Here is a 144,179-nt window from a genome sequence, read left to right as displayed (position 1 = left end):
AGAAACTGAAACCAATCCTGCCATCGTAATTAAAGAGTCCCCAGGCTTTAATTAGGCTGACCTGGGGTATCTCTTCCCCAATGCGAGAGTTCGAGGGAAAACTGCCAGTCTGACACTGATAGCAACTTAATTGACCACCTAAAGCCTCAAGCCTTTTAAGTCAAATACTCTCCCGGACAATCCCCTGGTCCAATAATTAACACAAAGCATACAGAAAGAAAGTAGGGAATAAATAAATATAAAATTGGAGTGAAGTGACCACGACTAACTGCAACATCATTCTGTTATGTCATTTTGTGTCTACATCGGTAACGTGAATCACCTTTAAACTTTATCCCTGTAAAATTGTGCACACTAATCCGTATCCTTGTGTGGTAAGGTACGTGGCAGTTTGAAAACAAAATATCCAGCAAATGAGAGACCAGCTGAGACCAAGCAAAAGAGAACTGTTCCTTCATTGATAATGCATTTCAATTTATTTAGTGTTTGCTTGTTTTCAAACGTATCCAGAGTATAACTGACCCATGCACCTTTTATATATCACTAAAGCCTGCAATGTTATTACTTTAGTCTAGGTCTGGTTTTTTTAATGTAAAAGGAGAGGGGGGGGGGGGGGGGGAACCACTCCACGTACTAATAGTATAGACCAAACAATTTCTTGTGATTCTGTGTAACACAAAGGGTTAAGTCTGATCACAAAGATAAACTTCAGTGTTTAATGTCTGTTGGTGCAAATCATATGCAGTTAAGAAAGGGGCATGACAGTGAGCACATGTAATTGTCCTTTTTAGCAAGCGACAGTGCATTAACCTACATATCGTTCAGCAGATTTATAGGATGTCCATTACACTGAAAGGCTTTGAAGGTTTTAACTGATTTTCTACTGATATGTATTCTAGCGTTACATGAATGTCCTTTTTGCTGTGAGTGTTTTTTTTTTTTTTTTTTAAACTAGGCTAAGTGCTTCAGGGGTTAATCGTCACTATTCAATTGCCTAGCATTAAGATGAAACACAAATGTATTTGGGTTAGACGTCTGAATGGTTTTAAGACAAGTGCTGAATCTTGTTGATGGTATCTTCCACCTTAAAAATAACCTACCCAGCGTTTTCAATTTAAACCCGTTCCACCTGCAGGTTAGCTCCTAAAGCACAGCTTTCTCCTTTCAGTGGCCGTTCTAATTCTGCAACAACGTGTCGATGTGTCGTGGCTCTCAAACTAATTAGTTTTGAAATGGAGTTTTGATTGAACTCTTCAAATCGATGCTGCAGCAAAATTTGTTTCTCAGGCTTCCTATTAAAAGCCATCTTAGGGGGGCAGTTTTCTCTCTCTCTCTCTCTCTCTGTTGTTCTGTCGATACATTTAATAACAACTTAGAAGCTATTTTCAATAAAGAGGCGACAGCAAATTAGTACTTTGAACATGACAAACCTCCTCTGCAAGATCAGGACCTGAAAACTCAAGCCTATTTTAGAAGCACAAGCGCCCAGCACATTTTTAAAGGTGTAACATATATTTATCACAGGCTGAACTGAATTGTACTGTTGTTGAAAAAAATTGAATCGAATGCAGTATTAATTCAGAAGTGAATAGAGTATTATTATTTTCTTTCTTGTTTAAGCAGAGTCAGGGTTAGCATGTTCATTATTACAGTATCATTATAAAGTACCCAAGCACATTTTAGTCATACAGAAAGCACTGTGTAATATGGATGCATCAATAAGAGACATTGCACCAGTTCTATTGAGTTTTTTTCTTCTCTAAATACAGGCTTTACTTTTTGTGCTGTATTTATAGTTGCAACTCCTTAATGGAACACTGAACCCTGCTAAATTATCACGCTTAGTTTGTAGCGCATAACATTGATTGCTTCTTTGCAATAGCTTTAAAAATAATCAGGGTGCGTTCTTGAAACAAACGTCTAGCTTTAAATGTATGTGTATATTTTAGCCAGCCCCCCCCCCCTCCCCACCTCTGTTTCCATGTCAGATGTTGTGGTCTTATTTGATTGCATAGGAAAACTGCAGTGATAGAGCAAACACCCAGTGAGATATGATGACAAATGGGTCCAGATCCCAGTAAATTACTTTCTGCTCAAATCGAAATTTCATTCAGTTTGTTGCTAGCAGAGATGAAGTAATCTAAATTGTGGACTCGGAGGCAGATAGAGGGAAGCTGGAGCAAGCATTTCATTATCAAGAGGGAGAGAGAAGGTTAGGATGAAAGAGATGAGCAGAGGCAAATCTAAAGTATTGACACCATGATTGAAAAGGTTAACCCATGCACATTATATATCAACCTGGATAGCGCAGTGTTTCTAATGGAAACTGTGATCGGATGGAGTTTTTGCTGCGGTTCTAATAGCAAAAGCATGATGTCTCCTTAGATGTACAATCAAAGCCTCTTAACTGTCTGATTACTTCTGTTTCTGGTTATGATTAGGATGCAAAATGTATGTTAAGGGTAATACTTAATTTCGATATCAGAGCCTGGGGACGTGCACTGTGTGTATTTTCATATACATTTAGTGCAATATTTTAAGTTGGAGAGCTGTTTTTGTTCTATGCTGTAATCATACAAGACAACAATCAACTATATTGTCTTTTTTAAAAAAAAAAAAAAAAAAGTAATACAGATCCTGGACTGCAGTAGCGTTGTTGCTTCATGCAAAGCTTTGGATTCAAATGATGTAGCCAAAGCCAGTTATGAATGTACACGGTTTGAACAAAATTGTGGAAACACCTTCAATATGTAGAACACACTTATTATATATTTATTGCACATGGCATGCCTGTATCCTGCAAAATGAAAAGCTATTACTGAAGTCGACTTCAACCACCACGGGCCATGTGTCTAAAAGTAGGTTCTTGGTTGGCAGGTGCTTCCTTATCCATGAGTGCACAATTATTGATATTCCACAAGGAAAGTCATGACTTCAAAGGTCATTCTGGATAATAGGCTTCATTGGACATTTTCACCCCCAATTTCTCTGAATAAATTCGAGAAATGGTTGTGTGTCCCTCCAAAAGAAATGTAAGCAACTATCAGACTTGTCACATTCTACCTGTGCCGTCCTGGCATCCTATTGTCACTCTATGCCCTACTGATCGTGTTTCTAATTTTTTTGTCCAGTTACATGACCCAGCTCGTATAAAAAAGACCCTCCCAAGCCATGTATTTGTGTTTTAATTATTTCAGATTATTTGGAAACAGTGGAGCCTGCAGTGCTTGTGGACAGTCTATTCCAGCAAGCGAGTTGGTTATGAGGGCGCAAGGCAATGTCTATCATCTCAAGGTAAACGTATGTTTGTTTGTTTTTGTTTTTTTTTATTACTTATTGATGATGAGATTGCATCAGTACACTATCACTCCATAAACCTCGAGCTACAAGAGGAAAATGATCCACTGCAAGATTCTTTGCTAGAGATCTTTTTATGCCAATTGACATGTTATCTTATTTCAATGGGAAATATAAACTGTGAAAGGTTGTACAAGCTTGCTTACAAATTAATTGCTAATACAGCACCAGGCGTACAGTCCTTTTGATGAAGCAGTGGTGAATGTGTCTTGACACACTGTGGTGTTCTGGGGCCTGTTATGATGTTTCTTTGTTTTCCTCTGGACAGTGTTTCACATGCTCTTCCTGCCGGAATCGGCTGGTCCCGGGAGACAGGTTCCACTACATCAATGGCAGTTTGTTCTGTGAGCACGACAGACCCACAGCTGTCATTAACGGCCACTTGAATTCGCTTCAGACTAACCCTCTACTGCCAGACCAAAAGGTACATTTGCATGCTTCATTACAGCGCCTTCATATTTCTTCCCTGAGCTCACAGGAAGAATGGAATGGAAGAATTGGAATTGTACTGTAGAATGCAAAATCAATTCTGTTTACCCTCATTTTGAAGAGAGTTTCTTAGTCCAGTGATGGTCATTCTGTTGTTTCAAATATTTCTGTCATTCTTTATTAGGGAAATCATTAAAGTAATTTTAAACAAGCAATACAAAAATGAACATAATGCCCAAATGCCATCTTCACTCTGTGTAAACCCAAGTATTTAGTGTTTTAATGGTGGATTATTTTATTTCTCGTTAGAAAGCTTATGAAGTGCAGACACTACCTGCCTTAAATGGAGCAAAAAAAAAATGTTACAACATACTTCGGTCTTAGCCAGGCAGACCAGTGCAATTTTGTAACTGTAGAAACTAATATGTAACAATTACTGTCAACAATAAAATGAAAAGATTGCAAATGAGAGAGAGAGAGAGAGAGAGAGAGAGAGAGAGAGAGAGAGAGAGAGAGAGAGAGAGAGAGAGAGAGAGAGAGAGAGAGAGAGAGAGAGAGAATATGTATGGAGTCCACGTAATTGTTTTCACATCATATTTCATGCTGATTACGTATTGATGACATTGATTCATTTACTCTTTACAGCACCACTTGCATGGATATTAAATCTTATTGACCAAAGATGAATTTTAATTTCAGATTGACGATAGATTTTTCCGTCATTCCTGATTGCATGTTTGACTTTTTCATCATTAACCGAGGCAATCGCACACCACTGAGCTTTGCAGTGAAACAAAGCACGCACACATCACTCGGTAATTCTTTATAGATTTACAATAGGAACTTTATTAATGTTGGGGGCATCATACATAACAGCGTTTAGCTCAATTACATTACAGTTGTATAAACTAGGTGTGTCAGAATATAGGATTCAGAATCTCAGGACACTTTTTTTTTTTCATTTCTTTTTATTTTTTCAGGTAAGGATTATAGAAAATAATGATCTGAATGTTGGAATAAGTGCAGTTTTGAATATTTGCCATTTTTAGACCCCATTTCAGTCAATTACATAGTCCTATTATATGCTTCAGTCTGTTGGGTTAGTGATGGCCCTTGTTCTGTATAATTACACACATTTTCAGTCCTGGAAAAATTTAGAAAATGTGCCTGTTTTAAACCAATGTCCCGTTCCCATTATACTTGGTGTAGTGAGTATGAAAGATCTCATTGCTTATTTATATGGGAACATCTAATGTAGTGCAAACTGCTGAATTATTAATGTTAAAATGCAATCAAATATAGGGTGCAATGTTTTAATTATTGTTGGGATGGAATTGTTTAACATCAATTACTGTCAGTTTTATCCTGAAAGCCTTCATACATTTATCATGTATTATACTGCCTAACATAATAAAATTCAGTAGCTTTAGTGGGATATAATTAAGTATCTTAATTCCTAATATAAAAAAAGAAGTACATAGAACATTTGAGAGTCATCATCATTACCCAGTTCTATAAAATAAGTGAATATCTAATTCAGTTACAGTGCTTCAACATAACATCCTAGTAAACACAGCAAATGAGTAATAATACAATGGCTCTGTAGCAGAGAAATCATACATACCTGTGTCACTATGAAGGGTCTTATTCTGTCGTTGCTTATTATGTAAAATTTCACAGTGACATAATTGGTGCGGTCTGTGTCCACAGTGAAGGACACATTTGACGCTCATTTATTGAGTAGGTTTCTCTGGCTGCTGCCTAATCTCTTTGTTCAGGACAGACAAATTACCTTTTTCACACTGAGCGCAAACTCTGGGGAATTAAACCACAGAGCCGCAGTCACTTTAATTAGCCTGAAAGTGGGGGTTTGCAATTACTAATAGACTGAGCTTTTAGTAATTTGAGGAGAAAGGGTAAAAAGAACTATAGAATACTAAAGAACAAAGAATGTAACCCCCCCCCACGTTTTTGTGTTTTAATACTCGGGTAATGAAGTTCAGTTTTTTTACCCGTATGCATGATGAGGGGTACAGTTACAACACTGCCATAACAATGATTGAACTTTTAAGGGACACATATTAACATTATTACATTAATTAATGAAGAAGTTGGAGATTTATTTCAATTACTGCGGTGAAATAGTTTCAGTAGATCAGAGTTACTATGTAAGCACACAAAAAGATAGTGCTGAATTTAATAACATCTCCTGTCTCAATTTAACCAGCTGGTCTTACATTTTGTGTGTGTGTGTGTGTGTGTTTTTTGTTTTTCCTCAGGTCTGCTAAAAGGAATGGAGCCATGCCAGCAAACAGCAGGATGCGTGTCTTCATGTCAGACCTGGCCCGTCGTCCCCGGTGGGCTGTCACTCTGGTTCTGCAGAGAGTCACCTTTCCGGCCGGTGTCTATGCCACCTCCAGCACCCCATGCCATTGTATTTCCCCTTTTTACTCTTGACTGCCCTCTTCTCGAGTCTGTTCCTGCGTTCACGTGACTGAGGAGGAACATTAAGGACTCCATGAACCTGGACTAATGGGAGACTGTGTACAGAAAATGAGAGAGGAAAAAAAAAATTTAAAAAAATAAATAAATAAAGCTAATTGAGAGCAGCTTTTCCAATCTGCATCGTTCTTCTGTTAACAATTAGCAGGGCGATGACCGCGTTTATACCCTGTGCTCTACCTTCTTTGCAACCTTCTGTTTGCTCTTTGTATATCTTAAGTGTTGTAAAGGAAATGTGTTTCATTTTGAAAAAAACAATAGACTATGCTTTTGTGGAAATCTATCATACACTTTTTGTGTAACTCTGTAAAATACCATGTATATATGCATGTAAGTGTTCTTTTTGTCCCAATGTTGCTACCACCTCTCCCCCACCCCATCCCATAAACACCCTCCACAGTGCAAATATGAAGCTCATAGCAGATACAATGTAGAGATTTTCACCAACCTATAAATGCTGAATGAAAAATAAATCTATTTGTGATATTTTCAGACATTTGCTCAAGTATGGTGTATTTAAGTAATACAAATTTTAAAGAGAAAATTAAGCATGGTTTTAATATAAAACACCTCACAATTGCAGCATAATTATTGCATTATACAGTGTGCATTTCATTTGAGTGTTACAATATACAAGTGTTTGTAATGATTTTTTTTCTGTACAATTGCTTTTTAGAAAGCGGTGCTTTGATTAACCCCCAAATGTTTTTATTTTTTATTTTTTTATTTTAAGCCATAAATTAATGGAGCTGTCAGGATTTTAACAGATATTTGAATAACATTGAACCATGGTGCACGGTGATCATCAATACTAATAATGGCCACATAATTGAAATAAGGAAACATAACGATTGCATTTGTTTTTTCAATTAACATACGCTATTCATCTATCTAATGACCGTGTGTGAACGGATACAAAAATATCCTTTGAAGATTTAATTACTGGAGAAAGAAACATCTAGGGCAATAATACATACATAATTGTTATATTTGCAAAAAAAAAAAAAAAAATTAATAATAATAATAATAATAATAATTTCGTAATAATTACAAGTATTCGTGCGATATTACTGGTTCTTCCATTAGGTAATACGTCATGCAACACTCTGTGTGACAATGTCAAATGCAGGAACATTGCTGTGCAGTGTCGCTTATAGCAATCTGTGAGCTGTAATAGTTTATTTATTTATTTATTTATTTATTTATTTTTGGGGGGTGGGGGTGGATTGGTACACAAATTGCCTTTTATTTCCAAAACCAGTCTGGTGGTCTTACCTGCTGTCTCTGCCGAAAGTTGTTCACACAGCACAGTTTGGCAGTCTCTGCTCCAGAGAGGCCCAATCAAGGATGGCAGGGTTGGTTTTTCAGGTCAGGATGGAGGTGAATTTTGTAAGGACGTTCTCATACCCCTGGCAGTGGTTGCCCTTGACCCTCACCTCTAATGGGACGTGCATTGCTGTCAGCACCGCTTTTAGTGCTCCTTCAATCCACAATAGTTAATTTATTCGTGTATTTGAAGTATGATTAAATTAAACAGAAAATCTTAATGTTTTATATGAGTCATATATTTAAGCACAATTTTGCATTACTAGCACACATGATATTGTAAAGGTTACGCCATTTCATGACACAACCCACACTCATACATTTTTACACGTTTTGTCAACATTAATTCATCATCTTTAATGAGTGTTTACATTTATTTGTAAAAACCCCTTTTCGATATTCACGTAGTGTTTATGAAAAACTTATGAATAGTATAAACAAGCTTTAGTCGGCCTCTGACAAATCTATTATACTCTAGCCATTTAAAATATATATATATATATATATATATATATATATATATATATATATATATATATATATATATATATATAGTTTTTAAAAACCCATATTGGGTTTTACCCCCAAAAAAAGGAAATTTTTTAATTATTATTTACTATTTTGTTTTATTATTATTATTATTATAATTATAAAAGTATGGTATTATATTTTAATTTTGTCAGCACATATGGTCTTTCAGCCACAGTTTTGTATTAGAATACGTTTTTGAAGTAACATTATTTGTTTTAAAACAATGAATTAGAAGTCCCAGCGTTTGTTACAATCTGGAAGATGAATACTGTGAGGTAGTAACACTCATAGACCTTTGTTTTGACCTACAAGAGACCAGGCCTTATTAAACTGTTTCAAGGTGATGGGTTTTGCACTGTGGTCTCAGTTGGTCAAAGACAGCTAGCCACATTCATGGCCTGTGTACACCTCTAGCAATAAAGCTTACAGACTGGTACGCAGGAGTATGTTAAGAATTTTTATTGGCTTTGTCCTCAGACTCCTGTAATCCAGTGGTGCATATAAGAAAGCATTTGTGAAACTTAATTAGCACTGAAGCAGTTAAAAATGCTTAAATTTCACTAGCCTTTCCTCTAAGCCTAATAAGAGGCAGTCCTTTAAATTTTATTGCAGTTTTTCAAACAGCAAAGCAGATATTTTACACAGATTCTAAGAATCCCCTTCATTGTTTTTTCAAGCACTGCTGTGTCATTTATGTATGAATGCAAATTTGGGGGTCTGTTTGTTTCCTTAGCTTATACAACACAAAACAACAGCTGAAGCACAGTATAACTTGTGCTTTAAACATCACAAGTTAAAATGAGCACAAACCCATTAAAGCATTACTTCCACTGGCATTTTATTTTGCAGTGCTAGAATTTGCAACTGTTTGTGAATATGATCCTAATGAACTATTTTTTGTCATGTATTCTCCTAAGCAGGATCTGTTTAGCAGTATGCTTTAAAAGCATGTCTTTAGTTTCAGACCTATAAGGTTACAAATATAATTCAAGTTAGCATAATCCACATGCAAGTGACAAGGTCCTTGCTTTGATGTGCTAAACTGGAGAAGCACTAATGGAGCTAAGGAACTACAATATACCATACTTAAATGGCATGTCTGCTTAAGGGGAAACACTTTCTAAAACCTAGAACCATTTCAAACCACACAATAGGGGCTCAGTAATGGGGACTCTTTGATATGGATGGGTAGTTAATGGGAACACTTACATTTGCAGGTTTTTTTCTGCTATGTAGTAAATACCCACGAAAGGTAATTTAACAAGAAACTTTTTTTAAATGCAACCCAAAAAGAAAATACAAAATGACAGGAAGATAAGCCATGTAAAATCTCTTCTGTCTTTAAAGCAACCTTGAACAAAGGTTTGATTCCTCTATAAGGTGATAACGAGTTCTGTATAGTGGAGTTCCTTTTTAATCACTTAACGTGATGAATTTCGCACTCTGGAAAACTGAAGGATTGAGAGCGTTGGAGGCTGACATCTGTTTGCTAGCAAGTCCCTTCATTTTTAATAGATAGGCAGACAGCTTTGGCAACAGTATTTTCTTAAACCCTAATGAAACCAAAGTTAATATTTGTGCAGATGGAAAAACTCGGGGGGGTGGGAGGAGGGGGGTGTTAGCACTTTTATATGTCTCTTACAATTTGATGATGTTTGCAACCATTCTGAATAGTTCTGGGTCCTGTTTCTCCTACATCACTTTTCTCTTAATCTACCTGTACCTGTCTGTAGTAGGCTAGATTGCCAGGATTGAACATTCTTCCTTCCATATTGTCACGCGACTTGAATAGAATGAGGAAGGCTTTTATTGTGCAGTCTTGGATACCGAAGAACCTGCCAACCGAGAGCCAACTACAAGCCTTCCAGTAAAGACTTTCAGCTCTGCTGCCCTTGCCCACTGTGATTGAAAATCCTTTCCAGGAGGCATAGCACTTGTGCAAAGTATTAATCAGCCAGTGCCAGCCAGGTGTGTTTTATGATCAGCACAAAGGGTCTGTATTTTGTACACTCTCTGATAGGACGCAAACAGAGTTTATCGCGATAGACGAGTAACATCAGTTTAGAAAGTCCAGATTGACTGTGAGAATAGACAGTTCAGTGCACGTCAGTTCAGTGCAAGTCCCAACATGATCCAATATTTCTAGGTTACCAACCACAGCTAACAAGTAGATCAGGAAAAACAAACAAACCAAGAAAACTTTGTCTGGTTAGGCCTGTGTTTCCTTAAATGAAATCTGAAGGCTTGATTTAAACAGAGGCGACACTTGTCTGAGTCCCCCTTCCACAGAAGTACCACTGTCACTAATGTTTTCAAAGTGAACCAGCCTTAATGGCGTCCTTGTTCAGGGGCTTGTGCATAGAAAATGGATTGAGCTTCTGTATTAGTGGTGCTCGAGCACACTCCTGGCTTCTGGCGCTCAATTATTTACCAAGCCTCCAAATTAGAATTTTGGAACTATACTAGGATTTAAAAATAAAATAAAAAATGGTAGTACAGATAAAGAATAGGCCCCAACCCCCATCACGCACCACCACCAAACACACCAAACCTAAACACAATGAGACCATTTATGAATGAAAATGTGTGGAAGGAACCCAGGTACAACCAAACAACTGGAGTCAGGAACTCTTTGCCTAATCTTATTGTCTTGCTTGAATCTTCTCGGAGCTAGTTAAACATTCTGCCTCAGTCAGTCCCCTCTCAAGCCCGTTTATGTCAGGCCCCTTTCCCTAATGTATATAGTAACTAGGCTGCTTCTATGAAGCATTGCAGCAAATACAAAACTGGAAACAGCTGACATTTAGACTATTATACCAAATGAAGAGGTGTGCAATAGATCAATAGGTTCTTGTTGTACTGTACTCTAAACTGCCTACGTTCCACAAATGGTCTGCCTTTCCAGTGGCACAGCTTACATGTTATAATTACTAATCTTAGCACAGTTGTAGAGATATATAACAGGATTGGTTCCTTGGTGATAATGCAGTGCTGCCATATCTGTTAACATTCTGTCAGCTGTTGCTGCTGCATTAGCATAGCGTAAGTGAATACTATCTTGGTAGAGCCACTTGAAAAAAGACTAATATATTTTCAACAGTATCTTTCCTATAGTACCGTGTTGTTCATCATAGTATTGGATAACGCAACATGGGACACACACAATATTGGGCTGGTAATTATCCACAGACTTGCTTGCCCTGGAGTGTAATGTAATATAATCTGTCTCATTATCTGTAATGTGAAGGCACATGGAAGTAGCTTTTTGTCTGTCTTGTGACGTTATTCTTTTTTTTTGCTGGCAGCATTTTCAACCCCTCGGTGTAGGGGCTCATCAATACGCCACCCACTTCCCCTCATCCGGGCTGTGGTTATTTAAGGAGGGATTTGTTTTGTGTGGGTGTTGTTTTGGAGGAAAAGAGAGACTTTGCAAACCACAGGATTGCAGCTGGTCGATGTGCCGCACTGCCACAGATACCCACTTGAATAGCTTTGCTGAGTAATAACTACACCTCCTGCACATTATATAGATCCTGCTTCTGGGCAATGTCCTCTCGAGATTTACAAAAAAAAAGTATATTATACCTGTGAAGAGAGAACAATGGGGCTTGATATGAAAGGACAGGTAACCTGCAAAGATAATGCTCTGTGCATGTACTGCACTTATTCTACTAGGGTTCCCATGGAAATATAACAAACAGAAGACAAGAAAGGTCATTTTGAATAGCAGATGCACTGTTTGATTGCTGAACTCTGATGTATTCAGAGAAGTAACATTTAACAAATTTTACATATCTTTTTACTCTTCACATGAACTACAAAATGACATAAAAAATACAATAGATAGTAATCGATAGACACTCAACAATGAAGTGAGGTTAAACTGTAAGAGACTTGACTCGGGCCACCACAACTCAGCTGTGTTTCAGTACGATGGGGTTCTAAGCAGTGTAGGGAGTATCTGGTCATTCCTCTTGGAAGGTGTCATTCCCACCTCTTCGTGAATGCCTACATGCCTAGTCCGGGGTCAAATACACCAAGATGGGCAATGGGAAAAGGAAGAGATGAACAGCTACAGTATAAAGTTTTGCATCACCCTATAGAATTAACACATTTTGCTTCTTAAAGTTCAATGAAACCTACAAGTCAAATGAAATTACATACAACTTTACATGCATAGCACTAAACAGAAAAATGTGACATTTCGAAATGTAGCATGAAATACTGTACTACTATTATGGCTTCCAGTAGACTTTTGCGATATTATGTTTTAGTACATGATGTTAAATAAAAGACCTAAATGGTGTTCATATAGTTTATTTTTTATTTTTATTATGTCTGAAAATGCTAGTGATACAACACTTTTGGCCAGGTCTGTACAGTATTTACAGGTTATCTGTGTCCCCCTTTCTCACATGGCCCAATTACAGTACTGCTGCCTTGAAGCCAAAAATGTCCCAGCTAGAATTTCTTAAATATTTTTTGCATCTTTCCATACCTGGTTTAAGTTATGGCTTCTTAATTTTAAAACACAGTATAGGTATTGAGTGTTACCATCCATTAATGTGTTATGTGACACCCTGTGCCCCCAGCCATTTCCTTAGATCACATTAGGACACTATGAACAATGGGCATACATTCCTCCAAAGAACAACTTTTCACAGTTTGTTTTTTTTGGTTCTCGCAGTTTAAGTTTCGCATTATTATATAATATATATATATATATTATATATATAGATATATCGTATATGAGTAACTTAATAGCACTAGCGATGCATTAGACTCACAGTACAATGCCCAGTAACAGTGAAGGCATCCACTTTGGCTCTCCATTGCTTTAAAAACTGACACGCCCTACACTACATCAGACATCTAAGATTCCCTATTGCGTTGTGGAGTGAAACTGATCATAAGAAAGGCAATTGAAATGCAAACCGGCGATAATGTGAATTTAAAAAAAAAAGAAAGAAAGTAAGAAAAAAAAAAAATAACAACAGGGAAATCATTTGCATTTGCTGGAAGTTGGGCTATTTTGGTTCATTACTGGTGGTTAAACGTTTATTTAAAAGTTAAAACCAATTAAGCAGAGTGAATGATTTCCCCGTGGCCAGGTTTAACGAGCGAGTATGGAAATAACAATTTGGTAGTGCTCTCTGCCAGGTGGGCCAGGGGCCAACCAGTATTTCATAGAAGCCTCGCTGGCAGGACTCAAGTTTGTTTTGGACAAGTTTATCAACAGCTTAGGCTTGGCTTGGGAATGATTGCGAACCTGCTCTGATGCCATTTGCCAAGAACCTTTTGGTTTGTAAGCTTGACTTGGAAGTGTCAAGACTGACCAACCCTGAGGATGTGTGATCCCAAGCTGAGGCGCATCTCTAACAGCGTGAGCAGCACATGACTATAAAGGTCCCACTTTCACAGGATATCCCACTTCATATTTGAACAACACAGCTGTGGGCTATGCTGATCCATACCTTAATTGCACCTTAATCGATAACAGCAGCAATACAGCTGATGAGCAGTGATGCCCTAGTCAAGACTGGCGCTGGACTGATGTGCCAGCAACATGCCTTTACTACTAGAAACCATAGAAAAAGTCTTGTTTTAAAGGGCACAACATGAAATAATGCCATAAATTGTGTCTGTTATGCTCCTTTGGTAAAAAAAAAAAAAAAAAAAAAAAAAAAAAACCTTAATGTTCAGTTAAAACCATTTTTACTGTTATTTATCAGGAAAATGAAAAAGTTTTAGTCTCTAGCAGGAGCAGTCCAAACTTGAACATGATCATTTGATTCTTTAGTCAGAAACAGGACAGCAGTTTTGGTTTGTGTATATTAGCCAGATTTTATAACAGCACATTATATTAAATGCATTATTGGGATTAAGTTGAGGGTCCGTCATCTCATTCCACTTGAGATATAGACACAGCCATTAGATTTTAGCCACTTTATGTTATACTGAAAGTTTAAGACCTGTTATTAAAGCATATTAGAGCGTGCTTGTTGAGTAGTAGGTTTGGTGGCTGGAAAGGAAGGTCAGCATGAGTAAGCATAGGCATTAACAGCACAGGCATTAACAGCACAGGCAGTTAATGTAACACAAAAGCAACATGAACAGAAAACCAAAAAGACAATTTAATTTACCTTATTAAACCAAGGCATCAAACTTAGGACGCATGCTTACCGTGGCCCCGCTTGAGGCTAATTGCTTGTATGTTCTTACCACAAATTGATTGTGGGGACACAGTCTATAGGTTTGCATCACCCTTAACATTAAACAAACTGGATCATATATATCATGCAGCCTTAAGATAAATTACAAATTCAAGTTACAGTACTCATCATTGTGTATTATACAGTTTGGTTGGCTGGACCTCCTTGTCTTTGCAAAGGTTGAAGCACTGGTATATTCTGTTATATATGGCTATTCTTTCTAAATTAACATATATAAATTAATACTTTAGTCTCTTTTTGTAACTACAGTATTAGATCACATACATTTTTGAATTTCACGGTTCCTGAAGTGCGTACATAGGCTGCTGAAAAATCATTTGCCTATTTTGCTTCTTGGTCTTGGAATGATTTACAATCTAAACTTAAGTTGCAGTCCTGAATAACTTTAGTACAGTTTAAGAGGAATCTGCTTGAGAGTTGTGCATGTTTAAAGTAGTTGAGTAGACTTGTTAGTGTTTGATTGTTGACTGTATTATTGTGAATTGTATTTTATTTTTGTATGTGTTTTTTTGTACCATGTTTTATTGTGTTGCTGCTGCCTTTCTTGGCTAGGTTGCACTTAGATTTTAATCTCATTGTGCTTACCTAGTGAAAAAAAAAGGTTTTATTTATATTGTGTGAAATGCAAGTGAATTCCTTTCAAATTAAGATAATTACTTTTGAATGAATACCAATTACATCCATGTGTTAATTGAAAAAGCTACTTTGCCGGGCAAATTCCTCTTAAATAGAACAAGTGTTCAGTGTTGTTTTATGCAGCGTGATCACAGTGAAATTGCATTAGTAAACTAATGGTATAAGCGTCTATAACAAAAAAAAAGCATAGAAATATGAGAACTAAGCACTGAACAGTAAATGCGTTAAAAGCCCTACTAATGCTTTTTTTGCCCTTTTAGTTTGCCTTGATATAAAAAACCCTTATAAAAGTAAAAAAAAAGCCTCATTACCTATTAATAAGCCTGCAAGATCTGTTTTTGAATCTAGTTCTCCTCAAATGCTAATGTGCAGAGAGCAGGTGTCTGAGTAAACTATTTTATTGTTTTATATACTAATGATTTTTAAGTCTTTGAAGATCTCAACATTAAACAGCAGTAAACCATGAAGCTGCTGGCCTATCTCAATAAGTGTCTATCTTTGAGTAGTACTATCTCTGCAATTACATGTGAAGGAGAGCTGTTTAGGGTCTCCTGTCCACTCCATCCAACCCCTAACCCCGCTCCCCCCCTCCCCCATACACACACACTCAGCTCCTCCACAGAAACCTGCCAGGAGTGTTAATCGCAACTCAGATTCCAAACGTGACCCTGGACAGATTTCTTGATGACGTCCAGATGTTTTCTCATGCTTTGATGGTGGTAAATGTCATTAAGGAACAGTTAGTTATTCAATCACGCATCACAGCTGGCAAAACAGACTACACTTCAGAAACTTTGGATTTGCTGACTGGACAGGTATCACCGGTGCTCCTCTAGCAATGTTACAGTGACTAAACACCTAAGATTGGAAACACAAGAGTGTCTCCTGTAAAGCGTCGATTTGGGGATAAGAAGCCATACAGTAATGCGTGGCAGCATCTTCATGCTCTGAGCAGTCTTTAGTTTATAGAAATGCAGGCTCATTGAGATCTACACAGGCGTTTTATCTGATCTCGAGCTGAAGTACCTGAGTTTTTTTTTTTTTTTTATTAATATTATTCTTACAATACATTTATTTATTAATTATTTACAGTAAATGCAATTCACATATCACAGTTGATTCCCTACTATAGTAAGATTACTATATGATTCATAGTTATAGTATAGGTTTCACATAACAAAAACATCCTAAATAATATACACCAGAGATCTTGTTATACAACAGTCCTATTCTTCGGCTTTAGTGTTGACTGCCAGTTAAATATAACCTGCCTGTTTGTTTGAAGAACAAGGGACTGAGGTTTTTTTTTTTTTTTTTTTTTTTTTTTAATTGTTCAACTTATTATTAATTATGAAGTGCAGGAAGGGAATAAAGATTGAAAGCCAGGTCAATTCTGGTTAAGTAACGCTGGGGTAAATTCTTCTACAATAAAATGAACAGATGCATGAAATAAATCCCCCTTCTGCTATGGAATAATTGGCATACATCTGACCTCTGTACAACTGTTCAAAGGGCTCTTTAGGGCTAAGAGGATGTGTTACATGAAACCCTCTAGTAATCCTAATGTAGTATATATAGCATATTTATACTGCACCAACAGAGTCAGTCTGCCATATTAAAACCTTTAACCAAATTAAAGAATGCTATCAAAAGGTCTGATGATGAAGCTTCTTGTAAACGTTTCCCATAGTAAAAGTATAGCAACGTATAATAAAGCATAGCAAAGCACAGTTAAGCATTGTAAAGAGATGTGAAGTATGGTAAAGCATATCAATAAACATGGCAAACCAGGGTAAGCTACATGGAATGCACAGTACAACCATGGGAAAAGGGTGGTAAAGCTGCAAAAAATACCGTGCAATAATACCATGGGGAACTTTTATAGGTCTTCCTGGAAAATATAACATAAAGTGCTTATAATGTAATGAATGAGCCTGTATGTTATGTGCAATGAGATGTTGGGCCCTCAACTTAATATCAAGAATACATTTCATACAATATATGTATTAAACAGATGTAAAAAAATGTGCATAATAACATTGGAATTATATGTAAGTGCACATGTATTTACACAGTAATTAGAGATGCCATGTAAAGATAACACCGTGTAACAATTTTTTTTTTTTTGACTACAAAAGATTTAGAAGTGAGTAGTTTTTCAAGATTTACGATTATACTATATTTACAGTATAATCGTAAATCTCGAAAAACTACTCACTTCTAAATCTTTTGTAGTCATTTTTGTATTACTTTAGTATAAATACATGTTAATTTGGATTCATATGTTGTTTTTTTCTGACTTTATGTGAACGAAAAGACACACATTTGCCCGTTTTCCCATTGGAAATAGTGATATTTTGAAATATCACTGTCCTGGTCACAAAAGCAAAGTTTGTGGGGAATAATAGCCATTTTCTATACTTTTGAGGCATAAGCAATTAGGAAATAACACTTACTACCCAGGAACAAAAATTGTGTTACATAGTGTAATTTTCTAAATCCCAATAACTTCGGGATGTAGTTTGATAGTGTTTGTTAAAACAACTCACAATAGTAACCTTCACAACTTTTTTTTTTTTGTTTTGTTAAAAAGAGGCATTGGCGTTGAGATTGAGCAGGGAACAACACTTGCTATTGCAGTGTCAGCCTTGCGGCCTGATTAAACAATTCACTTCAGTTAAGGTTGCATGTAAGACCAAATTACTTTTTAATCAATAATGGTTACATTTGGTTTTAATCATGGCAGCCCAATCCAATCTAGAACTGTGTTTCTTTAACAGTAGCATGCCTTAAACCCCCAATTAGGCAGGTAACATTGCATGCCCCTGGCAAAAGGGGCCTCTTCAACAAAATTGCCATGTTAATCCAGAGTGACCATTGCACATAATTAATTACCAGTCCAGGCAGTTCAGAATCAGAAGAGACCTTTTATATGTGTAGCTCACAGCTTCCTTTTCTTCCAAATTACAGTGAAAATGATTAACATGTCCTAGTCGTTTCCACAGAACCATTATTAGGTATGGAGGGCTTCCCTATGCCATAGTTAAAAAAGGAAAAGCTTGTGTTTATGGTGTATGACTGCATTGGCTTCCTATTCGTTTCCGTATCACTTTCAAAATTCTGTTGTTGACCTTTAAAGCACTTCAGGACCTACATACTTATCAGATCTGCTCCATCCATACCACCCGGGCCAGCAGTTGTGATAGACAGATTCAGGGCATCTGGTTTCACCAGTGTCTAGGTATGTCACACTAAGAGGTTGCAGTATATATATATAGAGAGAGAGAGAGAGATTAGAGGTCGACACGGGTAGAAAATCCGGAACCAGATTTTTTTCTGGTAATGATTACATTTTTTTTTTTTTTTTTAATGGCTTGTAATAATGTTTTAAGTGCATGATACATATTTAAATACTATATAGTACACATACATTTAGTTCCTTCAGATCTGTACACTTGTGTAACCTTTTTCAGTACTGGAAACATGAAAATTCTGTCTTGTGAATACATAACAATGTCACCCAAGCAAAGCATTGAGTGGAATTTTTTAACCAAGCAGGAGAAAACGAAATATTTCAAAAGGAGGAAGCACACTTACTTAATGTGCTCCATATTATTTGATTTTTACTTGATTTATTTGCTTATTTCTTTTTAAATAAAGGCTAACTATTTTATCTTTTTGGTAAGAAAATGTACCTGTGCAGTAACTGTAGATAAAGCATACCGTATTGGAAGCCACACGGTTATTATTAATGGATCACAGAGTTATCACTGACATAAACCAACAGGATGCTGTTATGTTGTTTTCTTTCCGATTTAGTTCCTGAGAAGAATAGTCACCGCAGTTATTATTATTATTATTATAATTATAATAATAATAATAGGTGTACTTGCCGCATGAACTGTGTGTTATTGTTTTTCTGCAAAGCTTGTTTTAAAACGTTGTCTTTATTACGCCGGCCAGAGACCTGTGCTTACTTCTGCATTGTCAGATTTTCTACATTTACTTTAAATTCTCCATTTGAGAAATCGATACCTCGGTATGTAGCCAAGATGGTTCCCGGGTAGGGATCCCTGTACATTTAAAATTTGACACTGTCCATGGGCACGGCTCTTATATATATATATATATATATATATATATATATATATATATATATATATATATATATATATATATATATGTGTGTATATATATTCCACTGCTGGAAGTTTAAGTGCTGGTTAAATGAAATCGACAGGCATCTGAACAGAGCTTCACTCTTCTGGTGTCAGTTCCTTGCCATTATGACTGGTTGTGACGGATAACTGTGAGTCGGATGTACAAGTATAGACTCTAAGGGGCAATGGTAGGACTAAGGCAGCTAAAATGGTGAGTGATTGGTAGAAAATGATGCCACAGCACAGGTACTGTTTCTGATCAGACTAAGTATACAGAAGGGTACTGTGGAAGACTGGAGTAAACAGAAGTATAAAACAGAAGATAAGGGGGATTGCAGCTTTAACAGTGGGAAAAATACATGACCAAATGTCAAGCCAGCCTTACCAATCGGGATTGAAAGTTCTGGCCAATGCCATGGCAAACATTATTTATTTATTAAGCAAACGGACCACTTGATTAATTAAAAATGATGCAATAAGATAATGCATGAAAATACATTACCAAAGTAAGGGTGGCCCAAATACCACAATCTATTAATGAAAATCAAACCCAATGAACATAATGCTTCCATGCCATCATGTTATCTCATTTAGCCTTGCATCTGTCAACCAGGCTGGTATCCAAAATGGCATAACGCATGACTTTGAGTCTTTGTCATTTACAAGGGTTAGAACTACTGCTCAATCCATTAGATCCTATTAGGGCTTGGTTTTCAGCAGTGAGGTCCATTTAAAGCAATGTCCAGGGCTTAAGTGACCAATACATTTACTGCCAGTGCTCCACACTGAGGCATTTTTCAACCCAGTGGAAAAAGGCTATTTTTTTTCCGGCATGCCTGTTTTGTCACATATAGGTTTCTAGGTGCCACAAGGGACAAATTAAACTTGAAGGTTCCTAATGTAAGATTGAGTCTAAAAGTGATTTGAGTCTCTGTCCATTGAAAGAGCAAGGGACTCATCTGAGGAGCTAGGTGGCTGAGTTCTTAAAAAGACAATGTGTTGTTATAAATATGTCTACTGCATATGTGATAACTATAGTGCAAACAATTAATTTCCCAGTTTCCGGGGAAATATTAGGAGGGAGAATGGACGAGCATGGATTTTTGTTGCTATAATCAGTATTTTAAGAGTGCATCAAATATATATTTTAAACCTCCATAAATACATACTGTACATTATAGGTATTGACTTGGTCACGTGACTCCAACTGGCATTGACAGGCCTTTTCTATTGGACACTGCTGTCATTGCTGGTGCACTGAGCCCAATCTTGGGGGGATGGGTGGTCTGTAATTTACAACTTTTAATATGTCATCACTATTTGTTACAGAAGGTAGATTTTTGAGCTCAAGTTCTAATTTTACATATTCCCCCTTTTTTTAAAGCATAAAATAAATCAATACATTAAATAAAATAAGTTTTTTCTTTTAAGTATGGTAAAGGGGTTAATAACATTCATACATAGAATGAATAAAGCAGGGTGTTACAGGAGCAAATTTCCACTCTGTAGAAGAACGCCCGAATGCCCTAACCACAACAGAACTTCTAGTATGCTAATATAAATTATTCTCCTCTTTAAAAGAGTTGTGTTAGTGACATTTTCTTTTTATCAAGGAATGCAATTAGACTTCAGCCTTAATATCTCTAAGGCTGTCACATCCCAGAAAGGCGCTGTTCTGCAAGCCAGGCTCAATCAGAAATAACACTGTCCCTTCAAGTTAATGAAAAAGGAGTACTTGGCTAGAAACTTGTAGTCATCCTCTATCCAATCACGTTGTCTTGAGTAATTAAAATGATTAGCTTAATTAGCTTAATTAACTAAATTTGACTACAGGACATGGCCATATGGCAAAGCAAAACAAAGATGGAAGCTAATTAAAGTTAAAATAATGCAGGTTTTAATTAACTCAACCCCTAGGCATCAACATTTTCAAATTTATCCAAGCTGATAATTAAAAAGTCCTCTTGCCCGAGCAACATTTCTTCTCTGAGCTAATTAAATCTGGAAATGAATTAGCAACATGAAGCTCCAAATATTAATTCCTGCTAGAAGATGACATCACTTCCTAATGAAATTAATTAGCTGCACTGGACTTTCAATGAGACGCGAAAATGCTGTCCATGAACATAGACCTCATGTAATCTAACACCGGGCTATGAGCCCTGGGGCAGGAATTTACAATTGTAATGAACACTCTTTAACTGTGTGCCTCTCTTAATATACCAAATGAACATGTAGATATATTTGTGCCATGGGCTTGCCAGTCTAATTGTTCTGTTTTTTATCCTGTAGTTTCATATTCACCACATTTATTTTGCAACATTTGCAAAAGGTCCAACAAAACTGCAGATCATATATTGTCAGCTGTGATTTCTTGTGGTTATCCATACATTCAGTTCACATAACTAGGCAATCAATCTTAATTTCCGTGCTGTAAAATTAAAAAGTTAATTAAACAGGGCAGCACTCCGATGTTGTTGCACAGCAGTCTATCTGCTCACTAAATATTAATGGGGCACATGTTTTGTTTATTAACTGTAAAGCATACACACATATTACCATGGTTACCAGAACTGTAGTTAGTAGTGACCTAATTATAAAGTAATAATAAAATGCAAAATAATCTACAATCCAATTTCTCCAGCACATACTACAGTAACGTTTTTAAAAGTATCTTTAAAGAAAGGTAACCATGTTACAAAGATAAGAGTGACCCTGGTGGTTATAGCTAAATACACCTTGGTGTCTGTACAGTCGGGTTCAAATTAAAACCTGCGATTTGATAAGTAGCATATACATATACAGTAAGTGTTCCCATATTTTCCCACATTTTGTAATCAACACATTGTAGTGTATATCAAATATGTTCTGAATATGGCAGAGTTCCTAGAATAGCATGGCTCCTTCATTATCAAATTCTATTTCCCTGCCAAATGTGTATCTACTGTATGATTTATACATTTTTAATTTCCTTTTCTTTTCGCATATAATTGTGCCCTTTATTCTTTAGAAGAAGAAGAATGGGTGAGACGGAGTGTTGTTACTCATTTTAAATCATTCTTTACCAAAAAAAACCCTTATAATGAAATGCTTTGTTCACCAGATGCCTGCTTGTTTTTGTTTTTGTTTTTTCAAAGATTGACAAGCTGAGTCAGTTAATAGGGTTCCTGTGGGTTCAGAATCAAAGTTTAGACTTCAGTAAGGTTTTAAGCATCTGGTTCAGAGTATGTAACACCAAAATACATTTTAACTGGGTTACATCTGAAACTTGAATGATGTAATCCAGTACCAATGTAGGCACATAGAGAGGGTCCTCATAATCGTGTAAAATGCACATAGTAAGTGAAAGATTATAGTCAAATGCTTCTGAAACGTATAGAGGCTAGGCATAAATAATAAAATAAAAGTGTGTTGGCAGTTATTGTGTTCGCAGTGTGCTGACAGATGTATAAATGAAATGTATAATGCAAATTAAATAATACTGTACTGAATAGAACATTGATTCTATTCATTTAACACTTTCAGTTTAGATGCACACAAAAAGGGAAGGGGATTTTGATCTTGGTTTTCAGTTGGAGCAAAGGAGGATTGGAAGCATCATGATTATTTAAAATGGGAAAATGCACTTTCAGAAGCTGTGGACAGTTTATGGGGTATGGTTATGGGCTGTTGCATATGGAAACCCAAACAAACAAAGCAAACTCTCTGATTGCAGAACTGTGTGCCAACCACTGTTCCTTGTGTCTATTTAAAACATTTACAGTTCCACATACATAAGCAATGTTGTGGATATGGCTGCAGCTGTGTTTTTGAAAATGAGCTCTGGCCAACAAGAGTTCAACAACAAGACACACGAACTGTGTCACATTCCACTAACAAGCTTGAGTAACACTTCACATTAAGTGCCTCTAATTACCGTGTATTTATATAGTAGTTACTTAGTAAATACATGTGTACTTACACATAAGTACAATGCTATTATGCATAGTTACAATGCACTTAATGTGTAAAAATGCTTTGCACACAATAACCACCCTAACCCTAAGCCCTGACCCTAACCCTAACCCTAACCCTAAGCCCTAACCCTAACCCTAACCCTAACCCTAAGCCCTGACCCTAACCTTGATCCTAACCCGACTAATCCTAACCACACTAGCCTCAACTCTAACCCTAACCCTGGCCCTGATCCTGACCCTGACCCTGACCCTAACCACACTAACCCCAACTCTATCACTAACCCTAACGCTAATTCTTTTCTGATACAATTGTGTACTTAAGTATATAGCGCAAAAAGATTTACACATAACACAACAGGACTCTAATTCTGAAATGACCTGCTGTGATGGTGGCTTTGTTGGTTCTGTGATTTGGATCTCATAGATTGGTTACAGCTGATCGTTACACAACCAGGCAGCCAAATGTGGGACAAATGTTGGTATTGTATAACCCAGAATATTGGACATAGTGCTGTTTCACGAGTGCATTATACAACCTCCTTGGATTTGTACTCTAACCTTTTGGTTCTATATTGTACCCATGCATTCTGTTTGTCTTTTTGATTGCTTCCCCGCACGCCTGGTTGCTGAAAGCAATGAGTCTATTACAAAACCAAGGCCTGTTCCAATGCTATACCCCCCAGCATTTGTGCTGGGGTTTCTGTTATAGGAAATCTTTAGTAGTCTAGCAGTAATATAATTTCAATTATTGGTTAGACCAAATTGTAGATTTAGCAAATTGAACAATAAGTGCATTGTTTTATTTTTATAATTAAACCTTCAAAAGAGTTTAAAATGTAATGGAATGAAAGTGCATTGAATTGCGACAATGAATGCAGAGGATAGTTTAACTGCAGATTATCTGTGAGTGGCCTGTTTACAGTTACTTGCTAAGCAGTGTTAGCAATGAGGTTTTAACTCTGTGCAATATTGACCATTAAATCAGAAGATCCAGATATAAGATTAATAACGTATCGGCATTCTATTTTTTTGTTTGTCTTTAAAACACATTCATAATTCATATTCATATTACTTCAAGGTGAATATTGTGGGCTGACAGGGGAAACAGGCATATTTCAATTAGTATTCAGAATTATTAATGGCACAAGGCATATATATATATATATATATATATATATATATATATATATATATATATATATATATATATATATATATATATATATACGCACACACACACTTAAGACTGCATTTAAAACACAGTTCTTTTCCACATAGCCATCAATTTCCCAGCAACAGAGTACTTAAAAGTAGAGACATGAGTTGGAGTGATGATACCAGAAGCTATCTCAGCATTGAGAACCTGCATTTGTGACGAACAATTACAGAAAGCCTTTGGCAAACGTACCTGTTCTGTTCTGAACAATGTTCAAGCTGTTTTCATAATTTAATAAAATAAATAATTGAAAGAAATAATTACTGGGGCTTTTGTTTTCTTCCCTTTGAAGTGCTCAAAAAAATCCATCAGGAATCTCCATGCAAATAAAAACCAAAAACTAAACAAGCTTTCAGTAAGGTCTTTTGTTAATTTGCATTCCTTCTGATCAGTTTTAAAATTAATAATTGAAAATATGTGTGTGGTTGATGTCTGTGTTTTTTTTTTGCACAATTCTACTTGTCCTTGCTAAACTATGCAAATGTACAAGTCAGTGTTAATCAAAAAAGACTCCCTCCTCAAAAAGGGACAGACCGTTGTAAGGGTTAAAATAATAACTAGTCGTCCTGTCACTCTTGAAAAAAAACAGGCTTACACATCCCTCCTAATTACTATCTAAGCAGTAAGAAAACAAAATACTACACATAAAAGTCTGTCTAGAAGTAAAAGATAAGTTCTTATCTTAATCAAATGACTCAGCTGGCTTAATTTGTCAGACTAGGCTAGGTTTCTGGTTCCTAGTGTTAATAGGCCCATCGTTTAAGTCATGGAATTATCTAGAGAGTATCATCCTGCAAACATTTAGTGATGACGCCAATTTAATTTGTATTTCCACTGCTATGCTATTCCAACTAAGAGACGCTAATTAGCAGTTTATCAGCCACCAAACTATTATTGTGTAATCTCCTATTCTGAACTTGTGATAATATGAACATCCATTAAAAGTCCTCAAAATGTTTTTGGAGCAGCTTGTAATAAGAGATTATATCCATGACCTCATTAAAGAGACATCCACCAGTAGCAGACATGAACACCATTAGCAACGTTTCTATAAAGCACAGAAAGAAACATTTTACATGTTTTCCTTAAATGTTTAATCCATTTTGTTTTAATTATGCAAACATGGAAAATCAAATTAGGAAATTAAAATCTTATCATATTTTAATTTTTTTAAATACTTAAAAGAAAAAACATACTTCATCTGAAAATTGTGACCCCAAAAAAGAAAAGATTTAAACTGTAAATCTGCATAATAACATTGTAATTATGTGTAAATACACCTGTTTTTGCTAAGTAGCTGTATATACAGTCATGAGACATAAATGTAAAGTGTTACCTTTATTTCCCCCCAACAACAAAACAAACTAATATAAAGAATAAAAAACCCAGGAATGTAAAAACATTTCTTTGATCAAATTAAAAAAAGGGAATGTAAGCAAATTACTAGATAGAGTAAGTCTCAATGGATTAATTCAAATTGTTCAATTAATTTTACATTTTAAATTAATTATAGCATTAACTGCTCTGTTAATACATTCCTAAAGGAATTGATCTGGTGGCAAAATCACCATGAAAAAAAGGATCTGTTTTTCCCTTTAAATTCGTTTAACTTTAAAGCATTGATGTCAGAATATGATCGTTCATGCCAAGTGAAATTTGTATAGCAAGAACATCATACTACGTTAAAACATTTTGACTGAAAATCATTAAGAATTAAAAAAAAACAAATAAATAAATATGTGGAGGAAATTGAGTCTGTTCTTTTCATAGACATTTGATTAATATGAAACGTACAATGGATAGAGCAGAAGGCCAACACACCACCAGAGATACCAGAATACTTCACTATTCTAACCCATTATAAACAATATTTTGCAAGCCGTTTGGTTTACATTTTATTAAATCCATAAAAGAAATCATGAAAGAGACAACAATCTCTCTATCTCGCTCTCTCTTGTATTTTAAGGAAGAGCCCCAAGATCTCCTTAAAAAATTATCTGATGTCACTGTGGAAGAGAAATTCAGACTCACACAACTCCCTCATATGCTGTTATTCTCAGAGTCATTAGAAGAAGGTATACTTATAGAAGAACATCAAATACAAAACCGGGATTATAGGCCTGGGATAGCATTCTGTGCCAACCAAAATGACTTCGTGGGCAGAACATGCCATGCTGAAGTTTGCGCAGTCTAACCCAAAGTCTGGCATAGGTACTCATTGGCAACCTGACTGACTTTCAGAAGGACAGGTAAATCTTAAATCCACAAGGACCCGACATATGTGTTTTATTCCACAACTCCTATTGAATTAGTCATGAGCTTTGACAGCAGTGGAAGCCAGTGGAAGCCTGCATTCTATTGAGGTCCTGAGCTACACCGAAACACAAGACGTGAGGTAGAAAACACTTTTAACTGTCATGCTTGTGAATCAAATGGTTGCTAGCTAGTATTTAGTAAGGGGTAACTAAAAGATTTACTGTCGCTCAAGACATTTTTCATGCATGTACTGTTTTAAACAGTTCTTCACAAGGGAAGAAAAGTGGTTAAATTGGCTAAACTAGTATGAACAAGGAGTCAATTCTATTGGATTCTTTTGGATCCAAAAGCAAATGTGCAGCGTTTCCGTGGCAAACTCAATCAATGCTTCCAAACGTCTGTATGTGAATCCGATTAAAACACCAGCCGATTCCAGCTAGAAACGGGCTCACATATAGAATATAAAGCAGACTTTTGAATTGATTCCTCAAATAGTAAAAGGCAAGAGCTCGTAACTGGTACCAGGGCTTCCCAGTGGAACCAATGCCTTTCTGCTGAGCTCTTTGTTCACTCTGGCAATATCCCGTGTATTCAGCATCTTGTTTTGTGGAGACATGCAAGAAAAATATTGGGATAAAAATATTGTGTCCCTCATAAGTAATTTACTTTTCTGAAATATTTTTAACAGGGTTTAATAAGTTATAGCTCTTTTAACTACAGGCTAGAACACCCATTTCAATACATAAGAACATTCTTTAAATGTTAAAAGGGCACTTCTCAAAGCTTTTTACTCCCAATTGTGTTAGAACAATTTTTTTTTTTTTTTTTTGAAACGAAGAAACATTAATTACAATTCCTAAATGGGTAAGAAACAACGTAAGACTAAGTATAAGACCTTACATGAAACGTCTGAGCTGTTTATCTCTGGTTTGGTAACTCTGTTTTTGTTGTGTGTCTTGCTTTTTCCCCCCAATCACCTAGGGAGTTTTCTTCCCCATTGGCGTAGTATACATGTTTATTAGTTTGCATGTTATTAACAAAAATACAGCAAGTTGCTAACATCCTATTCACCTTTAGTTTCCATAAATGAGGAAACTGTTACAAATTGTATTCATTTGTACTTTTCTAATTAAACACCTTTTCTCCTAAATTAAAAAAAAAACGTGGCTCATAGGTTGATACTTGCTAAATCTTTATGCCCTTGTTAAGACAAAATGTAACATTTTGCATTGCAGGCTGCATCTTCTGCTAACCAAGAGCACATTGCTCTGTTAGTGCACTGTGCATTCACAAGGCAGTGGGAGACAGGCTTCACGTACCTGTGGTGTGTAGCATGCTGTCAACAGACTTTGGGAAATAATAATCATATATTCCTGGAACAAAAAAAACCCTTATGAACTGGTCTCCCAATTCTGTTTAGTGTACACTTATAGGTTTAATTCACTTAATGTCTGAAGCTGTTCATTTCCTAACAATCCGGTATAAAAAAATTAAACAAAGCCGACCATTATTTTCATGTTCTATGGTAGGCTCTGTCATGTACAATCAAGAATGTGTAACCCTTTGCCAAGCTCTTCATGGCAAACACTACTCCCTAGATAATGGATTGGATGTGGATGTAGAATAGGGAGATAAGGAGTGCCGTATTTCCTCACTGAATCCATGGAAAACACACAGTAATAGAGGTGTTTTGTTCTTCAAATTTCATTTGAACACTTATTTTTGTTTATAAAATGCAAATCTCTGTGAACTGAGCCCTCACAACTGGTAGCTGAATGACACATAATTGGAGACAGAGATCAGAAACATTCACGACTGGGGCATTTGGTGCTCCAAACCCTTTGTTGGTCCATCACAGTAACCTGCTAGTTCACACACTGACTGAAACATATTGGATGATCCCACGTGGGCCTGAGTGCTTTATTATTTTATTTTGCAGAATGCAGAGCTACCCAGGACAGTCCTTTCAGGTTTCTCCAGTGCACTTGCCTGTGCAGTGTTTAGCTCCAATTGATACAAAAGATTAATCTAGACATGAACCTTGAGGACATGTTTACAAAGTCCTGACCACGAATAACAGATTAATTACATTTTGAATTACCCCCAACAGCTCCTTCATGCCAAGCAATTCTGTTAACATTACATTCTGTAGCTCACACTGAATGTCCCTCTCACTAGAGTATATATGAGCACATCCTAGGGACATATTGCATGGAGCTGGGTATCTTATCTCTTCCAAAAAAAATGAACTAGTTGTCATCTTGTGCACAAGACAAATAATTTGTGCTTGTGCGCTATATTCATTCATTTAGCATTTTGTGCACTTTAATTTTTCTAATAGTCATGTTTGTTTACAATAGCCCACCTTAAACCTTGTATTACTCCCCCCCCCGGTCTCATGCAATTGTGCATGTTTTAATTGATATTGATATCCCTGCCGAACTTGAACCCCCTGGTTTCAAGTGGTTACCAAGTGGTTTATAAAAGATGTGTAAAAAAATTGACTGCAGTAAAATGCAGTGAAAGCACTGAAAAGTGTAGATTGGTAAAGTACATCAAGAATAGTTGTTCACTGGGAACTATGTTAAAGCATTGTGGGAGAAAAAAGATGGTCAACCATGATAAACAACAGTGAAAGTATAGTATAAGCATAGGAAAAATGTGGCAAACTGCTAAATATACCATAGTAAACGTTTATAAGGGCAGGCTTAGATCAACTAATCAAATGCAGTAAATGTTATAGTACAACATAATAAAGACTTTAAAAAGTACATTTGATTTGTTAGTTTTTTGGGGTTTTTTTAAGCAGGAACAACTTCACTTCAAATCTGCATACCTAACCAGCTCTAAATTAAAACTGATGCTGCCCACTGCTAGGAATTTTAGACAGACATTTCTTGAACATTTGCCTCGCGTTGGAGCCCAGGCACGTAACCTTTAGAAAGCTATGTGTGCCAAAGTCTCTGCCGCCTCGTTGCCAGATCATGTCAGCTCCCCACTGAAGGTAAACCTCCCCAGTTGCCAGCCTGCAACTTTCTCCTGAAGCATTCTGTGCAGACATTTGGAGTCCCAGATGCAGGAAATGAAATAATCCACGCTCACACAGTCATGAAAGTGCCCATCTGGCACATCAGAATATTAAGCCTTGAAATCACACAGGCGTGGGCTCACTTTTGTTATGGCATTTCACAACAGATATACAGTGAGTTAGCCTTATGATCCTGCTGGAGATAATTATAGAGACCGGAAAATGTACCGACGAGCGTTTACAGAAATCGCTTGCTGTAATAGGCAGGACAAATGCTTCATAATGGAACACATTTACAGTGAGACTTCCACCAGACATATTTAATAAAACCTTAACACAATTGAGACAATCAGAATATAATTGTATATGCATGTCTTTCCTGTGTAATAATATTTGATATGAATGCCATTTATGATCTAATAAAGAGCTTGTGTAAGAGGGATAGAGTTTTATTAGGGGCTCTTGAGCAAGAATGAAACGCCAGGCATTTCATTTCTTCAGTTTGGAATGCCAGTTTTAATAAAATCACTTCTTCTACAAAGGTATTTTGAGTCCAGAGTGCAACAGGGAATTCAAGCATTATTACATGAGGAGTATACTTTTAATGTGTTGATTATTATTGCTGTATTTAAGAAATTTGTACTCCGTACTTTCAAACACAGTCATTCTCCTGCTCCCCATGCACCCCACCCCTTTAGTAATCTCAGTTCACATACATTTGAATTAAAAAATAAATAAACACTGAGACTGACAGCACTGACAATATTATTCCAGGCTGTGTAAAACACACCCCTATCAGGGTGAAGAGAGTCCTTGAGCATACTGCAGAGCAGAGAAATAGTGAATATGTTAGGTGGTACTTTATTTATTTATTTATTTTTACCTGCTTTGCATTGCCATTTCGAATTGAGATTTTCCTTTTTATCATGGATAATATACTTTCAGATGTGATAGCAGGATGCTTTAAACTTTGTAATTTAAAGGGATACTTTCTACCATGTACTCCCCCCCCCCCCCCCCCCCCCCAAGTATTACATTTCTTACATGCTTACTATCCTATTATCTATACATCTCTGTTGAGAAATGTGAGTTATTAAATGGAAAATGCCAAATTAAAATGTAATAAATACACCTAGTGGTCATTTTGAAAAAAAATAAAAATAAAAATAAAACCTTAACTTCAGAAATTCAGCTTTTAAGTCTTTTCAGATGTAATCCCTGTGGTTGAAAAACAATGAGTGGGTTAGTGTAATGGGCTGAGGCTGGGCGCGAACCAGCAAGCAAGGATCTAAACCACAATGCCGAAGAGCCCTGACTCATCTGCATTCTACAGAGGACAGGACAGAATCTGTAACAGCACTGTATCACACAACACTGCACGTTATTTTAGCCTGGGTTTGGTATTTTTCTATGGCCATCTGTGAACGATTTCTCCTTACTAAGTGTACACCTGACCGGGTTAAATGTAGGCTGGTTGAACCCCGGATTGCAAAAGGAAAACAAACACAAGTTTCCTCCTATCCTCCAAAAAATAAGAGAGAGTTTAGATCTGGTCATGTTTGGGACTGACAAAGATATGTCCAACTACAATAAAGATCTGTTATACTTTAATGAGTGAAGAAAAGAGAGGCACTTGGATTGAAATCAGCATCCAAAGAGGAAAGTGATGTTGAAGCAGACTGCACTAACAGAAGTTGTACTGGGTTTTAATGTCAGAATCGATCATGCCATTTCAGCACCACGCCTCCTGCCAACTGTGGAGGAAGTGGGAAATAGATTTTCCCATATTTATTTTTACCCTTTGCTGTATCCTGGGCCCATATGCTGTTTTTAAAGTGCCTGGGCAGATTTGAAAAAAAAAAAACTAAAAAAATATATTTTCTTTTCACTACCATTGCTCAAACTTGGGTTCCAGAAAATGCCCCAATGAATCTAGCGGTGCTGGGCTAGCTGTGTTGATGACAAATACTATAAGCAATTTCTATTTACAGGCTGATGTTTGCCAAGGAAAACATATCATGGGAACGAACACAATCTTCAGAAGATGCTTTAAGGCACAATGTTTTGTGTGCCTAACCCTTTAATCAGAATTCTAGAAATGCGAATCCCCTCAATGATTTATGATGGCTTGATTATAAACCTCAATTTTTACTTGCCCAATCTTCCATTTTGGCAGGATGAAAGCATTTTTTTTTTAATAAAACAAATTTACCAACTAGAAATTACTTAGTCTTCTGTTGTCAATATGAGGCTAAAATCTCTTCATTGTGACGACTGCTTTTTTTTTCTCCATCACTGATACAATTTTGATAAGACACCACTTTGTGCTATCTGTCCCAGTGACACAAGGCCAAAACTGCCCGCAGGGAAGAAATCTGTCCAATCCAGAAGCTAAATGAGTCACTGAGTGTCAATCTGTTTTTTTCACTGCTGCTGGGGTTTCCTTAGGCCATTGCCTGGGTGTTCTGGTTTGTGCTCACACACAGAGCTTGAGGCCCAAGCCCTCACTCTCCATGACGACCTCCTGCTTTCTCTCCTCTGCTATGCTCCCCACAGCTGTTGATGAGTTCTGACCGGCTGCTGCTGGCCACAGAAGGCCGAAGCCTGTGTCGCATCGCTCCACAGTCCGTGCCCGAATGGAGAATGAAGACATCTTGGCACTGCTGTACGAGCTACTGCAGTAGCACATAAGGAATCTAAGGGAATAGAAAAAAGGACAAATTAAAACATGCAGTTATTAAATTAAGCAAGAACAGGCTTCTTATTCCCCAACAGGCCTGCTCTTTTTCAATAGACATTAACTTATTTGGAACCATGGTTCTGTAACATCAGTATTGCCATAATTCCAGGTGTATAACTGTAAGGTATTATAGAGCAAGTTATAACTCTAGTAGCAACATTTTTAAAAACCTTACATAAACACTTAAAATATGTTGTGGTGAATTTGTGGCCAAGTTCAGAATCTGACTGCAGGGTCTTTGGACATTAAAATGATCCTACTTTAACAATCTGAAGAATCATTTAGAGACAACAATGTTATATCTCCATAATGGAGTTTGAGAAGTTGCCCTGCCATAACTTTGAGAAAAACATATTCTTCATAAAATAGATACAAAGATAGAAAACTTAACATGGCACAATTGTGCACACAGTGGCTGAAGGGGATATTTTACTGCACGGTAGATTCTTTATAAACTTGATAACTGACTTCAATTACCCATTTCATAAAATATTACTGTATCAATAATTCAATGGGAAACCTCCCTTGAATACATCTTCAGATCCCAAGCTATCACATGGACTGTTCACTGTCTGAATCTGCACTGTGTTTCAAAGTCCTGAACGGCTCCTTTACATTTCCACAAACACTTTACATTTTCGGTGACACTTAATACAAGCTCTTCAAGATGAAAGGAAATTGGGGATAGGGCTTCAAAGGAATTGGTCTGGAATGCTCTTAAGTATGCACTTGTACTAGCTGGGTACACACGGGGACAGCCATGTGACATTCTGGTTTCATTTCCAGTTATTTAACTTCATCAAGTGACACTTATTGCAAAGTGTTACCAAATTTCTATGGTACTGCAGGTTGCTCAGCAACCTTAATGCCAGGAGACATCCCAGGAGTTTCATAGTGTCAGTTCAAGATTATCACTTCTCAGTTACCGCACAAACATTGGGTTGCAAGGTTTTAGCTTTGCAAAAATTGTCTAAGCCTTCATTTGTTTCCAAATTGAAAACCACAGGTTCCTTTAAATGAGGAGAACACATTTCAAAACTGGATTTGCCACCTTTGGTGGTAAAATGTGGATTTGCCACTTTTGGTCAGATCAGAGCTGCCCAGTCTTTTTGGTTAAAAGAAAGCCATTCAGATGACCAAGGAGGTCTTAAAAGAGCCATACCAAAGAAAAGGCATGTTACTGTTACAAAAACGAAATATCTGACTGATTAGTAGCAAAGTTAAAAATATATAAGACTGGTTTCACCTATGCTATGGTCAAAGGTTTTGCATCACTTAGAATTTTAGGACTGAGACATAATAAAAAAAAAAATATATATATATATATATATATATATATATATATATATATATATATATATATATATATTATGTTATTTATTATTATATGTCTCAATCCTAAAATTCTAAGTGATGCAAAATATATACCATATATATATATATATATATATATATATATATATATATATATATATATATATATATATATATATATAAAACATAACTTAGATCTTTTTTTAACATTGTGTAATCAAATAAACTACAAAATGATATCGCAAAAGTCTACCGGAAGCTGTAATAGTAGTACAGTACTTCATGTTAAATTTAGAAATGTCGCATTTCTGAATTTGTCAGTTTTTGTCAGGTAAAACTTCAAAGTGTTGTGTAATTCAATATGTTAACATAACATTATTCAGCCGGTTTCATTTAACTTTATGAAGCAAAATTTGTTCATTCTGTAGGGGGATGCAAAACTTTTTGCCATAGCTGTAATCTTGGACCACCTTACCTAAGGGAATAAACGATCAATGCTAATCGTGGTCTGTGAAACCAGCCTACAATGTGAAACCAGACTGCACTAGACACAGCTTCAATACAGTATGTTTGCATAAACACAGCATCAATGTGTTGCATTTTGACCATACTTGCTTCTATCAAAGACTAGTAATTTTCAAACCCATTATGAGGGCTCACCATGTTTCTGTGGATGGGAAATGAATCACAGGTGAGATATAATCAATTGAATTAATGCATGCTAGCCTGCTGGGGGATAGAAAGGATAAGGGTGTAAGAAAAAGAAATACAGACACATTGTTTTGCAGCAGAAAGATGCCAGTCCAGGTCCTAACACTGTCTCCAGTGGGTGGCTGTCTTTATTAATTTGGTGAGAAGATGGGAAAGCTACATCAGATATTTCAATGCTCTTCACACAGCTGGCAACTGATAGGAAGAAACACAGGCTGTAAAGATGCCTGTAGCCACCGCCACTCTGGCTGGAGCCACTGTGAAGAGAAGGGAAGGAGAGATCTCTTGGAAAGTGACAGGACTGTAGGGGGTGGAAAAAAACAAATCCTGCCCTTTCACAGGGGAAAAGGGATTCTGTAAAGTTCACTGTTCCAGAATTAAAACTTATGCCCATATGCCAAAACAATATGGGTCCACTGCACTGCTCCTGGTATTGTCATTCGACCCATAGCTTGTTAAATCATGGGGAAAAAAAGTGTTGTCCCCCTTTTTCCTTTTTTTTTTCACTTATCCTCCCGTACGTAAATAGAATGTGGATCATAAGGCAAGAAATCTGCTAATTATTAACCTTTCACTCAGAAAATATTTTGGCTAAACCTGTAATTCATATTGCAACAAATAGCCAGCTATAAAAGCTTTTGTTTTTTTTTTTTTTTTTTTTTTTTTTTGTGGAACAGCTCATTGATATTATATCCCTATAATGCCTTGGGTTTCTTGAAAAACAGCTTGGAAATATGGTTTGAGGCCTTAATCCAAATGTCACTCCAAATGTTGCTTCCAAATGCTCCAGGAATCCGAGTGTTAAAGCAATAATAAGAAGCAACCGTGTCAATTGTTGAACACAATGTTCTGCCAGTTAGTAAAGGGTGGTATTCATTTTAACACTCAGTCTTAAATCAGTTACAATAAAAGCATTAGCATTTAAAAAAAAAATAAATAATAATTTTGACTACGATTACATTTGTACAATACAATAAGAGTACAAAAATGGCTCAAATGACATTTTCGTTTATGGTATTTCACGCTTGCTTGCAATCATCTATATTGGCTACTGACTTTAACTCATATAAGATCAGCTGGACAGGTTGACTTCCAAATGACTGAAGGGCCCCAAAAGGCTTGACTTCATCTGAAACAGCCTTGTCGTAGCATGTAGCTTTTGTCTATCTTACTGTCTAAATTATTTCCACATAACCACACAGAGAGCTTGAACTGCTACCCATACACATAGCCTTCTCTGTCAATGCCACTTAAATAATGTAATTAGTGACTTAATTAACATTTCTCCAATCTCTTTTAATACATCTTACACAGTATAATGAGAGCGGTCTATCCTTCAGGCAATGGTATATAAAAATTCAGAGCATACACTACAGTACTGGCCCCTGATGTATTTTCTGTATACCACAGCTCTCACCAGAATACTAGTTCAACAAATGACTCAGTTACTATAAGAGTGCATTTTAACATTTCTAAAAGCTAATAAGGGGTGGGTAGATCAAATTTAGTTCCTGACCCACAGAGTAGAAGCAAAACCCTTTACAGAGCTATTGCTGTAAAAAACCTGCAAGGCTACACTGTCTTCACAGTGTATGTTAGGCATCATGCCTGCGGCACACACTGTATGTACGGTTTATCTATTAATTGTGCTCCCTCCTAATTCTCCTACTCATGAAGAAGGTTTTGCAGTCTTATGACCTGTTTTATGATGCTATTCAATCAAACTTCTCTCCTTAGGCTCTAAGTTGATAGTGCACACAATATTGCAACCCCAGTGCCAGACTGCATATGCATATCACAGTGGAACCGCAGTATAAGCCTCTGATAATGTTGCCTCCACTTCCCATGCGAAGGCTGTCAACTTCATACACCCACTCCCCCTGCATGACTCCCCCAGCACACCAGACCTTTACCAGGTGAGCCACTTGGGGTGCCCAGAAAAAAGAAACTTAACTTTTCCATTTAGCTTTGAGAAGCGAACATCCACTGTGTGACATGAATGGAGATAAGGAGCATGTACAGGCAAATGGTACCACATAGAGACAATAACATGGATCTTCAGATAACTACACAAATATTTAAAAAAAATAAAAATAAGAAATGTCACAAAAGAAACCTGTCATGAGAATTCTTATTTTTTAAATGATAATTTAAATTAAAATAGACAATAATGTGAAGCCTAACGACAAAAAAAGAAAGGAAGGCAACAAAAAAAAAAATTGTTGTAACATCAATTTAAAAATAAATATCTTTTACTTAAAAAAAAAAAAAACAGAACACGAACACACAAATAACAAAAGGTCAGGAATGATCTGGGTGTTTCTTAAACGCTGTCTCGGAGCAGTTTTTAAAAGGTTAAGATGTCATGTAGTCTCAGAGTGAATGAGCAGGACCGGGTTTGCTCATGCTGGCTTCACCTCAGGCCTAGCACTGACTGAGACACACACTGACAGTGGGCAGCAGGAGGTTGCCGCATTGGGGGCTGTCACTGCGCCACAGGGCAAATCCACAAAACATTCCCAAACAACATGAAGCGGGGAGGTGGAGCAAGGTTCAAGCAAACCAGGTTTAAAAAATGCTGGTAATTACAGCAAAGAGTGGTAATTCAGATATAACATAGGAACTAAAACATTATTTCAGATTGAGTTGATTATTAATTCATAATGCATTCCACACTTGTTCATATGAACAGCCTTTTTCTAACCCTTATTCATGTCAACAACCACTTACTGTGAAATATTACCAAATAGTCTTACAAGGATATAATTTTCTGAATTTCTAAATGGGATTACATTTTTGTATTTTTACACAATGACTAATAGTGGCTCAAAATATTATTAATATGTCTCTCTGCATCTGGGCATGGTGGAAAAAGGCTGCCCCTGATGCTTGAGAGGCATAAAGAGTTTGCCGTTTAAAACCGAAGCAAGAAGAAAATCAATATTATATGTGTAGCTAAAGTGTCACAAAGGACCCTAATCAATCACAGATCAATTTCAGGCACCGGTAAGTGCTACAATCCCTTTTAAACAAGTACAACTCTTCTTGGTGTCTACATACTGTAATCACTAATAACAAGGCTTGGTTGTGAGCTGAGCATTGGATGGAGAGTAGCTCTCTTACAAAGGAGCACTACAGCACTACACATTCTCCCACTGAGAATACTGAGAATAACCACACAGCTCTCTGTGTTGAACAGAGTACCTCCTCTTCTATGTCTCATCTATCACACACTATTGCAGGATGGCACAGCTCTCTGCCCTGCATAGAAAGCACCGGGCACTTGAGTTGGGGCAGACCAACACAGAACAGAAAGCTACTGTACAGTGTGGGGCCTTCAAGAACCTAAAGTGAAGACGATAGATTAGAAATGCAAACTGCACTCTGATGAGGGAGTAGTGCAAACTTTACTGTGACTAATATGTATTTTAATTAAAAGCATACAAATATAGACTGGAGCTGTGCCTGGAAATGAACATGACCCTAATTGACTATGAAAAGATAAAATTCACCTTGGGAATGACCAGGATGGGTACAGTTATATACTTTTATACACTGATGTTACGACATTAATGCTATAAAATAAATAAATTAAATAAATAAATAAATAAATAGTTAAAACGTCATTAGTAATTGCAAGCAGCAGATTGTGGGTACATTTTAGCAGTGAATAATTATTTACAGGAGAAATACTAGAGTGCTGTTAGGAGGCACAGCGTGCAATGTGCAGTGCAGAAATAATGCAAGGCTAATTTGAGGGATTTTCTGGGATGAGCCATTTCGAATTTATTTCTGGAATAGGCCTAAGCACAGCATAGAAAACACCAGGATAAAGGATGCTCACCCGTGCCCATGTCAAAGACCTGTTTGGAGGTGTCCTGGTGTGCTCCACTGTATCGTTTGAATAAATGCACTTTCTACCATCTAACCTCTGTCTATTATACCCAACATTCCAGTTTTCAACTACTGCATAATAATACATTGCAAATTACCAGCGAAACAATAATATCAATTAAATGTACACACTGTGCATTCACCCCGGACTTGTTTAACAGTGGAACTCTAACTAACCTTTGGAGACACACACAGCTTGCCTATGCTTTGTGCTTTAAAAATAAACTTTAATAAAGAAATGAAAAAACAAAAAACACAGTGCCCATTATACCATTGTAATTTCCATTGTTAGTATGGAAAACTGCCCCAGGTGATTTATAATTGTATCACTGTTTCCACAAATATCAACTGTCACTTTGAATTTGTTGGAATTACTTTAGTGAGAACATCAACATCATTTTGTTTTCCCATTCTGAATATAGTGTAGAGTTAGTAGCGTTTAGGCCAGAAATGTAATGCATTATTTACAAGTCAGATGTTAATAAAAGCAGACTCTTCATTTGCCCCCCCCCCCCCCCCCCCCCCCCCCCCCCCCCCCCCCCCCCCCCCCCCCCCCCCCAATTCGTTATATTAAAACTGAAAAACAATCTAAAAAAACCAAGCTAAATAAACTGTTTCCCATGTGTTATATGTGCTGTTCTGTCTGTTCTTTTCCAGTATTTTCCAGGCTACCCTTTTCATTTCAGGGGTTTAGGTTGAAAGTGCTTCCAATAGTGAGCATAACATATATTGGGTGTGGTTTTATAGCCTTACACATGTTTTTAAACGTGTGCACATTTTAAATTCAGAACTGTTGTTGGCTACAGGTTTGGGAAACGTCCAAATTCCTCTCTAAAAAAGGTCAAAGTGGTCTTTAGGATCACCAGGTTATATTGTCTGAGTCATGTAATTGTGTCTGTCTGCCTAAATGATACAACTAAGTGATGCTGGGGTCATGTGTTGTTTCACATGCTGAGCCTCAAATGGCTTGGGGTCCAACAGCAGCCATGGGACCAAGTTGCAGAAATCAGAGTTTATCAACCAGATTTACCTACACCCCAGACAGGAGACCAGCTTTCCACAGGGGGCTTGCTTCACACGACTCTCTGGCCTGAATTCACCTGGAAACAATACCGTGAGCTCCTTCCAGTTCTGATACATACGTGATAATTCCTTCCTGGAATCATGTATTTCAAAGATACAAATACGCTAGACACAAGCACGGCAGGCTGATTTTGCTACCCATTTTTACTTACATTTTGGCTGTAGACAGTTATTGCTGTGTTCTACCCACCCTTATTGCACAGCGATGGAGTGGTAGTATTTTTGTGTCCCATTCCAATCCTTAAAGTTTTATAAGATGCAGATAACAAACTGCTACTAAAGACATGTGAGTTAAATCAGGTGCTGATGCACTTAATTGCTTATTATGCCATTTAAAAAATGCTTTGAATATTTAACCTGCTCGTTAGGCACCATCCCATGCATGACTGCAGACTTCAGCAACATTCCTGCCAAGTGCTGCTCGCCCAGGTGCGTCATGTTTAGCCGCATATTCACTCAGCAACGGGATTGACTGACAAACAAAGGAACATAATGTTCTATAGAGTCTGATGAGAGTCAAATCAATCCAAACTAACCTGCACCCACCTTACATAACACTGGGAGGCAAAATCCATGCAACATTTAGAACTAGTCAAGAGATACCAGCAGACAGAAAGTTTAAAGTATACATTTCTGGTTACCGAATCTGAACTTTATAAAAGACTAATAAATTCAAACCAGAATAGGATGGGACATCCATTTAGAACTCAAGACTTGAGGCTATCCAGACTGAACATGCAGAATAGACCACAAGAGACAGATGCATTTCACAAAATGAGCAGTTAGAAAATATTACCATAGAAGAGTTTTTTGAATCACCAAAATCAATGAAGAATTCAACACGACCCAAAAAAAGAATTACATTTTCATGAGATGGATCTGGCTTTAAAAGGCATGATAAATATAGTATATTCTGCGTGGAGCTGATTTGGTCCTTTTTTCTAATATATTGTTCTTTTTAAGTTAGCATCCATTTAATTACACTATATCAATTGAAAATATAGAAATGAGGTATGCTAAGAAGTGACAGACATTAAATTACTTCAGTGGACAAAAAAAAAAAAAAAATCAATTGAGCATTTAATTTTACCCATGATTGATTATGCCAATAATGGGCACACCTCCTTCAATCAAAAAAGGCTTTGTTTTCTATAACTAACCACATCTGTTTGTGCAATGTATCAGAGCCATAACAGAACTAATTTAATATAATGTATCCTATACAAGTGTGGAATTAAATTGCTGTAAATCACAAATGCCAAACTGACGTTATAAAATAAGGGAATATTATCAAGGATCAGTTTTATGCAGTACTTCAAACATCATGTACTTTTAGAAGACAAGCTGGAATAAAATGTCATCCCACATTGATAAGGATTCTGTGTTATGAAGGAGAAAAGGAGAGGTGGGTGTTACCTTGAATTAAAATTTAAATATAGAATTTTAAGGAACATTTTCTAAATTGCTTACTACTGCATTGCAGTCAAATTCGGAAAAATAAATGTTCAACAGTTCAGCATGGAGAGACGTGCCAGAGGAATACCACTGTATCCTGTAAACAAATATTCATTGAAATTGCAGTGCCACCTGGTGCAATTGAGTGTCAAAAGCTCAGCTAGCATTGCTCAGATGTTAAACCTCATTATAAATTTGTGTTCCCTTCATTTGCTGGTTAAGGAGCTGGGGGTGTTTGCTGCAGTTAGGCAACAGGGAATAGAAAGAAAAAATAACCTCTCAAAACAAACCTTTGAACATTTGACCGTTAACTGTTACATGGTCCCCGCAACATTTGGTATCAATAACCTGAGGTGTGAAAGTGATACACCTCCTGTCCCTCAGAGTTTCTGCTAGTGGTTTCATTCAAGTCTCAGAGCAGGTCATCTGCTTAATGATGTCACTGCAATTAAACAAGTGTAGACGTGCAATTTGAGAGTACGCTGGAGTTGAAATTCCTATATGAATTTCAGAGGCCTCCCCTTACCGACAAGTTGGGGTCTCTAGGGTCCCTTCCAGGTGTTTAGCAGTAAAAGAGTTAATTGGCTACAAGACACCTGACAATACTCACTTAATTAGGAGCATCTCAGTGAGCAGTCCAAAGCAGACTGCTGCCGCCTTAAACAAAGGGTGGGGAGGAGGGTTTCTGAAAGCAGTCATCATCATGTACACCGCGAAGGGAACAATGGCGAACAGGGCAAAGGTTATGGTGCAAATGATCCAAATCTGCCACCGGCAGGCAACAAGCCTCCATGCTGATCCTTTCTGCAAGTGGTACTGTAAAGAGAAGGACACAGATGCAATACAATCAGGTTTTTTATTTAGATAGGACTTCCACACTGCACGCTTCAATAAAGCTCTGCTCTCTGCTCAGACAGACTCGCACCTGCTCTTGCATTGTCATCTTGTTAACCTCGCTCGCTAAGCAAAGCTGGACCTGGTCTATAACTGCAAGACCACCTTAGAAGGGCCACCTTTATGATGATGATGTTAAAGTAATTGGTTAGAGATCAGAGAAAAAATAAGCTGAAAGGGTCATTTAATGGAAAAAGGCTTGACCTTCCCCAATCCAACTAAAGGACATGCATGGAAACAATACAATTTATGTACAATTATTCTTTACAGCATGCCTAACTGAGGATCACATATTTAAGATAACTCTCAGGAATATTTCAAATTCATGAGGTTAGGAGTAGTGAACTGGAACTTAGAAACCCTGAAAATGTATGTTCTTGTCAAGAACAAGAACTTCAGATTACTCAATCTGTTACAGGGTCTGATTGCAACCCGAGCTCCCATCCAGCTTCCTCCAGATAATGGAAGTAGGCCAGTAACTGTTGAAGATGAGACCTGCTCGGACCTGGTGCACTGTAAGGTATGTGTCTCACCTGTAAGGGTTATTTTGACACCTGACCTGGATTTTTTTTTTTAGTTCTATGGACGCTTCAGCACACTTCAGAGTCACGCTTCAGTACAAGCACGCTTTTAACAAAATAAACCGCACATTGTCTGCATCATTAAATTAAATAACTATCATGCCAGCAGCTAAAGCACTCAGCTGGCTGAAACCCACTGCACCCCCCCCCCCCCCCCCCCCACTCCCCCCCCACTCCCCACAACCTACACCCCACACATTAGGGAATTCAGCAGCAGCAGTGAGCTGTTTTGGAACAGGCATAGCCTGCTCTAGAAATCAAAATGAACACTTTTTTTTGTGCACAAAATAGTTCTCAATAAACCACTGAACACTTCAGTAGCCACAGGTATCATAACTATCTTTGTATGCAATATATGCTTATCATTCATACTAAGCACAGCTTACTCCTGACCACCTTTCTTGCACAATATCATTCCAAAAAGACTCCGTGACCATTTTTTCTACTTGAGCTTGTATAATACACAGGATAATAGATGGCTTAGACTCCATTACAAATGGGTAAAAGATAGAAAAGGGTTTTGGATGACATCATAGATGAGACTGGAGGTCGAGCAATTTATAGTCATTAAAATACCTGAGCTATCTTTTACCAGACTAATAAATGGACATTGTTTCCAGACATCTGCTATTATTTCAAAACAACAACAAAAAAATATTTCAAATAAAAAAAAAAGACAGGAAGTAGCTTTTACGAGGACTATATTTTGCTTATTAGAGCATGGATCAGGGATGGAAGGGAAGGTCTTTGTTTTAAGCTGTTTTTATGCTCACTGTTCTTTGTGTTTAACCACTAAATAAAAGTGTCTGTTTCTTTTTTATTATTCTTAATTAACAGAAACAGCAAAGAATGTTTGCCTTTTTTCAGAAGTTTAAAACAGCTACTGTGTTTTTTTTTTTTTTTTAAGTGCAAATTTCTGTAAATATCTTAGATTGATGGTTAAGCCATGTTGACTGTATATGGTACATGTACAGCTTTACTGACTAAGGGTCCTTCACTAATTCACTGTTTGCAATATTTCCTTATTATTTTGTTTCTTTAAGTGTAAGGCAGATAGTGATGCAGAATACAAACCCTGCAGCTAATATTCCCTCCTCATGCTCCTCAAGACCACAGTGCACATATTTCTTTGCACCTGCACTCCTAGCAACACCAAGCAAGAGGAGAAGGAGACGGAGAAGGAGAAGGAGAAGAAGGAGTAGAAGAAGGAGAAGAAAAAGAAGAAAGAAAAAACCTTCAGTGAAAAGTCTCAAAGCACCACGACTGTGTGCTCAATCAGGGATAAAGAAAACAGTTTCTGTGTGATATTTGAACAGCGTTTAATTGGTGTCCGGAATTCATCTGCAAATGCATGCTGCTCATTTTCTTTCAAGCTGCTATTCATTAATTAGATTCTTTGTGGTAAGTGCCACTGAGCTATCTGCAATGTTAAGGTTACACCAAGCTCCAGTAAATGGCTGCCTGATAACAGGATGCATCCATCTTCATTACTTGGCCATTTCTGTCTGTGCCTGCTCTGCCGCAAGTAAGGGCTATGTCAGTGGGAACTAAAGAATTAAACGCTTCATCCCAACCAGATTCTGAACTTTTGCCTTCTTTATTTCATGACTAGTCCTAATTAATATATGGTAAAACGATGCCAGCTCACGTAGAACATTTCAGTGAATGCAAAGCTGCCAATAATGATTTAAGTTACACATAGGCCCTTTATGCCTTACATCCTCTGCTCCAAATGGCAACTTTAATCTGGTTGTATGCTGTTTAAAATGTTGAATTAACTCTTTAGCTGATTTACAGTACCGTACTTTTACACCAATAACCCTAAAGTGGTTGTATTTTTGTCTTCAGTAGACCTCGAGGCTTGCAGTTTTGTACTGCTGTGAGATTTAAGCAATTACAACAAACAAATGCATCAACTAGCATGGCAAACACTCCCCCCACCTCGACCAAAAAAACATAAAAATAAATTTAAAAAAATGAAGGAAATTAAAATGCACACATCTATGTAACATAGTAGAGCTGATGCTTCAGGAATGAATGATCTCTGACATCAAAAATGCATCTACATTTAAAAGGTAATCAGGAGAGTGGTGGAGAAAGAGAAACTGGCACACTGCTTCAAACATGAAGAGAATATGGCCCAGAAAAGAATGCACTCCCTTTTGCATTGGTCCAGTGCCACTTCTGACTCAATTAAATGCAGCTGCTTTTAGCACATTCTAAAACCTTAAATCAGACTTCGCCAACAAGTCATTCAACACTCCATACCCCAAAGGGACTACGAGAAAGTGGTACATTAGTTCACACAAAATAACCAACAATTATTACCATTATATTGTACATTAGGATAACAACTTGCACAGGAGTTAACATGATGTAAAATAAACTTATACAGCAGTTCCCACCCAATTCATCAACAAAAAAAACCCCTAATAAATAAGCATTGTAAACTGTACATTTCTCTTCAAATTCATGGAGATAAATGAATGCAAAGCTACCCAGTAGATCAAAATCTAACTGAATTAAAGGAGAATATCTGCATTTCTGACCAATTATAAATAATTATTAGACTCTCTCAATGCTGCCACAATGCCTCTTTTTTTTCTTGTTGCACTGCGTAAAATACATTACGTTGCACAAGTTCATGATTAAACGGACACTGAGAAGTCAGCTTTTATCAATTACAGATGACTATATAACTTACTGTAATTATAACTATCCTATGGCAATTTCAATACAGGTGGACCCCTTTGACAAATAGGGAGAACAGGTACTTTAAATCATAATATAGGAGGCACAATCACAATGGGCATCAAGGTTAGTCACGGTTGTTGAACTGTTGAAAAGTGGGCTACAAATAAAGTCCATTAAAAACTAAGCACGCAAATGTTACCGCACAGTACAACTAACAGACTGGAGAATGAAGGAGGTTCAGAGAGGCTTTTGTGAAATAAACATCATCAGATTCATGGTCAAGCTCTGTTCAACACATGCTAATGAAATGTGTAGTAGCTTCACCATGTTATATTAACTGCTATGCTAATGGGTCTATCACTCAGTGGAGAGGCTCTTAGCGGCTTGAGGACGCTCCGTATCCTAAGGAAACTCTTCTTTTGAGAACACAATGCGGTGTTTCACAAATACTTACAACTTGTTCAAAGGGGATACAGGCACCACGGCCCCATGAAAACTATGTGTCTTTTGTATTTTAGTTTATAGGTGTGTTTATGTTATTTTTATCCTCTTCAAATTGTAGCTGGAATGGCGATATAGTGATACAGTATCACGGTACTGCAAGAAATATCCTATGTGTATCAAAACACGAAAATGATTTGGAAACATAACAATGGTTTATTCCACTGTGGCCATCCAAATCATCACCCACTGGCATTAACTATGGTACTATGTTGCCATAGTAATCCACTGCATGGACATGGATTTGGTAAGGGTGCAGACAGGCTCAAGTGACTACAATCTCAATCATTACATAACCAACCAATGTGGACAATTATGCTGCACTTAAATGATCAGATTTAGTGCCCAGATACTAAGAAAATGGTGGAGGAGACAGTTTTATAAAACCCTTGTTGCCATCTAAGGTCCTTGCTAGAGGTATCAGCTGCTAGCAGTAGGGCACCATTTCTTTCTATTAGCAACAATCAAACATCCTCTCACCCAGATGCAACGTTTGTTAATGTGATGAACCAGTTGGATGAGTCCCTTTATTACATGTTCTGCTATGTGTGAAGTAATAATGAGCCTTTAACACTACAGGGTACGTTACAGTATCAAGGGTGGGGGGGTTGTCTCCTTATGGTCCCTGGGAAGACATGGGGACAACAGATGGGATGCATAAATATTTCTTCTCAAAGTGAAAAGATGAACACATGTAAAGTGGTCCTGGTTTTGGTAATAATGTTATCCTAAGAGTCCTGCTGCTTACTGGTGCTGTGCCCCTGGTTTTCCCATCATGCTTATCAGCAGTAAAGGTAGAGCGATGGTCAGGAGATTAACAGTGTGCCGACAATCAGCATGATATTTATGGTGTCATTTCTATCAGATTCATTACCAAGGAAGGCCTCAGTAAAGGTGTCATGTGGAGCTGAGGCCTGAAGTGGGAAAGTGGGAAGCCTTTTATTATTTTAGGAAGACGGACCAGGAACACCCAGGTGACAAAAGAAAGCACAAACATTAAGGAGGAGGAGAAAAGAAAAGAAAAATAACAAAAGATTAAAACCAAACAACTACATTGGTAGCTTGTGGTTTCATACTTTTGATCTGATAGGTCGATAGGAAAACAGTTCAGCTAGGTTGTTTGTCATGGAGATGTGTCAACAGCACTTAAACAGTTGCTGTCTGCAGTCTTTTAGAGAGGAAAGACTATATTGGTATACTGACTGACCCACCCCCCAAACACCAGGTCACTTAACGACAGGGCCAGGGGATATGGACAGGGCACTATTGGTGAGCATGTTGCCCATGGAGCACCTTCTCCACCTCAGTTATGTGTTTTTTCAATGATGCTTGTCTTAAGATTTTTGAAAATGATGATCCTTATTATCCTCTGGTCTATTAGAAATGGAAATTACCAATGTCCTAAAAACAGATAAAGGCACGCACCCATGTTGTGTGCCAATTGTTCTGTTTCTTAGCCCTGTCATTTAATTGAATGTAATGACTACACCTCACTTTTTGAAAACTGGGGGGTTTCAACTAGGTTTTGCTGGACTTTTTCTAAGTTAATTTAGTGTCGAAAAAATGCTACAATTACTACAATAAAAATAAAACAAAACTAAACAAAAATAAACAAAAAAAAAAACACAACACAAAATTTTCTGGAAAGATAATGCCTTTATCTACAGCAACGCATTATTAAATTACCCACAATAGTGAACAGGATACCCAAGGTTAATGCCTCTGAAGGTTCATAATTAACCAAAAGTACGAAGGTAGTTTCTTTAAAAGTTTAAAGGCCGACAACAATCTTAAAGGTATGCCTTAATGCATGCACTGTAAGATCCATTCAGTTCAACCATTCAATCATGTGTAGATGTCATTATATTCTGTACGCTGGGCTTGCCAGGGTCAAAGTAACTCTTCAGAGGTTAAAAGCAGTACAAAAGGGTTACTGTATCCATAAAGAAAATTAGATTATCTTAAAGGACTGGACAGCAAAACAACATAATTGAGACAAACCATTGTGACCTGAGAAAAATCACTTAAAAAAAAAAAGTCTGGTATTTACATCAGGCAAATTGAAAAGGACTAAAATAGTTTAGTACAAAGAATAATAATATAGCCTATTTCATCAGCTGAAGAACCCCATCAATTACAAGGTACAGAAGGTTTTCTAAAGCATGTGGATTGTGCTGAGATGCAAGCGCTTTAGATTTCTAAACTTCTGAAGGGGATGAATGGAGTGACAGCATACATACTTGTGCTAGTAAGTGAAATAGCCCTTACTATTAATTTTTGTCCTGACCTTATAACATTATTCTTAAAAGGATGCAGCTAAGCTGTACATCACAAATCCTTGCCATTATTTCGTATTGTGTATACAGGCATCTGGAATATGAAACAGCTACATCAAGAAGCACTACACAGTACATGCTGGAATGCTCTTCTAATCTATATAAATGCATCTCATATGTAGCTGTAAATATTAGCCAAATCCTTTTCCACTGGCAAAACTACTGCATTGCCTTTGTGGTGTCACTGCATTGGACTATACAAAGAGCACACTTTTGTGTAAATGGGCTCTAGGCTACTGTTTTCTGATTGTTACTATTTTTGTTTGTTTGTTTGTCAGAAAAGTATTGTGTAAGCTTTGTTAGCTTTGTCATGTGTACCTGGTTTAAGCAGTGTTTTAGTGTCTTAAATGGTTCTATTTAAAAATAAAACTGCCTTAATATGGGCTTGTGGGTTCAAGCCATATTAAAAAGCAACTGCGAAACAAATAGTAGTAGAACAGGACTTACCCACAGATGCTGAAAAACCTATCAAGGGTTTACTGTAGAAGAGTTGTGCCTTAAAATGCGTACAGTGTTACGATTCCACAGTTAAGAAAGCCCAACCACGTTCTGGTGTTCTCGGTCTGACAAATAATCCGCCATTAGATATTGTTTGTGTGGGCTTGTGCTTTTTCACTTAATACTATACATGATCCTCCCTGCCTCTAATATCAGCCCTCATGGTTGAAATCACCTGATGGTCCACATTAACTAGTTCATTGTGCAAATTGGTTATCTCAAGACCCAGGCAGCCAGATGTATCCTGTAATGATTTTCAACACAGTCATAGATGAACAGGTTTAAGGTTAATAAGATATCTGTAATGGCAAAACTGAAATGCTTATCTGACTAAGGCTAAGTTAAACATAGCCTTACATGGGTACAAGAATGCATTCACCAGGGTGGAGGAATCTGGATTCAATGATATTTTGTTGTTCGTCAGATTTAAATATTCTTGACAATCTAAGTTGTAAATTGCTATTTTTTTCATTCTTGTGTTATAGCTATATATGATACTAGAACAGCTGCTATCACAATTTAAAGAAATCAGTTTTTGGCTTTGATAAGATTACATGGTTTTATATTATATACTTTCTTTACTCTTGTAACACTGCCAAGGCAATTAAAATAGTACTTATTTGTTTATGTATTTATTTCTTAATGTAAAGGGGGACAATAAATAAAATAAGTGTTTAAATGAAATACTATTAAGCAATTACAAAACGTCTTTATATTGCCTTGCTTCATTTCAAACACGACACTGGCTGTTTTGTCTGTGAACTCATGTGGAACAAAAAGCTACAGAATGCAATCTATGTCAGGAGCCAGGCTACAGAAGGACAACTAATTCTAATTAGTCAAAATTCCCTACAGGCCAGAAGGAGGCCTACCGAGGGAACCAACTGCCTAATGCTCTCCCTATCTTCCAACAGGTGGATAGAGGCCTACCCTAGGTTGTCATGACGATATCTTCTGTTGGGCTTTTAGTTGGACACAACTAATTAATTGAGCACATGTCCACTCTTCAAATGTGATACCTCCAGTATACTTCTAATTGCATATAATTAAAAATAGCAAAATAGTTGCCAAGACCCATAGTAATCTGATATCTTTGCATAACTGGGCTGTTTTCTATATCCTTTACAGGAAGTGCTGTCTTTAAGTCAGTGTTATCCATGGTATCCATTCCCTTCATAGTTTATCCAGTCAACCTGATGTTTATAACTAAATCATTGAAAGCTCCAATAATGTTTAAATCCAGAGGTCTTTTGCAAGTGTACACAAGATTCTTAAAATGAATCTGAAACAATAATGAAAAACACATTTTATACTTCTTTCTTTGTTGTTAAAATTAATTAAACCACAAGATACGTCTGGTGAGATATTTCTGTTGTTACTTGCCAAGCAAATGCCAAGCCCTATAGTATGCCACTTGTTTCTAGAATATTTTCTTTAACAAGATATGTAGTGCATTGTTCTGAACACATCAGGTATGCAATTTCTGTACTCTACTATTTTCTTCTATACTTTTCCCTAGTCCTCACAAATGAACCAATAAAAAAACAAGAAGAAAAGGGTACAAACAGAAGCCCCCAAGAGTTTAGGCGGGGCTGTCACTGTGTCACCGCTCTCAATTTAAAAAGAATGTTGCCACCACTACCTTTTAGCAATTTGCATAAATTAAGCTCTGATCGCATTAAGAGACATAAAGAGCTGCATCTTTTAACATATTTGCATAAGTTGCTCAGAAAGCTTGCCATGCAATGACATGACTCTAGGCTGGCCTGTCGTCTGCCCCAGAGGACCTGGCTGGCAGCTACAATGTATCACGAAGGAGTAGCAGATGATCATTGCGCAGTAAAAATTAAAACCCACACAAACCATAAAAACAGCAATGATGAATAATGTTCCCTGACGCTCCTGCAAGGTGTCAGACACAGGGGGAAATTGAATTTCCACCTCCTGACAATCTGGAATTTTGAAGTATGATCATTATTTTTTATTTTCCACATTTTTGGTCAAAAGACAGTTCTGAGTAATTGACTCCCATAATGAGCTATGGTTCATTAGTCAGTTTAATTTATAATTGAATTGGATGGATGGAACTGTGTAGAACTGTCTTGGAATAATCTGTTGTATTCTCTATTGTACTCAGTCAAGGTCCTTAAAAAGCAAAAGCACTCAGGGAAACGGTTTAAAAGTTTTTAGTTTTTTTCCTTGTTAACAAGTATTTCAGGGTGTATGTACAAAAAACTATACAATGTCAATGACAGTGCATAATTTCACAGCCCAAACAAGGGTAAACCAAAATCTCCCAATGAAATCTCTTAAAGGGTTTATCCGTTTGGAGGCTTAGATCCACACACATATATCTCACAAAGTAGTAAATGGGATATTTGTATGGTGAAAGTGCTTTTTTCTGTCTGGGAATTCTAAATGTCAGTGTAAAAAATCTGATTTTGTCTAAAACTGAAATCCTCTCCATTTATGTATCAATAGTGGTTCTGAATATCACTCGCAGACTAATATGAACGAAGGTCTCCAAAAGAAAGATGAGTTTCAAAAATAAATTGAACAAGAAGGACATCTTCAAGAAATAAAATTTTCCCCAATTATCCATTTTTAAGAACAGAGAATGGAAACTAATTCCAGGAGAGCGAAAACATTTCTGTACCCTAATCGTCATGCTCAGTAAACTTCTTAGCACATGGAACAGACTGGATTAATGATTCCTGAAGAAAAATATCCTATCAGAGACTCACCAGGCTTATTAGTAAACATCACAGGCTGATGGATGTTCAAGGTCACATGTGAAGTGAGTTGGTGTGCTCTTGAAGATACAGCAATATAAATATTAAAGCTTTTCACTTAATAATAACGGGGTCTGAATTTTTACAAAAAGCACCCCTGGACTGAGAATGTCCAGAGGGGACGTGACACCCTAGCACCAGGCATGTTGCGGATAAGGTACAGTGACAAGGCAATCGGGCAAAAAAAAGATCTCATGAGATCCCTGTTTTCAACACCTTAGTTTCTCACACTGATGAGCTTTTGAAAAATGAAGGAAGAATGTAATTGGTCGTGTATGAGAGGCTTCAGATGTGTCGCTTATTGGGATTATTGCCATCTGTCTTTATTGACTCCTGCATTTAATTCATTAATCTGATGCTCTCTTCGGTAGTGATGAAGAAACCCCACCGATGCCACATGATCTTAGTACTGTAGACCAACCCATCAATATTGCAAGCAGAGGTCAACCTTTTGAATTCAAAACAAATCTGTCCATTACATCTACCAAATGTCAAACTTGGGCTATCTCCAGAGTGGTGCTAAAACCACTGTGCCTCACTATAAATCCTCATCTGTACATTTTAAATTAATAACACACCCTACCTACACCCAATACATCTTTGTAACCAGATAAACTCCTCCTTTGCTCAGATTATGACTACCATGTTGCTGATGTTTTGAGACAGCAGATATCAATTGTGGTGGTAGCCTGTATGTGTTAAACTTCGACTTCATTCCTACAGCAGTAACACAAAGAAGCTATTGTTTTAAGCCGAAGAATGAGAAAGATGTAATCAGTAATCTTCTTAAGTTAACTTCCTAAGTTATCACATTCATGCTTGATAAACGTGCTAAAAATCGATTCCCCTTTTTCCTTACTGAGAATTGCACAATAACACTGCTTTACAATTCAACTTAATGAATTAAATTCCTGTAAATGTTCCTTTTTTAAAATGTTTATATTAATTAGCTCCTCACAAAACCACAATTTAAGTCATGCTTTTATTGATTTGTTCTACTAAATATTTTCATTATTTTATTAACCACTAGAACATATAAATTAGGTATAGGTAGAAATGAGCAAACAACAGCAAACATACTGTCATGGTATTAAATAATATAACAAAACAAACACAAAAAACAATGCAGGGTGCTTTTTAAGCACCTTATTTTTAAGAAATAAGTAATTCATGTTCATAAATAACAAAGCAAATAATATTTAACATGAATTTTCCCAAAGGCTGAGAGTGTCCTTAATCAAACTCTTAAGTATAAGTTGATTAAAGTAAAATTAGTTACCTATGAAGCGGTTTTTAAGCGGCAGTTCTATTGAGAGCAGTGCTGTTACCACCCACAGGTAAAATAATCAAGAAAATTAATAATCATTTCCAGGATGGCAATAAATCATTACGCTTTAGACAATTAATGTCTTTGGTGATATGCAAGATCTATAATTACAATACTTGGGCTGCCGCATCTCTTTCAAATCTAAAACCAACAAACTCACATTTAATACAGGTTACTGCCCAATAGAGGTGTTTACAACTGATGCTGGGTATTAAAGATTATTACCGTTTTGTCAGGTGAGATGCGACAATTTGTCTCAAGGGTAGAGATGTAGCTGAATTACTCCGGCAATTTTTTTCTTAAATTTGAGAAATTATTTGCCATGCAGTTTGAAGTGATCGGCCAATTTATTTAGTACAACAAGCAAAGAAGTGTCAGAAAAGAAACAGGTCGGATTTCAGCGCTGAGTGGATTTTATTTATTTTTTGGGCTTGGATGATTTCAGAGTTAAAAATAAAATGCCACTTGGGTTAGAATGCGAACATGGAAATCAAATGTGCTTTTTTCCTCTACAAAATCTCTGCTAGCTGGACTCATCTGCCTGGACTGTGAAAGGTCCAAGTGGAATGCAGAATAGGGTTACTTGGTGAGTCTACTATCTAAACAGTGGAATTACTGAATACCCCAGCACTGGTGTGCAGAAACAAGGTTGGTTCATACTTGAGCAGCTGCTGTTGGACTATATTTTTAAATGAAAAGGTAGTCAGGCACACCAAGAGAGACTAAATGTAGGCAAGAACCAGTCTATAAACATTACAAAAAGGGTTTAAACACCCTCCCCAATAAATATGTGTATACATGTTGCATGACTATCTCTAAAACCTCTTCTCTTTAAAAGAGTGCGTCCGGTTCTCTGTCACTAAGACCCAGAACACGGAAGGCATTCGGAATTCTATTACCCGGTAAGGAGTTGTATGATAAGAAATTAAGCAAAGCACTCGTTCAGACAGGAAACTCACTTTTAACCTTAGATCAAATCACATAAACATAATCTATTTTTTAGGCACGTCCAATACCAGAACAAGTCATAAGTCGAACAACTAGTATCTTACTTGTCTTTCAATAAACAATACGTCTAATTGTCACCTCCTCCCCAGCCTCCACCTGCCCATGGCTTCCCTACAGTCAGCACTCCACTTATCTGCAAGCTTTTACGGGCAGGGGTACCTTGAAAGGTGAGGCTAAAGGCCAAAGAATGTATAAATATATATATATATATATATATATATATATATATATATATATATATATATATATATATATATATGTAATTATATATATATATATATATATATAATAGAGTCAACACAACAGATTAGTGTTTGTCTAATCTAAGCTTTATTAAATTATCTAGCACATGAGTTTCCTAACTGAATTGTATTTATGCCCCCTTAAGAGATTTGTAAGAATGTGTTTATTATGAAACAATAAGTTAGTAAGTTTAAACAAAACTAAACAAAACGGCACATTGGCCAAACAAATACAGAACAAACAGAACCCTAAATTAAACAAGTATCGTGCTGGTATTAACCAGCATGGGTAGCAATTGCGTACTTTTAGTTTCGGTTCTTACTTGTCTCTTTCCTCCTCTGGACAACCCAACCCGTGCAGCCAGAGCTGCAGGTCTTTTATATTATGGCCGAAGGATAAACTGGCTCTTAATTATCCTGTTAACCCCTCGGCCATAGTCTGCACGAGTCTTATAATTCTGCGTGACTGTCAGCTAGTTATATAATCAGTAGATGACAGTCATGCATTCTCACAAGGGAATTAAAACAATAACAAATAATGGCAGACGGCAACTCGCTGGTTCTGCCAAACATAATAAAATACAAAATAATACAGCAAAAACAAAATACAAATCATAATATACATAGGGGCAGGGAGTAGCTCGTCACAATTGTCCAAACCAAATCTGTGCAGGGCACTTAAAAACAAGGCATGTCAAATAAGCAGGTCTCTTGAACCCATTTCATCTTCACTCCTATACAATGTAACTGATATTTTGAAACACACTTTTTTTTTTGCTTCTTTGTGTTTGTCTTTCTAGAGGTACCTCTCGAGGTCAGTTTGTAATGAGAAAAATAGGCAACAAGACACTATAAGTACTGCATTGAAAGAAAAAATAAGACGGATTTTCATGACGTTTTTAATACAATCTCACTGTTTATTAGCAAAATAGTTGTGCATTGAAAAAGTTAATTAAAATTAAATTACTTCTATCCAGTGTAAAAACTTCCACAACCTCAAGGATAATCTATTTGCATTCCAGTGTTACAGAAACAAAAGAAATTAGTTGAGCATCAGTCATTATAGTACCGCATGGGAGATTTTCAAGAAGGACGCTACCCAGTAATTATAGCAGTGAAGCGGTTGTTGAATTACTGTGACGAATTTTAGACATTGACAAACATGCTACTGAAATGTTGGCTCACTGTCTCCATACAGTTAAGCTTTTTTCTTCTGCCTGGATGTTTGATTAAGAAAACAAAGAACATAAGCATCAGGAAATACTTCTAATACAGAAATTCAGTTATACCTCGCTTTCCCAGACTCCTTACCCATCCCTTCACAGAAGGCAAAGAGCTTGTTAACTTGACTCCAGCTCAGACAATGGTAGGGTGTATTCAATGCTAAGCCTAAGATGTCAGAGCTAAGATTCCCTTTGCTAGCACTTGTTTACACTGCTCAAGTCATTTCAAATGTCAAACATATTTGTTTAAGCTTTCTTTATAATTGCCAATGCTCCAATCTGTGCTCAAGCTACATATTATAATACACTGTAAGTGTTTATGCCAACTTTGTTAATCCTCTGAGAGTGAGTCAGTTATTCGCTTTGTTCTATTTGAGTATTGAACTTTTGATAGCTATAAGATTTTTTTTTTTTTTTTTACAAGAAAAACAAATCTGCATTAGGTGGTTGTGTGTCGACATACTGTGCACATCTTATTGTACAAGAAAAATGATGTACTGGTTTTGTACTGCTGGGTGGGGGGATGGGGTGGGCTGTAGGGGCGTTTGTTGTGTGTTTTACATCACTCAGAAAGCTTGATAACTCAGTATCGCGGTTTCTTTGACTAGATAACCGTCACACAAGTGCAGTGGCACCTCAAGATGTATCCATAATACTTAGCTACAATAAACTGCAGCAATTGTGTGTATTTGTCATGCATCGAGATACCACAGACATGTCAAAATACAAAAATGTTACCACCGGGGTATCTACACTGGGGCATCCCATTTTAAAAACACATTAAACAATGGAGGAGAATATTGTCGGCTCCTAACAAGCTGGATCACACCCGCTCGACACGCTTTGCTTGTCTAGTAAGAACGGTCTGTTCCTCATCAGCTTTTAGTTTTTCTAAGCGCGTCTACTTTTATTAGAAGATGTCTTCTCTTCTGAGAAGTCATCAGAGGATTTTCTTTAAAAACTCCCTAGTTCATTAGCTAAAGTAAAGCTGATGGGTTCTGGGTAATGACCAGTCTTGCACATTATAACTTGCTGTCACTTCCTTCACTGAGAACAACATTCACATGGGCGACCTTCAGGTTTCCCCAAACAGTTTATACAATAAGCTAATTTATTAAGGATTCCACTTTATTAAGGACTCGTTTAATTTGTTTGGACCTCACAAAGCCTGAGATATTCTATAGATAATTCCAATGCTTAAAGAGATCTAATGGAAAAATGTTGTTTATTTCAATGCAGCCTTTGCTTGCACAGTGCTGTGGTCTATCAACCCACTCACATTAAAAAAAAAAAAAAAACTACTGTTGAAATAAACACAGTTCTTAAAGATAAGCTGCTTTGTAAATTACCTACTTACTTATCAAATAATGTCATTCATCATCACAAAATCTTAATGATCCAAATATTTTGTTTAAATGTGTTATGCTGTGTATAAATCATTGCTTTTTTGTAATTTATATATTCTAGTTAGTCTGCTGCACTGTCACATATTTATAACATTGGATACCTTTAATTTAATAACAGCCAACAATGATCTGGTTAAAATACCTATGTTGTTGTTTCACCTCCTGTCTCTGCTGTTTTTTTTTTCTTCGAACAGCATGAGAAAGGCCAAGACTCTTACTGAAATAAAAAAAAAAGCAGATGAGAAACCTTTCCAAATAGTCCCATAACAAAGTTGTCTAACTTGGGACCCTAACACACTACAGTAAGATATAGTATTAGACTAAGGGAGTTGAGGGTTTTTGGTGACAGGGGAAAGGGGATAAACTAACTGACAGCAGTGTGCAAGGATGGGCATAAAAATATATCAAAGATAACGCACCATTAATTACAAATAACTATGGTATATTTAGCCAAATGAGAAGTATGCAGAAAAGGAATGACATAAAGGAAAGATTTAGCAACTTTGGAGCACATCGCTATCTGCACCACAGAACATATGTATTTAAAGGCTGACAATTAGAGACAATGATTTATACATCTTTATTACTAGCCTGTCCAAATTTGTCACTTAAGACTTTTAATTAAAACTGTTCATCAGAGATTCCTGTTTGTTCAGCACACAACACAAGATGAAAAATGGGATCCAATGATTCACTAGTATTTGCATTCAGGCAGGTAAGCTTGTGTACACTGAAGCAACTTACAACTTTTTTGTAAAAACCTGTTATTTTGGGTTCCTGTGTCTTTTGCAATGCAGCTTTCAGAACAGCCAAAACACCTTTAACCTGCATCTACTCTCGAATATTTACCAGTTTCAGAGAAATTCTATTCAACCATTTTCAACCCAATATAAAGGGGGCTGGTATCAGTGTGGGCTGTTGTTTGAATCCTGTCAATCCTGGAGCACCTGTGGGGTCATGTATATTCTTGAAAGCCTGGGATCTCATTGTGTGCAGTGTAAGTAAAAATACCCTTTCAAAAACCTGAAACAACAAGGCAAAACAAGTAAAGCTGAACTATGGACACAGTAATAATGTAAGACTTAATAAAAAAGTCATCAAAATATATTGGCATTTAAATACCATTCAAGTGTATTATACAAAGTTTGAAATTAATATATTTTAAATACCTGCAATGCAATGCTTATTCTTGAAGTATTTAGTAATTGAAAATGTTACTGACTGTTTCTATAAAGTACTCCATTCAGGTTATATGCCCAACGTTGTACAGCTCTTTAGACATTCCCTTTAAAACATAACAATATTGCCATGTACAGCATTAGTGGATAGCACACCCTACTGAGCTACATGTGGAAACATAGCTCAGCAACAACATAGCTAATGAGACACATGAAATTACAAAGTGCGTTGTTCTGGAAGCCTTTTATTTTATTGAGCAAAGATTCAGATGTTGTGGCGTTGTGTTTGAATAGTTTTAAGTTATGTGGCTAGAAGCAAGTAGCCTACAATAGTATAAACAGCCATTCCCTGTTTGTATTGCATCCTGAGCCATAACAGAATTGAATGATTTATATTCTCATACTGTAGCGCACAGTAGCAGTCTGTTTGGCTCACAGAGTGACAGACGGGCAAACAGGTTTCACAGGGAGATTGTGTTTCACAGCTAAAACTATATTTGGGTAACGGAAACAAACTGTACTATTAACAGGGTCTGCTGTCGGATAAAGTAGAGCAGATAAACCACATTCTTTAGGGTCTAAAGTCTACAATGAGCCTTTTCCAGCTATGACACAAGCTTCTCCAGATCAAACTCAAGCACATCCCAAGAAAACAAAGATCAAGGAGCAAGCTACATCTTTTCTTACCCATCTGCTGAGACAGGATAGAAGTTTGAAAGTCCCAAGAGTGCCTGAGAGGGAGGGGTGGGAAATACAAATTGTTATAACATCCCCTGCTGTGAAGACCCCATTAAAAACAATGAGAAAAGCAGCAGGCAGTCAATCTACAGACTGCTACTGACTCCTTTGATGTAGCTGGCAGATAACTCGGCAACAAACATGAAGTAACATCACAAAGAAGTTTAACTCTAGCAATAGACATGCTCATGCCCCCTTGGAAAAAAAAAACATAGACTTTGACACCTCTTGCATAAAAAAAAAACATACACACACACACACACACACACACACACACACACACACACACACACACACACACACAAGCAATCTATTGTTGCTCTTTTTTATTCTTTGCTTTTCCACTTTTCTTTGTTTGTTTGCAAACAACTAAGACCCCTATAAAATGAATACCCGTTTAACGAGGAAGGACCCGTTTAATTAAACCCTGTACAAACTGTAGAGTTAATTATAATTTTTCTCCCAGTTTAAGATCCACATTATCTGTATTTCCATTCTGGACATGACACATGGTCAGCACAATGCTCTGCATCTGGACGCTGCTTGGTAATACCACCCCATAATCCTTTTCACCCAGAAAAATCAAGTCAACAATATGATGCAGCATTGTAACATTTTTATGCTGTGATATCACTAAACAGCTGAGGCCTACAATTTGAGACAGATGCATAGTGCACAAATCCCACTAGATATCACAAGCCCCAATTCTCCAATGTCTTTCTTTATTTCTGAACAGTTAATTACTTTGCCACCTCAGCAGAGCTCAGGTTAACAATGGTAACCATGGCCTTCAGCAGAACTTTAATGCATGTCACAGCTCAAGGTAACTCAGGTACATTGAACAAATCAGCACCTTGTGTTGCCTTTAGTTGAGACAGAGTATCTCTGGAGCAGCATGACATGGAATTCAATGCAAGGCCACAAAACCATGGACAGAATTAGACTATTTTACATGGGCTCTTATCAACCTATTTACAAGGCCTCATTGGGACAATTCATTAGATAATGCACATTGCAATAACAACATGATTTAGAGTTCAGGCCACAACAACAACGTGACAAATAAAAGTTAAAAAAAAAAGAAAAAGAAAGCAAGCTAGGGACTTTGATAATAAGCTACATTTAAACTAATGCATGCTTTTGAAAAATAAAAAAAAAACTCACCCGCAGCTCTGAACTTTGTGCCAGTGGGTGCCAGTTGGTAATACAATTAATGTGTCTGCTTTATTGTAATGAAGTTCACCTTTACTTCACCTAGCAAATTCACTAATGAGCAAGTTCTCTTTTCATCTACAGTAACTAATTAATTCTTGTTAACTTCCCTTGCTAAGCAAATCTTTTAATTTAGTCTGAGGAGCTTTGCAGTGTTTAGTCTCCAACTAAATGACGCCCTTTCAGCGAGATTGCAATTGCATGTCATAACCTGTTAATGGTCATTATAATCCTATGGGGGCATTCTGAATGACTGCAACTCCATTTCCTGACTCCGGTGGACCCTTTTATGTGAGGTTCTGTGAAAGTGTTAACAAAGAAGGGGTAAACGATTCTTCTTTATTCATGGCATTGTGTAAAGCCCATATTAAACCAGAAATCTCACAGGGGTAGTAAGCAGGCTCTTCACAGGCCCTCTCTGCTAACACCTCCAGTAAACAATGTAGAAGTAAGCCATGCGTTCCCAGCTACTGCTATTTCAGCCAGCATAAAAGTATATATAGTTCCCGTAACAACTGCAAAGAAAGTATCCCGGTCAGAGCTCAATGCAATTGTTAATTTCTGCTAACAGCTTGATCATCTCGACACTTTCTGACAAAAAAAAAAAAAAAGATTCTGGAACTTTCGACAGAACGTACTAATAGAATCAATTAGAGTTAAGAGGCTACCTTATAAATAAATACTTAGATTTAAAACAAAATATCAAACTAGCAATTATTTTGCGATTCAAGTCTTTTTTTCATTGTGGTTAATTAACAATTCCTGCTAATAAATTGTCTTTTGTAATTACTTAGCCCACTTAGTTTAGTCACCACCAACTAACATCTCATTACAGCAGAAAATACAATTATTTATATTTTATTTTATAATTTTTTTTTTAATATGAATGAAGAATGAATGAAGGCTAACTCTTTTACTTTACTTCTCCTTGGTAAAGTTTGGCACACAGGTTAGAAGATGATATCACCTTAATCCCAAAATAAGAAGAGCTTTTATATCAGTGGTGATCAATACAGATTTTTTTCTTGCATACCATCATGACTCTCTAAAAAGAGTTACAGTCAGCTTCCCTTTAGAGCAGCTGATTAATGCTACATCCTTCAACATTGGAATCAGAGCTCAGGCTACTGCAAACACTTTCAACCGTCTTATCTCCAGCAATCTGAAATGATAGGAGCGTAATGTGTCTGTTTTCCTTCTACACAGAAAACAAACCAAAGTTAACCCCCCAACAGAACGCGCCGCTGCTTTTTGCAAACAAAACCCTGGGCTCTTTGTTTTCTCGCACGCCATTGAAATGTATTGCTTGAAATCCAAAGGGGTTAATTGAAGAGGACATCAGCTGGCTTATTGCAAATTCCCAATACTTGGAAATTCTTGCCAGTTTGTTTACTCCAAAAAAGTAAATGGCTTTGTTTTGTAGGCAAATGCAATTTATTACTAGTCTTTTTTCTACTGGCCATATGGCTAAGCAATTTCCACCTTCTCAAAAGTAAATCAAAACCCAAAAGGCCACCAAATCAACTCAATTTAAGTAGGGCTGTCGCCAGGGGTGCATTACACCTAGGTCTGCGGCCTATATACTGTACAGTATGTTGTGCCACCTTAATTCAGTTTCTGAGGTTGGCTATTTTAAAAGAAAAGTTTTCAGCACAGTTTTACAAATAAGACCTAGAAAATAACAGATTTCTTGACCATTTCCCTTTCACATATAGTGCCTGCAAATGTCAACATTCTGTCAAAGAAAAACAGAACTGGCAGGTGTATTTGAAACCGTAATTGTAATTTGGTTACAGCAAGGAGTATGCAGTTGGTAGGATGTTGCCATTTGACATTTCAACCTTCTCTGTCTCCTGCTGTCTCTCTGTTTTAACAGTCACATTACTTACAGTGTGGTGGGATGCAGATATGGTAGCACGAGTAACCAGGGGATCCAAAACCCCTACCCGTAGCATTAACTAACCAAGCCGAGGACAGTTGGCAAACATGACCTTTAATTCTAATGAACTGAGCCCAAACTAGCTCGTCATGCCTTCTCCAAAAAACAATCCTGAAAGAAACTCTTGTTAGAGTGTTGCCACTTAGGTTTCACCGTGCCTGCATTATCTACTCACAGCTTTAATGACTTCCTGCTGAGAGAGGCTCTGTGAAAGTCTTGGCAGCGGAGCTAAGAATAACATTAAATGCAAGGTTATCTGGGCATTACATTCACTGTAACATACAATTAACTCTCCTCTTCCATTTTCATTACACAATTATTCATTAATGTCAATTTAATTTTATGCATTGTTCTACATGACCGAAGGCTGATTACGGGCCCAAGTTAACTGGTGCCAGCCTCACTTGGGGCTGCCTAATTGTAATTTAGCCCAGACAGTACTTTCCTTTTTAGCCCTCCAGTAATGGAACAGCTAATTCCAGGCAGGTACCGATTTTATGGTGGAAGCAGCAGAAATGAAACAAATGCTTAGGAGTGGTTTTCTAATTGCATACCTACTGTGTGTAGGAGTTTCTTTTGTGTCAGTTGTTAAGTGATGTCAAACTGATGCAGTCCCAATGCCTTCTTTTAATAAAGCATATGATGAAGTCAGACAAATGCCAATTATTACTGCAAATGTTATAAGCTTGTTAAAGTCCTGCACAGGGCAGGTTTGTACAGAAAGGATCAACGCTTATCTTTTTTCATTTTTTTTTTTTTTTAAATGAGCCATATATATATATATATATATATATATATATATATATATATATATATATATATATATATATATATATATATCATTATACTTATGATCAAATCTCAATAAAAACTAAATAAACTATATTTCTGTTCAGGTGTGTTTTGCTTCCTTTTACCAAGGAACAAAAAAACAAGAGAACATGAGATTAAACCATTAAACCTCTGTCAAACCCGCATTCTATCCTACCGAGAGCTTTTATCATTCTCAACAGGTGTTTAGCTGGCAACTGCAGAAAGAAAACTTTTTAATACTCATTACAGGGTCATTGTTTGTGTTGCTATCACTGCCTAGCTTTCCTATGTGTGTATGTGTATGTGAACAAGAGCTACTGTATCTTTTAGTTGGGGTATGAATTACTCTCTTCAAACATGATGCCACATTCCAGCACTTACTCTCTTAAAAAGTGTAGTGTGCGTTGAGGTAAATCTGATTTGTTCCAGCTAAAAGCATCTCTTCCAGCTTCCCTGGTATTCACTGGGCTAGCATTACCCTTTTAGTTTCATCCTGCTGACTTCAATCAGGGTCTACCATCTTACCGTTTATTAAAGTATTGAAACAATAACAACTGCTCAGGATTGGTTTTTTTTGTTTTGTTTTGTTTTTTTTCACAGTGGGAGGGCGTGTCGTTGAGATAATTAAATCCTCATTAGAAACATTAGGAAATAATTTCACACCATCTTGTCACAACGAGTCAAGGGAACCCCCTCTTTTTAAAAGCAACTTGGAGTTCAGTGCACACCTGCTAGTGACGGTATGATTAAAGTAGGTACATTTTACACCCCTCAGGCCAAATGGAATGTTTTTAATGAGATCTACATCAAAGTCACTCAGGTAGAATCCTTCAGGCACACAGGTTCAGAGCTTATTTGTATAGATCTGGTTTACACTGGTGTCCGTGTTACATTTGAATCTATACGGTGTACGAATCACACGTGAAAGCCTCTTAATAGGTGTATTGAATTCTATGGAAAAAAAAAATGTTGTCAAAAGAGAGAACCCTGTTCTGACTGAATTTTGTAGTTTGCCTATTGTATGTTTTCCTTTAAAAAAAAAAGACACAGTATATTAGATTAGGGGGTGACAGTGTTCATACATCATAGTTGTTGCTTATTGCTTCTTTACTAGAGTGTGTAGTTTGCACTGATATTTGTTAATTGCAGTAATTGTATGTTTTGTAGAAATGGTAAGAATCAATATTTTTTCTTGGCTGCCCAGAAATAGTTTAAAGCAGTGATGTAGTGGAGCCAGAATACGTATAATAAGTCACGTGACTCACATCTTCTGCACAACTGTTTGATTGAGTCAGGAACTTCTTCTATTACAAACTAATTCTTCACGAAGGACAAAAATGCTGACAAAAACAACAGCAACAGTGCATTGTCTACGACTGTGGACACAAACACAAACTAAGCTCTTCCATGTGGAATCCTCTCAGCTACTGCAAAACTTGGCTCTGACATCATCTTCCTGCCACTGACACACAGACACGTAAAGTAAAGCATTCTGACAAGATGAAAAAAGACACTTTGTGGAAATAACTGTAGAAATCAGATAAATGCATTACCTAATATATGGGTCACTAGATGTTACTAAATAAATAAGAAAAATTATACATTATAATCATATGAATTACTCTTTAGTTCCTGCTAATTACAACCTGCCTAGTATAAGTGCAACCAATATGATCAATGTAAACATTAAGTGAAAATCCTGTAAATAGCCTTTTGTGATTACATAAACTTATAATCATTTCTGGCAAATGCATTAACTCTCATTACAATGCACGTGTATTTGATCGAAGAATGCATCTTTTTTTTAGTAAAGCAAGTGCCATTGTAAATCAGCTTAATACATATTTTAGTGAAATGTCAGTCTTTGTAAAGGATACATATGCTTCCGGATTAATGTTCCGAACAGCCACAATCATGTTTAGTTGTTCATTAGTTCCCTTTCAATTAGAAGATGACCACCAAAACAATACTTTTGGGCTATGCCTGCTTTTCAGGTGTTTACTGAGAACTTTATATCAAAGCTGGAGATAGGCCCCTCCATGGAGTGACGGCCTTGGTCCCTCCTCCCGAGGTAATAAATAGTCACTTCAGTCTCTTTCGCCTTTCATGAACAGGTAGGTAGGGTGAGTATTAACTCTTTTAAGACATGTCAGTAGTTGTGTACGTGAACCGCCAGGGAGGGCTTAGATCCCCGGAGTTACATTGCATAGCCTCTCAGCTGTTGATCTGGGCACAGAGGTACTTCCTGTCCATCCCGGCTGCCCATCTCCTGGGAATGGTGAACTGGGTAGTGGACCTCCTCTCGAGATATGGTCCTCACCCGTCAGAATGGCAACTGTGCCCTCAGGTGGTGCAGTGCATTTGGGAACACTTCAGGGAAACTCAGGTCTATGTCTTTGCCATGCAAAGATGACCCATTGCCCCCTCTGAATAGGTCCATTAGGCATCAATTCCCTAGAGCACAAATGGCCTAAAACACTTTTGTACATTTTCCCGCCTATACCGTGGCTCCATGCCTTCCTTAAGAAGGTCAGGAGAGACAAGTCGACTTCTGCTGGTGGCCTCCAGATGGTCGAAGAGAATCTGGTTCTCGAACCTCTGCCAGCTGCTGCCTGGCCAGCCCTGGGAGATCCCGCAATGCATGGATTGCCTCAGTCAGACGAAAGGCACCCTCTGGCACCCAGAGCTTGCCAGACTCCAGCTGTGGGTCAGGCCCCTGAGCAGGACCGTCTGTCCGCCTTAGGGCTCTCAGACGCAGTTGTCAGCACACTGCAAAATACCAGGATTTCTTCCACAAGAGCTTTGTACACCTACAAGTGGATGTATTTTCAAAATTGATGCATGATGAAAGGTCATGATCGCATCTATTGCCCTATAGCAATAATTTTACAGTTTCTGCAAGATCTGTTAGAGGTGGATAAATCCCCCTCTACATTGAAAGCATACCTAGCAGCCATATTGGCATGCCATGTTCCCATTGACTCAGTATCCTCGGGCACTCTTATACTAGCGACCCGTTTTTTAAAGGGTGCTTGGAGGTTAAGTCCTTCTAGGAAGGACGCCCTCCCCGAATGGAGTCTAGACGTGATATTGGAGGGCCCTGTTTGAGCCTGTATATCTCTCTATGAAGACAGCCTTTCTATTAGCTATTACCTCCACTAAGTGAGTCATTGAGCTACAGGCACAAACCCTGCTTTCCACCCTAAGATGATTACAGCTTTTCACTTGAATCAGTCAGTGGAATTAGAGGCTTTCCATCCCCCTCCCTTTGTGGAGGAGACAGATCGGACACTGAATTCCCTCAGCCCGGTTAGGGCATTGAGAGGTTATGTTGATAGAATGAGAGCGCTGCATCAGTCTGACCAGCTCTTCGTCTGTCATGGTGAAAGGACCCAAGATCAAGCCCTCTAAGGAGCGACTGTCCCATTGAACTATGGACACGGTTTCAACTGGTTTCAATTAGTTTCAACACTAATGCCGGCCTACCCCCACCTGGGAGGGTGGCCGCGCACTCTACCAGAGGTGTGGCTACGTCATGGGGCCTCTTTAGTGGGGCCTCATTGACTGATATTTGTACTGCAGCTAGCTGGACTACTCTGCATACATTCACCAGATTCTACCAACTTAATGTGGCAAATCCCTCTATGCCTTCATTAGGCACAAGGGTCTTTGAGGTTGCACGCTAACACCACCAACACTAGATGGTGGTAGCGAGACGTCCTTCATGTGCTGTCCACTCATTCTCCGTGGCGACGGCTTTGGTATACATTCCTAAAAGTATTGTTTTGGTGGTCATCTTCGAATTGAAAGGGAACAATAGGTTACAGATGTAATCACGGGTCCCTGAAAGAGAGGATGACCGTTAACTTTGCGAGGTCGCATCACTCGCATTCGCAGGTTCAATGCAAAAGAGGCTGAGATCTTCGCGCAGTGAGCCATTTATAACCCTGAGAGGCGGGACCGAGGACGTCACTCCACGGAGGGGCCTATCAGCAGCTTTGATTTAAAATTCTCAGTAAATACCTGACAAGCTGGCATAGCTCAAAAAGTATTATTTTGGCGGTCACCTTCTCTTTCAGGGAACCGTGGTTAATTCCATAATCATATTCTTGCCTTCCCTTCCCTCTTTTTTATTTTCTTCCTACTTCTGTTAATAATCATCTCCGTTCATGAGCACCTGGGTTAATATTTGAGCCTGCTAAAAATAACAGTTGTTGTTTTTAGCACCTTTGAGTCTTTTTCCTTAGTAGTCAAGCTTAATTTCCAAATGAATCATGAGTGACTGGCTCCTCACCTTACACAATGCTTAGCTGCTAACCCTGTAATAAAAATAATAATGGGGAATGGCGGTACTCTCAGTAGAATAAACTTAAAGGGGTCATCCGAACAGGAATTGGAAGAGCTAACAGTAACCAAAAAAAAAAGGTTGCTATGAAATTGGACGAAGGATGAGTGCGTGTATGTAGGTGACGGGAAGGCTTTATTAAATTACTCTTTTCAAATCAAGAAATGAATTGGTTCCATTAAATGTTGTTCTGAAAAGCCTTTTAGAAAATTAGAGAGACCTGTGACACACATTTCTAAAGGTTTTCATATACCTTCAGTGCCATTGAAAGGTCCCTGCTCCAAGGTCCTACTTGTTTCATGAATTATTCAAATAAAAAAAGTGTATTATCAACGTGCAAATGAACAGCACCTGATTAACTTATGCATCTGGATCTGATGAATAATTAAGCAGGTCGTAACTCAACTGTTAAATATTTACAAGCAAAAAAAAAAAAGACATATTATCAAAACACTATGCAGTATGCCTGATTTCAGGAAAAATAATCTGGTGATGGATTATATCCATTTAATCTCTTCAAATGACAGTGCTTTAAAAGCACTTTTTTAAATATTTAATTATTTTGTGGGTATAATACCAGAATATTTTAGCTGATGGATGTCACCCTGTCTTTTCCATCTGCAATAGGGTGCTTTTTTTACGGTAATTTTGGCGCACTTAGAAAAATGCAATGCTTTTGAATAGGATTCTGGACCTTGGTTGCATCTGACTTTCAGGTTGTTCAAATTTCAGGTTGATTAGGTGTGTGGTAACAGAGGACGGGCAGATGGACAGACATTGACGGGTGAACATTAGATTGACAGATGACATAATGATAAGAACATAAGAACATAAGAACATAAGAAAGTTTACAAACGAGAGGAGGCCATTCGGCCCATCTTGCTCGTTTGGTTGTTAGTAGCTTATTGATCCCAAAATCTCATCAAGCAGCTTCTTGAAGGATCCCAGGGTGTCAGCTTCAACAACATTACTGGGGAGTTGATTCCAGACCCTCACAATTCTCTGTGTAAAAAAGTGTCTCCTATTTTCTGTTCTGAATGCCCCTTTTTCTAAACTCCATTTGTGACCCCTGGTCCTTGTTTCTTTTTTCAGGCTGAAAAAGTCCCTTGCGTCCACACTGTCAATACCTTTTAGAATTTTGAATGCTTGAATTAGGTCGCCACGTAGTCTTCTTTGTTCAAGACTGAACAGATTCAATTCTTTTAGCCTGTCTGCATATGACATGCCTTTTAAGCCCGGAATAATTCTGGTCGCTCTTCTTTGCACTCTTTCTAGAGCAGCAATATCTTTTTTATAGCGAGGTGACCAGAACTGCACACAATATTCAAGATGAGGTCTTACAAGTGCATTGTACAGTTTTAACATTACTTCCCTTGATTTAAATTCAACACTTTTCACAATGTATCCGAGTATCTTGTTAGCCTTTTTTATAGCTTCCCCACATTGCCTAGATGAAGACATTTCTGAGTCAACAAAAACTCCTAGGTCTTTTTCATAGATTCCTTCTCCAATTTCAATATCTCCCATATGATATTTATAATGTACATTTTTATTTCCTGCGTGCAGTACCTTACACTTTTCTCTATTAAATGTCATTTGCCATGTATCTGCCCAGTTCTGAATCTTGTCTAGATCATTTTGAATGACCTTTGCTGCTGCAACAGTGTTTGCCACTCCTCCTACTTTTGTGTCGTCTGCAAATTTAACAAGTTTGCTTACTATACCAGAATCTAAATCATTAATGTAGATTAGGAATAGCAGAGGACCTAATACTGATCCCTGTGGTACACCGCTGGTTACCACACTCCATTCTGAGGTTTTTCCTCTAATCAGTACTTTCTGTTTTCTACATGTTAACCACTCCCTAATCCATGTACATGTGTTTCCTTGAATCCCAACTGCGTTCAGTTTGAGAATTAATCTTTTGTGCGGGACTTTGTCAAAAGCTTTCTGGAAATCTAAATAAACCATATCATATGCTTTGCAATTATCCATTATCGATGTTGCATCCTCAAAAAAATCAAGCAAGTTAGTTAGGCACTAACTGGGTACTCATTAGGCAATGGCCATGAAATAAAAAATAAAAGCCTCAAAAGGTACAAAAAACAACTTGTTTTACACGGCTCAAATATCAACTCAGGTGCCTCACGCATGGAGAGGATTATTAACAGAAATAGAAAGAAAATGAGAAACAAGGAGGGGAAGGGAGGGCAATAATACTGTGGACAATTATACTGACCACATGATTGCGGCTGTTCGGAACATGAATCCGCGAGTAAATGGAACCATTATTATTCTAATTTTGTAATATTATTATGTTTTGCGATTTTCAAAAACTGTACGGAATGGAAAAACAATGGACTTTTCAGTTGGTTCCAGGATTTGTGTAGAAGACTTTTAAACACAACAGCCAAGAGGATAAAACAAATCCTGTTTTTTTGGGTTAATGAAACAAAACAATACATAACTGGGATCTGTTCCCTTGTGCTGTATATTACATTGCGGGTAATATTTAAAACCTGAAATCATTTGTCAGCTTTTATGGCCATTAGTTTTCTTTAAGGCCATTGCTGTGCAACCTTGTGCTTACAGCTAAACAATCACTGCTAAGGAGTGAGTTGCATGGTTATTAAAAATAATTAGTCTTTTTAAACCTTTCATGAAGGAAAACCTTATTAAAGCTTTTTTCACATTGACTCAGCTGAGACCAATGAAGCTAAACATCTTGGAAAATTAGCTCTTCAGTAGAAACAAATGTTTGCAGAAGATAATCCTATTAATTCATTATGTCCTTATGCACAGTATTAAATGTTCCAGCTAAGAAATAACATTATATTGTAACTGTTTGCCAATTAATGCCCACATAGCAGTTCAGTCAAAAACAATTGTGAAGGGTCTGTAATAAGCAGAAAGGCATTATGAGAATCCCACCTACTGGCCTGCATATACAGGTATAAATACTAAAAATCAAGATGAAGAACGTCTGCCATTTTGGGTTTATTTTGTCACATCAACCAATGGCGATGACAGTGGCACTATGCTACAGGCCAGATGCTGCTGTAACTACTATATTATTTTTTATATGGGGCTTTCCCACCACAAGGTTTCCCAGAAACCTCTAACAACACCGACACTACATTAACAACACTGGTCTGGTCTTCAAAGACAACACAGACGCAATGTTAATTATGCGATAGCCTCCAAAAAAAAAGCCAATGTAATCTGTATGCAGCATCCACAATCTTGAAGTGTTTGTGTCACATCTGTAATAACAAATGCTATTGTTTTTCAAACGCTCCAAAATCCAGATGTGGTTAACTGTTTACCGTGCTGCTGCCTGAAACCAATTAAAGAGGTTAAATGGAAATGCCACACGAGAGGCCTATAGCAACAGTAAACTCGGAGCTGAATAATAAAGATAAAGGTAGAAAACTTTGTACGAATGTCTTATGAGCTGAAGTTGCAAATATCTACTTTCTGTGTTTCTTGTAAAATTATGTCAGTTTAACGCAAACACAACCTCCCACAGTTGCCTATAATATAAGCATTGGGATGCATGGCAATGGTAAATTACAAAATCACCATGCACATATACCATGGTGAGCTTTTATAAGAGAAAAATGGGCAAAAAAACAGCAAAAGGGATATAAACAGGCCCTATAAGGTTAATTTTCATATGACAAAGCACTGGCAAGGAAACCATGGTAGCAGGCTGGTAAGAATTAGGGTTCTCTTGTCATTTTGTTATGTCTCCAGCCATAGGCTAGTAATGTAAAACATTTACATAAAAGCACGGATAATATTTTATAAACAACATTGCATGTGGGTAATACTGTGACAGTGTTATTAGGCAACAAGCTTGTTGAAAATAATTTAATTTAATTTTTCCCCATACAGGAAGTTCACTATAATTTAAAGGCAAGCCTCAGAAATGTTTATTAATAAAATGAGCTATTGTATGCTCTCAGGAGCTTTTGCCCCTACAATATGCTTTTGAACTTAATTCCAATTGACAAGACTACATAATCCTTTTTGGTAGAAAAGCCAAAACATTTAAATGTGCAAGAGCTCTCTGCCTTGCTGCTCTGCTGTATAAGCAAACATAAAGCATCCCTCAAATCATCATTAACTTATAATTGTCTTTCTTGAGGAGACACTAGGTTAGAATGAGCTCAGCTGATATCTTCGGCCTTGGTAAATTAGCAGGGAGAATAGAATCCAATTTCTAAAGTCTACAAAGCCGGCAACATATCTGCAAGGGTCAATTTAGATGAACAAAACTGATGAACAATTCTGCTGCCCTGTGATTGTTTTGATAAGCATGATCCCTATCTTTTCTGAAAGGTTTTAGATTTGTGGCTCAGTTTAAGTTTTTTTTTTCTACTTTTAATTAAACCAAGTCAAATTTACCCCTAGTTACACAGGCTTGGTATTAGAAAATGAAAGGAATGGGATGCCTTGAAGTAAAGGATACCTGCAGAATAAGAATACTCTGAGCATGTCTTTGTGAAACTGAGCTTTATTTGTAAATTGGTCATAATAGCATAATTCACGCAAAAAATTGTGAGCAGAGTTTCATTCTAATAATTACATTTCACTATCTGTAAGCATTGCAAACTTTTAGCGATACAGATTTTAACATTACTGCAGACCTCTGCTCAGAACTGCAGGCTATTGTAGTTTAGACAAGATAACTCCACTCAAAATAGCAGACTAGTAAATGAATCTTGTTAATTATATATACATTCTTGCCCATTTTTGTAGATTTTTCAGAAAAAAACACTCAAATTAGTTAATACACTAGCCTACAGTTATCCTTTAATATAGTTACAAAGAGGTATTATAACTGTTTACTTTAATGTTTAACCAGAAAAAAACAGGGCTTTTCTGAAGATAAAAGCTGTGTAATGTTCAATGTCTTGATATAAAGTTTATCCAGCTAGTTTAGTTACTTTATATATATATATATATATATATATATATATATATATATATATATATATATATATATATATATTTCTACATTTTAAAACTTTTTTATATAACATTTTACATTTTACCTCTGTAACTAGGGGAAAAAAAAAGTTAACTTTTGGACAAATAAACATAAAGGGAGAGTAAGAGAAAGAGAAAGAGAAAGGACCCCCCTCCCCAGCTGCTGAAAAATCTCTTTATGAAGAAGGTCTAATATTTTAATGGTTGTCAAAGCTCTTCCCTCATTCTGCCTCAGAAATTGGCGCTCTGATTGTCCACTGAGAGTTGTTTACATTTCTGCAAAAGCTCCATTTAGTTCTCCTGACAAGGTGGAATAAGTGACTGGCTGTGATGGATCGAGGCACCTGTCCTAATGGCGGCTCAAACTGTGCCCACTAGCGCACGTTACACTGATAAATTGACAACAGTTGGGACATGCTCCGCTAGCAGGGAGAATGAGGCTACTAGGACAAACACACGCGGTTACACAGCCTGCTTCAATATTCCTGAAACTTATACTGACTCCTAATCTAATACACCAACAGCTGCATGTACAAATGAGCTTTCAGACAGAGCGTTGTTATTAATCTCATGTTACCATTGTTGGATTTATAAAATGCGATAAAGCAAATGCTATATTATCTTTTATTATTTGTATTTTTTTTGTTAATGAAAAATTGCCTTTTCTATAATAACTCTACTACTAACTAATAATAATAATAATAATAATAATAATAATAATAATAATAATAATAATAATAATAATAATAGTCTTGTCTAGGTTCTCTTTTATTGCTATAAGAGATGTTGTCTCTCGTGCAGTTCAAGCAGTTCTGGCTGCTCAAACTGTGTAAAATGATTTGTGTTATAATAAGAGACACCCTGTATATGATGTATTAACTTATTAATTATAAATTTACAAACAAATTAAAAAATTGAAGATTATACTCATGAACTCTACTCTTAAACATGGTATGTTCTATGATTTGATTTCCTCTTGGTACATCTAGCAAACTACATCAAAATAAATAAATACAAGAATCTCTCTCTCTCTCTCTCTCTCTCTCTCTCTCTCTCTCTCTCTCTCTCTCTCTCTCTCTCTCTCTCTCATTTAACTGTCCTGGTTAAGAGAAATGGAAGAACACAAGACAGATCAAGGGAAACAGCTTCAGTCATTCAGCCCTGTGCAGAATGCAGCAGGGGGTGCTTCCATCGACCTGTGGTGTGGAAGTGAATAACAAGAAGATCCATTTCCTTTTGCTGTCAGATCATACAATATCTTCTACAGTACCTCTTAAGAACTTGTGTATAGCTTTAGCTACTAATTAAATGTATGAGTTAGGCCTCTCCTTTGTGTTTTACACAAATCAGTTGCATGGAGCATAATGCCACTGCCAAGACTAACTAAGCAGAAAAAATACCAAAAAATAAGTTAAAAAATAAAACATAAGCCTTTCTGGTAATGTACCATGGGCTATATTAAACATTTTGAAATTAATAATTGAGCCATTTGATGGTAACTGTGGAAGTCATAGTCATATGACTATCAAACATTCAAACTCTAAAACAGAGAGGAAGAGAATGTTAGCATTTTAACTAAAACCTTGGGACGTATATGTTCTCAGATGACGTGTCTGTTGCTAGTCTATCCCCTCAACAGCAAACCCTCCACCTCTCCCTTGCCCTTGCCCTGGTTCCTTGCACTGATGGTTGCGTGCGGAGGAGACATCCTTAGAGGGAGGGAGAGTTAATTAAACAAATTAAATTATAAAGTTGATTATCTTGGGGGCAACAAAGGATCTAACTCAGACTGCCAGGCACAGGGGTGGCGAGAGAAGCTGAAAAGACAACCCTTAAAGCTGATTTATCTATTGTTGAGGTTTGTCAACATCGTCCCATAATTTAAATGAAGGTCATTAAGAGTAAGGGATATAATAATTGGTACATTAATCCAAAGTAAATATCTACCAGGTATAAGAGTGTGATCTTCTGAAAACATATAGTACACGAGGGATGGCTATAGCAGTCATTTTAGTTTTTGTTGGGTACTTTTGAATACTGAAAAGGTGAGAATTTAAAATACAAAAAAAAACATATAAAATCTTTAATTTAGAATTTGTATTACTTGTCTCATTAAATGTAGGTTTTAAATCAGTCTAATCCACAACCAATTATGTTGGCAAATTAAATGGTAAACTGTTCAGTATTTGAAATGCTTCCAATAAAATATCAAAGTTGCTTTAAATATGCAATCCCATAATACACAAAAAGTAAACAAATGTATGGCAAGTTTGTATGCAATGCATTCCGTGTGCATGCAAGCCAATTAAAGAGACTAATAAAAGCCACAGCTTCCAGTGAAGCACCCATTTAATTCCCAAATAAACTGGACCACCTGAGTCTGGAGTGTCAGATTGCTTTATATTATCTGTTGCATTAGTATGTTTTTATATCCTGACCAGGATGCTGATGGAATTCCCCAGGGATTACAAGAGGACAGCGCTACATAAAAATGGCACCTTCAGCATATGACCCTGTACAAGCTCACTAAGAGTGGGAAATTTAGTTTGGAGGCTTCTTATGTCAATTCTGCTGCAGGGGTCAGGAGGCCTTGCCTAGGCATGCTGTCTGAACAATTTCCTTAGCAGCGAACATGTTATTGGGCAGTGGAGACTAATCTAGCAGCGACAGGCTGACCCTGATTCATTTAAATAAATGCGGAGACACTGCTTCCAGGCACAGTTCTTTTAATTTCCAACATTATTTAAACACAAGGAGCAAACGGGCATTTCAATCAGTGATGTGCCAGTCCTATGTGATTTGTCTCATTAGATTCTCACACATATTTTGTCACTCTTTTCTGTTTTTGTTGTTTAATTTTTTGTTCGGTTTAAAGAAGGGTATGTTAAGGATACCTATTATATAGTGTATTGTAAAGGTCTGATAAAAACAGGTTCTTCTTAATTAAACCTATGTGACAAAGCTAATTCTGCTTAGATAAAAATCGACTGCTCGATAGAAACAGTGTGGTGGGATTATTATTTTCCAGGTAATGACTTCAACATTTACAGAACAAGCAAAGTGAAGGTTTTACAATTGTGTCAATGATTTGCTACTTGAGTGATTAAAATGTTTAACAAACAACCCTTGGGCCCTATTTCTGAAGCAAGCTCCCTGCCTCTGTGCATAATAATAATATTATTATTATTATTATTATTATTATTATTATTATTATTATTATTATTATTATTATGTATTTAAAAAATGACGGTGAAAAGCCCTTTTGTTTAAATGTATGCAGGTGGACAAAAGCCAAACGCTAGATAATATTGTGTTGATTCAGCAGGGAGAGGGTTAACTTCCACCTCCTGGCTTCACATGTGGAATGCAGGTGGTCAAGAGATAAATGATTGCCAATTGTCTCATTATCTCCTGACCACTTGCTATATAAGGTCTCACTCTCAGAGTGTGTACGTCTGAGCTGGAGAGAGATGTGTCGCATGTATTTACTGTAAAGAAAACAAAACGAATGCTACTTACTTTGAACCAACACCCTGAAAGTACTTGTATCCTTTGTTTATTTATTTTGGTCATTGAGCAGTTTTGTAATTTAAAAAGGCTTTCATTATTTCATACATATTAAATAAATATACTGTGCATTACAATCATCTCTATTCTAACATTCTTGTGAGAATACATTAGGCATGTGGCAAAATTTGTTGACAGATCTGCTGTTTTCAAAAAGGCAGAAAAAAAAAAAAAACAGGAGTGATTTCAATTTGTATAACATACCTGTGCCTGGAGCCAAACGTTAACAAATTCCTAGTTCTCCAGATCCCCGTCCAGCTCTATCTAGCTAAAGAATTTGCACCATTTGTTCAGCTCCAGGTAGTGCCTGGGGCACAGTAAGTTATAGCAAGGATCAGAAAGCGATGCATCAGTGCATGACTCCACTGGTTCAAACTACATGCACTGTAACCAGTCTTTGGTAATGTTGAGGTAGCATCCTATCAGAACAAGATGATTTATAATCCTCTAAAAGTTTTAAAGGAGTTCCAGGAACCAGGTGTTTTTCTGAGTGTTTCTTTTTTTTATGTTTTGATATTGAGCTATATTCTCAAAGCTAATTACTCCAAATCGTTATTAGGGTTGTTTATGTCTGAAAATATATATATATATATATATATATATATATATATATATATATATATATATATATATATATATTAATATTAAACTGAATGTCAAACAACTTCAGTCTCAGTTGTTTAAACTGGTGTGGTACTGATATTTTTGCTTTTTTTTTACTGTCTGAAGAAAGAAAACAAACTGTGGAGTAAACAGTTTTGAGAATCTAGATGGCTGCGTTTTATAGAAACCAAAAGAATGAGAGTATCTTTATATTGAGGAAATGGGGAAAGCCAGACCATATGATGTCAGACACATTTTAGTTCATTCAGAATGCAGTCCTGTAGCTATAGAGATCACCTGTATCCAACTCCTTTAAGGGCTTCCACTACCATTTATTTTCTTAACATACAAAATACCTGATGAACTCAGATGTTGTTTCGGAAAGAACTACAGAACCATTTTAAATCTCGATTTTGAAAACTCAGATACATCTACCTACTAAGCACAAAGGAAAATATTATTCAGCCTGACATTACAGGTGTGATTTTAATAAATTATTAAGAGGCCTGGGGCAGTCTACTCAGACCACTTTGATGTTGGAGAACAGGGGAGCAATCTTAGGGAGCAAAACCGGTCGTGGGGTAAGACTGTACATGGTGACTGGCTACAGTGGAGGCGTTTTCACCAAACAGAGGACTGTTCTGGAAGCACAGACCATGACTCATTACACTTTCTGCCAGCTGTATATTTGTTACAAGCAGCTCACCCGGGTGATTAATAATAAAATATAATAATTACCACATTTGGAAGCATGAATACAATACATGGGATTTATGGAAAAATGGATGTCAGAGAATGTGTTATAATCCTATGTAAATCCATCAAGGCAATCCTATGAAGAAATACAAAAACATGTTTGAATCTTTATCTGATCCTAAAGATAGAATTACCGCTTTCAACATCATCTAACTGTGCATTTCTAATATTAGTTCCATACATATTAGCAGAGCTACTGCACTAGTATCAATGTGAATTACACAGTGGAAATATTAGGAGGCATTTTTATAAAGTGTATACATTGATAGGGCTTCAGTATATATTAAAAGGGATGTGATTTAATCTTTCGCCTCTTCCTCTCACAATCCTTTTTTTTACAGTAGAAGATTCTGTTCTGTTCAGTTGTTGCAGTTTTCTGTAATCTTCTCTTGAAGAACAGAACAGAACTCTATAAAAAATATATATAATAATATGTCTTGTATGACTGTAAAAACACCTGGCTCATCAAGTGCTAATCACGTGTAATACAATTTCCTGCTGGTGTTTGAGACAAGGTGATTGGATACGCTCAAGGAAAAGCACTCACCCGAGGCAGTCAATCCTTTTATATAGTAGTTAAAATGCTTGTTTTAAGTCTATCTAGCAGAGGGATGTTTATCTACTTACTCAATGATGTTCCCAGTTAAGTATACAATCACATTTTTGCCAAATATACAATATCTGTAATAGATGTATTTATAGTTAGTTGCTTGTGTGAGTGTATGTGTGTGTGTGTGTGTGTGTGTATATATATATATATATATATATATATATATATATATATATATATATATATATATATATATATATATATATATATATATAGTTACTGTATAAACAGCCATTTCAATCCATATAAAGATGAATGTATTTAAGCTTATTTTAATCTACACATTTATTTTAAGCTACACATTTTAATTTGCAGTTCTCAAAGCAGCAAGATAGAAAAATTCCCTTTTTAAAAGACTTGCACATGGGATCATCAAGGATCGTGTATTTTGATTTCCTTTTTTTTCTATTAAAATAAAGTTTAATAAAGTCTTCATTTCCTTACTACATCATTAGTATCATACAGATAGAGAGGGCCATCTGGCAAATGCTCAAGTAAAGGAGATAAGAATGTATAATGAGAGGGGCTGATTTTCCCTAACAGATTTTAATAATAAAGCAAGGCTGCAATGATGATCTCATTGGTGCATGTGGGTATTGTTTGAATAGGTCAGCTTCTGCTAATTATAAGACTATACTGACATCTGCTAGTACAGCAGACTGGGCTGTGTTCTGCAAGCTTATCATACCATTGGCCCCCTTTTCTTCTGGCAAGCAACAGTTTACTACTCCTGCCCCATGTTTTTTTAATTATTATTATTATTATTATTATTATTATTATTATTATTATTATTATTATTATTACTTTATATTTGATTTGTCTACCCCTCTCCCACATGTTGGCACATTAGTGTACGTGACATGCTAGAAAACCAATAATAGGCAAAGTACACCTATCTTTTACTGAAGCTGTGCTAAATATATTTAAACAAAAAATCCACCTCAATACTACACTGCTGAGGGCAAGAAACGTCTTGTTGAACTTCTTCCCAGTAGTTTACTCCAGAATGTATTATGGGCTGTTTAAAATGTTGCATGATCTGCTATGAAGGTAACAATTTGAATGTTAGAAACATATGACAAAAACTTATCCCATAATGCATTCATAGCAAGAACATCTAATAGTCCTCCAACTGCAAATACACTGCCGAGGTTACACAGAATCAGAGCTTTGCAAAGACATGAGTCCACCTTATCTCAAACGCTGAGGGAACGCTACAGAGGCACACACTTTCAGCAAACTTTTCCTAATTAGATCCACTTGAGGCACAAGTGGCTCTAAGCCACTTAGTCAAATTAAATGTATGTTACCTTTTTTATGAACAGGTATCATGTTTTGCATGCAGTACATGATGCCATGCTAATGATGTTTCTAATGTGCAGCTCTTTGCATCACAAAGAGTTTCCATGCGGCAGTACCTTTTAAAGCGAGTTCACCCTAAAATGATGTGTCATTAGTAAATTACACAGGTGCCAAAGTGAGTTTATCATCCTCAGTATGTAAATATTCTTAATAACCTAAGGAAGTGTTTATAAAATCTCCTATCTCTTAAGCCTAATGAGCAAACCACACTGATATGAGATTATTGTATTCTGATGTATACAGTCCCGCCTGAGGGGACCAAATAGCTAATACAGTACTCTCTTGTAATCTTAATGCAATCCTAATGAGGAGAAATATTTTCTGATATGTCATCTTCCAATAAAACTTTCCAGTACCTCGGCAAATAATCTACAAGAAACTGCAAAGATGTATTGTTAAGGTGGAAATGCCATTCCCCAACATTATTAGTATTAAAAAGAATGAGTTACAGTCCAGCTGGTAGATATAACAGTGTGCCTCATACAGAACTTAAGGTTTCATGTGGTATATGCTGGGCTATACATCATTGAAATGTATCTGATTACACTGACATTTTGTTTATAATCCATCTAACTAAAACTGTATTCTATATGGACTGGCTGTATTGAAAACATGCACTTGCAAGCATATTATATATCTGTCAATGTATAGCATTTGTTAAATATTAATAAAGTAACTGTAAACTAGATATTAGGCAGGTGGGCCGTGTCTCTCATTTTAATGATCTTATTTGCAATTTAAACATTTTTGTGCAGTGGGATTAAGATCTGCCGTTGTTTTGATCACTAAAATAAACCCCACTGTGGTGGCATCCAGATCCTGTAAGCTGAAGGATGGCAGCTCCTGTCCTATCGACATGGCTGGAGCAAAAACCCAGACTGGAAGTTCCTAGGTTGCCTTTTGCAGTAAGCCTTTCAACTCCAGCCTATTGGGAGCCTATATGAAATTAATTCTATTGGTCTCAGCCAAGTTACTAGCATCCACATCACAACTTTGCACCTTTGCAGGCAGTCTACAGAGGCCAAGGTTGGATTAGCATGGCACCCCTAAGAGGGTGTTCCTTATAGAGTAGGGTTATTGAGGTACATTGTCAGGGGGAAGAGTGGGAAGACATGCAATGGATGGTGCCTAATAAATCTCCTGAAGGTAAGAGTCTGTACAGTAACGGTTTAATTATATTGAACCTCAGACAGGTTAAGTAGTGCTGGAACTGCTCTGTGTAACAACTGTGGACTTCAGCTGAGAATCAAACCCAGTATCTCATGGATTTAGTCCTTTGTTCTAAACCTTAAGACTAAACAGCCTTTGTGAACCAACCTTGAAAAAAGATACCCCTGTAAATATTTCACAGAGAGTGGTCCCAGTTACCTTTAAAAATGCAAGTTACTGTTGACGGAAAGTGTAAGCCTATATCATGTTATTTCAGTGGCCCTGTTTGTATTCTGTGATGATAGTAAAACAGGATATCAATACCGAGGTGACAGGAGATTAGAAACATCATTAAAAACATGTCAGTCAAGGTAGAATGAATTAAGTAGGATTGATACAGTGGTTGTTAATAGCGAATCTGACATCTTTTCAAAAGCAACCACCTTAGAACATACACATGTTCCATTCCAGTCCATTTTAATTGCCTGCAATATGTAGGTATACATGTAACCATGCATGGCAACAAACAAACAATCACTGAATACAGAAAAGTTTGTTTTATAGCACCAAGAGCACCACTCTACGAAAATACCCTGGCCCAGCGATTCAAACAGATGTTACTAATGCAGGACTAAAGATATATATAATTACACAGTAGACATACACACAGTATTTTGAGTAAAATGTTGAGTACAATCTGATGAGTTAATATACAGTATACAGCTCTACTAGAAATCTTGGATAAGATTTACAAGAATTTGCAGTGAGATGGGAAGATTTAGCATTAGGTAGCAATACAAGAAAAAGAATGATTAACAAATGCAAATCATTGTCAAAAAAGTTAGATATAAAACCAAATGTAAAAAAAAATAAATAATAAGACACATTAATAAATAAAACCTTAAAGCATTTAGGGAAAAAAAATCCACCTGGAGATTTGTATATGTGTGATGTGTGTCTTTTTCTTCTGTTTGAAGCCAGATAGTACTCTGCTTTCAACCTATAGACCACTATTGTAAGTCCCACCACAATGAAGTCAGTCAACTGAAGAAATAGCAGTGATATTAACCTCCAACACTGCCATAAAATAACCTTAATTAAAAGGGTAAATAATGCTTGTAATTACCCCCGGCCTAGTTTAACCCAGCATAAAAATCTAATTAAACAGATCTCTTGATGTAAAATGATTTCTAATTGAAAAGTGTTGAAGTTGGAGGCATTGAAGACCATCTCAGCTGTTTCAACCTCCTTTATTCCCATTTACACTTTGACTGGGTGATATATAATGTGTAAATATTTAGTCTCCCCTGTCTGTGAGGCATACTCCTGTCATACATCATGACACCCTGTTTTCCTTATAGCAAGCCTCTCTTCTTGTTACAGTGTATTACATTTAGATAATCTTTGCCCTATGCATAATTCTTACACTCTATTATGTACATTTTAATAACATTATAATCATATATGGAAAAACTGTGTAAAGGTCAATTTCTTGTAATGTCTTGGAGTGATATTCATTGCTATCATTTCAGCCTGTAGTCTGTACCATTTGCATATATTTTTTAATAGAATTTGATGCATGCAGGCTCCCAAAATGTGATTGGTAACTGCTGCCTGCACAGTCATTTATATTTAGGGAACAAAGTCAGTTAATTTAATAAAGTTATTTGGCTGCAAAGATGTAGGAACAATGTTTTTTTTTTTTGTTTTGTTTTGTTTTTTTGGGGTTTTTTTATGAATTCATTTGAAGATACAGTATTCGTTCTGGATTAGTCTAGTTAGCTGACACATCTTGTAAACTGTTATGGGAACTGTTTGCAATAGACTTTTTTTGGTTGTACTTGCTGTGCTTACACAGTACAACTGAATGTAACAGAACAATCATCCTAGAGCAAACTACTGAAACAACAAATCCATGCATTTGTATTACCAGCATTTGGTAAAGAGCACTTCCTAGTATTTAAAGGGGTCTGGAATGTTTTCAGAACAATCACATTTGTATAATTAAGGCACTGGTATCATTTTAGGTGGGTGCTGTTTCTTGAAGCTAATTCAGCAGTTTAATCCATGACATGACAAAAAAAAAGAAAAGAAAAAGAAAAGAAAAAGGCAGCTGCTGGAGAAAACAAAGACCTTTTATTTCACGGATGCTGAGCTTCTCTTTCTTCCAAGTGAAAACTACTGCATTTTTCAGATTGTTTCAATGCTGTCCTTGTTTTCAATATATGACATAAATAGATCAAATAAAAGATCCACCTTAAAACAGGTTTCCGTTGTTCTAATGATAATTTGGCGTGACAGCATTGCAGAACCAGCCTGCAGGTATTTTTTATTTAAATAACATCCTGAAAAACAATGTCCTCTTGTCAGTCAGCACTAATTTACCAGGAGCCATGTTATAAATCTGTCTATCGGCCAGCAAAGCACTTAACTCAGCACATCCCTAATAAAATTAGGAATGCCAGTTTATTACACGCACCTTAAGTAGTTTTTGTTAAGATATTATGATTTTGCTTGTGGCAACCTTGGCTAATGTGGATTGGTATTTTCATTATAATATACCCCACAGCTAAACTCTGCTGTGTCTTAGGGTTGAAGTTACACATCTGACATTGTTAAACAGTTAGGCCTGCTCCACTTTGAAAACTTTCAGGATTTACTTAGCTACACAATGCAGACAGACAGTATATCAGTGCTGTAGCTTGTTTCCTCTTGCACAATGACAAGCATCTGCAGATTTTCTGTATTACACTTTTTAAGTATCTCAGTATAATGAACGACACCATTTATCTTGGATTTACTGCAACTTTAAAACTTATTTGCCAATAATTTAAGTCTCATTCATAAGACAAAACTGTGATTTAAGACAGCAAGAAGAGCTGTTTTGGTGTAAATAAATGGGTCCTTTGCCATTTATCAAACAATAATTCCTTTTTAACCTCCTATAAAATATCAAGCCTTTCAATGTAATGATTAACGAAAATGACACACACTGCTGAAACACAACTGGGGTTGTCAAGTGATCGGATGTATGATGATTTAAATAATGTTTAAAAGCATGAATGCTAATCTATACTGCACAACAAGTATACTATATTGGAACACTGGGCCCAAAGGCAACCTTTTAAAATATTGAAAATATTGAAACACAAGGAAACTGCAGTACAAACCATCTTCAAAAGGAGATGCCAGATATTGAATCCCGTACCAAAAGGTATTTAATTACTCAAAGCAGGCTGGAAAAAGGGTGCAATGTGTTTGGATATTGACTGTTTGTTAAATCATAAACATTTCTCAACAGATGTGGGCGTGTCTAGAAAAATGCAGACTATACATTTTGTATTTGATTATGGGTATTTTTTTTTTAATGTGTGGTTTAAAGATATCTAACTTGGTCAATATCAGCCCATTACGTTGTTTTATTTTATTTATTTATTTTCAAAAAGCTAAGCATATTTGCATAGACAATAGAGATATATTTAAACAGGTACAGTATATTTCCATTAGTCCATGCTTTAATGTGACATTAAAACTACTCATCAAACAGGAGGCATTAACAGTACAGACAATCAAAGGTGCAGACTCTTCTTTATATCTTATATGGGCTTTTTATATCTGTGTTAATATGAAGTTATTAAATGCATTAATTTTATCATGCGTTACGCAAGGTCTGGTTATATTTCTTTAGATAGCGGTAATGGCATATTAAAGACAAGGTTTTGGGGTTTTTTTTAGCATTCAATTTACATTTGCAGTGAGGTTTGGGTCATTTTAACCTTCGCAATGCATAAGCCAGAAGTGACAAGGTATTAAAAATGTTATTTATTATGAAGTGTATGCTAATAGAGCTATCAAACAAGGGTAATAATTTGGTTTGTATCTATAACCCTGGTCTTGACATGACAGGACTAACACGAATTATAAGCTAGAATGTGCTTCTTCATTAGAAAACCGCAATTGATTATTCATATTGATAATAAACTGTATATCTTAAAGGCACAGTAATACATAAAAAGTGCTGTAAAATTTGTTTTGGTAACTTAACGGGGTGCACTTTTGTGTTTTGTGTTTGTTTGTTTTTTTTTACTGTACAGAGTTATTACCACTTTTCAGCTATTTCAAAAGTCCCCTTTTTCAATTCTATTTTTATCAACAATATTAAAAAAGGAACTGTACTTTAAACTTGATAACATTTACATATTCTTTAAGGAGAATAATGAGACAACTTGACAGCACTTTATTAGAGCATAAATTAGCCTGCACTTATTGGAGCCTCAACCACTCATTTTCAGCAAAGTGAACTCGTGTCAACTGGTGCATTTCCCTAAATGTAAAATAAGTATTGACTTGTGACCCTCGCATAGCAAGATTCCAATGACTGAAGATTCTAAAGGTTGACTATAGTACAAGGCAGAGCTGAGAATATAGAGCACATGAAAATACCTTAGCCTTCATTCATTATTTCTATTCTTTAGCTTAGATTTATAATTCATAAAAGTAAAACTTAAAGTAATAGCAGGTGCATATCTGGACCACAGAGACAAAGGGAAAGCAAGTTTTAGTGGGAAGGGTTACCAAGATTGCAGGACACAGCAAAATATTTCACACACTGACAAGTCATCTAGCGCAAAATGCTTTAAGAATATGCACACTTCAAGAAGCATCTGCACATAACCCTAACCCTAACCCTAACCATGAATCACAATTTTACCCCAAACCATAAAGGGTTATTTTCATTCAGGTATTATACATCACATTAAAGTTACCCCCCAACTCAATTTAAGCACAACATTGTTGCTCTAAAGTATCTTTTGCTTGGACAGACAATTATTTCATATACCATTTGCAACTTTTCTGTACTGCACCCTACTGTATATTAAAGTTTTTAGTAATATCCACCACAGTGTCTCGTTGCAAAGAAAATGAAGGTGAGGTGAAGGGGGTGGCATTACCATCCAGTTCAACTGCATGTCATCCAGCTACACTGACATGGGACCAATGTAAACGCAGGTTGCAATTAAAAAGTTGTGGACCCAATACTACCCGTGCCTAATGCTAGCATTTCCACAGTTACTCCATTATGTCAGCCAATCACAGTGGTTATTATTTCTCCATCGGCTCCAATTGGAATGCCTCAAACCCAATTAAAAACTGGTTGACTGAATCAGCCCGAGGACCTTCTCAAACAGGACATATAGACAAATTAAGTGAGGTGTGGGGGAGCAAACGCTGGGCTTAAATACAAAGATTGAAATTACCAGAGCTCAATTCCATGCTGAGAGTAATGGTTCAATCAAGACTGCCTGGCTATTGATGGAAATTAAATTTTGAGTCTGACCCTAGCCAACAAGACCACCCTGCTGATTTGGTTATTATTCTCTGCCTGACCCTGTGTCTTTACTCCTAAACATGCTCTACAATACAAACTAGACCAATGAGATGTTCAGTGTTTCATGTCACTTTATTTGAACTGCTGGTGGCAATTCTGATTTAGAATTCTGACCTCTTTTGCAGTTTGGTCCATTTCCCCTTTAGTTACTGCATGCCTGACTGAACCATGTTAGGTTTCTATCTATGTATCTATTTTATAATGCATATGTGTATTTTTCTCAGAGCGACTTCTTGCATGTGCAGAAGGCCCTGCTTTTAGTGAATTGATGGCAGCTGCATTCATTAAAATCAAAAGGATAAGCTGCATTTCCTTTCAAATCAAGCAATGGATGACATTTTTTTTTTTTAAGAGCGCGTCTTTAGGGAGTCACTTGAAAGACAAGGGAATGCTAAATCCAAGTGCTCAGTGAAAGCAGAGGTGATAACCCTGAGCCCAGTGCTGATCATACATAGCCAAAAGGTGCTGATTAGAGGAGGCTGTGTGGTCCAGTGGTTAAAAAAACAGGCTTGTATGCAGGAGGTCCCCAGTTCAAATCCCAGCTCAGCCTTGCTGACCCTAAGCAAGTCACTTAACCTGCTCGTGCTCTGTCTTTCAGGTGAGATGTTCTTGTAAGTGACTCTGCAACTGATACATAGTTCACACACACTAGTCTTGTAAAGCACTTGTAATGGTTTTCCAGTATGAAAGGTGTTATATAAAGATTATTACTAGTGTTATTTTTTTCCTAAGGCAGTATGGCGCCTTGTATCTGGTAAGTGGACCAGGAAACATTAAAGGGGCTCAGACCCTGACAGGAGCTGACGGTCTCCACCTATTGCTATTGTTGTCGAAAGGTCAGCACAGTGGGAGATGCTCAGGTTATTAGATTTGATAAGGATACCATTTGCTAGTTTTCACAACTCTAACCAATATGAAAGCAAGGTGATTCATTTATATTGGTCTTTCTTTCCTTGTAATTACATACCCCAGATGAAATGTGCACCAGACAGCTCGATGCAGTTTACAGTAATTAGGTTGGAATGTGAGCTGTCAACATACAAAATCCTGGTTCACTGATGAACAAAACAACAAGCACTGTGCTTTTCATACAGACACAACTTTTAGATTTTTTTTTTTCTTGGCTACTCCGATGTTAGATGTCAAATCTAGGCCACTTGGAACAAAATTTTAATAATTAGCTGGCACATTTTAACATGATTGTTTGTGACGCACCTACACTGGTAATTATTGTTTTGAGGCCATTTGCTAATTAATGCATTCATTACCCTAACAAATTTGCATAATTCATGCATAATGTCCCACATTTGAGACCTAGATGCAAAAAAATAAAATTAAAATCATCAAATACAACAACTGAAATAGTAAGGGCATTGGATAAAATGGAAAATGCATTAACTTAAACCGCAATGGCTAAACACTCTTAATTTATATATGTATTATTATATTTTAACCAAGAGCAGTCTGCAGTAGACAGAGATCAAACAGAGCTACAAATTATTCATGCATGTAACAGTGTAAAGCAATTAAACATACATTACACAAAGAATTATATTAATAAAGAAAGCAAATGCATCAAGTATGCACTACATCAATGAGAAAACAAAACAGCCCCAAAAGTTTTCCAGCAAAGTAACCAACCTATAGCCAGCATGTTTTAAAGCTCAGTAGGGTGTCTTTGAAAAGGAAGGGTGTATATAAATATTTAATTCCAAGGGATTGAATGATAGAAACAGGGGCACAGTGGTGTGTTTGGGGGTTTTTTGCACTTAAACCAAAATCTCTCTCAAGAAGCACTGGAAATCAAGTGGCTTCCTGAACACACCAAAGTGATATACCTACTTGTAGTTGATTAAACATATTTTGAAAATACAAAAAATGTGTTTTGACCTCTTTGGCCTGGGTTGCAGTTATGTGAAAAAAACAAAAAAAAAACATGACAAGTTTCAACACAATTGGCACTGGGCATCTGTGTCAAATCAAAATACAAAAATCATTACTAAATACAATGGTGAGATGAAGCTGGAACCATTATCCCACCAATCCCACCAACCCCATCTCTCCTAAAATGTTTCTATGAGGAACCATTACAGAAAGGTTTGAAAAATACCATTGGGACAACATCATAACACAAGTGCATTAACCCAGAAGAAACATTTCCACATCTACTAGCAGACCATACCATAACTAGCAAAGGTAATGGATTTTCAAAACATATTGCAATGTGGTCCTGAAACAGTGACATATTTCAATTGAACAGGAGCAAATATAAACAAGAACAGCAACAAAGAAGTTTGGATATAAACCAGAATGCCGTACCTACTGCCGCAAAAAAGGAATTATATAAAATAAGTTCTGCTTTGGGTATGGCTAACTAAGTTGTGGGAGAGCGTGCTTGTAAAACTAACTTTTTGTGACATTGTGATATCTAACATTCCTCGTGAATGAACTAGCACACAAAACTGGCGAAGCATCAAGACAGAATTTGCATTTTGAATGCGCTTCCAAAACATGATACATTTGGATTCATGAAATGAATAACAAATGTAACATTATGTGAAGAGCACCCAGTGCCAAATATTCTGGTGTGTCAGAACATTTCAATCAGCAGGATGCTTTGGTACATTAATAAGGTATCAACCCAGCTTATATTCCTTTATAAACAAGGTTAATTTAAAATAAAAAAATAAAGAAAATATGAACAATAAACTTTTTTCCTGTTGTTGTAAGTCAGGGTTAACCAAAGTTTATCCTCTCCATTTTAGTTCAACCAGGTGTTAAATATGCATTTTGTTTACACTGCACAGAAATGGCCAAACTTACAGTCACTGTAATGAATTTACATGGGGCCTGATTTTCAAACCAAAAAAAAAAAGGGGGGGGGGGGTTTCTTCTAGAACTGACTTGGAACTTCTGAACCCTGCTTTAGGACAGTATTGTGTGAGGGAAAAGCAAAACTTAACTGTGGGACTCTGCAACTTTGGTTCTTTTTCAGTGTATCGTAAATTGTTTCCAATTTGGCAATTGCATCTTGTCTTGCACGGCTTAGTCCGTGGAAATGGGCTACAATACTTTAACACTCAAATCACATTGAAAACTACAGTAGATACCGTAAATATATACTGTTACAAAAGAATTTGTGATAACCACGTGTTAGAACTCTTACTTATAAAATATTGGATATTTGAACACTGTTGTGTGATACCTGTGTAGTTGCTGCTGAACAAAGAACCTCATGGAGAATGATATACCTCCTCACCCCAGCAGAGGGTGGTCCCTGGCCTCTAAATACATACAGGACTCAAGTACCCAGTGCTGTCAATCTCTTTGACTTGATTCAGCAGCATGGGACTGAGCTGCAAGGGAGGGAACACTCTGATTCCCCCGTCTTACCTCAGCTGTGCACACTCTGCATCTCGGCCTGTCTTCAGTTCCTGGGCCCTAAGAGAACAACATCACCACAGTATTTAATTATGAAATAAAACAAAGCAAAACTCAATGGGAGTCTGTTCCATTGATCTAAACAATGGGGGAACTAAATGCATGTGAGTCCCTTTAGTGCATTTCTGCCAGTATAAATATGTAAAACGCCAGGGATGGTCCTATTTAGAGATTTGAAGAACAGCAGTGTTTAGATCTACAAAATGATTGTAACTATGATTGTGCCTCTAATACCACATTTTTATTGATCAACTAAAGGCAAATGTTATTGGCATGATTCAGAGAGCTCTAGTGAGGCCACAGGGGTGCTATTTATTTCATAAGAAGAAAAAAATACGTTAGTTAATATATTTTTTATCTTTTCTTAACTGCAACAGAGTAAGCTCTAGAGACACAATCTTAACCTCAACATATATAGAATGTGTTAACAAAGCCAATAGATAACACACACTACAGTTTTTTTATACAGTTTTTCTATACATGTTTAAATGTGGCTTATTTAAGGAAGGGCACTATTTAGAATCACCACTGTATAGATCAATAGACTGCAGTGTATATAATATACTGTAATAACTGTAACTAATCACATGCACATACATATATTACAATTAATAACTGTTCCCCCTCTATATAAAGTTATACAGCTAATAATGATAATGTAATGCATACGTAAAGCTGTTGCAAACCTGCATCTTTAATGTGTTACCTAACTTAAGAGATGTTGTATAATATACAGTAAATGTATAATTCCGATAACTTGAAATAAAACATACAAAACCCAAAGGGCTAGTGATGTACAATATGGGAGTTTGTTTTGGCGGGTGTGTGTGTTTTGAGGTTGGTGTTCTTTAGATGTAAAATTTAAAAAACAAAATTGAAAATCAAAATCAATTGTATTCTAAATGAACACAATATGCATAGAATACAGCATTAAAAAAACATCCGCCTGAATATTAGTGTACTTTTCTTTTGTCTTGAACTGTATCCTACAGTATCTTAATTATACTATAGTACAATGAAATAGCATTTCTTTAAGCACAACTACATATTTCAAGACAGACACATGTAAGATACAAATAGTGTCACCATTTGAATCCAGGAAGCTCTAATTTAAATTGACATTACACTGGACAGCCTATTCAAACATGTAAGTAATAGAAGCTTCCATTTCTAGTGGACAGTGGACAGTGGACCCCATTGGAAGCTGGCTAAACATTCAACAACTGTCTTGCAGAGATTACGTCCCGAAATGCATTGGGTTCAGCTTCAATATTTCATGTGATCTGCAAAGGTCTGTCCTCTGTCTACACATCAGATTCAAGCCCACATCACCCCACTCCTTAGGATAAAACATTTAACTATTGCCTGAAATAGTGCCGTGCAACTGTGGGGCTAATGTAAGAATATGTGCAAAGTGATTTACAGCTGCAAAACACCCATATTGCGGCCAAAATCTGTGTTTTGCATGTGCAAAACATGTTTATCAGTCGTAAAGTGGGACTTTAGAGGCCACTAAAAATGTGCCATATGTAAAGAATCGTTTTCACCTGGCGTTCTGCAATCGCTAACAAATTAGCACTTTTCCATCATTGATCCATTTAAATGATACAGAAATATATTCAAATGAAGAAAAGAGCATGGACTTGGGCAGGGATCTGGAATACTAAGCGGGCACAAACATTGTAAATGAGGTAAGGATTTTGCCTTGCACTTGGGCGAAAACCACTGTAGAAGCGAGTAATTAAGCTGTATAAAACCACACACCTTCCAAGACCTGTCATTGGCCTCAGGATGGCTGCTGTGGTGCACTTCCTGGTGGGCAACGCTTGGCTCTTGTTGAGGAGAGGCATGAAACCCTTTGAAGGAGAAGGGCAAGACGAAGAAGACCCAACCCCAGAGCTACTTCGTTTTAGATGCTGGAGGATGTGGTGGTAAGGCGTTATCATCTCAGTCCGCAGGTCATCCTAGATCTAATAGCTGAATTTCACCTTTTCATCACCTGGTTGACTGTCCTCCTAGTAACACTGACAGCATTGACTTTGTCCACTATAAAGGACCATATGGACCAATTATGTTGGCTGAGGCTTTTCAGAATAATTAAATTTCATGCTCAATTTCAATATGGCCTCAGCCATAAGGACTCTCAGCTCCTCCTCAGAAAACTTTTTTTTTTTCTACGTGCGACAAGAGGACTTTCCTGTCTTCCTCTGACATATTTTTTGGTTTGGTTTGATTTTCGTGCTCCGCAAATCTCAAACAGCACCTACTGATCTCTGTAGTCCTAACTCACCTCACCTCTGGGCTGTAAGTGTGGCCGCTAAACACCCCGATGCACAGGCGGCGCTCACTGCGCCCCTCATTGTCACGATTACAGCTCGCTATTTGTGTATGTTGAGTAATTTACATTGCTCTTAAGCTTAGGCCGCAGTGCAAAATAATTGCCTGTGCCTGCTTGGAAATTTGAATTTTGTAGCCGCAATTGTTTGCACTGTGAACTTAGAAATTCAAGTTATTGAGCAATGATTCTGATGTATCAAAACAACTCCAACACAGTTATTTATTTTGTAGTATATTTACAACAAAATTAGATACGAAAATTGAACGTGTCTTTTTTTTTGTTTAAACCACTTTTAAGTGTAGTACAACACCTGGAATTGCTCCCAGGTGGCAGCCCAGAAGCACTTACAAGTAAAATTGTTATTGGATTACATTTCTGGCTTCATAAAATGTGGTTAAGAAGCACTTTATATGTACACGCATGACCTGCACTGAAGATGTGTATCAAACCCAAGTGACAGGTCAGCTTCTGATTCCTTTGTGGGGGGGGGGGGGGGGGGGGGGGGGGGGGGGGGGATTTGTTTGTCTGGGGGGGGGGGAAATCTCTGCTACAAAAAAAAAAAATCTCTTCTTAAGAGATCCAGCAACATCTAAATATATTCCTTGAGGAATATTTCAAAGGTAATAACTCAGAGCGTGTTTGATTGGTAAATGTAAATGCACTCAAAGAAAAAAGCTTGATAACACACGGCCTTTGCCTTTCGTGGCAGCGAAATTAATCCAGTGTGGCTGGACCTCTCACTCATAGGGACACTTCACTTTGCCTTTAAGACATCAATGATAAAAGGACCTCTTTGGCTGTTATCTCTGCCAAGCTTGTATACTATGTAAAGTGACTACTGTTCTTACACTGGGACCCTCAAACAGCAATTACAGAAAAGCCAAAATGGCAAAACTTTAGCATACAATGCAGTTAAATCTTTTCTTATCTGCTCCAGAGTAAGATCTAGCAACACAATCAAAAACTACCAATCAGAAATGTTTATTTAACCTCTACATATTTGAAACAATGCACTACATTTAGTACAAGTAAGCAATATATCATGTGCAAAATTTAAAAATTTTGAGTGGAATATGAAAATGTGCTGTCGGTAGGCTATTGATATTCATAGTAATGTGGTAATCTACCAATTACCAGGCAGTATTCATAGTAATGTAGTAATCTACCAATCTAGCAATAAGGATGGGGGTTCAGTTATGTCAGTTATGCAAAATCACTCATAATATCTTCTTTTGTTTTAACAGCTTGTACCTTTTGTATCCATGCAAGAAGACACTTGTGATGGGCCAGCAGGCTCTTGCAGTCACAGAAGTTCAGCAAAGCATCACAGGCTCTCCCCTCCCCTTCTCTGCAGATAAAGCATTCGTGTGACTCTAACAAAAGAAGAAGATAAAGAATAGACATCAAAATGTATCATCCGCTGCCACCACCGGGTATAGAGGTGTATCTCTTAATCTCAACACTCTTAGTTATGCAATTGCAGTTCACATGTAATAGAAAAATGGGACATCTTCTATGAGGGAGATGAATTCAATAAATCATGTTATGCATAGAGATTTTATTAATGTGCCTTGCATTAAAAATAAATAAATAAATATGCACGAGAGCCTCAGTGTATTAATTTTCTTTATTGCTGAGCAGAACCAAAGGGGGATTAATACTTTAAAAAGGTACAAATCTTAAATACTGGACCTGCTCTTATTGCCTCGACATTTAGTCACACCTCACTTTAATGTATCGGGTACAGTATGTTCTTGCCAAATAATTAATGCTCTTTTGCACTGAGGGTGTTTCAAAAATGCATTCTGAACATTAAGGTACTTGAGTCCAATACTATATAATCAGCTGATAAAGAAAATCTTAAAAAAATAAATTAAAAAAGGAAATAAAACAAGAGTGGACAAAGATATAAGCCGATGATATTTTCATATTTTACACAGGGTGTTTTGAAACCATGAAGCGCATAGCTATTTGATTAATGCATACCCTATCAGAGAAGTAGGCCAGCTTTGAATGTACATGTTTCACACAGCTGGTACAGTAAGCAAGCAACACAAGTAAATGACTTTAAAAAATGTGCCCCCTACCAAAACATGGTACACTGCTAGTTTGAAATACAACGGCTTGCTGAGAGAATAGTCACCGGCACTAGAAGAGCAACAAGGATTTGAGCTCACGCTGCAGAAGTGCATATGTTTATAATCATACTGCATTAAAAAGTGATTAGGGTTTCATCTCAGGAGCCGAGTTTATAGCTGATTCTGCTTTGCCACCAAATTAGGCCAGGTCCAAATCACACTCAGAGCAATGTGTCACCATGACTTTAAAAAACACACAGTAAGTCAACTTCTCTGTAACCTTTAAAAAAGCAGGGGAATAGCATGGGTTTTCGTGATATATATATTTAATGAGTGCGGCATGTACATCCCATGACTATAAAATGACCCTTCTCCTGTTTACAGCAGGTATTTAAAAAAAAAAAAACGTTTAGCTTTTAAAATTAATCTTATTGAACTTTGTTTAATGTCACGGTGACTGAAGCTTTTCCAAATTTTTTTAAATAATGTTACTCTACAGCAGCACCCCCCCCCCCCCCCCCCCCCCCCCCCAAACAACAGGGAATCTGTTAGGACTCCCACTGCACAGTTCAAACGTCTGCTGGCTAACTGGACCATGGTTGGTGGTAGAAAACATATTGATCCTTCATCCAGTTTTTGGGAAAGACCGTCTGGCATTTTTCTAACTAACACAGGATTTCAGCTAGCATGGGCCTTTCTGCAGTGCAGAATGTCTTCCCATGCATTTAGAAAGCTACTCTATGGAAGCCTAATGTTTTGTTTAAAGCCAATGTAAAACTATTGGTGCTGTTCAAGTCCATGCATCGGAGGCCTCAAGACACATGAAACTTATGTCTGCAATTTGCAACATTTTTTTGTGTAACGAAAACAACATCTGGCAAAACTGTTACAAAAACTATTGAAACACCATCGAGAGGTTCGCTTAAAATGTTTCTGCTGTAGCTAGAGCTAGAGCTGAATAGATTTCATAAAGCATATCTGTGCTGCATATCTGTTCTTTTTGCACTAGATCTCATGTAAGCACTTTTGAATGAATCACTTTATAACAAACATGTATAAGAGAGAAAAAATAAACACATGGCTTGGTTTCTTTGTTAAAAAGAAGACGCCATAATGTAATAGCTCCAAGACCAATTGGATATGGCAGCATGACCTGGGCATGGAGAACATCCTTACCTCTGTGTTCACGACTGTGTCACTTATGTACTCTTCAAAAAGAGCACTGTTTGAAACACTTTTGTTGGGAAATGACTTTTAAAATGCAGACAAATTGTTCTTTAAAAGGAAACACACACCAAAAAAATATATATATAATTACCAGGAATAAAAAGCAATGCCTTGTTTACTTTCATATGCAATCAATTTTATTTGGCACAAGATGCCTGCGCTAATAGCCCTGACAAAAGTCACAGCTACTTTAAATTTTACAGGGGCTTTTGTTTACTTAAGAGATGTGCTGATGGAAACTGCAGTTGACAAACTTTCTCCATTTGAAAGACAATACTTGTTGTAGTCTATTAGGCATTCTTTGAGAAATTATGTCACTAATTCTATGCCCCCCCCCCCTCCACCCCCCAAAAAAGCACTGTTTCTTATACCAGTATATTTAAATACTGTAGAGGACTTTTGTTGGAATTGAAGCATCTATACACAATAACTATACTTCATTATTATAATGTTTAGAGAACTAGTTGATGCATGTCAGAATTTGGTTAGAATTCAGATTTTACCTTGTCTTTAATATTTAAAGTAAATTCAGACTGTTACTCCACCAAGATCTGCCAACGCATCTTTATATTACTAATTGGCTTCCCCATCTAGTGCACAGCAGTGGTTTTCCAACAAGACAAAAGAAAACTTGATGTGGCCGATCACTTTTACTGTACTTCCTTAAAAACACATGGGCTGATTTTGTCTGTGTCACATACATGCTACATCTATAGCAGGCAATTCGAGCTGAACACAGACTTATATAAAAAAAAAATGCTTTTGAGAATTTCCAATGAGTTGTGATTGCCACAGGGTCTGCTGCCAGAATATTCTAGATGATAGCACCCCATTGTCAAACAGTGCTAACCCCCACACATCATGCATTAAGCGTTGCCTTTATTTGTCCCACCTTAACTTTCATCATGCACAAGTGTGCACCAGCACAAATCACCCAGCGACAGCCTGTAATGTCGGCAACCTTATTTTTACCACCAATTTTACCAAATCTGCTGAATTGAGCAAGGTAAATAAAAGCAAGCAAAAGTATAAACCTGTAATGTGGCTTCTTTTGTATTTTCTCTCATAAAGATTGGGCTTTATTAACACACTTAAACAATTTAATTTACACATCTATAGGCATTGTATATGCATTACATAAATAATTGTAATTGCATTTTAACTACTCAGCTTGCCAGTGCTACAATACAATAATTACACTTACAGGTTTTCCCAAAGCGCTTAAGAAATCAATCAACACATTTTTAATTTTTTTTTTTTTTTTTTTTTTTTTTTTTTTTTGGAAGTTTTTTGTTGTTATTAAATCTTTGGCATTTCCCTTATGGAAAATCTGTATTTTTTTGTCTTCGTTTTTTTCAATTTGTCATGCCTTATGCTTAAAAGCAACACATTTCGTCCTGCCAGCTTTTCTGAATGTCAAATATTACATTTTTAAACATAACGTTTTTCTCCTAGAATTTTTGTTTTACTTTCCTCAACAGCTTTCTACCAAATGGATTTTTTTTTTTTATTCATTAGGAATTGATTGTGTTTACATTCTTGCACAATTACATTTCAGTAACTGACAATAATGAGGTGCTACTAGGATTAATGACCAAGGACCATAATCTTTACAAAAACATTAAAGATTTTTGTGACTTTGAAGCAGCAATTTTCTACATTTCTCTTTCCTAAACTCAAATTGATGGTGATGTTTTATATACCAATACTTCAATGCAGGATCCTTTCATCTCCCCATACCTTTGGTACTGAGGGTTACAAATACCCACAACTCAGATGATACTGTATCCTACAAGGTGTCAGTTATAAACACTTTAATAACACTTCACCGATGTTGAACAGAATATAACAAATGGTGTTAAAAGCAGTGAATATTTTATCATTGTCAACAACAAATCATGATCTTTTTTTTTTTTTTTTAAACCATTGCAATTTTATGATCAAGGTTTTGATTTATCTTTGGTTTCAAACTTTAAATGATTTCTGCTGAAAAGGCCCACTGACACATTACTGTACACATGGCTTCAGATCTTTTCCCTTTTATTGAAATCTTTTGACAGGTGTGAGCCCGTTACTAACTTATCTTTAAATCTGGAAGTCAATTAAAACCTTGAGAAGAAGTCAGCACTTTCAATTACGTCAGGTGGTGATCTAAGTGTAATAGGTATCTGTCACAAAGACGGCCGGAGTGGGTGGTGTCAGACCAGAGCCAGGAAATAAACCGCAGAGAGGTATGGAGTTTAGTGGAGCTGAATGAATGCTTTCGCTCAGCATTTAATAAATTATACAAGCAGAAAATAAAAGGTTGCAAAGACAAACAAGACACAGGACACGGCACTGGTAGCCAAAATAAACAGACAAACAAACAGACTATACAGACAAAACACGGTGAGCTTCTTTTACTTTACGTTATTATTAGTTTTATTCTCTTTACCTCCGTCTCCAGTCCCGTTCTCCACTCACCGAACACACAACCGCGAGTGGGTGCAAACATGTAGCTTTTATGTAGCTGTACCGAGACTCGATTGCTAATCACTCATTCAATTGGAGTCTCAGTACAACTGCACGTGAATTAATAAAGTGCAATTCCCCGTGCTCACATATTATTACTTTTTACTTGCACGTGAAGTGCTGTGCAATCCTCGTGCCTAAATACAAATATACATTTTAAACATTCATGTCACACAGACCCGTTTATATCCCGTGTACCAATGACTATACACCAACATTAACACACAACAGATAACACAAAATACACACAGGGGCTGGCACTTTGCCACAGTACCGTATACTCACTCGACCAATTTATCTGTAAAGGAGTCTGGAGAAAACAATCTAATAACAGCAATAGCCCAACATTATCCTTCTTATTCCATGAGCAATAATGATTTTTGTAACACAGATATTTGTCAAAACAAAAATTCGGGTTTTTTTTTGTATGTATTTTTATTTAAAACTTCAGCAGAATGTGTCTATCAAGGATATCTTTGATATGGAATCAATGTCGCTTAAATGCAAAAAAAACATTTAAAAATAATTTTGAAGTCGTCTTACCAGGTAGTTCCCTATAGAAACTCCGGCTATTCTAAAATTAAGGTTCACACATCTGTAAATTTTTGTTCTACCGTGTTTCTTCTATGATCTGGCCTGGTAGACATCACTTACGTGCGGTCGGAGTGTGTTTTACTATCTATTACGATGACTTGATGTTAACCTGTCCAAATCCTGAATCCGTACACATTCGTCAAAACACACTGAGATATATATATATAATATATATATATATATATATATATATATATATATATATATATATATATATATATATATATATATATACAGCTCTGGAAAAAATTAAGAGACCACTGCAAATTTTCTTAAATCAGTATCTCTACATGTATGGCAGCCATTCCATTCCAGTGTCTGTTGAATTCCAACACAGGCACACCTCATTCTATAAAAAGCACTCCTGTGGTCATCACTATCCTCTTGCAATAGGACCAGCTGGATGGCAAAACAGTGCTAGTAGTACCTCAAAAGTAATTGGAATCAAAAAATAACTATTGACCATGCCCAAAGAGTTGAAAAGAAAAGTTTTGAGTGAGGAAAAGAAGGGTTCAATTCTGGCTTTACTGGCAGAGGGATACAGTGAGCATCGGGTTGCTTCCATCCTTAAAATTTCAAAGACAGCGGTTCATAAGAACAAGGTCAAGCAGCACACATTGGGGACAACAAAGCTACAGGACGGTTCGAAACAGGCTCCTAGGGGCAGGGCTGAAGTCGTGCAAAGCTAGAAAAAAGCCCTTCATCATTGAGAAGCAAAGAAGAGCCAGGCTGAGGTTTGCAAAAGACCATTAGGATTAGACCGTAGAGGACTGGAGTAAGGTCATCTTCTCTGATGAGTCCAGCTTTGCCCAACACCTGGTCGTCTAATGGTTAGACGGAGACCTGGAGAGGCCTACAAGCCACAGTGTCTCGCACCCACTGTGAAATGTGGTGGAGGATTGGTGATGATCTGGGGGTGCTTCAGCAAGGCTGGAATTGGGCAGATTTGTCTTTGTGAAGGACACATGAATCAAGTCAAGTACAAGGTTGTCCTGGAAGAAAACTTGCTTCCTTCTGCTCTGACAATATTCCCCAATTCTGAGGATTGGTTTTTCCAGCAGGACAATGCTCCATGCCACACAGCCAGGTCAATCAAGGTGTGGATGGAGGACCACCAGATCAAGACCCTGTCATGGCCAGCCCAATCTCCAGACCTGAACCCCATTGAAAACCTCTGGAATGTGATCAAGAGGAAAATGGATGGTCACAAGCCATCAAACAAAGCCGAGCTGCTTTTATTTTTGTGCCAGGAGTGGCATAAAGTCACCCAACATCAATGTGAAAGACTGGTGGAGAGCATGCCAAGACGCATGAAAGCTGTACTTGAAAATCAGGGTTATTCCACCAAATATTGATTTCTGAACTCTTCCTAAGTTAAAACATTAGTATTGTGTTGTTTAAAAATGAATCTGAACTTATTTTCTTTGCATTATTCGAGGTCTGACAACACTGCATCTTTTTTGTTATTTTGACCAGTTGTCATTTTCTGCAAATAAATGCTCTAAATGACAATATTTTTATTTGGAATTTGGGAGAAATGTTGTCAGTAGTTTATAGAATAAAACAAAAATGTTCATTTTACCCAAACACATACCTATAAATAGTAAAACCAGAGAAACTGATAATATATATATATATATATATATATATATATATATATATATATATATATATATATATATATATATATATATCAGTTTTTATTTTTTATTAATTTTCTACAAATTTCTAGAATATTTTTTTCACTTGGAAGTTGTGGGGTAGGATGTGTAAATAAATGTTTTTTTTTTTTTTTAAATAAATGTTTTTTTTTTTTTTTAATGCATTTTAATTCAAGGCTATAAGGTAACAAAAGGTGAACATTTTGAAAGGGGGTGTAGACTTTCTATAGACACTGTATATATAAGCGTAGGCACTTAGCAATCTAAAACTGACAGTGAACTGGAAAGAGATCCACAGAGCTAGAAAAAAGCTGCAATCCTTGTCAAGAACTGACATTAAATGCAATGAGAGTCTGGCAACAAACTGATGCAAAATCCACTCTGGTGTTTTACATAGCAACCCCCTGGCAAGGTAGAGCAAGTACCTTATGGTCTCCTCACATTTAATAAGGATGTCAGTATATCAGAAACCAGGCTCCAGAATGAAGTAACTTAACAATGGACAAGCTCTTATTATTATTTTTGAATACATTTTTTTTTGGTCAGGTTTCAATTTGAAAGGCTACTATAAACTTTATTTTATTAGAGGGACAATCATTTCAGATAATTTTGCTAATTTTGCTGCATTCAATTGGCTGCTGTTTATGCTATGTATTAAATTCTGTGCCATACAATATTTCCTGTTACTCTTCAATCAAAACTAAAGCTTGTAATTGTCAGTGTGTTTTGTGGGTATAAATGAGCACATTTATTATGATGTGAAAAAAATCTCTCCAGCGAATTTTATAATAAAGATCTCCTGTAAAAACTGTCCACACTGACCATTAATTTTTGTATATTGTCCATGCTGAATCCCTAATGACAGCAGTATTTTGACTTTATGCATTTTAACTGTAAGTTGAAATCTGTAAACAATATCGACATCTTTAATATAACCTCATAATGTTTAGTATCCTGGCTTATGTGTTACAATATAGTGGCAAATTAACTTGTTCATTCTGAATGACCACTTATGTGTTAAGCATCTGCCTGTATTGTAAAACACAAGGACCACTGACAAAACTAATAAAAGTATGTTTACTGGGTTATTGCCAGAAGACAACATCGACTCTTATGTATCTAACAATAGCCTGGCAATATGGTCCCCAAACTACAATGTTGCCACCAGTTATTACATTATCTGCCAATTATCTGATACAGCCTTGAAAACCCTTCTGATGCCAGATTCCTGGAAGTTCTTTTTTTCCCCAAGCAAATGTCATCGCAACTGGCAAAAAAAAAAATCCTAACACAGCACAATGCCAATATTCTAGCATTGATTAATCTACTGGTTTATAAGACCAGACCCCTTTTTCTATTTGTTAGAGAAGCTCTCATCTTTGGTGAAGCACCTAAGTTTAAACTTTTCACAAAATCACTGACAAAACAGTTTTGAATTAATACTTAGCCTAACTTGAACAATTGAGGATTTGTTTACTAAAACCCCACTGAGACCAGCAGAAATGTCATTAATTCACATTAAGACCCTTCATTCCCCCAAATGGGGGCATTTGCTGTTTTAGGCTGCATGACCTAAAACAAGCCATCTGCCTTTGTTTTGGAGCTGCAGATACCCTTCTTAAGCCTGCATTATAAAATTCCCTGATGATTAAACAGAAATAACGGTAATTAAAACATCAAAGGAATACCTTCATAATGAGGTACAGTACAATTTGTTTTCTAATTGCACTGTCAGAATTCCACCTTGATTTTTTTTTTTAATATTCACATTTTATACAAATTTGCTGGCACTTACAATTTGCAATTTAGACCTCCTTCAACATTTATTTGAAGTAGCTAAAGCAGACTCCCATTGTGTCTGGTTCTGCTTTGATATGATTAATAAAGCCCATAGTTAAACACCCAATGTTATAGTGTGGGTGTCTTAATGTTGCCCAACATCACTAGTGTTAATAACTGAAGGAATGCTGCTAAAATGTTGGTAGGTTTTTCAGTAATTCACAGAGCCACTCCTCCTTGCACAAGCAGGACATTTTTCTGTGAACTTCAATCTACCTGGACCTCAGCATCCAGGAACCTAAACATCCTGCATGAGATTGTTCAGCTCTCTGATCTGAATGACTATTGGTTACTGTGGTCTGCTATGGATTTGACATGCATATTAATCTAGTGAGCCATGAGGTTTCTTTACTACCTCCCTGCAGTATCCTTTTTCTGGCAGAGTAGTCAGTAAAGTCTAAAAATAAATGAAAAAGGTAAAACGCTGCCTTGTGTTAAAAAGGGAACAAGTACTGTGGAACTGAAATTCTCCTTGTACCAGGATTTCAGTGTTTGGGATTAGTGTTAGGCCTGAGTTCAGAAACCAGGATCCTCTGAAGCGTTATCCTCCCTATAAGTCAGCCCTCACTTCAACAGGAGAGGCTGTAGACGCATCAGTGGCTGTCTTTCTTCAGGGAAGTTCTTTGAAGATAAAGGTGAACTTGTGACACAGTGGTCCTTTCCAGACTGGAGTTGGAGGCTAAGATACATCTTTGCATAATAATGGTGCATGTTTTGTCTACTATATTTTATAATAATTCCCAATAAGATAACCCTGTTGAGGATTAACAGCAGTATAATTGTTTGTTCAAAGGGCTATGGCCCTTTCCATATTATAAAATATTATGGTACTGTCCAGAAATACTGTAGTTTCCTATAGTATACTGCAGTACATGGACTGGTGTTTTTTAATGTTTTCATGAGTAGACATTCAAATGGCTGATCAGCAGAATTAAACATTGTAATATTTAAAACACAGTTAAATTCAACCTTTTTGAATATGCTTTTTAGTTTTTCAATCGTTTAAAATATTGTATGCAAATTCACCTCTGACTTTCAGGGTCCATTTATTGCTTTTAGCTGATAAACTGGAAAAGGTCACGAAAACTCCTTTTCAAAACACTGCAAATCTTCTACTGATCTCCTACAACAGACACACAAATAAACTGAACAGACTGAACAAAGTTCAACAGGAATTTGAGGGATTCATGATCCAGAGTTCTGGGCTGGCACTGGGAAATGTATGGTACCCAGGGTCTGTGAGTTTTTTTATAAACAAAACAGTTATCGGCTGATACTAGTTCCAGGGGGGTTAGTTCATCAGCATAACCCTTGGACCCTTGTAAAGTCCTTGGCACTATTTTAAGACAGATTTATTAGGTGACCACCACTGGAACGTGAACCAGAAACCCTACAGCTCACAGCTTGCCTCTCAGCTCATGTCCTAAAAGAATCTACCTTCCTCTTAAGGGAGAGGACAGAAGTACTGTATGTGTTATGATAAAAGTCTGAATAATAATTGCAGATCTTAAGATTTACTGGTAAATGTCGACATTCACCAAGCAAAATGGTAAATGCCTGTAATAAACATGATAGCACTTAACTTCTGACATTTACCAGTAAATCTCAAGAATAACCAAGTGCCTTTGCTAATGACCAAATGTCTCGCTTTCACACATTGTAAGGCTTCAGGAGTCCTGTGTAACTGCAAGTACCACAAGATTCTACCAAGCTGCAATAAGTAAGTAAATATATCTATCCAGTGCCCGTAATTTGTTCCTTTTTGTGTCAGAACCAAAGTGTGATTTTCTGTTATAAAAATAAATTATTTAATTTGCATTTAACAGAATATTATTTTTCATCAAACTACTACATATTTGGAGTACAATATCCTTCAACACCATTGTAATTACCTGCATTTAAATGTCTGAAAAGCAATCTATTTCTTCATAATTCCAGACATGTATCACTTTACTTGGTAATTGTTAACATTTACTGGTAAAACTAGATTCTGAGATATCTTAACATACATAGTAGCTTGCATTTCCTGTAGTCACATACTGTAGTGCTTACATACAGTACACTGGTGGACTGTCACACTGCCACTGTCCTGTAGTCACTTTCTTCATAATGTGGATTAATACACACAGACACACACACATATATAAATCTTCTGTTAGCATAGCAACATGTTCCCCCAGTACCTCATGCTGATGATTTTGTTCACCCAGGTTGTGTTTTCACTTTGACTCACCATGTTTCCTGGCACCACAGTAACCTCCTCTGAAGATTTTGACTTTCTCTTGCCATTAACTTTCTGTGTTATTAATTTATACATAAGGACTCCCCCCACTAACGCTACATTGTTTCCCATGTGCTGAATAATTCATGCGTGGAAGGTTCGGGGGGGGGGGGGGTTCTGACCCGACACACACAAAGTGAACCTACTGTATAGGGTTATATACAATGGCTTCATCTAAGTGAAAGTGAAAATGCTGTTGGGAAAACAAAATACGTCAATGAAACTTGGGGGAAATAACTTTCTGCTCAGAGAAGTAAGAAATTATTGTTTAAATTCTTTAAGCATTACTGGAGACATTACACTTCTTTTAAAAATATAATATTATAAAGATAGTAACAGTCAGTCACTGTAAGTTATTATTTATGCTGTAAAAGTATTTAAAAAAAAATATATATTTACCTGAAATATTAATTGGGAAAGAGTCGGTACTAGTGAAAGAACTTAAATTCTCATAACTATTGTCCATTCTTTAGTTCTTGCACTTTTAAGTGATAATTTTTCCACATATATACAGCATTCACTGTCAGGGGATGTTGGTCCAATGTCTTTTGTATAGTTTCCTGCAAGAATCCACCACCACCTTTTCTGAATTACTGGGCTGACATCCAGACAAGCATAGTTTTCAGCTTCTTCAAATATCCACACAGTATCAGCATACAACTGTGGTGTCCCAGGAAACAAAACAATTCCAAGCATGAGAGCCTCCAAATGTTTGTTCACAACGGGTTGTGAGGGAATCAGCTGAGACGAATGTTTTTGTTTATGCCGGAAGCTGTGCAGAATTCACCCAATCAATGCCGAAACAGGAACTGTAAAGCTAGGTTACGACTTTACAAGCTTACACAACTATGCAGCTGTGGCATCTATTAAACTGCCTGGGCTTGGTTAAAACAGGAAGTAGACAGCAAGAAAGCAAGAGTTGCTGTTTTTCCTCTGTCTCTGTTACTACAGTATGCCAAACCAAAAAAGAAGACAGTAGAACCCCAACAGGACCCTATTTTACCATTTAATGTGTGGCCTAAATTGTTATGATCCTTCCATGTGGAGTGTGCCCTAGGTTATGATAATGGACAATACCTGGTATAGCCTATTGAAAATCTGAAAGAGAAAGGTAAAGCCAAAGCATGTGACTTCTTGGAAAAAGAGGCGTGTAAGAGTCTGATAAATAAACATTTGTTACTAAGACATGGGTAGTGCATTAGCTTTTATAATAGAAGGAGACTACAGGTGCTGGTATTTAGAAAATGTGTTCAGTTGAATAGTTTGTAAACAGGCAGCATGCTCTTATACGGTAGATTTTAATGGCTTACTGTACACAGCGGAAATTAAGCAATATTGTACATATGGTATTAATCAAGCATGCGTATAATTACAGAACTGTAAATTCAGTTTGGCCACAAGACAAGGGGAAATATTGTGCAACTTCTGAGTTTCTACACATCTTGTAATCTTTCCAATATAATTGACCATGAAATAAGATTATTTTTTTAATGTTACAAAACAAGCTGGTAAACTATTGTTTGAAGCAACTTGCTTTATACTTTTAAGACTTACCTTGCTTTGTCTCTAAATAGGGCCAGTAAACTGTACAGGACACTGTGCACTTTGGTGTCACTTTGTTCACCACCAGCTTAGACCGGACAATCACATAGTAAAGACCAAAAGAAACGTTTTATTTACACATGCAGAATTTATAACCGATTACAACCAAACAAATCTAGGCTACCACACAAATTCAGTACCAAATTCATTTAATGAAGAAAATCTAGGAGCTAACATGGCTCTCGGGAATAAAAATCAACCCCAATTGTGTTGATGAAGGTTAGCCCAGGTTTCACATAGACAACGTAACATTAAACCATAAGAAATGGATCCGCCTACAATAAGCTTACAAGTAAGCATTTCTTGAGTAAGCATTTTTACAGTAACCTGATTCTGTGTGTGGTTTTGTTTAGTGGTGTTTATCACAAGGGTTTAGGTTTTAACTTAAAGTTTTTTTGCAGGCATATTCACACGCTTCTGAAAACAAACCCTTTATTGTCCTGTTGAAATGTCATCCTTTTACCATGGCTTTGCTTTAATGTGCTGTAAGAAAAATAAAATTCAGTTATGGATGTTCTTTATTCAGCAAGACTGTGACAAACCCCTGCTCCACTGCCACACCAATCTGTAACAGTGAAAGGAGAGCTTTTGACACACAGCTATGAGTGGTATTGAATCAAGCCCACCACCATGGTACCCATAGAGTCATTACTTTCGAAACTGTTGCTTGTGATACATCAGCAAGTTCTGCAGCCGTGGATACAGATGCCCTCATTGCCAGTTAAGTGCTTACTGAACAGCCCTGATCTGCTGTCTTGTCTGTCATGACTTGTAACAAGGAGATGCAACTTTCACAGAATACAGAACTTTCAGCACTCAAGACATGTCAACAATGCATTTATCATAGCAGAACAGTCACGTGCAGTCCATTAGCATAAAACTGTGTGCAACATACCATAGCAAAATGTTTCTATTATTTGGTTCACCTCCAAATTAAAAGCTGACTGCATATTAATGAATTATGTTAACACAGTATGTAACACTGCACAATATAAAGCACTTCCTTACTCATTTGGCTAACTATTAGATGCAAACTGCCTCAGAATAATTGGAATTGTTAAACAGATGGGGCAGTGGGATCTTAAAGAAATGCGAAGCTTAGCTTTCAGCCAGTGCTCTAAAAGGAAGTTGTGACCAGATTAGATATACATGCACTCTAGATAGCAATTTAAAATACTACAGTAAATTCTCTTACAGCATATTAAAGTTTCTTCTCTATTGGAATAACAACCACAAACAAGTTTAGGATCCAATATTTATTTATTTATTTTTAATAATTGTCCTTATCAGTACTTAAAACATTTCAATGGTGTCATCCTTTGAGTCTAGTTGGTTAATTCTACAATTCAACAAAAAAAGACACATCAATAAAATAATTTGCAGGGAATCCACAGTAGTCAACTCAATGGCAATATTACTTTACTGTTCTGTATACTGCAAGGGGTCCCTGCCTCTTGAAACGGATTGATAACAACTTATATATCCGTCTTGCTCTTGTCAATCACACATCATTGAAGTGTTCTGTCCAAGCAGATAATCTGAGACTTGATTAAAGAGATACCCCAGCATTAGTCATTGATAACCACTGTCAAGACTACTAAGTGGTATGGATGCTGCTTTAACGACTGAAGATTAAAAAAATAAATAAAAAAGATTCTCTGCACCTACTGTACCTATATATTTGGTATTAATAGATAAAAATACTATAAGAATAGATAAAGCAGACAAACAAATTTGTTCACTGCTGTATTTTGAATGCATGTAATAAGTTGCTTAGTATTCTTGATACTGAAAACTCCATGGTCCCACTCCATTTATATGAGAAATTCAGGTTAAAGTGAAAAGAGGCCATTGACAGTGGGAACTCACGGTCGGTATGTGGAATGCACCGCCATTCAAATTGGGCATTAAAAAAGTTGGGTACATAAACATGGGTAAATCTGTTTCCCTAAATTGCAAAGACCTTCTTGTAAAGTAGAAAAATACTACTGTGTACTATAGTACTGCCAATCAGTATATACCAATAATGTAGTTCCTCTAACTACAAGACATAGGTAGTGACGGTGTTGGGCAGTGCCACTATATAATGCAGTTTTTTTTTCCCCTTATGGATAAATATATTAGATAGATAAATTTAGATATTGATCTATGGGCTTAGATACAGATGCAGATTTTCAGAATGGAAAGTGGGTTTGTCTGTTAATACATACAAAACGATGAATAACTTAACTCGTTAGGAATTTTTCAATACCCTATTAGTCTGAAAGCTAGTGGGCGGGATGCATACAAGCAGTAGAGATCTTTAGTGCATGCAAAACCTTTCTTTCTATGCTATTTGCTACCTAGAAACAACATGCTTGGCTTTCAGTTGTAACAATGTTAGTGTCCCATAGAACCACATTTAACCACTTAGTATGACATCTTTTTCAAATGCTCTTTATGAATAATTTTGTTATACCTCATCCATTTAGAGTGCTCTCTATTAGAGAATGAGTCTACATTTATTAAGGTTCTCTATGGAGAATATTTTGGTGATTTGACTTCAACTGCAGTCCTCTTTTGTCAGTGGACAGGGATAAAATAAAATGATAATACGCTGAGCTCTGTTGTGCACAATTGTCTAGAACAGGAATCTCAGAAGTTTATTTGTATAACACTTAGAGAAAATGGAATGGAAATACAATTGGGATACCATTATAATAGCAGTGTGTGAACCAGTAGGAGGCTTGTTCTGATGCGATACCTTGTTAGTTGCATTGTTTTTTATTCCCCCCATTGTGATACCATAGTTATGTTTAAACATGAGCATTACCATATCATTATACCAATGAGGTACCATTGTAGTGGCGCTGCATTGGCACTGAAGATCAGAGTGGGTTGGGAAGCACTCTAAAGCCTTGAAGAACACACACCCTCTTAATAAAACAAACTCTCTGTGGGTTAAGGTTTTGGAATGGGGGTCCATTGTGGGCCATTTCTTTGTTTTGCTTGAATTTCAGTCAGCGATTCTGTAAAAAATCTGGTGCAATTGCCACTTAATCCACTACTTGATATCCTGGAGGAGTAATAATGCTAATATTACCTATAATAATATTAAAATGTGTTTTAATAATATATCGTTTAGCTTGTTTGTGTTCTGAATCACAGCTATTCAACTAATTGTGTCTGGCACACCCTTTGAGAAACAGAAAACAGGTGCAACTGTTCCTGGTATGTTTGAGTTGGCTGGAATCTTGTGTGTTCAGAGCCTGAGTGATAATGATAACCCCTGTGTCTCAACATCCTCACTACATTGTATACAGTGATAAGATCGAGAGGAGTATTTTAAACACTGGGAGGGCAGCTCATATCAAACTAGATAACTAGCACCAATTGTTGGCTGACAAGCAACAGCCTGTCAGAAATAAATAAGAAATATTATTGGAATTAGAAATGTTGTATGTAGGCCTGCATACAAGTTATTTATAAATAATTCCTCTTGACGTTGTTGTAGCAGCAGTGTGCACCAGTTTTTGTAATGTTTCTAATTGTCGAGGAGACAATAATGCAATGGATCTGTAATGACCAGCTAACACTGGCAATGGAAGGGAATGAGCAGGGAGCCATGTTACATGGCACAGTGTAATTATTTCCATATTTGGACACATGACTAGTAATTCATTGCAGTACCATGCTGCTGTATCAGGACAACTCTGCAGTGTGTGTTCCAAGTGTATTGTGTTGTCATTTGCATCCATTTGTAAGATGTATCCATCTCTTCATAGAGTAGTTAAAAAATCTTTTAATTCATGCAAACTTGGAAGTTTCTGGGGTGGGGGCAATATTTATATATTTTTCTTTAAAATATTTTACGTGGGTATTTTAGGTATTTATTTCTCTAGACCTTGTGTCTTGGCCCCATTTACTTTATGGTTGACCAGTTATTACAAACAAGTATTGCTGTGGTACATTTGCACAGAAGAATTCTATGTTATTTTTCCAATGTCTTACTTAACTAAAATCTGCAGCCCGTTAGTGCCCTGCAATGGAGCGTCCTGATTGGTGGATGGAAGTTCTTTCATTTCTTATATGCCTGCACTTTCCAATACTTTGCTTTGCCATACTTTTACCATGATGGGCTTTAATCAGGAAGATTTTATTAGATCACAGATCTTTGATAATAAACTGTTTGAAAAGTTGTCTGAATAGATTTTTGGAGACTTTAAAGAAAAACTGCTGATCCATTTGAAAAGAATTTAAAATAGTCAATAGAGATTCACTTTGAGCTTTTCCTATGTGCCTTTTGTATAATGTTCTAACCACATAGAACAAGAATGAGAATTTATAAGTTATCCATTAATTACAATTATAAATGTATCAGATCATCTGAAGTTTTTTTTTTTTTTTTAAATTTAATTGTAATAAAAGCTCGCAGGATTGGCAGTGCTGAAGGCGGTAGTCTTTAATAATCCACTTTAATAATGTGCTGCAGTGGCTGTGTGTTCTACCCTCCACACTACCCTGGGGGGACCTCCCTCTAATGCAGTGGGAGGAACTTCCTTCTCCATACCAGCCTAGCCCCGGGGTTTCTGTAGAGGCTACACATAACAGTGCCTTCAATTTCTCAATGTGATGGGACTTTTTTTTTCTTTCTTTTAATTTTGCACTGGGTTACTAGGTTACAGCTTAACTAATACAGACATATTTTTGGACCAGCTATGTGTTGGGTTTATTAATAACAAATAGATTACTAATATGCACTACCTGGTCACTTCATTACCACATTTATCTATTGGATTAGGACATTGTTTTGCCTACTGCCCTGACACATAGAGGTATAGATTCCACTTGGGTACCCAGACAGTGTATGTGCAATTGATTTCATGGTTAGTTATAACAGTAAGCTATTTATTAACTAATATAATATGACACTGTAAGTGGACTCTCTATGCTATTTACTTCATTGATATTCCATTAAAAAGAAACACGTGCACCTGGTCCCTACTTCCTCTCTATACAGCAGTCCAAGTTATTAGTTGCACTATCTTGCTCAAGACATGCTATGTGAATGGTACCCTATCCTACAAATGCTTTGAATCCAAATGTATGGTAAGCATGCACCAAGGCCTCACGGTTGTAAGACTTCAATGACAACACAACATGAGGCTTCTATTTAGGGCAGTGCAAAATATGCATTACTGAAAATGCAAAACTCGGGTTTGTCGATGTAATGTTATTTTGTTTGCTGCAAAGCAATTTGCATGAGAGAACTTGTCACTAGCAAAAGCAGCAGCTATGGTTGCAGTCTCAGCTTTATTTATTTAATTAACAACCTCTAAAAGCTTGCTGGCTCAATGCACTAAAGCATTTTTTTACACTAGTAGCACATGCTCAAGTCTTTGACAATTGCATATATATGCTTGTTAGTATATCAGATTTTAAATAGATGGGTAAATACATATTGAATGTACATCACCACTTTAACATTACAGAAGCTTCCTGTGGTTTGGGCCACTGAAGCAAGTCTGTTGCTTATTCAACCCGTCAAGATGATTGTTTCTGAATGGTTCCACACAGCCAGCTTACATAGAACAAGCCCTATATAAACTGGATGTGTGAAACAATTCAGAAACAATCATGATGGAGAGATGATCACATTAACCACATTGCATAGGAGGGGGTGAAGCCTTTTGAGGTTCAGTTCTGCGACAATATGAGATCAGCCACACATTCCTGTTTGAACTTGAACGTGTCAGTCTTCTCCTACATCTCTCCCTTTATCACTTTAGGGATTCTGGCTTCAGTTTTGTGCATATTCACAATTGAACTCAAAAGTGTTCTACAATGTATTCTTAGCTTAACTGGTCTTGCAGCTGTGGGCAACAGATTATGTACAACCTGAGATCTCCCACAAGCCAATCCCCTGTGCACACCAGGTCGAGAATAAAAAGCTCATCAATTTCCAACTGCTGTAAGAATCCCACATCTGGCAATGACCTCATGCCTCTACCACCCCACATTGGAGCAGAGAACATCTCTAAACAGCAGTCAAACTGTATACGCATGCACCAGAGAGGTTGAGATCATCCCAATGCATCACTGCATTATTTAAAAAAATAATTAAAACCAGCTTTCCCTGGGGTGCAGATGTGATGTAAACATCTCTTAATTATTTTTAAACACGCCAGGGGAATTATCACTGTCCTTCAGACGAGATATTACGCCATGGTCCTGTCTACTATGCAGGCATTCCAGATCTCCTGGCAGTGTTTTTGAAGAGCACTGAGAGAGTCGACCCCAGCGCCCTGGCTACATTTTACTCTTTTGGCCTTGCTAAATCCCCACTGCCCAGGTTAATTTAATTCAAAAATCTTTTCAATTCCTCTGCTCTCATAAACGGAGACAGGCAATCTCAGAAAACAAGACATTGCTTCTCAGTGGATCTGGCCTGTATAAATATCTTCAGACAAGAATAAATGAAGACTGTACCTTAACGCATCAGATTTGATTACCGGTTGAAACACTGTTGCATGTTTAAACAGCCTTCAGGGCATCATGGGTGGAACTGTAAAATTAAAACAAAGGCTTGTTTCATAGCTACTTTCTCTTAGGAAAATGCACCCTTTACACTATAAGTAGTGAGCCTGTGGTCACTTTTAATGGAGACAATGACGGGCACTTGCTAATAGCACTCAATATTGTGTTATCAGACTGCCTCTTAAATTACTTTTTGTGTTACTGACTAATAAAAGGCGCCACTTAAAATAAGATGTCTCATCTCAGGTTTTTTTTTTTTATGCATGTTTTTACAATAAATAAATAAATACATCCAGTCTGACCTCCCCAACAGGTGACTGAAGAAATGGCAAAAGAACAATGGGAAAAAACTTAAAACACACACACACAGACACACACACACACACACACACACAAACTCCTTCAGATCTAGAAAGAAGGATAAGGCAAACAGACGTTCTTTCTCTGTCCTAGCAAACCGCTAGATCAAAAGTGTACTGTGAGTTGCTTTCCCTTTGGCTAATTAAATGGCAGTCCCTACTTTTCATAAAGCACACTCTTATTAAAACAAGCATCTATAGCCACTCCACTAGATAAATTACTTTAAACTAAGTGCCATGGAACCCATTACATTCTTTCTTAAGAAGTGGATCAGGTCCAAAATTACAATCAAAGGCTTTGGCTGGGATTATCTCAGATTAGAGGCACTGGAAGAAAAATGAAGAGATGACAGGATATCATACATCGAAAGGATAAATTAGCAGTGACATACCAAACTACATTTTGCATTGCTTATTTGAAAGCATAAAAAAAAGAAAGAAAGACAGACGCAACATTAAGGCACCCAAGAAAAACATTTTGTATATACTGTACACCCAGCACTAAAAGCATTTTCTCAACTAATGTAATTGAAATGTAAATACAAAGTTTTTTGGGTTTTTTTTAATAAAGCATTTGTTATGGAAAGCACACAAAAACAAATCTTGCCCTTTGGAAAATATAACAGACTTCATGCTTTCCTGCCCTTTACAGAAAATCCACAAATTGCCCTGTATAATACTACCCTGAAAAACCCAAGCAGATCAGTCCACCATTGGGCTCCTAATAGTGTAGTTGTTATCCCACAGGTACAGCAGGTGCTCCTAAACCTGTATTTTGTTACAACAGTGAAAGAAAAAAACAGCAAGGCCAAGCCAATTATATTAAAGTACAGAAAACAAACCTTACATGAAAAGAAGTACCGGACTAAGACCAGGAATGAATTATCAAAGATTAGCCAATGCTCCAAGCTCTGACAGTCACTTCTATAAATCAAAATATACATTAACCTTTACTTAAACCATACCTCAACAAGTAAAAACAACAAAAAGATTTTATTAGGAATAATCACTTGAAACAGTAAACTGCAATATACACCAGAAACATTTATAAGGACAAAAAAAAAAAAATCGAATTCTGCAGTCCCTCAAGGACCAGTGAATTGGATTGGCTTGTAAGTAAGCTTCATGTAAAAGTGTAGATTAAGGACCCAACACCCAGCTACTAATTGGAGACGGGTTACAATGCTGTATAAATGATTTCCAATTGATCTTGTTTTACACATTCTATAAAATTAAGAGGGACCCCCAAGTGTGAAATAATACAGAGGTAAAGTAGGTAGGTACATTATTTTACAATCCTTTTCTTTTTATAAGCAGTGTTTGTGTCTTCACCACCTATAATGATGAATGGTGACAGCAACCTTCAAATTAACCAGCAATCGCAACTTTTGGAAGCTATATAAACCGATTTTAAAATCGGCCCCACCCTTTAAACTTGCTCGTCACTATGCCACAATGTGATAAGCACAGGCATGCTCCGGCGCTCTACTGCATTCTCAACTATGCAATACGAGGCTATGATAACGGCATTTTATACTTTCTCTTTATGTCACAACAATGGAAAGGGGTGCTTTTATTGTATTAATCACATTTTACAGGAAACATACAGAGATCATGTATTAGGGTCCCATATATATATATATATATATATATATATATATATATATATGAAAAAATCTCTACACCTTTAAAATTAAGCTAATTTTAATTCGATTCCAAAAGAAATGATTCTTGAAATTATGTCAAAAAAATAATTTTTTACAGTTACAGATTAGCTGATTTTATATAATATAATATAATATGACATTTGAGAAAGAAGAAGTACTTTACCTGTGAGTAACAAAGACAGGGCCTGGGTTTCGGAACGTTTTTGCATGCTAAACAGTCCTGACACGCCAAAAAAACAAATAAAATGCCCTGAGGAATTTTTTAGAAAAAGTAATAATCGTTCTAAGTTCGACATTTCCTTGTATTAACTTTTTGACCTTCATTTAAATGCCCTGTTTTAACAACTACCTGCAAGTTAAGAGCTGGAGACAGGATGTGAGCACTTGTAATTTCACTGCAGGCACAACCTGTCGATACCTTTTGTTTATTTAGAAGTGTGTAAAATGCCTTCGCTGGCAATAGATATCTCCCATTGTAGATTTTAAATACTTATGACTAAGCAATTAAGTGATGAGACAGACATTTAAAAAAAAAAATGTTGGCACTGCCAGAAAGATTTTCTAAGAGTTTTCTGAATGTTTAAGATCTGAAGATTAATTTTAAGATACAACAGATGACATTTTTTTGTAATAGAATGTAAAAGAGGTCAGGGCTGCTGATACAAAGACATTTCAGATGTCTGTATCACATAATTATCAAAGTATACTATATTATGAGGGGTTGTGTTTACCAAAACTCTTCACATACCTTTGCTGCCTCCTGTGTTGTACTGGGGAGCTTTCATTTGGATGCACACAGCAGATGCCATGATGGGCTGATCCGAAGTCCAGTTGAAACGCCTGCTGCAATCGCTTCATCTTTATTCTCCAGCTCATCTATGACTCCGGACGTGTTAATAAAAAATCTGAAAATGATCACTGTCATGTTACTAAAGATATTGCAGTTATACATAGGAGGCTGAAAGAATACACACAGCACAGCGTCTTTATCGATTGCAGACAGCCTATCATTGCCTCCTTCGTTTCAAGTCAAACACACCGATTCAGTTATACATTTGTGTACAGGTTTAGGTTTTGCTTGTAAAGAAGAGCGTCGATTGATCAGTTCAGTATGCACTGTATGTCACTTCCCTACTGTGGAGCAAGTAACACGTTTGACTCTCGGGCAGGGATAACAGGGCTACAGGGATAATGTGGGATCTCTAAGTTATAAGCCTGCTTGACTACAATAAGCTGTGATATTCAGCAGGAAACCAGTTGTATGTGATCGTGTGATCGTCTCCATGGGGGCACACACCTGATTGGCTGAACGCACTATTGAAATACAATGTACAGAGGTCATTTGGTTTGCCATTATAGAACAAGTAGGATATCCTAGACTCCGTCTACCCTTTAATGTGCTGTTTTTCTGATGTGAAAGATCCCACGCCACTCACCAGTGCTACTGACCTAAGACTGATTTGGAAATGAGCTTGCACACCTATAAATATCATGAAATAATACTAGTCATAATAAACCAAAGAGAAAAGAAACTACTCCTATCATGTTCAGAGACAGAAAGATTGAACGGCCCATAGAAAGTGTCTGGACACATGGGGATGCTTATTCTGGAACAACGCATATTTCATGAGAAACTCAGTTTGCTGTCCATTGATTACGGGAAACAACATACCAGGCAGAAGCTGAATAGAAAAACAGCTAGCTCAGATCAATCACTCTCTTTCAAATGATATGAAATGAAAAGGCTCTATTTTTATTGTTCATTAATTATCACTCTCTTCTTTGCACCCCTCTCCCCCTAGCCAATTCTATTTCTGTTGCAAATCAATTTAAAGATGACATCAATGAATTACTCATAAGCTGTGACGAAGAATGATTATTCCTGATTCTGCCAGATCTTGCTGCTGTCTTCATAAGTTGTGAAGACAGAAAACTGAAATGAGTGCTTCCCCCTTTTTTTTGTCAAATTAACGTCAAGAAGAATGCCATTTGACATCAGCTTCATTGATGACTTCACAGATCCTTTAAAATGAATGTCAGCTGCCATGTCCTCTTTTGAGAAATTAAATATTTAGACTTCTAGGAAGCCATTTTAATCCTTTCAATGCCAAAAGGTCTTTCCAAAGTTGCTGTGTGCACAATCCTCCACATGGTTTATCTGAACAAGGCACAATATAAATCAAATTTTATCTATACAGATCACAATGTCCTTACCCCACTCTAAATAGTTTACAATTAGCATTCAACATATATTAGGAACCACCTAACATTTAAACACAAAGCAGCTTTCATGTGAAACTAAGCCGTTGGGCAGAACTGTAAAAGTCAACACCAGGCTTTTAAGTTAAGACACAGATGGCCTGAGATAGGATACACTGCGTTGCTGGAAGAAGCCTGTGTAAAACATCTATCTTTCATTTTTATCAGTGACTCAGTGTGGCGAAATGCACTTTCCATTGTGACGTCAATGCATGAATTCAGAGAACCAATGAGAATGAAAGGTCTTGACCTACTGTATATCAGCTGCCATGATTTAACTCCTTGGATCACTTCCTCTTTCAGGGTTTCTGGCTTTCTCTAGGCCCTATTTTAAATCCAATAACATCAAGCCCAAACAAAATGTAAATATAACATTATTCTTGTTAAAATACAGAACTTTCTATAGATATGATTACCAACACACACTATGGGACTATGTTTACTGGACTATTGCACTGGATTGGAACCTGTTAACCTTTTCTACCTCTGGAATGGTCCATTTCCAATACATCCAGTGAGTCTCTGTCTCTTTCTTCTTCTTGCAGAATGTGTCAAGCTTGTGTGAAGCAGCCGAACGCATGGATCTACTGCCTGGGCCTGATGTGGTTCTCTTAACAAGCACAATTATAAAACCATGTCCAGTTTAAATTATTTTGTAATGCTACTGAACATGTCTATTGGAGCAATCCTGGTATCTGTGCACCTCCTTTCAGTGAAGGAAATAAGCTGGCTCCCATTGCAGAATAGCCTTTATAGGTTTTACTGTGGATTTAATAGGCTCACCTAGGCTTTTTTCCTCTGTGTGGTTTGACTAGTCAAGCTCTTGTGTCATCCAGTTGGAGTATGCTTATCTGTCATTTATTGATTATGTGTCAGGGACTGAGACACGAATAAGCAACCTTGTGGATATCATTCAGTGTATCCTACTGCTGGATCCCTTTAGTGGTGTGATTAGTACATGCTTTACTATATCACAGATACCATATCATCACATACAGGATCATCACACAGACCAGGGCTGACAGTGCTGGACAGATGACAACGAAATGCTCTCATCTCAAGGTCTTGTCGAGGGTTGTCAGCAGCAATGTTGGCCTCCCCCTTTAGTTGTCACACCAGTGAGACTCAATAGTCAGGGAACCTTCCACTGCACCAGCTTCTTCTGGCTCTGAGTCCATGTTCCTTGTCACTAGGGCCTCCTTTAAGCCTGCTGGGCAAAATCAGATGATGGATTTCAGTGGACCCTGGCAGTAAACTGATAGAAACCCGATAATATGATCCCATCAGAACCCTACAAATTATAATAGTTCTCTCAGCACTATTTATAATATACCTGCATGGAACCTCCTTAAAAGGCAGAGACACTCAATATAACAACTAAGACGAGAGGCTTTGCAATCTAACAAATAAGAGTAAGATTAATGCAGAGCATTAAGGCTCTGAGCCCTGGTATTGGCAGGTGTGGGTTAGAGCCACAATGATAGCATTTTAATCAAGATGAAAACGCACGAAGCACAAAAGACATTATGACATTATTGGTATCCCTTACTGTCATATGGTAAAAGCATACCAAAATGTAGCTAAGCATAGTGAAAGCATAGCAAAACACAGATAGTGTGGTAAGTTAAAAAAAACCTGGTTAAGCAAGGTAAAGCTGAGTAAATTCACATGGTAATCCATTGCAGTACCCTGGTCCCATAGGAGCATCAGTGTGCTACTGCTGTATACAGGGTGGGCCAAGTCATACCTGGACAAATCAATCCTTTCCCATCCATCACAGATAGGCTGACAGTATTAATAAAAACAGTGACAGGGACGGTCATGTAGAGTGTTACTCTAAATTACCAACACAGACCACTGGAAACCCACACTACCACAAGCTCTAAGAGGAATAAATACAATACTGACCATTGCAGTATTTCTTGAATTAGCCAGTAATGGATAAAAACACCCAGATATCGTTCTCTAGATCTGATGACTGTGTTTTCTCACAGATCAGCAGTCTGAAGTTTTATTAACACAGACAGTGTTTCAGTAAAGAGGCTGTGGATTATTTCTCAGTTGACTCATGAGTGTAAAGTGATAGCAAAGTGAAATCTCTGCTTGACATTTCTGAGCAAAAATTCATACATCATAACTTTGCAGCTGCATCAGAACAGTCATCACTTTAGAAAACCTGGTAAAAAACAAATTGGCTTTATTAGAAGTTCAAACATGGTAAACTTGGCTGGAGCATTGTTGACACATCGTTTTCATGGTTGTACCATGTTTGCACCAGCAGTGGAACGGTCATGTTTTTGGCAATTTCTCTGTGCTTAGTTGTAGCTGGATTTGGTTCATTTTGAATGTGATTATGTCAGCCCTCAATTAGATTGAAAGGTTTGGGTTCAGACAGTGAATTTAGGTTACGATTAGGGTTATGTGTACTGTAGACGCTTCATGTCACATGGGTGTTCTTGGAGCATTTGACTAAGTACAGGGTAATTTGTACAAAACTTTGCAGCAACGCAGGACACTGTTGTGTCACTTGGCTTTGCCGGCTTGGCCTGTTTTTTAATGGAAGGCCTCTGCTGCAACACAATTCCTTTAAGGTCTGTCCTATTAAAAAAGACATTGCTGAACCATGAGCAGGTCCTTATCTTCAGCAGCAGAATGATTGTCACAAAGCCATTATACACTATTAAAGTACTGTATAAGCCTTTAATGAAGCATAATGCTAGTCTGTCATTCAAAAAACTGATGAGTGAAAACCTTGTGAATAGGGCCCATTGTCAAACACTTTAACAATCATAGAAAGGAGGATTTAAAAGTTTCGAAAATGACTGCAAATGGTCTGTCTAGTTTTAAAAATGTTTAAAATAATTTCCCTAGTGTTCCAAATCAAACACTTAACAAAGACGAGCAGCCCTGTTAATGCACTAATGTCAAATGCAGTTCCCTGTGCAAGGTTGCTACAGGTCTTACTGAGGTCTTCATTAATAGCAACCAATTTCCCTTACCTTTTTACAGCATATTTTATCTGATGAATGTGAATTAAAGTCTCTCAAATGACTAATAATCATATCAAAGGTGCCATGTCAGGCAGTAGATTTAAATAAGAGGGGTTGAAAACATATGCATGCCTCTGGGTGCCAGTGCTAAGAAGCTAATGTGATAGTGCCATCATAAAGTACTAGAAAGACATGATTTAATGTAATCTGTCATGTCATATGCTAATCTGCAGCCATTATTTGAGTACTGTAAGCAAGGAGAAAGCATTCAGGAGAATTCCTTTCAATTTCTCTGAGTACCACTTTCTGCAGCTGGTCAAGTCAAATGGGTTCTCTGCATCAAATTCAAAGCTACAGTCAAGCTGGATAAGGTCATGCCTAATTACGTATCCCCCATTTGGTCCAGCTGTATGTTACAGCAGCTGTTTTTTGAGGATATTGCATTTCAGACAGACACAGGCAAAACATACCGTGTAAAAGACAAGGGCAGCCTGATACCTTTGAATTTATGGGTATCAATAGCACTTACACACTGTTAATCTACCTCTCAGTTTCCTAAGTGCCTTTTCCTTTCTGAATTATGTTTTTCTGAAACACTTCTTTGTCAAGAAATATCTTAAGCAGTCGATCACAAAACTGCAGAATGTGTTCCAATACGTACTGAACAGCAGAGTGTGTATTTGTGTGCAGTATATACACACACATATTATATATATATATATATATATATATGTGTGTGTGTGTGTGTGTGTGTGTGTGTGTGTGTGTGTGTGAAAAATAAGTCCTGGTCAAGATGTTATCTCTGACCTCTGCGGTGCAGTGTGGGATTGTAGTCCTGGGCAGGGTGTTATCTCTGCAGTGCTGTGTGGGATTGTAGTCCTGAGAAAAGTGTTATTTCTGATCTCTGCAGTGCAGTGTGGGATTGTAGTCCTGGGCAGGGTGTTATCTCTGCAGTGCAGTGTGGGATTGTAGTCCTGGGTAGGGTGTTATCTCTGCAGTGCTGTGTGGGATTGTAGTCCTGAGAAAAGTGTTATTTCTGATCTCTGCAGTGCAGTGTGGGATTGTAGTCCTGGGCAGGGTGTTATCTCTGCAGTGCAGTGTGGGATTGTAGTCCTGGGTAGGGTGTTATCTCTGCAGTGCTGTGTGGGATTGTAGTCCTGAGAAAAGTGTTATTTCTGATCTCTACAGTGCAGTGTGGGGTTGTAGTCCTGGGCAGGGTGTTATCTCTGCAGTGCAGTGTGGGATTGTAGTCCTGAGAAAAGTGTTATTTCTGATCTCTACAGTGCAGTGTGGGATTGTAGTCCTGGGCAGGGTGTTATCTCTGCAGTGCAGTGTGGGATTGTAGTCCTGGGCAAGGTGTTATCTATGACCTCTGCAGTATCTCTGCAGTGCAGTATGGGATTGTAATCCTGGGCAAGGTGTTATCTCTGACCTCTGCAGTATCTCTGCAGTGCAGTGTGGGATTGTAGTCCTGGGCAAGCTGTTAACTCGGGTTATTCTCAACAAAGAAATACAGGAGTACTGAAGGTCAGTTTGCATCCTCTGATCCTACGAGCAAGTTAATACCACTTTACACCCAATAACTCAAGCTACTGCCCCCTGGAGGACAAAGGCCAGACAATGTTGCCAGAGCCAATGCAACACTCTGTGTGGAATCCCCAGCGATGTCTGGCAACGTTGCACAGCCAACACGACAGTAAACATGTGCAAGGATTGATCTAGAGATAAATTATTTGACAGGAATCTAGAGTGAGAGAAAAAAAATACACTCCCTTTGGGTATATAGATTTCACAACACTGCAAACCCATAACTTTCTGTAGTCCTGGTTTCAATCATACTGTACAATACAGTTAAAGCATGTCAGCTTCACCCCACAATGATACTTGAAACATCCTGCATAATGTGTTGCACAGTCATTTAAAACAACATTTACTTATTTGCAAAAAAAAACAAACAAACATGAATTCACTGAGGAAATTGTGGAAAAACAGGCTTCACTGTTTTACAAATGTTAAAGCCATTTTTGTTGCACCTGAGGCTGTTTCACTACAGAATCAAACACAAACCCATTGCACAATGAACTAACAATGAATGGATCAATAAAATACTTTTTTTCCCATGTAATCGTCCTGCTTTTGATGGTGGTAAAGACTGGACTCCTATTGTTAGCTGTGGGAAAGAAGCTATCATCACATAATTGTGTTGCAATCTGAAGTCTCCTTATTAGGGTAGTGCTAGTTCCGCACAGGCTGTCAATGAAAGATGTGAATGTCATGTAATAATACTGTTGAACCAATGCTGTTTTTTCTAGCTAAATCCCTGGCATAGTGCCTAACTCATTTAAACCGTTAAAGCCGGCTGGTCTACAACCTAATGATAGGAGCCTGTCAAGATATAATCTGGCAGTCAGATTCTGAAAAAAACGTTCTATTATCCTAAGCCTATGAAAGGGTTGGATTCGTGTTTTCGTTTATTGCAATAACCTGCAGCATTTTTTTTTTAATTTAATTTTTGTATTGTGACTTTTGACTGGAGATTTACTGGTAACTTCATCCTAAAAGAGATAAGCAAAACAATGTGGGTATTGTGGCTAAATGTACTTCCCTTTAAGGTGCTTTATTGTTTGATTTTATGGCCGTTTTTGTTTGTTTGTTTGTTTGTTTGTTTTTTAATCTTGAGCATATGGCTCTACCTGTTGGCAATACATTGTATTTGCAACAAAATTAAAATGTCTCTAAAAGGAGGTCAGAATGTAGGTTTTTTTTTTATCTCGTTGTGGAATCCATTGCTATCCTATGACAGTTTTTGTATAAGATGCTATTGTTGTATTAGTTAAGTACAAAGTTCAGTCAGTTGTTTTTTTATACTTTCCTTTACATTTCATGGTCCAGAGAAAAAAGTGTTGCCTACTGAGCTAGTGAAACCATCCCTGCAGATCAAGTACTCACCAGACCTAATGACGACCCTAACCCCAACCCCTAACTCTAACCCCAACTCCTACCCCTTGCCCTTTTCTGATACAATTGTGTACTTATATGTATTGTGCAAAAATATTTACACATTAAGTACATTGTAACTATGCATAATAACATTGTAATTATGTGTAAGTACACATGTGTTTACTAAGTAACTACTATGTAAATGCACAGTAATCAGATACACATAATGTAAACTTTTATTGTCCTCTCTGATTCACATAGCAGTAACTGGTGAACATACAGTGAAATGTTCCTTCTGCATGTATCGTAGCTGTGTTTCTTTAACGATTTATCTTAAACTATGTATAGCAGGATATAGCCTTCTAAAGAGCAGCATTCAACATTCAAGCAGATAGAAATAAAAATGTTTTTTATGAATAAAAATGGTTACCATAGTAAAAGCAATTTAATCTAAGGAACATAAGACGAAACAGAAGGGAAGAACTCGGTAAATGTTAACTGCTAATACACACATACATTGTAAAACCATAAATGCATTGTTAAAATAGTGTGAGTATAGTCGGCTAATCCCTGGTAGTGGTGAGCCAGCCTCTCAGTAATCGAATGTCTGGGGCAGCTCTTTACATGACTACACAGGAAAAAAGAAAACAATTCTGCCAGGTTAATAAATAATTCCCCCGTGAGGAGCAATGTCAGCTGCTCTTTCGAACTGCAGGAGAAAACAGGGGCAGTGCAATATAAGCCTTTATGAAACCCAGCATGCTGCTCGGTCCAGAGATGGGCCTGCCGCAGAGCCCCTTGTTTTAAACGCTCTCCTTTATTTCAAACCAGCACACCAGGAGGGAAGTTAGAGTTTCAACCTCCTGACCCCCTTGATAAAGAAATACTCCGCTGGTACCTCTTAAAGTCAATTTGCAGCTGGACAGGTGGGCTTCGGGTCCGGTTTAGCTGGATCATGTTGAAAAGCGCCATTTAACATCCTGCAGTCTGCATAGAGCCGCTGCCTGCTTGAACCGCTGGCCGCCACATTCACAACCTCTCTCACTTGTCTGATTATAATTGGTTCAAACTGCTGCAAAAGCCTTTAACCCATTCAAGTGAGAACGACACATTGTGCTTTAATTGAATTGAGAGCATGCCTAACAGTAAAAGGGTCAAACTCTTTACAGCCTGTTGACCAACTTTTTAAAAAGTGGACGCTTGAGAGAGTCGTCAGAAATCTGAGGTACAGATCAATTAGGTTTAATACGGCAATATATATAAATATAGTTTAATACAAGCAATAAGTCGTATTATATCTATTGAGAGCATCAATCCACAATATATACTGGTATGTTATATATATGGGATTGGATATAATTATTGGTGGCATGTGCATATGCAAACATTAATTATATAATATTTCAGATACAGGCAGGTGCAATGCAAACATTTCATTAAACTTTTCAGATACAGCATATAGACGGTTAATGAATACCAAACCTTATCTAATTCCTTAACATAAAACCCCCCTAAAAAACAGCAAATAAACTATTGGTTGATTTCCGCCATAACATATCCATTATATGCTTATCCCTAGTATCCAAGATATTTATCGCTTTTTATATTTATGTATAAGAAAACAAAAGGATAGATGAGATCATGCTTCATCCATTTTGAACATGTGCTGTCTAGTTAGGATGTGAACTACAGCTGTGTATTAGAAGAAAATAACAGTTGTCTTTATGCAAGGGATGTTGTGTTGTTGAATATCACATAGCTGATGCAAAATAAACAAGCATGCAGCCTGTGTATCATTATTTCTGTCAGTTAAAAGCAATAACAAACCCTTATTTGCTAAAGTTTGTCTTGGTTCTTGTCAAGCAGAGCAGCAAGCACTCAGCTGGCTGTGATTTAAACAGGCTTTACTGCCCTTAAAGCCAGCATATAAAGTCATTATAGAATAAATATGAGCAGATTGGAATTGGCTACCATTAGCATATGTTTCCACCACAAGTATAACAAAATTTATATTTTTGGCCTGCAGAAGGGATCATCTCACATTAGCGAGGCACTACAATTATAGTGTCCTCTGTTCCAGAAGGAAGCGGCTTCTCAAATCTGATTCCTGACATTTAAAAAAAGTGAAACCTAAAATAAAGCATCTATTTTATAATAAAAAATTCTATATTAGAACAAATTGTGTGATGTCAGAGGAGGATGGATAATTTAGACTATATTTGGTTCCAGAAGCTTAAAAAGGTGTTTCTTTAAAATAGGTTGTCCAATGGGACTAGTTTTATTTCTAAAAAAAGCTCACTGGAGGAGATTGAACCCTGTAACCTCTAACCTCACCCTGTCCAGACCCTTACAACTACAAGAAAACACCATGTGCACCTACATTCCACACAAACAACTGTGCACATGACAAGCAGAACAGCAATGTTATTAGATAACTGAGCGATAAAAATGATATTACTCTAGTAAAACACGCATTGTCAAGACAATCTTTGATTTCGAGCGCCTATGAGTTTAAGTCTCTGCCTGCTGTTCACTCATTTTCCCCAAACAGAACAGAGACACTGAATACTGACAGTTGATTTTATAATCAGTCATGAGCTTGTTTGCTTTCAACTGACTACATGAGAGAAAAAAAAAAAAAATTAAATACCCTTTCTATACTGCTGCATATCCAAACCTGTGTTAGATTTCCACCAAAGAATCCAGAAGCACTTAAATCACTGTTGTTCCTCTCAGGCTCTAAGATGAAAATCTAGCACAGGTTTTCCTAAGCATCACCAGATTTACATTCACTTATCAGAAATAGCGTTTGTCTTGTTTTCTAGGAGCAACGCCAACAACTCACAGCCCTAGTCATCTGTCAGACCTCTTCTTCCCAGACCATAAAGATGCTTCAAATTCTCTAGCCTGTGCCCTTATAAGTACAAAACAATAGAAAACACGTAACAGCTTTACGAGATGGAACATGTTGTCTCAACCAGCGGCTACACTTAAATTAGTGCCACACAGTGACGCGCTGCGTAGAACGCCACACAAAAGCACAGCATCACTAAGTTCACGGTTTGCAAGACATGGTCTGGAAAGCAACGACTAACAGAAGGTTGCAATGACACAAATGGGCATAAAAAAAATCAATAACAGCAACACAAAGTATAATATTAAAACAATTACATTGAGAGAGTGCTCTCAGCACATTAGTACTCAACAGCCATTTCACAAAGATTACCCAAACAATTAGCAATCATTGTATGAATAAATTAGCCCATGGACCATCAACTGCATGATATTATCCCATTTGCCTGGCTTTAATTACTTAAAATACATGGGGCAATAGAAGAAAAAAAAAAACATTCAATCTAAACCATTTAACGTGCGTGCTTCAGTTTTTAAAGACAATTTGGTAGTATACATTAAATGCGGTATTCACACAAGCAAGCCTCTGGTTCAAGTGTCTGTGTGCATCAAAGTGAGTACAGCACTCTGCTTCCCAGCTGAGAGGGTGTTATAAACTGAAGACATGATCAGTAAAAAAGACTCAAAGATTCAATATTCAACACTTGAGTAAAAGAGAATATAGTTGCAAAACTAGTGAAAGAACACAGAACAACTAGTATTTTACATATGACCTAGAATACAGTCCGCACATATGTTTGTTGTTTGTGAAGCATTGCATATGCTCCCTGTTTATTTTGATATACAGGAAGCATTGCATTTTTAAAAATGAATAATATATAATATATAAATATGAAATTCCCAGCATGACTGCTCTGGTTGTACTCTCCATACAGTGCAACAGTTGCTACACAACACGTCATATTCTGGGTTACACTGAAGATTTGCTTCTGGCCTCACACAATAGGATACACAACTATCACACACCCTGTTGAGTGTTAGTGCTTATATAATCAGTGTTTATAAATACATTTCCATACAAGTATCTAAATGGCAAGGGTTTCAATTCCACCTTTAGCTAGCAGGAGGTGCTGCATAGTTTCCTAATTCCTATTTTTGAGTCATTACTTGGAGGCCTCATTTAAAAACAGGTGATTTTTTCCCTGCCACTTTATTACAAGTTGTCCTGTATCTCTTTGAAAGACAGATCAGCCATTGGAGAAATACAATGAGACTGCTCAGTCTGGTATAGAATTATCCTAACCCTTTTTTTTCCCCTTTGCTCCTATCAGCTACATGTCACTAGCAATGCAAACGCTTGTAAGAAACGTAAAATAGTTTCCAGCATTGCCGATGTGTGCATGAGTCAGTCAAATGTTCAATAACATTCAAGATAATACTACACTTAGGGTACATACAATCCAGATATTGTTTAAGATGATTGAAAGGCTTTTGATTTGGAAGTGTATTCTTTTAAGCTAAGTGCTCCCCAAAACCATTTCGAAAATTCAATTGTTTCATTTTAAAAATGTTTTCTGCCCAAAATGATGTCAAATCTTAATGTCTCTATAGAAACACATGGAATTGAATTGTTGACTGAATGCCTGGTGTCACAGAAAAATTGAATTTACTGATGGCATTTCCTTATTCTGTCTCTCACAAGATTAATACAATTGTAATGAATACTTTTCAGAAGTGGAGTTCGTTTTTTCCTGATGGACAAACATGAAGTGAAGCAACATGTTTGTTAGCCTGACAAAAAAAAATGGATACAACAAAAAAAGCATTCATTCAAATAAATCAGAGTAATATTGGTCAAGGTTTCTCATAGATTATTTAGTAACTGCAAATACTAGATGTCTTTAATCTAAAAAGTGAATTCAATTGTCAACATCATGTATTATTCTTATTGCTCAGACATGCAGTTATATTAGCCAACACCCTGCTTCCTAGTTTATCCCTCAACCACTGCAGAACCACTCAAATCTCATTATTATTATTATTATTATTATTATTATTATTATTATTATTATTATTATTTGCACCCAATAGTGACACCTGCTGGTAGCAGTAGAAGAGGAGCACTTGCAGCAGGGCTGCCCCTTTCGAACCTGGACAGATGGTGAATTTTTAGGCATCAATGTGGTGAATTCCGAGCTCCTTTTACACTAACATATTGTGTCCAAATCTGTGCAAGCGGAGTAGTACTTTGCAATATGGCAATGTTATTATTGATTTTATTCCTGACAGGCTTCAGCCTGTTGAAAAATAGGACCACCAGCTGCCTGGCCTGCACACAGTGAAACGTTGAGTTCTGGGTTTGTCCAGGATAAAACATGAGCAGGGGGCCAGCCTACAGTTCTATTTCCAGTTAGTGCCAACATGGAGCAGGAAGCCAGGGCATTCAGTATGGCTGGTGCAGGCCCCCTTTCTGAAGGCCTGAATGGGTGTATTTAGAAAGTGGGTTGATGCAATAGGACACCTTTTTTTGAGGTCTCTTTTTCCCCTCCATTACCGTCTGTACTGACCAGCGGTTATCAAATCACATAGCATTGCCCGCCGTCTTGTTGCTATGGTCTTGACCTTGGTCTGCCCTTTTAATCTCACTGTCCAAGTTGTCTGTAATCTGCTAGCTGATTATGCCTTCCCGTTTCAGGCCCAAATTTCCCAAAGGACATCGTTGTACCAGACAAATTCAAACAGGGCCAGGCAGTGAGTTACCTCTCAGACATGGAAGCAGTGATTTTCAATGGGGGGGGGGGGTTCTTCCACTAAGTAGATTTGTTGTGAACGAGGATTTGATTACTAATCAACAGGAATGAGTCACATTTGCATGATTGGAATGTATCACACTGAACTGATAAACATCTCTAACTGCATATGTAACCCCCATCTTCTGCCAACAGAGAGCAATTGAACATGTTGACTAAATTGTATTTTGTTTTCTTTAATTCCCAGTAAATAAATAAGAAAGACCACTGATTGTACAGGATGCTACCAGAAGCACATGGTCAGAGTAGGAGGATGCATTTTAATGAAACTATTGAGTGTCAACTTGTGCCAGGGACCTTCAATCTAGAGCTGGTGGAAGCAAGCCAAAAGAGTGTTCCCATATTATCACACTACAGCATTTTCATCAAGTGCCTGTGTGAAATATCCATTTGTGCCACACTAGTCTTGTTACTTTAATCGTTAGCAGTGTGTCTTTACAATACAGGCGCCTTTGTCTTCCTTGTACTGCCATTGTCTCAACAGCAGATGTTATCATCAGACACTTCTGATGCAATGAAGCAATCGCAAAGGCCAATGTACCTTTTAGTCTTCAAGATAATAGCTCTATTGAATTATTATCCGTGTACACAAATCTTCCACTTCTTTTTGAGCTGTTTTTAAAAATTGCAAAAGAGGTCGCACTTTCCTTTTTAATGCTCACCTTTAAACGTTCTAGATGCTTAGCTGCCTTGTATTTTTTTTTTTTATTAACAGCTACACTGTATGCCACTGCAGACATCACAATTATGTTTGTCTTCCAGAACATTGCAATAAGCTGACAAAACATGGTGTTGGTATCAAGCGATATCTATGTGAATAGCGCAGTAGTTTTGGTTTTCCTAAAGAGCAATGACATCACAAGCTTCCCACAATATTGGTGTCTGTGCTCATTCAAATCTTGAACTGCCTTTTTTGTGTGTGGTGGTTTTGTGAAGTTACCCACTGTGCCACCTAGCCACTGAGTTAATATTTTTGTATTATTAATACTGTACCCCCCAGTATTACCTTCTCTGCTTTTTGCTTAATCTTTTTTTTCCTTTTTTCCATCAAGCACAGTGCCACCAGGTGGAAGATTTGAGGTAATGCAGAGAGTTCCATTTAATCAAAACACAACACTGGTTGTTGGATAGCAAGTGACTGCAACCAGTATACAGTAAGTGAGTATTGTACTGTACTGTACTGTACTGTATGTTTAGGAGGTGGAATACATTGAATGCATTGTAAAACTGTTGTGTTATTGAAATAAAATTATAAAAACACAGCCAAGTGTAATTAGTTATATTTTGAGTTAATTTTGTGAAAATGAAAATCTCTTTTGTTTGGGAAGAATCATAGACATATAATATACAGCATTAGTGTTTGAAATACAAATCCTCATGAGTCACGATTTGAACACAGTTTAACACAGATCTGAAATATAATTAATATAAAAAGACCTGCAATTCAATCATTTGTTTCTGAGACTAATTTATAAATATCATAGACTAGAGAAATCCCAAAATGACTACAGTATATCTGTTTTAATTCCATATTCCATATTTATTTAATTTAGAACAAATGTCTTTAAAAGCCTATAGCTTGAAATCTATATTGTTTTAAAAAAAATCATTTTAATGCAATTAGATATTGTTTTTAAATAGAGTTAAGGATATCTAAAACTCAATTCCGGGTATCATCAATGCAATTAAAAGTATATTGAATAATGTTATGGATCTGTTGAAATTGTTTGACCTAGGCCTATGAAATGTCACTTTGCAGGTTTTCCCTTTGACTGAGTGCGTTGCAGTGTGCCAGGATCATTTGTAAATTGCAATGACAGGCAGATACATCATGTTAAATACACCTCAGATTAAATTTATGATTTCTAAAACATATTTACAAAAATCAATCAGTTTACCATGCTACACAGATATAGCAGTTCCAGATATATTTTGCTCCAGTATATATATATTTTACTGCTCCAATAATAAGACAGTTCTTTCGTTCTTGCTTGATTAAGAAGTAGTGTACACTGGGAAAGTGAAACAGTTCTAAAAATCTGATCCAATATGTAATCTAACAGTGACACGTCATATCGTATTCATGTCTTACCTTTCAGAGAACAAAAAGTAAAGTGCCTAAAGTATGTCTACTGAACCAATATCATTATTACCATAGCACCGGGGCTTATCACTTCACTGATATAGCTACTATTATAACAGGTGAAAACTACCTTAGCAATACAAACAGCTGTGTACTACAGACAGTAATACAGCTCCCATTTAACTTATTAATTACATGTTTACTTGAACGTTAGCTACAAGTCACATGGCACAAGCTATTTACTCCAAAGCACACTGGAAGTAAAATGTGGATTGAAAATAAACAACACAGGAATTCATTTCAAGGCTTCTCTGAAATCCCTAAATGGTTTCAGTTTTCTGTAAAAAAAAAGAAAAGGAAAAGAAAAAAAGAAAGGCAGTGCTAATGACATTTTTGGGAGTAATAGTTCTTTGTGAATTTCCCTCAAAAGTCATCAGTCCTTTCTTTGACAAATCTGGCACCCAGAAGTATTTCCACCCATTCAATTACTTTTTCACCAAACTAGCTTTTTATACGGTTGTTACTGCACTGTGGTACTAATAACCTGAATGATTTCTACTGCCATTTTATTTTTTATTTTGCCTGACAGCAAGAATCCAATGAAGGTGTGCTGCCATGGAGCTGCACCTCTGATACGTAAAACCTTTCACCAGAATTACTGACAAGATGAGCTGCAATGAAAATTGTCTACCAGTATTTGTCACACAGGGAGTATGGGGCTGTTTCAGCCTGTAAACCAGTATTCCTGACCTTGCAGTCCTGTATAATTAACTGGTATTATATTGGCCCTGGGGTATTTGTAAATAATTTGTAGGAATATCAGACTAAGAAGCCTGAATGAATTAGAAACTAATATTTCTGGCATATGGAAAATACAACATCTTAAAACCACAACATTCTTAAGTGATCTGTTTAACACAATAAGAATACAAAACTAATCAAGTGTACATCTGATCCTTATCATTGCTATTCAATAGAAAAATAACAACCTTTAGTTTAGAATGAATTTTATTTGAATTCCTGTCACTTTCTATACAATATAATGATGTAATACATTAAGGAATACAAATCCTAAGATATAAAAGATATACAGCAAGTCACGTTTTTAAAATTGCCTGTCAATGATGAATTCATCAATTAGGATTAATGCAGATTTTTCTTTCATATGAAATTGATAGAAAATCATACCTTGATTCATACATAAATACTTTTGAATCGTTGGTACTGACACCTATTACAAAACATTAGCAATACATAATTGGCTATTTGCTTCCACTCTAAAAATGTGTATTACCTTCTGAATGTATTAATCCTGTACTTGATGTTACAGTCATCAGGGCTACTGTATAAGGGGATGTAATTTAGCAGGGGAGCACTCCATCACCCCAGACTATAGTGAATAAAACATTATGTTTGTAATTGAATGTGTGTTTCACAGAGGTACTCTGGTAGGAGAGGTGTGCCGTGTCAAAAGGTTCTGAGATGGAATATCACAGCTTTGTTAATCAATTCCGTATCCAATCATGAAGTCCCATAGAAGTTCCCTCAAGCGTTTTGACTTACCTACATTAGGGTGAATCCTGGCTGTGTGGATGCGTAGATGTGGCAGCATACAGAGCAGAAGATATTATCAAGTAATATGATCTTTTTGCAATAACTGAACAGTAAAGAATACAGCTTTATAAAAGGTTTCCCTACAGCTGAAATGACACAAAAATGAGAGCACTGGGGGGCTATGTAATAATACAAAAAAATAAACCAAAAAAACAACGGATACCTCAAGCCAGCTTGTGACAAATCATATCAAACCTTTATTAAAGAAGGACGTGGAAGCCTGAGACTTGTATTGATTCTTGACAGAATTTCTTATAACCTAAAGCTGTGCAATCAAAACCTGCAACTGCTTGCTCTAAAACATACTAACTATTCGCCTGGCTGCAATATAGTGTCTGTGAATTAGATGAAGGTTCCACCTCTGCGCCTGGGGTGAGAAATGTCATGACCTGGACAAGACCAATCAGAGGCTGCATTTGTAAAGCCTAATAATATGAAAGCTAAGTGGCTTTACAGAAAAAGAAATGACACTACAGACACAGCAGCAGCAGCCAGGTTCAAGGAATGAATGTGTGACCCTTTATTGCAATAAGGACACACCTCCATTAGTGTCTGCATACTGGCAGAAGGGAGGCTGGTACAGTCAACTGAAATGACAGGGAGATAAATATAAAACCACTATCATCAATAAGGCTGGAATGTAAAAGCACTTAGCTTCAGCCTAAGTAACTCACAGAAAGTTTGGTTTCAAGAAGCGATGCGTCATCCATCACTGCTCCTCCTTCTGTTGACAAAGTAATTGTGAGATATCTCGCAGGAAGGTACAACGCAAACAGACATTTTTGAAAGGAGAAATTGCTCACTGCCCTAACTCATTAAATGTATTTTCTCCATTAAGGGTGTTGCTATTTTTGGTTTTACATATAAATAATATTAACTAAAGTTCCCAGGGTATGCATAATGCACCTTGTTTGAGCAGAAGTGCCTGTGATTCTGTTTAAAACCTTCAGGGAAATAATGTAATTTAAGCCTGAATGTTTATATTGCTTTCACAAATTGCGCAAGTGTATTTTGCTGACATTCGAAGGAAATATATGTCAATGTCGAACAGCAAAAATGAGTTCCGTACAACTACTGCAAAATTTGCCTCTTACAAAACAGCCTTGTAAATAGTGCAGTTATAAATTGCTACTGCATTCACTTACCGTTGTTAATCAGGGATACCTAATAGCAAACACAGATATTTGAGGGATTTTTGGTCAGTATAATTTAGTTCAGTATAATGTGCATATGGGATCCCATAAATATGCCAATTAAACTTTGGTTAGCTATTCCATAAGGATTATGATAAAACATCCTGTTCATTAAATGGAAATAAGTCACCATGCACCGAAAAAATGTACTCCTCAATTAAGATAATGCTTTCATGGATTTAAATAGCACATTTTGATGAGGGGACTCAAGTAATATAATGTATAGTGCTATTGAAAGCTCTTCTCTGACTTCAGTCATTTATATCTCAAAACCTTCCTTCAGTGCAAAGTGAATGAGTTTCCACCATTTCCATCGAAAGCCAGGGTCCCCGAATTGAGCCCTGAAAGACATAAGAGGTTTAGAGCCATGTGTTTTTCTGTTAAACTGTACATGCACTGGGCCGCAGAAGGATCTTTACATGCAGCAACTAGCACAACCAGTTATCTAAATAGTTATCTGGTATCTGAGGGGAAACAACGTCTGACGAGTCATTTAAAAAATGAAAGGGCTTGCTTTAGCATTAATTACTTTAAAAACATATATACCAATTAGGTCCTTATTAAATACACCAAAGATTAAAACATACTTTGACCAATATTGTATTTGTTTACCCTCTGATAATGAGTCACTGACTAGCATGCAAATTAGGATTGCGTGTCATAAGGAGCCAAATAATTTTAACTGCCATTAAATTAAACTACCGGTACTGAGATTAAAAGGAACTGCCCCCCCCCCCACTCCATTTTCTTTTAATGAATATGGCGCTAAATGAGTTAAAAAGCAGGGTGTAATTAGACTCTGGAATGCATGGCCGTTTCGCTTGCAGTACAGTTTCTTTGATTAACTGGCCTTGTTTGTTAAGATCTCCTATAAACACCAGCACTCTCAGAAGAGGCTGTGGAGACACAGCACAGATCAGCAGAAGATTAATGAGAACCAGTAAGTATGCTGATTAGAGACTGCCAGCTTCACAGCTCAATCACAGCTGACAAACCTGTTAATAGTAAGACTGATTTGAAAGACCGATGTGAAATTATTTAATGCATTCATGCTCATGTAGGCTATTTGGTGGTCAGCTTGACCACCTATGTGTTAATATTAAAAATTGAAATGCAGGGGATGAAGACAATATTGCCTCGTATGAGGTAATTAGCTTTCCAGCTTGATAAATGGGACGATGCCTATGTGTATACATGTTTTAGAATACTGCACATGGGGCTTTCATTATCAAGCATTGTGTGCCTTCTTTTGTTGTAATTTCTATAAATATTGAAGGTATGTATTGCAAAGGATGTCAATATAAAAGGATTTCTTTTTTTTACACAAGTTAATAAGGCCAGATTTTGCTGGAAAAGAAAAACAAAATTCTGTTAAATGTCAAATCATTGTCTGACAAACACATTACCTTTTATTACTTTATTACTGGCACCAGTAAAACACACACACACACATACATATATATCATCTTCAGCCTTTTTCAATCCACTGCTGGATGAAGGCCTATTGTAGCAATTACCAACATATTCAGCCCTTCTTTCACATTTTTGTGTTAAATGAATAAACTTGTTTTGTTTTTTTTTAGTTTTTTTTTAGTACTGCCTGCAAAAATTAAACTATACTAAATTCCAAGTAGTTCTTAGGATTTGGGTGCATCTTCCTGAGAAAAATACACTGAAAGAAATCAATGCTTAAAAGGTTTAAAGGCAGAAATTCATTGATAAAAACAAATGTTTTCTTTTAAAAAGCTGAGTTTACATGTCACACAGCCAGGCACTATCACAAACAGGGCTCTGTGTTAGCCACATATCTGTGTTAGCCAACGTTTCCATATGAACTACAGAACATGATCTCACTGTTCTCAGCACCCGTTGGGTTTGAATGTCTTTATTATTCCCAGGAAGGTAATTTTGACACGGGACTGGTCATTTTATCTCAATACTGCTCCCGGGGGCTCCTAAGAAATTCATTTCCGCCCTCCTGCTATCCAATTCACCTTAGTTAATTTTTGTTTTTAAACAGGTTTGAGCTCTTATGCAATTTCTCCCCAGGTAAATGCTTAATAGCATTTTATTTTATTTTTTTAACTAACGCAGTATAATTACTGAGGTTATCAGATAAAACCAGAAGTGTGGTTCTCCACTCAGTGAAACATGAAGTGCTGTACTGCACAGACACACAGAGACAACAGGACAACCACAACATGAACCCCAACTCTCTGCTCTAAACAAAAGACACTTCAGTGAGAAGACTGACTGGCCTCAACATGTCATCGTCTCCTTGTTGGTTTTACATATCCAGCGATCCTTTTTATTAGACATGGTCTGTTACATTTGGATGTGATCGTCCCTTTAAGAGAAACCTTGACATCAACCACATCGGAGAGGGTGCTGGGTGGCTGGGACAGATTTGAGGAGAGGTTAGAGGAGGGGTTCACAGATTTTTGATGCACTGTATAGTATATACACATGTTAATATGTCAATTGTATTTATAGACCTTCAAAAGCAAGATAATAAACTGTAATAATTACAAACATTATTCACAAAGGTACCCAACCAAAGACTGTTTTGATTAATTAAGTAAAATGTGTTATTCATGAAATTTTTGATTTTTTAAACAGTGGTCTAAAAGGTTACATGCAACTTTTTTTTTTAAATCTATGAAAACTATTAAACTTAAGTCCCCTTGTCTTAGATATAGAGCCCCTTCATTAAGAAGTTACCAAAGAAAGGTCCTTGGCCCGATGCTCCTCAAAAACCTTGTGTCCCCTCTGCCACAAAGTGGAAAGAACCTCTGAAGAAATGAGCATGCCCGCTGCAACGCGTACTCAGCTATGACTTTATGAAAGTGCATTCACACTAACTTTGTTCAAACAGGTATTCTTTTTTTCAATGATCTTGCAAAACTAATTGGTCTTGTCTGGCACATTGTTGAGCATCTGCTTGAATAATATATTGGGTTTAATCCTGGGTCATAATCTTTGCCAAAGGGCAAACATATGTTGCATATTTCTTTCCTGACTTACCTGCATATGTCATCCTCAGGACTGAGTGGGCTGATGTCCCTAAAGGGTGTTTAAAAGTGTGAGAGCAGAAAATTCCCTGGCTGCAAGCGTTGAGTATTACCCAGCTCGTAGGGAAAGACTTTATTATATTTAAAACACATTTCTCAATGTTTATGTTACACAAATGAATTCACTTAAGAAACTGAAACAGACTGAACTCTTTATAAACAAGCATACATTACATATATTATACAAACAAGATGAAGGAATAACTGCAACTTTTGAGGAAAGAGAGTACGGGGTGGAACCAATGATAATGCAAATAATGCAGGTGGACTCATAAACAGCAAAGCGTCAGGTGTCAATGACATGCCTGCAGAACTTCTTAAGGAGGTAGGTGATGAAGCAGTCAAGGTATGGACAGCAATTTGCCAACAAGTTCGAAGGAAGGGCATGTGGCCGAAGGATTGGAAGCAGTCGGTCTACGTTCCACTGCCGAAAAAAATAGAGAATGCACTAACAACAGGACTATTGCACTGATTTAACACACCAGCAAGGTCTTGCTGAAGATAATTCAAAGCAGGCTAGAGATCTTTATGGAGAAAGAGAGCAAGCAGGTTTCAGGAAAAGATCAGGGACCCAAGACTACTTATGCTTTATCGACTACAGCACAGCGTTTGATTGTGTTGATCATGAAATGATGTGGAACACAATGTGGGAAATGGGAATTCCGGACCATCTGATACAAGGATGCATTTTATCAGGCTTGAATGAGATGAGAGAAGGAGTAAAAATAGGAGGAAGAAAGCTTAACCTGTGTTATGTAGAAAACACCACCTTATTGAGAGAGAAGAAAGAAGATCTACTGACCCTGCTGGAGTCTGTGAAGAAAGCAAGTGACAAAGCTGAACTTTTCCTCAATCTTAAGAAAATAAAGGTGATGTCGATAAAGGTGAGGATGATTTCAGAATTGGGAATAAACGGATAGAGGTGGTGAAGAGTTTTTCCTTTCTTGGGTCCACGATTGATGAAAATGGTGATTGCAAAGATGAGATCAAGAGACGTTTGGTGTTAGGAAGAGCAATGATTGGTTAAGATTTGGAAGGACAAAGATATAAAAACAGAGACTAAGAAGAGATGCTTTTGTGGATGTGGAAAAATGAAATTGATTTATTTCATAATTTTTTTTGCAAAACTCACAGTGCTAATTCAAAAGTATACATACCCTGACAAAGAACATGAAATGAATAGCTAGTTGAGGCAACTTTAGCAATGATAACGATTAGGATGTTTGTCAATGAGCTTTTGGCCTGATTCTTTAGTGATTTTTGACCATCCAGTTCATTCAAATTCCAAGGAATCTTCCAGCCAAATTCCAGCCATCTTCAACTCATACCAAAGATTCTCAATCAGATTTAGATAGGGACTTTGACTGGACCAGTCCTTGTGACGTTTTCCTAAGAGTGGCTTTTTCCTTGGCCTGCGACCATTGAGACCTTCACCATGCAATATTCAACCTATGGTTGAAATGGAAACCCCAGTCCCACTTGTAGCCAATTCACTTTGAATATCTTTGGCAGTCAATCTTGGATTGTTATTAACCTTTCTCACAATTCTTCTACTTGTTCTTGGTGAAAGAACCTTTTTTTCTTCCAGACCAAGGGAGCGTTGTGGCAGTGCCATGAGTCTTGTACTTCTTGATAATAGGAACAGTAGTTGAAATTGGGATACTCAAATGCTTCGAAATCTTCCTACATGTCAATAAATACATTTTCCGCCTAAGGTCTTCAGATAGCTCTTTACTTTTTCCCATATTGACTTATTGGTAATGACAGCAATCATCCTATACCCAATTATTTTATACTCTCTAAGAATGTTCACCTACAATCCTTTTCTAGAATTAGATTCTGCATTGTCATATTAAAATTTCTAGATCATTGTAGACAACACTACTATAGCATCAAAGGGTAGGAATACTTTTGAATTAGCATTTTTGGAGTTTTTAAACTTTTTTTCCTCATCCACAAGAACAAAACTTTTGCTGCAAATTATTTTTCCTAAAATTCTTTGTTTTGGAGACACATACACACACACACACACACACACACACACACACACACACACACACACACACACACACACATACAGGGGATATGCCACTAAGAAGTATCATATTCCGCTTCCCTGCTTAAAAGTTTGGAATTGGGCCCTAATTGGACTTTATATAAGTCTGCCTTAAATTCACCATTTACAACTACTGTTGGTGTTCATTATTCAAAGGTTGTAGAACACTATATTTTATATTGTAGGTTGTACTGTACTCAATGTCATGTTGTTGTGTTAGATTTATTTTAATGATCAAAAAATATAAAACATGTTCATTTTAAAATCCCCAGAGGCATTATGATGCTGTATGAATATCAGAGCTATTGATGCAACCTCATACAAAAAAGGCATCTCCGACTGGCAAGACTTGCACATTCAATATAGATGGATTCTCACAAGGTATTAAAAGTCAATAACCTTGTTTTAAACAGGGCATGGACCCACACTTACCCCAGCCGGTGTTTCTGAAAGAGAGACGCTTCACTTGAAGAAGGTGAGCCAGTAGTGTTGAAAGTATTCATTTCTTTGTTTGGGTTGTGAGCACTACCATGTTCTAAAGTGTCTCTGTGCAGGGCGTCACAAAACACTGTTTGATATTCATAAAACTGTCTATAAAACCGCATGTAAAAAACAATATAACAAATATATTTGCTGTTTATAACAGAGATTGTTCTTATAAAACATGTTCTTGTAGTATTCTCTACATATTTCATCTGGGCGAGCCCTTGGGAACGTTAACAGATGTACACTGTAGTTTAGTTTGTTTTTTTTTAATTATTATTATTTTTTTTTTACTATGCTTTGCTACACTTTGATGTGCATTTTCCATTTTGCACTGCAGTAAATTAAATATGGGACAGGTCAAGACTTTTTTATTTCCAGTGAAAGGTAGATCAAATGTTTTGCTTTCAGCTTTTGCTGAAGCCTCAATTATGCATTCAAGATTGTAGAATTGATATCACTCAATCCTGACAAGCATGTTATGTGTTCCACTCAAGCCAAGCATGTCGTGCATTTCAGAAAGCTTCATGCTATTAATAAAGAAGATTAGAAATAATTAAGATGGAAGCCAAGGAAGCAAAATATTCAGTACAGCAACATTATACAAGAAATAGGGGGCATTATAATGAGGTGGGTGTTGAAATGTATTGAGCTATTACCTTAAGGTACTCTAGAGGCAGGACAAGAATAGCAATGTCGGCTTACAATCACTTGTGTTGGATAGTAGTGTGAGAATGGATCTGCTTAGAAAATTGTAGAACAACAGCTCAATCAATAAAACAGTTTTGCCATATTTAATATTACAACAACAACCCTTAATAAATGGTTGGCAGGCTTTTGCAGGTGCAGATTATATAATATAAACTGGGTCACGAGGCTGTGTGGTGCCATTTGTTTTACAGTATCCATGGCACACACACACAAATAGAAACATGTAAAGACAGCCATGCTGTAATAAGGCTGATTATAATTAATTGCGATTTATGGTTTGCAAATGAAAAGGTAAGAAATTTCCTTTTTTTTAATTTCACGCTTCTCTTTTGTGTGAATGCACAGCCAAGTAATTAGTTACACCCTTGAAAACACAGAGCCTATCAAGTCACATTAATGGTTTGTAGCAGAAATTAATTTAGATATAAAAAATTATATTTCTGACCATAATCCCCGTTACTCAAATTAAATATTAACCAAAAGCTGTCTACGGCCAAAATGAAATGTGTCCTTTGAAGTGTTTTTATTAATCTTCTCTGATGTGAAGGTGCTTGAAATTCCGAGAATGTGCATGCTGCTACCAGTTTTGTGCCTCACTTACTTTAATTTATTTTTCTGAGCATAATTCTATTTATAAATGAAAATCTTATTAAAAGAAGACAAGAAAAATTAGTTGCAGACCTTGGATTGGTGGTGTAGAAACAAAATGAGCCGCCTAACCTGAAGTGACATTTACAAATTACCTGTTAATTTAAAGTGGGTTGAACGATGACAGAGTTGAGGCAGTGTGACAGGAAGTACCAAAGGAATGACAGTTGGGCCTGTCGTGACCGCAGAGCTCCTGCAGTTAGTACATTTACCCGAGATCACGAGGGAAAAGCTTCCCATGTAGTGAATTATCTGGCGCTACGAGCAGTGGTTAGAGAGCCGAATGTAAAATGTGTCATCTGCATCGCACCAGCTCCTCCTGTTCCTCACACAAGCTCTTCTGTCAACCCCTTGCTGGCAAAGGCCAACCCCAAGACCCTGCCCCTAATGAGGCCTGAATGAGAAGAGAGTGGCAGAGCCAGAATGCTTGCTACACTGGCTGCAGGTTACCTGGACTGCAGTGCGGCGACGACCAGTCGTTTTCTGCATCAGGAAATTCCCCGAACAGACATTATTTCACATCATGGTCATGTAGGAGTAACTCGGATGATAAATAGTTCCAATCAGTCTCATTTTGCAGATCCCAGCTCTGGAGAATATTTGCCTGGGATTGGGGGACAGCAAAGTTTGAGATAAAACGCTATGTCTCTCCAAGGTGATGGAAGACATAGTGGGAGTGTCACCTTGTGCTGCTACCGCCTGTTCCTGCCTACATCTGTCCTTATTGATGAAGTGGGTATAGAAATAAAGGTACGGAATGGCTGGGGTCACCCGAACCTATTAAAGATTAACTATTTAAAAGAAAAGACTTGCATTGAAAATATATACCCAAAACAGATGACATATGAATTGAATTGTTAAGTCGTAAAATGCATAATGTCCCAGCTGGCATCTCGCTAGTGAATAATATTCAGGGACGAAGACACTAAACTCATTGCAGATTTGTATATGGGTAAAAGTATTTGCTCTAATTCAGAGGCTTTTACACTAGCTTAACAGCTTCCCTTCAGCCAGTAAGAAAAGTAGGCGAGACCCTAATCAGAGGCTTTCACAAGCTTGAAAACATATTAAAAGCATTTATTGCATTGATATTGGTGTCAGTCCCCAACTGACCTAGTGTTTATAAAAGAACGAAAACTGAAAACAAACTGAAACTGTAGCTATTTAATTATCCTCTTAACATTTAGCCAGAACCAGTTATTCTGATTACAATACTACAATTTTTTGTTTTTTATATATAATTTTCTCTATTGCTCTAACACCTACTGTAACTGGCTACCACTGTGCTTGCAGGCCTGTGTGACTTTGCTATTTTTTAATTTTTTTATTTATTTGGTCTATTATTACATATAAGAATATTAATAATACTATTTTTTATGTTCTTAAAGTGCACGTGACCTTTGGTGGACTTTTTTTCGTTTCGGTGTTACCGCAAAGCCACATGATGGCAACCTATATAATAAATCACAGCTATATATATATATATATATATATATAGACACACACACACACACACACACACACACCACACACACACACACACACACACACACACACACACACACACACACACACACACACACACACACACACGTGTTATGGACCGTTGCCAAAATCGGGCAGTTGCCGTAATGCCCGGGCATTTGGTGAAGTGCCCAGCTGCAGTGGTTCGCCAGTTTCCCAAAGCAACCCCGGTTGAGTGAGCCCTATTGTAATAAATGAAACGCCAATAAGAATAAAATAAAACATTGTTGCATTTTATTCTGGACTCACCCCCCCCCCCCCCCCCTTAATCTAACCTCTATATCTAACCCATGATGAAAATAAACTGTACATTGATATTTTGTTTAGTTCCATTGCTATAGCATTGTCAGAAAGTATTCAAGTTATTTAAATAAACATTGCAACAGGTGGCTTGGTGGCGGTGAGCTTTTACGCTTAAAGGCAACAAAATGATTACTTTTCACAATTTTTTACAAAGGAGGATACGGACAACATGCCCCACATGTCAACCTGTTCCTATCCTGTTTTAAATAACTTTAGCATGAGAGAGACAGAAGTGTTAAAGGGACTAGGAGCTCTTGAAACAAATCCCCTGGGCCGAATGAGATCCTCCCAATAGTACTCAAAGAAATGAAAGAAGTTATTTACAAACCACTAACCAAGATCATGCAACAGTCTTTTGGCACAGGGGTTGTACCAACAGATGGAGAATTGCAAATGTAATACCGATCCACAAAAAGGGAAACAAAACCAAACCAGGTAACTACAGACCAATAAGCCTGACTTCTATTATATGTAAACTTATGGAAACTATAATAAGATCCAAAATGGAAAATTACCTCTATATCAGTCAGCATGGTTTTAGGAAAGGGAGATCATGTCTAACTAACCTGCTTGACTTTTTTGAGGATGCAACATTGAAAATGGATAATTGCAAAGCATATGACATGGTTGATTTAGATTTTCAGAAAGCTTTTCACAAAGTTTCTCAAACTGAACGCAGTAGGGATTCAAGTAGGGATTAGGAAGTGGTTAACATGTAGAAAACAGAAAGTACTGGTTAGAGGAGAAACCTCAAAATGGAGCAAGGTAACCAGAGGAGTACCACAGGGATCAGTATTAGGTCCTCTGCTCTTCCTAATCTACATTAATGACTTAGCTTCTGGTATAGTAAGCAAACTTGTTAAATTTGAAGACGACACAAAAATAGAAGGCAAACAGCAGCAAAGGTCATTCAAATTGATCTAGACAGCATTCAGAACTGGGCAGACACATGGCAAATTACATTTAATAGAGAAAAGTGTAAGGTACTGCACGCCGGCAATATAAATGTGCATTATAAATATCATCTGGGAGATACTGAAATTGAAGAAGGAATCTATGGAAAAGACCCATGAGTTTATGTTGAAATGTCTTCATCTAGTCAATGTGGTGAAGCTATAAAAAAAAGGCCAACAAGATGTTCAGATATATTGTGAAAAGTGTTGAATTTAAATCAAGGGAAGTAATGTTAAAACTTGATGGTGCATTAGTAAGACCTCATCTAGAATATTGTGTTCAGTTCTGGTCACCTCGCTGCAAAGAACTGCAAAGAAGAGCGACCAGAATTATTCTGGGTTTAAAAGGCATGTCATTTGCAGATAATTGCTAAAATGCTAAAATAATTGAATCTATTCAGTACTGAACAAAGAAGACTACACAGTGATCTGAATCAAGCATTCAAAATTCTAAAAGGTAGTGACAATGTTGACCCAAGGGACTTTTTTGACCTGAAAAAAGAAACAAGGAGCAGGGGTCACAAATGGAAATTAGATAAAGGGGCATTTAGAACAGAAAATAGGAGGCACTTTTTTACATGAGAATTGTGAGGGTCTAGAACTAACTCCCCAGTAATGTTGTTGAAGCTGACACCCTGGGATCCTTCAAGAAGCTGCATGCTGAGGTTCTGGGATCAATATGCTACTAACAACCAAACGAGGTAATTCTGAACAAAGGTAATTCACTCTCTATTTGTATTATGCCGTATCTGTTAAATATCTTTCTTCGCCCGGGTAGCTGTGAGCAGTTGATGAACTGCCCGGGCAGATGACGAAATGACATAAAATTTGAAGCTAATTCAGCATCAGTAGATTTCGTCATGCCCGTCCGTCAAAGGTCCATAATACATATATATATATATATATATATATATATATATATATATATATATATATATATATATATATATATATATATATATATATAAAATTAAATGACATTTCTAGCTAATACATGCAATTCCACGATATGAGACACAAGTAACTGTTTAAAATAAAAAAAAGACTAATGGATGCTCTTATGGATGAAGAGTACCTGCACTGACTTAGATAAAGTTACACAAAGCATCCCGTGGCTTATTCATTTTGAAACATGGATGTACCATTTTGACTGTGATAACTCAATAACCCTCTTCATCTGTTTGCTGTGGGTCACTCGGCTTAGATTATACTGCAGATAGGGTTGCCACCTGATAGAGTTTGACCTGGACAGTCCGGGAATTGGCATATTATGTGTAAATCACAGAACCATCAGTTTATAACATATTTAAATGCACAATAATGAAAACTGCATTCATCTTTCATCATTCATTTTAGCCTACTTAAAAACTGAACAGAAATCGTTATTGAGTTTGATTGCAAGTTCGATTGCTAGAACTATCAAGAGCACAATACTGTAAATACTGCATTATTAATGACTTGTACTAAGATCTGGTGGTATTGTGTTAAACTGCATTACAGCATACTGCAGTTTTGATAGACCAAGGCTGACTGAGAAATATGTCTGGGTTTGGTCTGTGGAAAAGGTAGCAACCCTAACAGCACACCTCTCCCTTTGACTTCACTTTGCAACAATGTCAAAGAGGTGGTTGGGTCAGGAGGTCTCCCACAGTCCACTCATAGTAGCCCACTACAGACTGCTAATACAGATCAGTTTGCAGAGTCTGTAAGCCTCAAACTGCCATTTTTTATAATAATAATAATAATAATAATAATAATAATAATAATAATAATAATAATAATAATAATACTTTTGTACGGTTCTTGATTTTATTATTATCCCCCCAAAAAAACCACTTCTTCTGAGACTCCATGCAATAAACTAAATCATAAAAAGGCAAAAAAAATGTAATAAAAAAAAATGCAACTATCAAATCAAAACCTACAGCAGGCTCCCTTAGAAGGTGTTATTGTTTCCCTTTGATTCTAACAGGATTTTTTATTTTCTTTTGCAATACCCCCACCTGTTGGACATACTCTGTAGCTGTACGCAAAAAGTAAATCTCTTTGCTAACAGAGTCAATCTAATTCCATTTACACAGTAGTGGATTTCAGCTGGTAAACAACAGGGAGCAGTTCTTTCTAGATACCTGATAGGGAAGAAGGTGGCATCCAGGCAAAGCAATTTACGCTCAGATTACAAATAAAGGGTGGGTAAAGACTGTTGATAATTGAAGGTAGCACTATTATGTGTTCTCTCAAACAAACACAACCCACAATTTCCCATCATGAGCTATCTGATATTTTCACTTCACTTATGTCACTTTGTGTTGCTGTTTACCCTTGAATTAGTTCATACTGGCTGCATTAAAAACACTGGTATCTTTTGTTAGCTTGTTTAATTTACAAATGCTAGCTAAAGGACCATTTATTAGACAGGAATCAGAAGTTTTCATGTTAATGGAGAAAGCAACCTGCAGCTCACATAACATATGATCTAAGTAATGCATGTGGTGTTTGGATTAAAGACAAAACAAACAGTAATCTCTCATTTAAACCATTAGAGAAACAAACGAAATGGGTGCCTAACATACTCTAAAATATTAGTGC

At 37.0% G+C, this 144,179-nt stretch overlaps 2 protein-coding genes across 3 annotated transcripts in view; one reads left to right on the top strand and one right to left on the bottom strand.

The window, feature by feature from the left end:
• The window catches only part of LOC121294144 (LIM domain transcription factor LMO4-like), a 14,140-nt gene extending 6,895 nt beyond the window's left edge, over nucleotides 1-7,245 (top strand). The window contains exons 3-5 of the mRNA XM_041217735.1: nucleotides 3,198-3,294; nucleotides 3,626-3,781; nucleotides 6,066-7,245. Coding sequence (XP_041073669.1) covers nucleotides 3,198-3,294; nucleotides 3,626-3,781; nucleotides 6,066-6,074 — 262 coding nt within the window. The 3' untranslated portion in view covers nucleotides 6,075-7,245. The remainder of the gene's footprint in view (nucleotides 1-3,197; nucleotides 3,295-3,625; nucleotides 3,782-6,065) is intronic.
• An 18,319-nt stretch (nucleotides 7,246-25,564) lies between these two features.
• On the bottom strand, nucleotides 25,565-113,986 carry LOC121330442. Of its 2 annotated transcripts, none has more exons than XM_041276957.1 (5): nucleotides 113,848-113,986; nucleotides 92,016-92,137; nucleotides 88,379-88,426; nucleotides 41,438-41,643; nucleotides 25,565-32,326 (listed from the first exon to the last, which is right to left on the bottom strand). In XM_041276957.1, exons 1-5 carry the CDS (start codon nucleotides 113,906-113,908, stop codon nucleotides 32,107-32,109), a joined length of 657 nt encoding a protein of 218 aa, XP_041132891.1. In that variant the 5' UTR covers nucleotides 113,909-113,986; the 3' UTR covers nucleotides 25,565-32,106. The 2 variants fall into 2 exon arrangements, with proteins under 2 accessions (XP_041132891.1, XP_041132890.1); XM_041276956.1 differs by lacking the exon at nucleotides 113,848-113,986 and adding an exon at nucleotides 103,355-103,990.
• Between the last annotated feature and the right edge of the window lie 30,193 nt (nucleotides 113,987-144,179).

The sequence above is a fragment of the Polyodon spathula genome, chromosome 18 (assembly GCF_017654505.1).
Source record: "Polyodon spathula isolate WHYD16114869_AA chromosome 18, ASM1765450v1, whole genome shotgun sequence".
Lineage (NCBI taxonomy): Eukaryota > Metazoa > Chordata > Actinopteri > Acipenseriformes > Polyodontidae > Polyodon > Polyodon spathula.
Note: the sequence above shows the minus strand (reverse complement) of the source record. Positions and strands in the feature narration are given on the sequence as shown.

Coding starts and splice junctions, on each gene's coding strand:
- LOC121330442 (XM_041276956.1), bottom strand. CDS start 103,421: ATGGACAATAGTTATGAGAATTTAAGTTCTTTCACTAGTACCGACTCT. Junction 92,138..103,354: donor TTTCCCAATTAATATTTCAG/GTAAATATATAT, acceptor TTCTTTTGTTAG/AGTCACACGAATGCTTTATC. Junction 41,644..88,378: donor GCAGAGTGTGCACAGCTGAG/GTAAGACGGGGG, acceptor TTCTCTTTACAG/TACCACTTGCAGAAAGGATC.